Source organism: Diadema antillarum, unplaced genomic scaffold (genome assembly GCF_040938485.1).
Source record: "Diadema antillarum isolate AM-2024a unplaced genomic scaffold, OU_Dant_1.0 seq00000201_RagTag, whole genome shotgun sequence".
NCBI lineage: Eukaryota > Metazoa > Echinodermata > Echinoidea > Diadematoida > Diadematidae > Diadema > Diadema antillarum.
The window spans coordinates 1,037,939-1,169,061 of record NW_027271261.1 but is presented as its reverse complement, the minus strand read 5'-3'; the positions used below and the strand labels follow the sequence as shown (position 1 = coordinate 1,169,061).

Below are 131,123 nucleotides of genomic sequence, written 5' to 3'. Positions count from 1 at the left end.
AAAACCTAATTGCCTTGTTTTATGTGGTTTCACTTTATCTTGGTACAAAAACAAAGAAATATACAGAGCTGAGACCACTATTAAATCACCTTGTTCTAAAGAGGGTTTTGCTTTAATTATAACCACGACCTCTATACCGGGTGTCCCCAAAAAACTGGAACAGTGGCTTTTCAGTACCTTGCGTTCCAAAAGTGACATATTTTTTGATATCATTAGAAAGAGCATCTTCCGCAAAAGACAATGATACCAAAATTATTAAATTTGGTGCAGAACTATTTATTCTACGCCCAATTGTGTAAATGCAGTCATTTTTAAATTTCGCTGGATTTTTGCGACGTATGAGCGAAGAATTTGGGTGAAACACGGCATTCCATACGGTGTATTGTGTAAGCCCGTTGATCCATGTCAACAAAACACAACAAAACATACAGCTAAGCTTTCACTGGGCACGGGCCAAGAAAAATCAGTGTCTGTGTGTGTCTGTGTGTGTGTGTGCGCGCCCAATGTGAATGCTGTATCTTTTGTTGTTATGGATCAATGGGCTTACACAATACACCGTATGGAACGCGTGTTGCACCCAAATTTTTTGTTCATACGTAACAAAAATCCAGCAAAATTTTAAAATGACTGCATTTACAGAATTGGGCGTAGAATAAAAAGTTTTGAACCAAATTTAATGATTTTGACATCAATGTCTTCTCCGGAAGATGCTCTTTCTAATGATGTCAAAAAATATATCACTTTTAGAATGCAAGGTACTGAAAATCCACCGTTTCGCTTTTTTTTTTTTTGGGGGGGGGACACCCGGTATAACAACATTCCACTGTACATATAAGGACATTTTTATAGAGAGTGACATGATTTTTATACTACACATACGTAGCAGATCTCCACAACAAAATAACATATCTTATGTTCAAAACAAAAATGAAGACTCAGTGTCTTTTTTGACCAAAAGGAGGAAAGGAAAAATTAGAACTTGTTACCACTGTGCATATTTATTGAGTAGAACTTGCATTACACTGCCAGAATTAATGATGATGCAAATAAAGAAAAGACATGTTCCATACATTAATGCTACACCATTACAACATATCCCTCTTGGTTCTGCCAACTGGAAGTTTACTTGACATATGGTCATGACACAAGTTCAGGCTTCATAATAACATGTTGTGTTTCATCAAGTCGAAGCAGAGTGTGACTCATACATCAGAGAAATGCATCACAAACTATTTCAAACAACAAAGCAAATATGACTACTTCTCACAATAACAAATAGATTTTCAAAAACTCTTTCACACATTTTCTACCATTTGAATCATGTTGATGATCTACACTGTACTTTAAGGCAGAAGATCTCTGTTCAGAGAAATGAAGCATGAACTGTACAAATTGCAGCTACAATACGAAGCAGAATAAGTTTTGAAAACCAGTAGGATGGCTATACATGTACATGCAGTTTTGGGGCAGTAGAAACTCAGAACTGGCTGACATGTTTGTAAATCATGTAACCACATTTATTAAACCTGCGTGGTATTGTCCCATATTATGATTTGCTTCAAAATTACTTGAAACCACTAATTATATGCCAGAGCAGTACGTAGATGTGTAGTCAGATTACAGTGCCATTAACAGTGTTCAAAAGATTCACAAACACCAGGGCCCCGTTTCATAAACTTGTCATCAGTGACAAGTTGTCATAGTTGTGATAAGCTACTGAAATCCTTGCATCTGATTGGCTGAGAGCAAATTTGTCATAGAAATGTGGCAGATGTCACTGATAACAAGTTTTATAAAATGGGCCCCTGATGTTAAAATGGCTAGTACACATGATCTATCAAATGGCAGAAAAAAAAAATGATACAGAATACATACACTATCTATGCAATAGCTGATTCAGACTTGGAATATGTGGTCACAAAGTACCATTAAATGTTGGAAGCATTACTAAAGGGTACAGGATAAAAATTATTGTAGGACAAGTGAATACTACATTGGAGTTTAAAAAACTGAACACACAAACTTGTAAGTTGCATGTACAATACTGTTTGGTGTAAATTACCATAAAATTTATTTTGCTTGCTTGTAATCTGGACATATTTTTAGATATGAAATCAACATAATAATGATGGCAGAGAAATCTCACTGTAAAAGCAAAGAAGTTTGAGGTCTGATAAAATTTTTCAGACAACCTTGGCTTGCTTGTTTTAGAAGTTGCAACAGGGCATCTGTATGAATAATTATTGGCAGCGTTATACAACTGTTACATACAATAGACAGTGAAAGGTCGGCAGTGACAATAACACAGTCAGGCTACTTGTACTAGAAAGCATATAATCTGGAGATGAAGAAATAGCATCTAGACAATAAATACATGTTAAAGCACCAGTGACATACATGTACCTGCATTCAGAACTGCTGTGTACTTAACTACATGCAGTGACTAAAAAATGCAATACACTGTCACTAGGCTTGCATAATAGGAAAGAAACAAATCAGACGCTACCAATTTGGAAAAAAAAAAAAACCTAATTCACATACAAATAGAAGTTGGAATATCGAAAAGACATGGTATATTGAAAATCCTAACCCAGTGTTGGAAGTAGAAAAACATTGTGAAATTACTCTTCATCAACCTATTGAATGAGCATGGGTGTAAACTTTGCTAGTCTGCTCACAATGCTATGTGTACATCATGCAAATGAATATGTTCAACAAAATGTTGTTGCCAATACATGTATTTGATCAAAATTTCACCTGTTATTCACTTGGTTACAGAATTGAATGATAAGTAACAAGTGGAAATAAGCTTTGAATTTGTTGCAATGCTAATGTGTGATCACACGCGGCTTCTTCGTCCAGTTCATGCAAATGCAAACAAAAGCAAAGTAATTCCACTGTAAAACATGCAGTACAATATCAACTTTGCTGTTTTTACGGATCCAACTAGAAGTATAATAGAGTATGCATACTTGAATACAATTGAGAAAAAGAAAACTCTGTTATGCTTCAGAGAAAAATACACATTGAGTTTTATACATCTAAAAAGAATGTAGCTCTATCCAATTGGTTGATTGCCCATCACATGACATTCAGTTAAAAGTTCCATTGCACGCTGTGGCTGTCAGCCATGCAATTTTGTTTGAACAAAAATGGATAGAGCATTGTCACTAATTTCCATTGACTCTTGTGATACACTTATGATTGACTCATAGTTTTGTCCCATTGCACGGCTCTGATGTCACAACAAACTTTTTGCCACACGAATTCAAGCGCTTACTTTTGTCACTTGTTTTCATAAACAACTTCAACCAATCAATTTCACTTACGTACACGGTGTGTGTGCGTCACGGAAAATGGTTGCCATTTCTGTGCTAAATTCAAGAATCTGTGTGGACAACATCTGTTGACGTTCGAGGTGTTGCACAAAACAAAGAGTGTTTGGTCTTTACTCGTGCAATGGAACAAGATTTTGCACTCAGTGAAAGATGAGGCACACTATTCAACTCAGCTTCGCCTATTGAATAGAGCACCTCTACCTTTCACCCTGTGCGAAATCTTGTACCATTGCACTCGTGACCATTCACTACAGTGTATTTGTATATCATTTTTGCCACACGAGATAATACAAACACATGTAATCATCCTACACAGCCCATCTTTCCAAAGCATGACTGTTGATGGATACATAATAAGTGACAAATGGACACCCAATTGTATCATCCTTTAAAACGTAAGTACCTTGTGACAAGCATGTATCCCTACTGTAGATGCAAATAAATAATACCGTATTTGCCGGCGAAGAGGCCGCATTATTTTCAACAAAAATAAAGCAGTAAAGTCAGGGTGATGCCTATACGCCAGCACAAGCAAATTATTGTCTTTCCAACTCAGAGAATCACCTGCCTAACCAACACATATAATCATTTACAAGACTATGCAAAGTGCCAATGAACAACGCGATATCAACCACTGAATCAATCAATCTCACAGACAATGCTATATTCTGCAATCAAGTGAAAATACTTAGAAATAACAAGAGTTTCTTATTAAAAAAAAATATTGTAGAAAAGCAATGAAATTTTGATCAGAACAAAATCTCTCCAATTTTTTTTTTCTATTTTTCATCACCAAAGTCTGGATGCGGCTTATCCAGCGTTGCGGCCTTATCACCAGCAAATACGGTATGTATGTCAAAAACAGCTTGGCAAGTTTTGAAGAAACAGCAACATACTTTAATGTGTACAAGGAGTTGTAGGGTGGGAGTGTGTATATATTTCCGTTTTCCAAACTGATTTGCAAATGAAACCAGTAAAACAAGACATATATATTATGATAAAACACTACCAAACGGAACAAACAAAGTTGTGACCATTTGCATGTCTCCCGACTATAAATGCAACATGCTGTTCTGCAGACTTTGTTTTGTATCAATCACATGACTCACATGCAAAGATCTGATAAACAATAACTACTGCATAATGCCCTGTATTTCACACATAATTGGACAATTTCATGAGTGAATGAATTTGCACTCAATTACCTCGGTGATGGAATAAGTACTAATTACTTTTTTCAAGAAAGATCACTTTTACAGTGAAATTCTGTTATGGAAGGAAATACATGTATTTCAAAGTTATTACTTTTGTGATATTAGTCCAATCAGAGAACAAACAAAGTTAAAAAGGGAAATGCAAGGCATTATAGTAATGTAAATTTGTGCACACTGTGATATTTTCTAAATTTTCACAGGAAACATACCTCCAAAAATCAGTCAAAAGATATACATGTACTACCAACAAAAAAAAAATTAGGCCTTTTCACAAATCAATTTAAAGAAATTTGTAAGACACCAATGACCACTCACAAAATTAATGGCATAAGAGTTGTTTAGACATGTTTACTAGATGCTTGTTTTAATGTTTGTCATTCAAAACACCACAGTATGACAATGGTTTAACCATTAACAGAATACTCCAGCACACCGATGAGAGAGATAATTACAAAGCAGCAAGGAGATATACCATTGATTGACACAGATGATAGCTGTAAAGATGAGTTTTCTTAATTATAGAACATTCCTATGTGCACTATCATACTGACAAAATTATGTTCAGTGATATGATATTGATACTACATTATGTACTATGACATTGATGGTTGTGCAACCATACTGTAAAACATGATATTTTAGCGACATGAAATTTTTGCAAATTGGAGCCAAAGGCCTTTTTCATGGTATGAAATTTTCGCGAAGTGCCTCTGGCATTCAATGCATATAGTGAAGACAAGAGCCTTCATGTGCATTTTAATTTTGCGAATCTTGGCTCTCGCAAAATTCGTTGCATTAAAATGCATGCTAACATTAGTCATTTTACAGTATTCATGACTTCCTCGCAGTGACCAACACTCTAACTGGAAAAAAAAAGACAAAAAAAAAGAAAAGAAATGAAGACGGTATAAATGGCAGAATCATATTAGTTGCACAACAATAATACTGGACGACACAGAGATGACATTACGTACCTCTAACTACGGGCTATCGTGGTCGGCAAGAAATGGGTGTTTTTGCCTGAGACTGTAATTATGTACAATATATCACGTCCAAATCAACTTGTCTTAACTAATACTTGTCAATTTCTGTAGACATAACGAAAATATACTTCTTGTCACTGTGTGATGAGTGGGGCATTGGGTAATTTCAAGTTCGGTGCTAGTGCTGGTGCTAATGTAATCTCTCAAAAAACTACCTGAAATCAAGCTACAACACCAATAATCAGATTACTGGTAGAGCAAGTGATACTGATCACAATTACTGATCTCCAACACTAGTGTTATTTTCACATCACTGCATCATACTTTGTACAACAAATCGAATTGAGGCTGCTTGGGTCAAGTCAAATTTGAACAAATACAGTAATGCCACATGATGAGGACGATATTCTATGATGCCACAATTTTTTTTCCCTAGCCCAAAATACAACATTGATCTCAATATTGCTCCTAGACTCATATTTATGTGCCCATGTCCCTAGTGTTAACATACGTTCTGCGGGCAACCATGGAGGTAGCACAGACTATGGACATGCCACATGGATCCATGGAAGTGAATGTGGGTCTCGCACAGCATTAAACACCAGGCCCAATACTAGCTGCCGGAACTGTGTTGTAATACTTTTGAGGTGAACCTGCTAACAGCAACTGATTTCAAGTTCAGGATTCTCACTGGTGCTCGTGTTGACATAGCACCAACACCAGCACCTAGCATTGAACATGAAATTACCCACTGTATTCTTCAGTAAATCCCCTGCTCTAACATGCACACTACACGTACAAATGTACTGTATACATGTATGCACTCCATTACTGTTCTGACAAGACAAAAACTTGTCATATATACATGTACTTAGTATTGGATATAATACATTGTACTTGTGTACAAGACCACATGCAGTTATGGTCATATCTCCATAGATTTTAAATCTGTTGGGAATAAGATTATAATTCGGCAGTATTTGGCAACTTTAGGTTTCACTTGCTGTAATCAATTCGTCACATTTTCCGTCTTGAGAATGTACTTCAATTTCAGCAAAACTTTGACTCAAGCTACACACGGCTTGTGCAGAGTTGATGATTTATGAGATCATGGTCAATAAGGCAAAATTTGGTTTAATTTTTACACTCGAGGCTTCATTTTGTCCATACTATGTATTTGAAATCACATAAAGATGCCATAATTGCCATTTTCAGGGCAACAACTGAAATTGTTACATCTGATCAGTTGCCTTCTCATCGCTGTCACAGTAAGCTTACAGTTATTCCGAAATGTCATTGTGGAATATGCTCCAGATGGGGCGAGTACAAAATAGTTTAAAACAGGTTGATCCTTGCTTGGTCAAAACAACACAAAATGAATTTGGGTCAAGTACAGCAAAGTCTGCAGGGGATAGATCACTCTAAATGCTGCCAAATGCTGAAGTATGCACATTTCCAATCTCTTTCTTTCTTTTTTTTATGTGATCATGCATCACACATAAAAGACTGGGCAACCCTTAAATGTCACAAACCAAAGCTATACTAAGAGACCAACACAAGTTGTAACCCCTGGTTTCATGAAACACAGTCTTGTAGATTAGATCACATAGCACATGATTTACAATTCATGGAAATCATTCTGTAAGATATAAAAATGGACACTTCAAAACTTTCCTCCACTGTATATTTCCAGCTTTTTTCTTTTATGTGATGGATGATGACTTGTCATTTAGTCTGAGGCAGGTCAGAAACATTGCAGAATCCATGGTTGCCACAGATTCTAATGTCGTAGCTGTTTCTGGCAGATCACAGACATGTGTGGCCTGAAGTTGTGGTGTAGTACAGCCTTCCACCCCATGTGGTTCTTGCATGTGGTTTGGCGGTTCTGGAGAAGAGCATTCCAGGTGAACACTATAGACAAACTGATGTGAGGTCGCAGGGTCATCTGATTTCGCTGGTGAAGGAATGGCATCACTTACCACATCAGTCTCATGGATAGAAGGTGTCCCACACGTCCAACTCATCTCAGCATTTGAAGCAGGCCGACTTTTCTGACCAGGCTGGTCCTGTGGGCAAACTTCACCTTCAACACAAATGCTTTCCACGATGCAGCTGGATGTTACATCAACAGCATTTTCCCCATGGGACAAGTCCTCAGTGGGTGCCTCATTTGCACCAGTCTCTGGAGCAGAGACAGCATTTGAGGAAGAGTGAAACAGAGTGCTAGCCTGGGAACTTGCAAAGCTGCAATGCAACATCTCCTGTGCCTGAAATGCAAATGGTCCAAATATCAACTTGTCGGTGATTGGCAATGGTACTAACGGATATTTGGGGGGAACTTCCATTGGAACTGGATGCTTTCTAGGTCGCCCTCTCTTCTTGGGTATTTGTGAGTTGGGATTTAGACATGGTCTACCTCGTTTCTTTGCTACTTTGGGTTCTACATGCAGACGTGGCCTACCCCTTTTCTTGCATACATCTGACTCTGGCTTAAGACGCGGCCTACCTCTCTTCTTGGGAGTACACATCTTATCAGGCTCTCTATCCTTTCTCGGTCTCCCTCTTTTCTTGACAGCTTTCACTTCAGGGTGAATGCGAGGTCTGCCAACTTTCCTCTTAGGAACTGCTGTGTACCTAGAGAATTCTGAAATTTTACAAGGTTTTCCTACACTAGCTCCTTGGATCTCACTTTCTGTGGCATGACTGGTCTTTGGCTCAGTTCCTGTATTGTTCCTTACCGCATGAAAGGAAGATGCCTCATGTTTACATGGTCTACCTCTTCTTCTTTTGAAGGGCATTACTACGAGCTTGACCACTTCCGGGTATTTTCTTGGCCTCCCTACTTTCCTTTTTCCAGCATGAAATAGCAAATGTTTTGATTGAACATCCACTTCAGCTGTTGATTTTGCCATTTTGATGCTGGACTTTGGCACTTTTGTACTTCTCTTCATGCTTGATTGTGGGGAATTAGGCAAAACTAGTGCCCCGCTGATGACATTTGTAGCATTCATTCCACTCATGTTGGAAAATCCAGTTGATTTTCTTGGCCTTCCCCGCTTCTTAACTTTGGCGATGGTTGGTCCTAGTAGCTCACAACCTTTACGGTGCAAATTTTGTTGGCTGGTTCCAACCAACTTTGGTCCAGAAGTATTGCTGCTTACTGTCAAGTTTTTCCTAGGTCTTCCTCTCTTTTTCTTCGATGAAATTTTGTCAGTTCCTGTCTCTGTGATATTTTGTGATATAGCACTTGCATGTTCAAATGCATGGCATTCATTTGACTGCCCAATGTTCAAACATATCACTCGCTTTTGAGGTTGGTATTTGGAGTTGTCATCGATCATGTCATTTGTGCTCAGCGTTGAAATACCACTCAGGTACTGACAAGGCTTGCTAGTATTAAGTCTCACAATGCTGCCACCAGATGACCTGTGGCTTTGTACCATGCTTGTAGGCAAGGCTTGAGATTTATGCTCTTCATTGTAAAATTTCTGCAATTGCTCATGTTTTCCTGAAGATGTTCCGATGTCAACTGAGTAACCTGTTGGTTTGTCATTTGCATCCAAAGTCAGCGTTCCCGTCATCATGTCCTCTGGTATTTTTTGTAAGCATATCGTTGGAACCCTTCTACTTCCTTCATCGTGGGTAGTATGATCTAGACAGTCTTCGCTGCACTTATCTGTCCCCTGAAGATGTAGAGGGAAAGGTTCATTACACGTGTCTTGATGAGCATTGTTTGGTTGCTGCTGAAAACTGGGAATAATCACTCCATTCCCAGTGAACTGTGGATTCCTTTCACTGTAGCACACTGCTGGGATAACTCTCTGTGCAGAGAGTGAGCAGTGATTGTATCCTGCGTACACCTGGCAAGAGGGCTGTGCTTGGGCAACCCTTGAAGGCGAAGGGTGTGGACTTTGGCTCCCTTTCAGAAAATCATTTTGTCTCTGAACTGCTGTAGAAAGTGAAGGAGAACCATTTTCAGATGGGTATGATAGATGTTTTGTCAGATCAAAATTTTTATAAGAAGCAGAAGGAGACGTTTTGACTTTGTTGTTCATCCCATGCTCTTTATCTCCAGGACATTCTGTGTCTTGGTGCACTATGCTCTTCCTCGGTCTCCCTCTTTTTCTTCCTTTGTACACTTTCGCATCTCTACATTCTGTCTGATCTGAATGTGGCCTGGCATACCTAGACTTGACGTTCCTTTTTGGTCGTATCAAGGGACCGCAGGGTGTTTTCACTTTCCTGCCATAGAGACACATTACATTGCGGAAATGTTTCCTTGGTCTACCCCTGCGGCGAATAGCTGGGAAAGAGAGAGGATTACTCGCGACTTCTGCTGCTGCCATAGTTGAGGTATCAGTGTTAGATATGCCATCTTCCAATATCCAACTTGCCTTCAAGTCTTCATGCTCACCACACTTGTCTGGGTCCAATGATGCAGCTTCAATTTGAGTCCCATTATTAGCTGCTGTACTGGATGTGTTATGCCCGAAAACTTGTTCTTGAGCACTTTGTTCACTTTCTTGCATGGCCTTGAAGTTTGCACCCTGTGCATTTTTGTGCTTAGTTGGCAATCCAGGGCCCCCTTGTTTTGCATCTAAGAGCTCATAAACTGTCAATTGATTCTTTATTCGTTTGGTAGGCTGTAAAGTTGGATGTTTCAATGCATGCTTTCTCGGCCTACCAACTGGCCTCTTTCCAGGCTTCATGACATCTTTTCTAGGGAGGACATTCTGAACATTATTTGGTAATCCAGGACCCCCTTGGTTTGCATCGAAGAGCTTGTTATCTGCCATCTCATTCTCTATTTGTTTGACAGGCTGTGAAATTGGATATTTTAATGGATGATTTCTTGGTCTACCAACTGGCCTCTTTCCAGGCTTCATCATGTTTTTTCTAGGGAGGGCATTCTGATCATCATTTGGTAATCCCAGGCTCCCTTGTTTTGCATCTGTGAGCTTGTTATCTGCCATCTCATTCTCTATTTGTTTGTTAGGCTGTACAATTGGATGTTTTAATTGATGCTTTCTTGGCCTACCAACTGGCCTCTTTCCTGGCTTCATCATGTTCTTTCTAGGGAGGACATTCTGAACATCCTTTGGTAATCCAGGGCCCCCTTGTTTCGCATCTGAGAGCTTGTTTTCTGCCATCTCATTCTCTATTTGTTTGGTAGGCTGTACAATTGGATGTTGTAATGGATGCTTTCTTGGCCTACCAACTGGTCTCTTTCCAGGCTTTGTGATGATTTCTTTAGGGAGGACGTTCTGGACTTTATTTGGTAATGCAGCTAACCCTTGCTTCGCATCTAGGAGCTCATTATCTGTCATATCATTTTCTATTTGTTTGGTAGGCTGTAAAATTGGATGCTTCCTTGCATGCTTTCTCGGCCTACCAATTGGTCTCTTTCCAGACTTCACGATGGTTTTTCTAGGGAGGACATTCTGAGCATGTTTGCTGGCATTTGTATGTGATTCACCACGTGACTGGCCAGAGGAAATGGCCTCTTTTCCATCATGCATTGAAGCAGCAATGTCAATCATTGGTCTGTCTACACAAAGATCCATATTGGTTGGTCCAGCATGTCCAGCCAGCACATCACTACTGTGAGCTGAAAATCTCACTTGTTTCCTTCCAGTGGTTGTGCTTTGGTCAGGTACTTGCTCCCTGGTATCAACTTCATCGGACATGTTCTGTAAAACAGGAGGCTCCCGGTCGATCAGTTCATCACACATCATGGTAGGTTGTTGAGATCCATCAGCTATGAGTTGAGGTACTCCATTACATGTGTGTGTTTGTAATATGACTGGTGCACATCCATCTGTCTCATGCTGCTCAGAGTCTCCTGTCACACTACACAGATTTTTTAGTTGCTGACTGTTTGCAAGTTTACTCTCCCCTTCCCTCATGAGTAATGACAAGTCTGTCAAAGATTCATCACTCTCTTGATGTAGATTTTCAGTTTGCACGTCTGGCACTTGTCCATGTAGTTTCCACGTGATCATTTCCCCTCCATTTCCTTGAGAATTCTCACTGAGAGATGAACACAAAGACTCTGCAAGCACATCAACATTACCCTCCTCAGCCTGACACTCCTCTGCATAGTCTGTAGGATGGACCTCGGCTTGGGGATCAGAAGCAACCCTTCTCTTCTTTCTTGGTCGGCCTCTTTTTCTTTTCACAGGCAGCATCTCATCAGCCAAACTACTTCTGCTTGTTTGCTGACTCAAATTGATGTGCTGTGCAAGAGCATAAGTCTCTACATTTGCAATTTTGAGTGATGAACCCATCTCCTGTTGAAATGGCTGGGCCTTTGGCCCTTTTCTTGGCCTTCCTCTTGGTCTTTTCACAAGAAGCATCTTAGTATTAGCACTCGTTGTCTTAATGTCACTGTTTGAACAATGCGAAAAAAATGGACATCCTGGCAAATCAGTTCTTTCATATGGGAGAGTTTCTCTGTGGGTCTGTCCATCTGCTTGTCTTTTCATCTCTATGTCTGTGGAAGAAGCATGCTCTTTACCAGATTCAAGTATTCTTGCAGAATCTCTCTCACTCGACTTGAGTTGCACATCATGAAAGCAGGCTGTGCTCCTTGCATACTGTTGACATTCCGGATTCTCTTCTAATGACTGTTCATGCATTGCTCTCTTAGCATCATTCTCTGCAGTGTCAATGTCTTTCCTTCTGGGATAATAATGTACAGACTTCTTCCTCGGTCTTCCTCTACCCTTCTTCCCCTGTAAAGCACGACATCTTTCCACACACTCCTCTGTGGTATCAACAGCACTGAACATAGGATCACTAATGTTCTTCTTTGACACATTTGTTGCATATACAAGTTTTCTATCAACACAATCAGCGTGCTTGTTTTTTCTAGGCCTTCCTACTGGCCTCTTGGCATGAGCACCAACACATGGTGGAGTTTTATTTTTTCTGGGTCTCCCTACAGGTCGCTTAACAGGTTTATCATGACTCTTTTCTTCTATAAGAGGTGATTCACTACCATGTGGTGTTGCTGGTACAACTAACACAGATTCCTGACCTGTATTCTGATGCCAGGAACTGCAGCTTTGTTTGTCAGTCCCTGCAACATTTTGTACATCAATGTATGCATCACTTGAGCTGCAATCTCTACCATTTTCCACAGAGGTACATGTATCATATGTGGTATATACATTTTCACTCCCTTTGTATTCTTTCCTGTCAATGACATGCTCTATCAAAGCAATTTGCACTTTGGAACCTGGGTCCTCAGCATTTTGTTGACTGCCATTTGAAGTACTCCTACTTGTTACATCATTCACATGCTCAACTGCAACATCATGGACACTGTAGGCAGAATGTTCACTTATTTCAAGAGCATCATCACTGTTACTCAACTGGAGGAGTTGCACAACGTTGTTCTTCTTCTCACTGAATTGCCTTGTTGCAAAAGATTCGCAATTTTCTTTTTGGGCTGCACCTTTGTTGACTGGAAGATATCTCTGAAGAAGCACTGGAACATCCATCTGGATCTTCACATCATTATTATTCACAGCTGAAACAGAGTTGTTTGGTTGGACGGAACAAGCTTTGTTTGGCTTACCAGGCCCATGATAGTGCTCCAATAATTGCACATCTGGTGCTGCACAGCCATCGTCATGTTCTACAGTCCATTTGTCAGGATGCCTACACTCATCAGTAGCACTCAGGGACTTTGAATCTGGACTGTTAGTGGTTGCTTCAGTACAAGGATAATTTTGCTCATGGAGGTTATTTTCTACGCAGCTTAGTGGGTTATTGATCATGTCTGAATTTCCACGCCGGTCCTGGTTGGGAAGTTCCTTGTTGGCACATGCTCTTATGGTGCTCTCTTCTTGTAAACTGTGAGAATGAGTTCCTTCAATCGCAGAGACCCTGTTGAGTTCAATCTGACTATCACTTTGCATGGTATTTATCACATCACATGAAACCTCCACAAGACATGCAGGCTCAGGCAAACTGACTGCATCATAATCAATAGGCAACTGTGTTCCTATAAAGGGTACCTCACATGCTTCTCCTTTGGCAAACGCATCATTAGAGGGAGCACCATTCAGACATGATGTTCCTTCTGATCCACCTTCCAGGATGATTTTTTGGTCTAGAAAGTCATCACCAACTGAGTCTGTGTGCAGCAGACAGCCACTGTAATCTGATATTGTAAGAGGGACCTGATCACTGCATGATTTTAGTATGTCCTCCAGCTCTTGCACCACAGCTTGTAAAGCCTCCATCTCTGTAACTGGTTGCTCACCCCTCTTTCCGTAAAATTTGCCTGAAAGAACAACATAGTACATTAACATCACCTGAGTTTGCTAATACCTTACACACAATAGCAGGCATTCTTCATTTAATGTTGCTGGTAAATATGGATACCTGGTACTTGTCTGTTTGGCATTTAAAAATGTAATTTTTAAACTCATATAAATTTAGCAATTTATGCAAAATATGATAAAAGGGTAATGTAGAACTTTGAAATGTACTTAATATTTGTCAGTTACTTAAAAATGGTGTATCATACCATGAAACAATACAAAAGATAGATGCAGTGTTCTTGTTTTCTAAAAATTCAAATCTTACAACCAAATTTCTATGTACGAGATAACATGACTTTATGTGCATTGAACACATTTCCATGCCTCCGCCATAAATTGTCACCAAAGGCATTGTTTTGAGGTTGTTTTCTGTCCATCCGTCCACAATTGATTTTGTGGACAGCACAACTGTTTAAGGTATCAAATTGAAACATGGCATTATGTTTTTATGAGTAGACCAAGTTGTGCCTACATTGTATTAAATTTTGGGCACACACAATCAAGGTCAAAGGTCAAGGTCAAATCCTTTTACAAAATCCACTCCCCCCCCCCCCCCCATATCACCGCAATACAGGAAGGTCTTTTCCATGCAACTTACATACAGTATGTATTACCAGGTACAGATTCTCTAGGGGTGGTATTCTGAAAGTCTTACCAAGTTTCTACCTAAGTTTCTTCTTAAGGATCAGCCATCCCTTTTGCATTCCTTCCAAAAATAGCACAGAACATGATATATTCCACCAGAATGACAAGACAATTGTAAAGCTATCACATTTTTGTGATATTTGAAGGTTGTTTGCTGTTAAAATTCAAATAATGCACCACATGCTCACCATAATGTATTCTGTGTACGAGGCACAGCCCTGCATATAAATACTAATAATCCTGTGGTTGTAAATGTAATATGATACTGTATACTTCCAACAAAAGATATGCATGTTAAAGCTGTCAGAAAGGAAGAATTCACTACATTTGTAGCTTCTTTTACTTTGTTATCTATGGCAAATAACAACACACCACTTACATGAACTACATCAGTGCATCACACAGGTCTGTAAAACTAGACTAGTAGTTTAGATAAAAATTTTGTAATTTTTTCGTAGTACGAAAAATGATTCGAATCTTAACAGTCAATTTAACTCATCAATTAAAGACCCTCTTGAGTTCAAAATTTACAGGTTTTCAAATAGTGTTTTCTTCAATACCGAAGTGTTCTCACCAAATTTTCAAAAAATTTGCATGCAAAAGAGATGATATCTTTAAGTCATACAATTACGAAGTGCCAGGAAAGACAGAATTGGTATTCTGAAATTTCTTCCTAGGAACGTCTTAATGCAAATTAAATCATCCTTATCCCTGCCAACTGTTCTTTAAGGCAGTTGTACAATAAGGAACCAACCAATGACAATTGTATGAATTATGACATGGGGTAAATACACATATTGTGCATGCTCAAACTTTGCGTGTCCAATCCCTAATGACAAGCACCCATCATTGTACATAAGTAAAGAAAGCTACTAGTGTACTGATTATAGTACTTAATAAGAATGCCGATCACCGTCTTCTTATTCCAATTGTTTGTACAAAATGCCATCAACCACAAAATGGGAGGAGAATTTCACCAGCGAGGAAGGTATCGTTCTTGAATCACACAAGAGCTTCATTTTCTTTTCCTATATCACAGCTTCAGAGCCATACAGTCTCTGAGCAGAGGAAGTACATCTGTAGGTCTAACTAATGTTAAATTCTTAAAGGAAACCAAAACCCAAGTATAAATTTGGATTGAGTGAAAGTAGCATTATTATGAGAATATATCATTGGAAGTTTGAGGAAAATCAGACAGTCGATTAAAAAGTTATGAATTTCTAGAGTTTCAGTGCAGTCACTGCTGGAAAAGGAGACTACTACAGTTCATGACGTCATTGTGGATAACAACTAAAAGGAAAATATATGGAGAATTCCTCAAAATCTAACTTTTTTCATGGAAAGTATGCATTCCATTGACATGCAACTGACACATGTTAAGGGTAATATTATTCCCTCTGCTATCTGAAAGAGGTAAGCAAAGTGCTCTTTCATAATGCTAGAAAAGTGAAAATATGTTGAGCTTTCTTTATAATTATTTTCTATAAATATATTGTTGTCCATAATGACATCATGAACTGTAGTAGTCTCCTTGTCCAGCAATGGCACCGAAACTTCAAAAATTCATAACTTCTGAACGGAATGTCCAATTTTCCTCAAACTTTCACTGATGAGTTCAACTAAATTGCTGCTTTTACTCAATCCACATATATTTGGGTTTGGGTTTCCTTCAACTTGCAGTCTTTCCTGTCTAAGAAAGTCTTTGCAACCTCATTCAAAGCATGTGCAAGAAGCAGAGGTGTCACAACATTTTGCATCTTGTTATCTTAATGATGTACTTAGGACAGGATTGCGGCTTTCCTTATAATCTTCCTTAGATTTTTTCCTAAGTGCCTTCCAGGTACGAACTTTTTGTTACATAGTCAGAGAGATGCATCTTCCTAGGATTCATCCTCATTTGCATATTTTCCTTCAGAAGTTTCTTCCTACAATCGGCTACATGTAAGTATAGGAAAAAGGTTTGAAGGAAACTTAAAGGACAAGTTCACCTTCACAGACATGTGGGTTGAGTGAATGCAGCAATACTAGTAGAACACATCGGTGAGAGTTTGAGCAAAATCGGACAATCCGTTAAAAAGTTATGAATTTTTGAAGTTTCTGCTCAGTCATGGCTGGATGAAAAGACTACTATAGCTTGTGATGTCACATGAGTACAACAATATAAAGAAAGAATAAAGAAAATTCAACATATTTCCATTTTTCTAGCATAACAAAAGAACACTCGACTTCTCTCTTTCAGAAGGCAGGGGGAATAATATTACCCTTAACATACGTCAGTAGCAAGTCGAAGAAATGTGCACTTTATTCAAAAAGTAAAGTTTTGTGAAATTCTCTGTTTATTTTCCTTATAGTTGTATGCATGTGACATCATACACTGTAGTAGTCTTCTCTTCCAGCAGTGACTGCACAGATACTTAAAATATTCGTAACTTTTGAATAGATTGTCCAATTTTCCTCAAACTTTCACTGATGTGTTCTACTAATATTGCTGCATTCTCTCAATCCTTATGTATATGAAGGTGGACTTGTCCTTTTAAAGGAAGACACTTATGAAGATTTTCAGAATACCACTTCTAAACTAAAGGAAAAATTCTGACTTAGGAAGAAAAATCTTCCTGGGAAGGAATTAAGAGTACCATCCATACTTTTTTGGGGCCAGCCGGTGAAAGTTCCAAGGTCAAAAGGTCAAGTGAAAATGCAGAAATTTCACTTTTTCCTCCATATCTTTGAAATGGCTCAAGTTATGCTGTGAAACCCCTTGGCTTGTATGCATGTCGATGATTCTCTTGGGAGTTTTGAGGTTGCAGGGTGAAAAGGTCAAGGGTCAGATGTATGTCAGGCAAAAATAAAATAAAAAAAGATCTGCTACAGCTGTATTTACTTCTGAAACTACATTTACTTTCTCCAAACCATAAAATATTTTCAGTGCACACACATTGTAATGAACAATAGTACTGCACAATGATCCTGTAAGGAAAGATCTGGGTCACAGAGTCAAAGGTTTTAATGATTATTTAAAATTTCCTTATTTTTCCCAATATTTTGTAAATTTTATAACCTACAGCTGTAAAATACACACATGTATTGTCATGAAAATTGGATATTACCAGTTAGTGATTATATCAAGAAAGATATGGGCCATATGGGCCATGGGGTCAAAGGGCTAGGGTCAAAGGTCAAGTGAAAATGCTGAAATTCATGAATACCTGCTCTCTGAAACAGGTTAGTCTGTCCAAATGAAATCCAGTTTAAATTAAGGAATGTATTGTATTTGTAACACATTTGGGGTTGTGCCATAAAATTGCTATCAATTTTAAACATGTCATTCTATTTTTTTTTTTCCAAGGGTTTAGAGCACAATCAGGGTACACAGTCACGAAATTCACATGCAGCATGCGTAGACATCAATAATCATATGTCATGTGTTTGCACAATTCATGATTTTCTCTTTATTGTTAATTGCAGAAACTAAATTAACTAGACTCGGAATTTGTCAAGACTGACAAATTAGGTGATCCGATTTTTTTTTAAATCAATGATTCGAGTCCTGATCGCAATAGGCATGACCATATAGGTTTCATCTGTGTTTAGAGACATTGGCCGTGTGATATTTGGGTTCTCATTTTAAAGAGAGTCATGTCTGCCATCTTTGGTACCAAATTCGGTATACACTATAACGAAGATACAGAATAATGTATATTTGACCATTGGCCCAACTTTGCACAGCCAAGATAGCATCTGAGCAAAAAGTGGTTATTTTGTGAAATGATTCTTGTAACATGGTCTTTGCGTGTGCAAAATATGGGAAAGATAGGACATGTATTCACCAAGATACAGGTTGAAACATTTATGACCTTTGACCCTAATTTACATACCAAAGATGGTGTCTGATTAAGTAGTTGTTATTTTATGAAATAATGTACGTGACATGAACTAAACATGTGCAAAATATGGGGATAATAGGGGCTGTTTTTCTTGAGTTATTGCAAAGAAAGTTGCAGAAAGAAAGAAATATCTCAATACATCGAAGATAAGTTTGATTTCAACCAAGTTTTTTGACGTAATCTCGGCGTCGTATGAAAAGATGGAGCAATAATGACGATAGCCCAAAGTTTCAGCTACAACATATTAAAATCTGGGAGAAATTCACCGAAGAGTAAGTGAGCTAGTGCTCGATAAAGACCGTCATGTCAATTTTCATTTCCAGAAAAATTCCCTCCCATAGAGATAACACGTCATAACGAAGATACAGGAAGAAGTACATATGACCTTTGACCCCACTTTGCACAGACAAGATGGCCTCTAAGCCGAAAATGATTATTTTGAGAAATGATCCTATTAACATGGTCTTTACGTGTGCAAAATATGGGAAAGATAGGAGATGTGTTCACCAAGATACAGGATAAAACATTTATGACCTTTGACCCTAATTTACATACCCAAGATGCTGTCTGATCAAGTAGTTGTTATTTTGTGAAATAATGTACGTGACATGAACTAAACGTGTGCAAACTATGGTGGTGATAGGATATCTTTTTCTTGAGTTATTGCAAAGAAAGTTGCAGAAAGGAAGAAATATTTCAATACATCGAAGATAAGCTTTAATTTCAACCAAGTTTTTGGACGTGATGCCGACTCCGTATGAAAAAACGAAGGGCACACTTACGATAGCCCAAAGTCTCAGCTACAACATACTAAAATATGGGAGAAATTCACCGAAGCATAAGTGAGCTAGTGCTCGATAAAGATAGTCATGTCAGTTTTCGTTTCCAGAAAAACTGCACTCCCATAGAGATAACACGTAAACTGGTCAAATTTGACAATGTTACTTTTAATCCATTTTTACGAGGTGATGCCGTCATCCAATCAAAATGTTGTTATGACTGAAAGACCATTTAATAAGCTACAACATATTGAAATTTGGACGAAAATCAACAAAAGAATAAGTGAGATACGCTTGAGTGAACTTAAAATTTGATGACGTCATTTTGAAAATTTACTTTTTTTACTTTATTAAGAAATTTGATATCTTTTCATCATTTTTCCAGTATCGCCAACCCATGAAATGACATGTACAACTCATCAGCTTTCAGAATATGTAAAGAAAATGGGGGGTCATTGTCCATCCTGACGAGTAAAATTGGATTTAAAATTGGCGTTTTTTTTTGCATTGTTGCACTGTATATCGCCATTGACGCGCGCGCGGAATTTCAACTTTGACGGGCCCGTGTGACGTCATATTGAGTCGGATTGACTTGAAACTTGGTAGAAATATTCCTTGACATTTCAGGCATCCGATAAGTGTGAAAAAACGGGAAATTTCTATTGCGTATGAGCTGTGCGTGCGTATATGTGCGCGCGCGTACGCGCCCGTCCGATTTTTTCAATTTTTCAAAAAATGCTCCAATCGGTCTGAAACGTGTGCAAAAAAAAAATTGAGCTCGATTTGAGCATACAAATATTTCAACGCGCGCGTACGCGCACGTTTGAAGAGAAAATATAAATTTTGATTATATGAGTAGAATGCGCTTGACTTGAAATATATGTGACGTAAATTTCATTGAAAATTTTCATTCCATTAAAGAGATATGATTGAGAATGTGTTTTCATATAATGACGTCATAGTGACGTCACGGTCGACTAATCACTATGATTTTATTAGAAGGATCGTCTTTGGGACATGATACATGTATGGTATAATTTTGACATTGATAGGAAGAGGACTTTCTGAGATTACCTCTACACAACTTTTGCGGAGAAAGAAGAAGAAAAAGAAGAACAAAGAATCAGTACAGATACAGAAGGTGATCCGAGAGGATACTCGGATCACCTAACAAAAAGGCCAAAAATGCCATGTAATGCATCAACAGAAGCATTTTACGACATCACCATACATGTATAGTTCTGATGTCTGAATTTCAAGACTACCCCTTTGTGTTTGGTATTGAAGGGGCGTGATTGTCAAAATTTCACTCGTGGAAGTTATTGTGGTCCTCGAGCAGAGAAACCAATACCCTGAAAAATCTTGAAACAAATGACACTGAACAATGTTGATGACATTGAGCCTCACATATTTCAGAAATGTGGCAGTGTAATTCAATTTAAATACAGGTGTAGAATCTATGTATGCCTTCCTCTTTTGTTCTTCATCCTTGAGCCCCAACTCATGAATTCCTATGGTGAGGTTGCTGTGCCATCATCCTTGTTCACTGCAATTTGTTATAAATTTTTGAAACAATCTTATTCCTCATCCCAATCACTATAAATTCTGAAACTCTGTACTCAGTACATGGTTTGTATTTGTTCAAATGTAAAAGTCTGAAAATCATCCGGAGGTCTTCTTTCAAAGAATTTTTTTTCCCCCTGGCATCCCTTGCATGGTACTAAAAAACAGTGCTCCTTTTTACTGGCCAGGAGAAAGTTATGAAGTCAGAAGTCATGTCTATGTAGAAGAGTAACTCTGGTTCATTTAGATGACCTTGCAACCTTTTAAACCCATGTTGTACAGTTATAGAAGGTGAAACAACTTACAACCTGTGATTGCATACTTTTTCTGTAAGTACACATACTGAACACACACTGCAGTGGGCTAATGCTATGAACAGTAAGGTCACAGTGTAGGGTGGCTCACTGGGTTGAAATTTGCCCAAAAAAGGAGTATGGTGTCTTCAAGGGGGCACATCGAAAAAGAGTCCGGAGGATATCACAGGATGAAAACGGATCGAAAGATACAAGGAGCAATGAAATAGACAATAGCACATAACTTAGCAGAATTGGAAGAGAAAATGATAGTCTAATACTATAAAGAAAAACAATGAATGACAGAGAGAGGAGAGGAAAAATGGATGAGGATATGAAAGAAAACAAAGAATAACATTTAACAGGGAAGTAAAAGTGACAAAATATGACAAGATAAAATGAAAAATAATGATACAGAGCAGCATTGTATTAACTTTCATATTAGGATCTTTGCTTCAACAAGGCTCACAAAAAATAATGAGATAAAGAGCAGGATTGTAACATTCTTTAAGATCTTTTTTTCAACAAGGCTAACAGAGTAAACACATTTCAATATCTCATAAACCATACTAAAAACTGATAATTTGGTTTATAAAATATGTTGAATGTGTTCAGCCTCATGTTCTTTGGTAAAAGTTTAACCTAGAACCAACTTTGATTTAAGATTTTAAACAAGCTTTTGATATAATTCAATAAAAATTAATGCAAAATTGTGGCACATGGACACTTGAATTTGGATAATAGATCTAAAATTTGTACAGTCTAATCAAATCTGTTTTGGGGTGCAATCTTCCCTGTGTACCACCTTGACAATTATTCTTTGTGGAATGGTTAAAACACCATGAAAACTACTTTTCAGCACAGGAAGAAAAGATGAATATGAGAGACACTGGTAATGGCATGCTAGAATGCACTACTAGTACATGAAAGCTTTCTCACATACAGTACTTTCAGCTAGTCATTGAGGATTGCAAGGAGGGAGTTTTCAAAACAAAAAGCAACTTCTCATTTTAGGCACTTATACACAGACATACAGTAAATCTGTCTTCATTTATCATCCTCATTTGAAGGCAATCTGTGGTTCAACCAGCATTCAGACACAATCAAGTACCGGGGTATTCACCCCGTCATACATCCGACATCCCATACGATCATAACAAAGCAAATATTTTAATCAATTCACACTGTCTGTACACTCTATTTCCAGATCCGTTTGGGCAAGACTCAAGACTTCCTTATGTCCCCCCCCCCCCCCACACACACACACACTCAGAAGTCATACCCCACCACTGACATGTACCAAGTAATGATGTGTGTGGGACTGTGAGTGCATGCATCCATGCATGCATTGATAAACTAACAAGGCAAGGGTAGGGTTGGTGGGGTAGTGTCCCTAGAGTGGTATGGAAAAATTAGTGGGGGGGGGGGGGGAGGAATCTGAGAGGGGGCATGAGGAGAAGTCTTTCTCTGCTCTGTTCATTTGTTATTTGGGGGTGCTGTTGGAGGGAAGCAACAGCCAGCTACTTTTAATGGGGCCCTATCCTAGCCACTACTGGCTTTTCCCACGCAATCAAAATCTACTGGACAAAATAAATAAATGAATAAAAGTAAATAAATAGATGTTAAATTCAACATGATACGGAAAGAGTTCCTTATGTCCCCCCCCCCCCACTAGTTTGCAAAAAATGGATAGACTGCTATTTTTCTTTACTAATAATGGACTAAATAGAGGTTATCGGTATGCCATTTATGGGAAGACTTCCCATAACCTTTATTTAGTTTATATTGGTAAGGGGGAATAGTGGTTTGTTTATTTTGTGCAAGTTGATGGGGGGGGGGGGACATAAGGAACTCTTTCCCATGAGGATACAAAATAGACAAGGAAAAGTGGAAATTAGGGTGGAAATATCCTTAGTAAATTTCTTGTGAGCTAATAGTAATAATTAATAGAATTTAGAAGCCTGCCCTTGGAAGACGGTACGGTATCCAATGAATAAGTTGTACCAGTGGCAGTGGTACTGCTAGTAGCAGCTCAGAAACAAATTGAATTGTGTTTGGGTTCATTTGTTTGCTTGTTTTGGGTTTTTTTTTAACAATCAACATCAAAACAGCAATACCCAAACAGACTTAATCTAGTGCTGTCAGTAATCCAGTAACATTAGTAACTAACTGATTGATTAGGCGTTTAATAATAGAATAGTCTTTATATGACTTGAGTGTCCAGGGTAGCGGCATAAAACCTATGCAAATTGCATGTTGACCTCCTTACCTTGAGATGACTAATAAAAAATCATAGAAAGTAAAATTGACAAAATAATGAAAACAAATTTCACAACGACAAGCCTTACTTTGCAAGATCACCAACGCAAATGACGACAAGATGTGGTACACCAGCCCGCATCATCCATCCAGTACCAGTCGTACCATAAAGGATATTTCGCCACAACAACAAAGCATCATCGAGCAGTTCTGCATCACGTATTCTGCGTACAAGTGTACACAGGAAGCGTACGATCCTACTGCTTGCTTAGCATGCATCCAGAGCTGCATGCTGTAGCGCGTACCTCTAGCTAGTAATACGGGTAGGCCCTACACTGTACCAGGGAGGTGCTACTGTGCTATCGGGGGTGTACAATCAAGTACAGAGGATGGCCAAACACAGGTGCATGCAGGCAGCGAGCTACACAAGCTCAATTTGGGATCGGGAGCATGCAGCAGCGCCCTGTACAGTTATGTGTTTGTACATCGTATGCACACACGTGGGATACTGTGCGCGCGGCGGTGTGCCACTAGTACATATGTATCATCTCAGAGCATTGGACATGAAAACTCTCCATTGTGGGATTCTTGCTCGCAGTCATCAGCAGTATCATCATCTGTCGCGAAATTAAGAAGTCCTTCGTTTGAGTTGTTTCCAATCACGCCCCTGGGCAGCTAATTTCAACAATACAGATCTACCCCCGTGCTTTAATTACCTTCTTTTTGAACACAATATATACTTCAACACATAGAGAGCAAATTTTCAAAATTAACAATTGCAACAATTCCTCCATCTCCCCTTCTAGTTTTTATGAATTCCAAACGGAAATGTTCATTGTGATTCTTTAGTTTGTTTTATCACCGGATTTGAATGGATTTATATGTCATAGAGATTGAATTAATGCCAATGGTAAAAGTGATGATAATAGTAGTGATAGGAATATAAGAATACGATTATTATTATGATTATTGTTATTATTATTATTATTATTATTATTATTATTATTATTATTATTATTATTATTATCATTATTGTTATCATTATTATTATCATTATTATTATCATTATCATCATCATCATCATTATCATCATTATTATTCAATTATCTTCATCACTACAATGACACGAAAATGACGACTACAGTAATGATGATGATTGAATGATAATTGAATTGAATTGAATTGAATTTATTTATTCAGCATAAAAACAACAGAGAAAGGCATTGATGAACAATCATGACAGACACAGAGAAAAAACAAACATAACTTTGGAATACATAAAGCTGAAAGGGAAGCAGCCAACGAGGAATTAAGTTAATTAATCTGGCTGACCCAGAAAATCCATTTTAAAAATGCATTGGTGGAAAAATTTTCATATTTATAAAAAAAATGAGATGAACAGATATACCGTTGCAAGACAAAACATAAAGCAATACAGCATGATACACAATACACTACATTTACATTACAAAGACAATACGAGCAAAGTGAGTTATAATCATTAGATAGAATACATGTATTGCCAGCCAAGCATAATCAAAAACTTAGGAATTATAATTTTGTATAAAATTCTCCTTAAGTTTACGTTTGAATACATTAAAAGAGGTAACTTTACGAATATCATCTGGTATTGAATTCCATATAAGCGGACCTTGATAAAACACAGATTTCTGAAATAACGATGTTCTTACTTTTGGGATATGAAAATCATCAGCGTTTCTGATATGATATGAATGAATATTGCAATTTAAGGTGAAATAATGCATCAGAGAATCGGGTAAAAGCTTTCTATGCCATAAAAACATAAGATTACCTAAAATATACTTATATCTGTCATTACAACTTTAAAATCTTTTGGGAATTAAAAATTGGTGAAGTGTGAGCTAAATAAGTTGAATGGTTTATAACCCTTATTGCACCTTATAATGACGAAGATAATGATGAGCCTTTTATTATTAGGCCCTATCGTTACTCTTATCATCACCATTATTAATTGTATTACCATATTGAAATTTTGATATGAATTGTCACCAAAGAAAGTCAGTGCAGAATCATAGGGCATGCTTACAGGTACAGTCGATGAACCTCATTGGTTCCTGCTTCCTGCCGTACATGGTCACTATACCTCAAGCAAAAAAACAAGCAAAAAGAAAAAAAACTAAATAAAACAAGACAAAAGGTCACTTCCGGATTTCATCAGCTAACAAGAGAGAGAAAAAAGAAAGATCTTAAAGAAAGGCCGTTTCCGCGCTTCCAGCCCGCATGTCAAGCTTACATTCTATTTCCTGGTGCCACTTCCGTGGTGAAAAAAAAAAGTGGGGAGGGGGGGGGGGGGCACGGGTACACAGGGCCAAAGTGGTTATATACCTTATCATTCCTGTATTGTGCAAAAAGTGCCCCCCCCCCCCCCCTTCCTTCTGCCGGCCCTGATCTTCAGCTTACAACTTTTTTCCCTCTACCGAATTGGTCCCAGCCTATAGCTGTCCTTGCAATAATATAGATATAGCTGTCTTGCAATACACGTTTAGTCACAGGCAGGATCTCCCCTTTTAGCCTTTCAAAAACAATATTATCTGGGCCTATTTATTTATTTGTCTGTTGTTTACTTATTTTGTTTTATTCATTATATATTGCGCGGTTGGCCTGTCCACTTTTGTAAAACTGCTTTCAAAACGCACCCTGCAGTTTATATTACAGACATCAACATGAAAATACAAAATACAATATTCAAGTATATCAGGTAACATTGTACACTATACAAACATCTATAGAGTGGATCAATGATAAATATGCCTAAGTATCAATTTAGCCACTGCCCTGTTTGGGTCTGCAAGGTAGACTGCTTTAACATTTATTAAAGTCTAGGACTATGTCCCTGATGATAATAAACTGAGGTGTAATAAAACCCAAGGAGAAAGAAAGCTTTCGTCTATTTCATAGGGATCATGGTTCCAGCCGCTCTATTAATTATCATGATTATTTTGTATGTGCGTGTGACATGTCGACCATTAGCTGATCTATCTCTATGTAATGATCTCGACACGGCAGAATACTGACGTGCTTTATCTCATATTCTTAAATCCAGATATTATTATATACCTCTTGTATTCCATCCACATTTCTCGGCCAGTCCACCCCCTTGATTTCCGAGAAAGATGTTTGAGCTTTGTGTGAGAATTATGCCTCATATCATCAGGGGAATTTCGGACCTGTCAGTTAAAACTTAGTCCGAATAGAAAGATCATTTTTGTTTAAGCGCAAAAGTGAAAATTGGATCTAAATCGGATAATTAACATTTACTGAAGTTGTGAAGGTTTTGATTATGTTTTGCAATTGTGAGCTGATGATCAGGTGATTGTAATCACCTTACAATTTTCTATTCATTAGTTGGGTACAAAAGAAGACTGACGACAGTTTAAATGTTTCTGCTTTAAAAGTTCCAAACATAATGTCATTTTTCCCTGATCAGTCAGATATAAAGATTTGAGACTGGGACATGATTATACTGCGTTTGAAAAAAAAAGAAATGAAAATTTTAAGATTTTTGGTTCAAACAGTAACGGGCTAATGCTGATAAGCAGAAAACCACTGGGTTGTCTGTGAAAACCACTTGCCCTCCGCAACGCATTCTCGTGGGGACCATGTTCACATTCCACACGCGCCATATTTTAAGCACACTCCTCCATGTTGACACTTTCAAGGATTTCTACTCTCTCCCGCCTCCGTCCCAAAACATAGGATTTTCGGCATAACTCTATCTCATAAAGGACCGAGCAAGGTACATTCCAAAACAAGCGAGTTTCAGTTCCAGCCTGGATCTCTGATAAAGTACGCATTCCTTTATACACATTCTATAAATTCTGACCATTCCTCGAATCACAGCATCTTTTGGAACTCTATTTTGTGTATATAGTCTGCGAAAGAATTCTATGTTTTACCCTATATCAAGGTATGCACACAATCTAATATTCTATGTTTCTTGTTATAGCTTTCACATAATTTGAATTACCTGAATGCTTTATCTAAAGAGTTCAAAGAAATACATATATTAATAACTTAAAAATATCTATTGCTCTGACGAATCAAGAGACTTTTGGAGCAGAGACTTTGGAAGGGGACTTTCTGTGGAAAGATACTTTTGAGCCAAAGTCTTCTTGTCGTGCAGTTAGACAAGTTCAGTGGTTAACAGTCATTGTAGCAACTCATGTGGATCATGATTGTGTATGTCAACGGAAAGTAGACATCTGCCAAGCTAGCAGCTCGCCCGTAAATAAATTACGCTCTTCTACTTGAACTCCATGTTGTACCTCTCTCATCGTAATGGTGAATTGCCTGAATGCATTTGCATCTTATTATAACTAAGTCTCTTCCTTTTGCGAAAAATCTGTCTATTTGGGGGTATAATTCCCGCTCGGCCTCCATCCTGCAAAAACCCCTGTAGTAATCTCGCCCATTTTCCCGCGCAATATGGCAAGTATGAGGTGATAACATCATCACTCACGCTTGTTTGCATATTCATATTGACTGTCAAGAACTGTTGAGTGAAAATTAGCGAAAATTCACAATTTAATAGCTAATTCTTTTCTTTTTTTTCCCAATTTGGATCATATTTTCACTGATGTGTGCTTATAAGATTTAACTTTATACATTTGTGTTTATGATCAGACCATAACTTCAGCTCATATGGAATTACAGTATTTCTTCATACATAGACATCAGACAATTTACTTTGCATGTTTTCTAAGTATCGGCGTACAAACAAAAAAAGTTGAATCAATGTTTCGCCTGTATAATTATGTTGAATCGCCTGCACTGTACTAAGTGGTTGTCACTTAATCAGAATATATATAAGAGAATTAGTAAATTATTCTTCAAAGTCACAGCAGTGTGTTAAGGAGTCCAATTTCTACTGAAATATACACTAAACATCATTACTCCTTACATGACATGCTGTGTAGCTACAGGAAATCTCGTAGAAAGCTACGTACGGGTAAGCTCCTGGCAAAATCTTTAAAATCTTATCTGTTTCTGACGTTCAGGGAGATTAATCGTAAAGTGCATCAGATGCAAACTATTATTACACGTGTATTGTTATATTCATTCATCTATAGCTATAATCCATCTAACCATGGACCTACAGTATAGGTCCATCATCTAACTATGTCTTCTATCTATCTATCTATCTATCTATCTATCTATCTATCTATCTATCTATCTATCTATCTATATCTATCTATCTATCTATCTATCTATCTATCTATCTATCTGTCTATCTATCTGTCTATCTATCTATCTATCTATCTGTCAATCTATCTATCTATCTATATATGTGTCTGTCTATCTATCTATCTGTCTATCTATCTATCTGTCTATCTATCTATCTATCTATCTGTCTGTCTATCTATCTACCTATCTGTCTATCTATCCATCTATCTATCCGTCTATCTATCTATCTATCTATCTGTCTGTCTGTCTATTTATCCATCTATCTATCTGTTTTCCTGTCTATCTATCTATCTATCTATCTGCCCACCCATCTGTCTGACTGTCCATCTGTCTAATCATATATTCATTAATCTCGCATATTATTCTATCTATCTATTTTTCTTTCTGTCTATCCATCTATCTTGCTACAGTATGAAGGGGTTTTGTAGTAAGTAACAGGTATCTATCTATCTATCTATCTGTCTGTCTATACCTATCTATATCTATCTATCTGTCTGTCTGTCTGTCTACCTATCTATCTATCTATCTATCTATCTATCTATCTATCTATAATCATGTATGTCTATACCTATCTATCTATCTATCTATCTATCTATCTATCTATCTATCTATCTATAATCATGTATGTCTGTCTATACCTATCTATCTAAGTATCTATCTATCTATCCATCTATCTATCTATCTATCTATCAATAATCTGCCTGTCTATTTATCCATCTATCTATCTGTCTGCCTGTCTATCTATCTATCTATCTGCCCACCCATCTGTCTGACTGTCCATCTGTCTAATCATATATATTCATTAATCTCGCATATTTATCTATTTTTCTTCTGTCTATCCATCTATCTTGCTACAGTATGAAGGGGTTTTGTAGTAAGTAACAAGTACAAATGTATCTATCTATCTATCTATCTATCTATCTGTCTGTCTATACCTATCTATATCTATCTATCTGTCTGTCTGTCTGTCTATACCTATGTATGTATGTATGTATGTATGTATGTATCTATCTATCTGTCTATCTATCTATCTATCTATCTATCTATCTATCTATCTATCTATCTATCTATCTATCTAATATCTATAATTATGTATGTCTGTCTATACCTATCTATCTAAGTATCTATCTATCTATCCATCTATCTATCTATCTATCTATCTATCTATCTATCTATCTATCTATCTATCTACCATCTATCTATCTATCTATCTATCTATCTATCTATCTATCTATCTATCTATCCTGATCATGTATCTATCTATCTGTGTCTGTCTAGCTCAGGAGGTAGGAGTGAATCTCTCTCCCACCTCCAGAGCTCTGCTCTGTCTGCGTGATCTGTCTGCTACAAACTCCCGGGGCAAGCGTTGAGTTGACAGGCTCCAAAATACTATACTACTGCAAAAACAGCTATGCATGCGCTTATTCCGCCCTCGGTATTCTACCCGCAAGCAAGAGCACTGGCATGGAGGTGATCATGAAGTAGTATGAAGTGAAGTGCACAAGTGTGGCTACCAAATCACCGTTTTCATCGTTATTGTAAATTCTGTGATGATCACATGGAGGGCTCATTCACGAGTGCCATCAGCTTAACAATTACTGCCTTAGAAATAGCAGGAGAATCTGTCATTGCCGGTGAGATGAATCAATGGAAATATATGATTCTCTTAGTCCGAAATGTTATTATTCGTGTGGTACAACCAGGCCTCCGCTTATACCATACGATGTGCAAGTATGATGGCATGAGTACACTTAACTCCTCCGGGGCGCTCCTTGTACACAGTTATGCTTTGCGTTCGGGCTGGTCGCAGTTAGAGTACACTGTAATTTACTGTAAGATTCTATTATCATGGCTATAATACTATTAATAGAGTCTAGATCTAGATCTAGATCTAGATCTGGGGACCGTTTCATGAAACTTTTTGTCAGTGATTTACACTGACAACTGTCAAAAGCTACTGAAATCCTTGCGCCTGATTGGCTGATGGCAAATTTGTCGGTGAAAACCTCCGACGAACTCGTTGATGGAACGCCCCCCAGGTCGGCAGTCAGGAATTGTGCATTTGATGGTATGGCATATGAATTATCGACCGTCAACACCTGCTCTATACTCTAGCATGTGTTTCTTTAAATTTACCTGTTTTTTGGTGTTTCAATCATCCATTATGGACATCATTCATAGAATGGTCAGAGGAGCTGAGCCCCAGGAATATGAGCCCCAGCCAGGAATATGCCGCAGGATATGATGCTATCCTAATATTCCTACCCTATTTTGGTGAGCTAGTCTAAGGGCTTGACAGTTGACAAACAGTCTTGGAGGCATTATATTGCTCAAAGTATGTGAAAATTATGTACACCCTTTTGAATTTTGTGACTGCGAAGGTAGAGTTCCTCTGTCATTTGCGGGTTGCCCATCCATCCTAGTACAGAAAGCCCTGCTTCCAGTCCAAAGGGTTCTCCAAAAGTCGCCTTCTACACGCTACATCCCAATTGCCACAAATAAAAAACCTGTTCTGCTACAAGAACTCATTCATACCAAGGACTATCATAGAGTTAGCCTGACCAGACGCTGTGCTTTGCACAGCGTCTCTGTGCGCCAGCACAGCAACACTTGTGTACAGTGACAGGGCTGTGTATAGATATCACGGAGTGGAACGCACTGCCATCGGCAGTCACCAACACTACTAGTAGCAAGGATACTTTTAAAACAGCAGCCCTTCACTACATCCAAGAGTAAAGCAGCTAGCTTCTTAGAACTTCTGTCTCCACGCTATCAACATCAGTGTACCCCCTGTCTGGTTGGCCCTCGCATAGGGATGCTGGACAGTATCTGAGGAGAAGAAGAAGAACCTAGACTATGAATTGGAATTTTTTTTAATTAGAGAGTTGTCATTTTATTTTAAATTAAGATTAACATACACACCCCCACAAAAAACCCAAAAACCAATTCGAAAAATGTAACATTGTTATTTTTGCACAGGAGGATATCAATTCCCTACATGTTGCAGAACAGAGCTTTACATGCCAAACATGATCATGCAGATTGTCTATGTTGACTTTCTATATTCACATTTACATAGCATTCTTGCATGAAGAATGTACATAAAGTTGTCATACGTAAACGCACCATTCATGTACATGCACCAGTGAGTGAGTCAACTCCTTGCTCTGTGGCATCAGGTCAGATTATGCGATGATGTATATGCCTCCTTTGTGATCGATGTCCGAAAAAGTGAATATTGAGAGATAAGAATTGTGCATTTACACCACAGCACATATGTCCAGATGCACAATATTTCGTTGTATTGATAGAAATGCTACCTGACAACTGTCTCTTCTTCATAGTATTTCTTTCCTATCGTTCTTATTTGCGAACAGGTGAAGGGCCTTACCTCCATGTTTATGACATATCATCACTACAGTCCTCCCGCAGTAGCCTGAAAGTACTCTCCCACCAAGTCATCCATGGCATCAGGAGGTGTAAGCCAATCAAGAAATTTTCTTCGGTAGACACTTGAAATCTTGAAATGACCTACATGATAAGACATTGAGCCATGAAACAGGCACTGGAGGTGATTCAAACAGAATGCCTTTCTCATAGTGTCAGCCTTATCAGGGAAACAGAACAGTGGTCTCTGTAGACAGATGGTCTCTTCAGACAGGCTGTCAGTTAACATGATTTTGTCATGTCATGAATATGCGACTTTACACGCATGTCTGCTCTTTTATGATGAATATGAAAATTCAAAAGACAAAATACTGGTAATGAGTGCAAAAAGTTTTCCATCTTTTGTTTTTTCCTTAACTATTTTTGTCTTTGTTTGTCTTCTCACTGCAGGCAAGGAAAACATATTTGCCATATTTGGACACAAGGCACTATGCATTATAGAAATAGATTTCCAGAACAAGAACAGGTGAGAGGAAGGAGACCTTTGATAATTATGGACCTGGAATCTTTACATGTATGAGACTGGCATGGTATGATGGACTATTAGTAAAGAAGAAAAAAAAAAAAGAACAGACCAATCCCCCCCCCCAAAAAAAAACAAACAAAACAAAAACAAAACAAAAAACAAAACAAAACAAAACAAAACAAAACAAAACAAAACAAAACAAAACAAAACAAAACAAAACAAAACAAAACAAAACAAAACAAAACAAAACAAAACAAAACAAAACAAAACAACAAAACAAACAAACAAACAAAAACTTAATGGCTTCAAATTTTGACTTCATAGACCTTTCCTTCTTCTGTGCCACTTTGAGTTACGGGGAACTCTAGGATGAAAGTTTTCTGCATCAGAACTCTGGGGTGCATCCCCATTTCTGAGCATGGAGTTAGGTATTACTGCAGAGTTACAGTGGATATTTGGCTGTTTATATTGATAGGGTCAGTCATTTACTGTATTTGTCTTCTATAAAAGTAAATGTTGTGGGACTACATTAGTTTTCCTATAAGAGTGTCCTCTAGATTCACATAGTATTTGCTATATGTTACAATTATCTTCAATTCTTATCTTGTATTTGATATTATATTCAATATCACCCTCGCCATGAATCAAGTACCAATAAAAGACTTCATTATCTTTTCATGTAGAACCAATCCCTACCACAAACTGACATTTAGCATTATATTTTATCTCTTCTGTTTATGTATTTATTGTATTTTGTTTGTTTTCTTTTGCTTTGCCCCGTGCAGTATATCCATTTTGTCTGAAGTTTATGAAGTGTCAGACTGGATATGGGATGTTTGCTGGCTTTGTTTTGATGAGGATGCTCAGCTAGGAACCACTGGTCCTGACCCTCTTCTATCCCCAGAATGCTCTCAGAAGGAGAGGAGGAGATCATCATCAGAGACCCTTATCAAAGGCTCAGCTGTTGCTATAGCAACTGCCCACAATGCAGTGTTCCTATGGCATGTGGATGGTAGGCATGTCAGCAAGATAGTTCACTGCCAGGAAAACTGCATTTTGTATCCTTTCCAAAAAGATGCGATAGAATTTTTGTCACTACATTTTCACAAAGATGCACTAAACATGTGACATTATTTTTTCAGCTGCCTGAAATTAACCCTTGATGCCTCGTCAACATTAATTTCAACTAAGGTAAGGCAGGTCAGTAGTAAAAAATTTAAGGTCAACTACTAAAAATGTGATAGTAACACTTCATTAAATATAATTTTCTTTCTGTCAAAGTGGTATTTCAATGCAGAGTAATATGATCATAATGTACTAATTAGATTTGAGCATACTAAAGATCATGGTCAGTTGCTTATTTTTTAGTACGTGTATTTGAATCATTAATCAAAGAAATGTGAGATTGATGTGAAACATTACGCTTTGTACATAAGTCTAATTTGCAGTTGACTGATTTTAGATGGAGCTAATCTGTGGAAAGTGGGGTAATCAAACTGACTGCATCAAATTCTGAATTTTCATCGGGGATGGTGTTTTGATCAAGTATCAAAGAGAATTTGAGTGCTTGCATTTGTGGCAATGTCATGTGAAGGACAGTGTAGTATTTACCAACTCTTGTAAAGTGCTTGACTTGAGTAATACATGGCATGGTATGTATAAGCTTACAAGAAGGTCAGCTTTGATGTGAAATGATGCAGTGCTACTTGCTTATGCATGCTTCACATAGTGTTGCTAGAGGATGCATGACATGAGGTTATCTGTGATCCACGCCAGTAGAAATCATGCCCCTTTTCTGTTGTTTCCTCAACTTTGCGTAAATCAGAAACCAACTTTTCCTGAATTTGTGAATCAAGATATAGTGCAAGATTTATCGGTCAGACGTGGTCTAGCCTGGTCTTGGCTGCAGGCACAGTCTTCAACCAGGTGGTCCTCTGGCGACCCTGTGGCCCAGTAGACGACTCTGGCCGAGTCATTGTTGACCATCGTCTGGAAGGCCATCAGGTAAAAAACAACCATAAAGCTGGGGGGGGGGGGGGGGGGTGGGGAGGGGGAAGTTGTACACCATGTATTCTTATTGACTGCTTAATTTTGATTTGTTGTGCCATTGTCATAATTATGTTGATCTGTTAGTGGCTAGCTATGTCATCCATTCCCTTTCTGTGTAATACATGTAAGATTTTCTGTATTTTTTAAATCAGACAATAAATGATTGAATCTTCATTACAACAACAACAACAACAACAAAGAAATATGCCATACCACACTAAAATTTACTCAATTACATACTAGTAATTATGCCGTCAGTTACTACTAATGACACATGACAGTTGTAATTGCATGGATTACTGTAAAACAAGGAATGTTCGCATGTACCGGTATTTCAGTTTTGCGAATTTTGCGAGAGCCAAGATTTGCGATATTAGAGTGCACATGAAGGCTCTTGTCTACACTATGTGCATTGAATGCCAGGGTCACTTCGCGAAAATTTCATGCCTTGAAAAAGGCAGTCGGCTCCAATTTGCAAAACTTTCATGCCGCTAAAATATCATGTTTTACAGTAATGCTCTGTTTCACTGCGTACATTGAAATACATGACGATTGTGTAACAGAGAGTGATGAACTACCAGCTCCACTGTGCAAAATTAATTCTGTGTTACAATTTTTGTCAGCTAATATCACTTAACCATGCCGAACTGTAACTTTTGTTGGATTCTACAGGGCGTGATATTTGACATCACATACAATCATGAGCTGCAAATTTTGACCACAGTATCAGATGACCGCAGCATACGGCTTTGGCCTTACAAGTGTCCAACCACACCATTGGATGGCCAGCCATGCAAGGCCCAACTTGAACTGTATGGGCACAGTGCCAGGGTTTGGCGAGCAAAGACACTGGTGGATAGGATAGTTAGCATTGGAGAGGTGAGCTTTTCTTGACCAGTGTCCTAATGAAGATCTGGGCTGAACTGATCTAGAATGATGTAATAGATGGGGTAATAACATGGGGTTGGGGTTTAACAGAAAAAGATCAACCTTTTTAGCTCACCTGAGCCAAAGGCTCAAGTGAGCTATTGCGATCGCCCTTCGTCCGTCGTCCGTCGTCCGTCGTGCGTAAACTTTTTACATTTTCATCTTCTTCTTGAAAACCCCAAGACCCATTTTCATCAAACTTGGCAGGTAGCATACCTAGGGGGTTAGGAACTCAATTTCTTAAAATGGGCACCATGCCCCACCCAGGGGGCCCCCAGGGGGGCCCAACCCCCCCCCAAATTAAGGAATCTGTAAAAATCTTCTTCTCTAGAACCAGAAGTGATAGAGCTAAGTTAATACTATGAGTTAGTACATTGATGACTGTAGTTTCAAGTTTGTTCATGACAGAATCAGGCGTGCCCCCCTTGGGACCCAGGGGGGGGGGGGGTGAGGAGGGGTCCTAATGGGGCCTAAATTGTACATTTTTATCTTCTTCTTGAGAACCCCATGACCCATTTTCACCAAACTTGGCAGGTAGCATCCCTAGGGGGTTAGGATTTCAATTTGTTAAAATGGGCACCATGTCCCACCCAGGGGGCCCCCAGGGGGGCCCAAACCTGCAAAATGAAGGAATCTTTGAAAATCTTCTCCAAAATCAGAAGTTATAGAGCTAAGATAATACTATGAGTGAGTACATTAATGACTGTAGTTTCAAGTTTGTTCATAGGAGATCCAGGGGTGCCCCTCTTGGGGGCAGGGGGGGGGGGGGTTGGATGGGAAGGTCCAAATGGGGGCCTGAATTGTACATTTTCATCTTCTTCCTGAAAACCTCATGATGTATTTTCGTCAAACTTGGCAGGTAGCATCCCTAGGGGGTCAGGGTCTCAATTTATAAAAATGGGCACCATGCCCCACCCAGAGGGCCCCAGGGGGCCCCAATTCTCCCAAATTAAGGAATCTTTAGAAATTTGGGTCCTTATTGTACATTTTCATCTTCTACTTGAGAATGCCTGGTCAAATTTTGGTAGAGCTGTGAATAATTTAGATTAGTGACTTGCGATACTCGTGAAAGGTGAACTTGCGATACTCGGGTGAGCGCTAGACCCGCGGGTCTCTTGTTAACTCTTTATGTACCATGGTGAAAACCCCCTGTGTGCCACATTATTCTGAGACACCAATGTAGCCATGCTTTGAAGAAACAATCCACTTTTCAAATCTCTTTAAGTTAAAGTAGATTTTTGTTACCCTGAAATGTAATGAGCAAAGTTGTCGGGAAAATGCCAAACTTTGCTTTGATGTAAATTGTATGACAAATCTATGATCATTTTTCTTTCAAATGACCAGGAGCCACATTATCATAGAGGCATTACTTTTGCACGTAAAACAGTGCCAGAAACTTCGAATTTACTCGCAAATTCAGTAGGGAACGCCACTTGATAGCTAATCACATAGAATCAAGCTACCTGCGGCAGGAATGGAATCACGAGAAACGCTTTCATCGTACTGTGGCATTTGGCAATTTATCAGTCCGTTTGGGTGGCTTTGTGCTTTTGAGCAGATGCGAAGTTGGCTCGCTGTCGACTGAGTTGGAGGTGCGAACGTGACACATAAAGAGTTGATATGTGACGCTGTTGACATCTATATGGTTAACAAATCATCAGTATGTTGACAGATAGAAATTGTGCTTTTCCATTAATTAATACTTTTTTTCCTCACTGTTCAGTACTTTCACTTAATTATACCCTAACTCTTTATATGCTACAGCCAAGCATAACACAGTGAAGATATTTGTAAAATAAATCTGTGAATTCCAAGGAAAATTTCTTTTGAAATATCTCATTTGCATTGTATGTTCTTCACATGTGCCTGATTAATTGCTTTTGATTTGAGCTATGATATTTTGCTGTATTCCAATAATTCTGTGCATTCCAAGATTTAAATGTTTTAATGACCATAATTGAAATCACATTGGAGAGGTGAACACTGTATGGCCTTCTTTCTGTATAATTTGTTTATTGTGGTGAAGACTTCTTTGACATGTGCAGTTTAGTAGCAACCCATGTTTTGTCGCAAAATGTGATGATGTCATTTCAGAGGAGTTTGTCTGTGTTGGAAAATATTGACATGGTAATCACATATCATCATAGTCTGGCATAGATAACAAGGTGGTATTGCTACTATAGAAATGTCTGTTTCAGAAGAAGAAGTATACTCTTATAGGTACAGTTTATGCAACTACCTGTAATATTGTTATCAATTCCTGCTTACAGTTTTGATACAATATCCATTTTGTAAAGGGTGTGGAAGAAGACTGTGTTTATTATTATTATTATTATTATTATTATGATATATAGGACGCCATGTGCTGTATCTGGGACATGAATGGAAGAATCATCAAGAAAATAAAGAGTCATAAGGTTTGTATGAAAGCTCAAGAACATTTATTTGCTCCTAAACTTGCAAAGAATATAGTAAATGTTCTTTTGTGTTGTTGGACAGAATGATTGAGTAACAACTGAGGTGTTCACTCTCAAGGAGATCTTTAGTTTTAGTTAGTTTGAATATGTGTTCAGTGGACTTTTATGAACTTTATGAAGATTAGTTACTATTGTTGGTCTTTATGATAATGATATGATGAGTCAATGATGATTATGGTGATGATGATTGTAATCATCATCATTGTTGTTGTTATGTGTTTCTTTGTGCATTCTAATTATTTGCAAATAATATGCAACTTTCAAGTCATCAACATGATTTTTTTTTTTCATGAAAGAGGCATACTAGTGTATTCCACATTTTATAGGCTCATTCATGTGCACAGTATTATTCTTGTAGGTTACGTGATGATTGCTAGATAAATAAAGCGGGGCATCTGAATTGTTTATGTAGCGTGCAGGAGAATGGAATGTGAATAGTTTGACAGTCTACATAAACAAGTTCTTTCATTTTCATGTTCAAAACCAAGAGACATACATGTATTTTGTAGCTATTACATATCAAACATTGCTTGAAATCATTCTTGATATCAATGTTCTGCATAATCGTTCTTTCTAACATTAGGGGAAGAGTATTTGGAGTCTCGCTGTGAGTGATGATGGATCATATGTTGTAAGTATATTAATTCTTTCATTGTCAATCACTTTTTGTCACTCTGGTAATGGTTGAAGCCATATGTGTGATTTAAGTTTCCTTGTTTGACTCGCTGAATGTTTGCTGAAAATCTGAAAGGGCATGTGGTAAAAGGTCACAGCTGAGGGGAAAAGGTTTAAACATTGTCATTCATGTCATGATGTAGGAAATCTGACAAAGTACAAGCTACTTTTACAAACAATCATGTGGCAATAGGTCAAAGCGTGGGGAAAAATTTACAAAGTGCTGTTCAGTTCATGTAATGGTGTTGGTAATTTGACAAAATTCTGACTCCTTTTATGAACAGTTATAGTTAAACTGTGATAAAACATTTGTTCAATTTTACAGTGGATTTGATGAAAGTGAGAGGGTCAAAGTTTATTTCTAAAATTTTGTGTGATTGCAGGTTGTACTGTTGTGATGCAATTTATTGGTACATTGTATCATATCATACTTTTTAAAGAGTTAGTGGTCATAGTAAAGTTCTTTGGTTTATTCATGAGACATATCAATTTACGGTAGATCGACTAGAACAAACTATGAATAAATAAAAGACAGAGTATTATATACTTGTATAAAGGATGCCACAAGATATTACATTTGTTCACCCAGGCCACAGGTGGTGGGGATAGAAGCATCAGACTATGGCCTTTGAAGACAAAACAATCTCAGCCTTCTGGTGAGTTCCTCTCTTTTCATTTGTTTTTATTTATTTTTTGTCACCACACCACGGCTACTGGTAATAACAGCGTACTACATTTTTACAGATAGTGTGCACCAGTACTAATGCCCTTGTCACAAAACATTCATCATTTGCTATTTATGAGTCATCACAAAATCAGAAATATAATGGTTGTGAAATGAAAGTCATAAACCATAACAATATAAATGCTGTTCTCTGTTTCATGATCACAAAAAACTTGTTTGCAAGATGGATGGGATTGATAATGTAGAATTTTTTGTCATATTCTGAACTCAATTTGGGCTCTTCTGAATAAACATATTTCAAACATATTGTATCTGTCAATTTGCCATTGTGCCAATCATATGAAGCATTCATAGTCTCTCATTCATATAGATCTTTACTGTAAACCCAGAAATTTTCATGTGCATAAAACTTTTGCGAGGAGCCAAGATTTGCAAACGTAAAATGCACATGAAAGATTTTGTCTACATGCTGCACTGAATGCCAGTCACCAATTTGCAAAGTTTCACGCTGCGAATGTTTCTAGGTGTACGGTACTAGTGAAGATTAAAACCTGTGTACTTGTGTTATTTCATTACCTTTTAGATGGACTGTATATATCATGTCGACATGAGGGTAATTATTCCTCTTTTTCTGAATATTTCCAGCTAACTGTGCTATTGAGACAATCGAGATTCAAACGCAAGGAAAGCATCTTGCAGAAAATCCTGGTTACCATGGCAATGGCCGTCCCTCCGAATCGGAGCTCATCCCGAGGAAGGTTGTCATCACGTCAGACAAACAGCTCCTAGTGATGACACAGGGAGGGTAAGCATCGTGGTCATTGAGGACATCATTGGAATATATGTTTCTCCATGGTGGTATCAGACGTACCACTTTAAATCTCACATATAGAGACTTACACCCACAAGCTTCTTTCGGTGACTGTATATTTTTATGATGGTTGTGTATTTCAAAATGGAATTTAACATTTTCTTACGAAACAATCAAAAAGGGTGCGAATTCAAATATTTTCATTCTTGTCTGTGTGAATGTTTTGTCCTGAATTAGAGACTGACTCTTAGAAGTGACTTTCATTTATATGAGTATAATTTTTTATACCTTTTTCCATATATGTGTATCATCATTACCTTCATCATGTTTTGTTTTGTTTTGGGGTTGTTGTTTTTTTTTCGCTAGTGTCAGATAAGCATACTTGAAACTTTACAGAAGACATAATCATATACAATTGTAAGCATGGATACAGCAAAAGATAAACCAGAAGCATGTCGCCATACTAACCCATTTATTGAATAATAGTGCATAATTTGTTTGATGCGGATTAGTACACACTGACTTCGTCACGCCTTCAGAACCTTCATGTCCCCAAGCACTCATCTCCAAACTTGTCAAGCATTTTCATCAGCATTCTGTAATCTATCCAAACCTGACCTACCAGTAGTTGTAGATATTAAAGCAAGCCCACTCAGGTGAAGCCAATATGTGCCTCAGTCCAACAGGAAGGCCATGGTGACACAATAGGGATTAGAGGGATTAGGTACTGTATACGCTATATATTTCGCGGGGGTTTCATTTTCGCGAATTTCGCGAGTCGGGAGCTATTCGCGAAATTAACAACATGCGAAAATATTACCTTCCAATATGAATCCCTTGCCTTGATGATACGAACATTTCAGTACTAGAATACCATGTCACGGTTTACCGAACAGACCATACTGGCTAAGCTTGTTTACGCACGTCCACGTCTACTTATACGAATACTGTAGAGAGCCAATCCATTATCGCAAGGGGACCACTCATCAGAAATCTAGTGCGATGGACTTAACCACTTCAAAAATGTTGAATTCTAACTTACTAGTTCGCAGAGTTTGGCAAGTCTTTTTCATGCAGTGTATAACTAGTATCATTCTTATATGCTAGTAAGTTGAAAATTCACACTTTCTTTGCCACTTCATGTTTTCTCGGGCCCCCAATCGCGAATTTAACCACTCGCGAAAATGTGTGACAGTGGCAATTCGCGAAAATTTATGTACGCGAAAATTATAGCGTATACAGTAATCTCTTTTCATTGACAATTGGTCTCCAGACATCTGTGCCAATTGGTGCCGAAAGCTCTCCAGCATGTGTGCCAATCAGCTCACAAAGCAGAGTAAGGAGTTAGAAAAAATGTGATGTAATGACACAATAGGTGCAGTCAGACTGGCAAAGGATTGAGAAGTTTAACCCGTTGAGGACGAGTCCCGAGCATACTTGGGCCAAGGTCTATTGGAAATGCGTGTTGTAGCAAAATCAAACCGTCCTCATCGGGTTAAGATCGTAGTCTTTAAGATCTTGAAGTTTTGCCAGTGTGACCGCAAACTTCCTGCGAAACCTCTTGTGAAACTTCCCTCTCCAACTAGGGATATTTCCCCAGCCCTGTCAAACTTCTTGATCTTTTGCCTGTCTGACCACATCTATTGAGAGTGTTTACATTGTGACATTATGTGCTTTAATATTCTTTCCATACATATACAAGGTTGTGACATGAAACTTTCTTATAGAAAATGATAATAATTCCAGAAAGTATGAAGGTAAGATTGTATTGTTATGTTTTGTAGTTACATCTGTAGCTGGTCAAACTCCACTACTGCTTGGAGGTTGGTGATGCATGATGAGGAATACCAAGGATACAACGTCATGGCTGCTGCACCCTCTACTCCACTGGTTGCCATCGGTAACATCCAAGGATCCATCAAGGTCATTCGGTTTGGTAGGTACCCTAGACCCACTCTCATTGCACAATATTGTGACATCAAACATTGTCATACTCATGCTGTCCGTTCACACTGTAATGAAATATGCTGATGTTTTAAATATTGCAATGTTTTGCCCCTTTAAAGCTCGTTTTATTGGATAATTTGCATTCTGCTGCACAACCAACAACTATAGCTATGGCAAAACATTACAAAAGGTTTTGCCCTCGTGAGGAATCCAAGCCTTGAATAATGTTATGCAACAAATATAAAAATTTTTGTGAAAGATATAGGTAGGGAGCCACAATTACTGCCTTTGGGAATTTCACATAAGTGGAGGATGAGCTTTCTCAATGCTACCCCTTCCCTTTCATGAAATAAAGAACAAACTTTTTATTAGCTCAGGTCTTGTTTATCTCTTTGTTACCTTTATGTAAATTTGTGATTTGTGCCACGACTTTCTGCAAGGCCAAAAACTTCTTTGAATCACTTAAACAAAGCATTGTACCTACTCCTTCCAGGTTCTCAGGATACACCAACAACTGAGATTGAGACCAGCACCAATGGGATGAAAGTCATGAGTGTTACCTGGGCAACAGATAAAGATCTGATGTCCTCCGGCATGGATGGATGCCTGGTAAATTAATGTCATTTCCACTAGAGAGTGGCTGTGAATTATTACCATATGCAACCCGTGTGTGATGTGATCTTACAATTTAAAGATGCTGGCCTGCTCATTGACAACACAAGCAGAATCTATCATATGGAGAAGGAGGCAGAAAGTTGAAGGTGAAATTGATCCTCAACTGCAGTCGAACCATTTGTTTTTAGTTGGCTGGCTGAAAAGTCATTGGAGAGACAGATTGTCCAATCCTTCCAAACACACATGAGACAAAGTGCTTGTTTGAAGATATTTGATGCAAAAAAGTTTTCTGACTTACAGCATTAACATTAAGTTATGCAAGCCATTTAGTAATAAACTCGCATGTCAATCCTTTCCTATTATCATCTCTCACAAGAATGAAGCAAAGACGGCAATGTAATGATTAGATATGAAGAGATGTATTACATTTGTATCTGGCTGCACACTACAATCTGACCATCTGTATTTTTCTTTTTCCACTGCAGACTTGGTGGAAGGTTTCCGCATTGGCTTCTCTTGCCATGATTCCCCATGCACAATTCACCTTGCCTCCTTGTCGTCAGCGCTGGGCAACCTGTGCTGTTGTGCTGGATGACGACAGAGTGGTCTGCGGCGACAGGAGAGGCTCAGTGCATCTTTACAAGTGCAACCCCAATGAGGTAGTTGAGATTATTATTTAAAAAGCAGCTACGTTTTTGTGCCGAATGGGTTGTTTAAGTGAGTTGTAAGCCCATGACATGTGCTGTGTGTTCCTTGTCAAGTCATATCTGTCCATACTGTTACTTACCACAAGAATTGAATTTTTCCCCATATTTTGTCACCATAAGTTAGATTTTATATCATAATTCTTCAAATGGTTTCAACCACAGACATTTAACATATACAGTAATGCAGATATTATTTCTCCTTTTTTTTCAACAATTTTTTGAATAAGTTTTGAAATCTCAACCAGCACATTTTTCTTTGTAATTCATTTATTTATCATTATTATTCTTTTTTTTCATTTGTTGTAGTGTCATTGTTGTTGTTGTTTTCTGCACAAATATGTACCCCATGGGTATCATTCTAAAAGGGGTTTCACACCGAATTGTATGCAATATTGTAGTCAGAACACTTTTGAAGTGATAGATGCAATAATTGCTATTTGCAGGTAGTAGGACCAGTGAGTTCCCTGCCAGGGCTCCATGGAAAGTCTGGGACGTCATCCATCTGTCTCCATGAAGGGTTACTGTACAGCACGGGAAGAGACGGAACTTACTGCCAGATCAGCATTGCCGACAGCGGGGAGCTCAGACTGCAGAATACATATAAGGTTGACTACTGTGTCATGGATTACGCTATTTAATCAGCTTGTTTTCTTTCCTTCTCGTTCTCAACCGCTAAACTATCATTCCCAAAATGGTACCAAAGGCATCATTTTTTTTTTCTTCAAATTGCTTATTTAAAAAGGTACCAAAGGTATCATTTTCTTTTTCAAATTGCCAGTCTATTTTATTTTGTATTATTATTTCTTCTTTTTTTTTGGGGGGGGGGGAGGAGATCATCCAGGTTTATGTGAATGTCTAAACATAGAACTTCCACCACGCACATATCCATTCTTCCAGATAAAGTGAAGCATTTTGAGATCAAGATCATTGCAATTAAAGTCAAAGGTCACTGTGGAATTGCAAAATTTTATTTGAACATGAAATAGCTCCAGGAGAATGCCACAAATTTCTGTGTATCCCAGTGATTTAAGGTAATCAATCTTGAAATATGATTTGTCCAATTCAGTTTTAGGGTTTGCTGTCTCAAAGGTTGGGGATCAAAAATCAAAATGAAGCTGATATGCATATCCTCAATCAATGGCTATTGGCCAAATGCATTTTATCAAATTTTGTCAAGAAACTGCTTTGTATTAAGCCAGTGGACTGTTGTAATATAATGGTTGATCCTTGCAAGCAAACAAATCATCAGTCATCTTTTCTGTTGATTTCCCAAGGTGTACAAAGGATTTGACTGGCTTGAGAAACTAATCTTCACAGATGAAGGAGATATTCTTGTGCTTGGCTTTCATTCTGTAAGTACTGTATGTACAAGCCACGAACAAGCTTGAAGGTTATTTCTTCTATTCATTCTCATCTTTATGTACCATATTGTGTTTTGATGGCAGATTTGTACCAGGGTGTGTGACTGATGTTTTCTTCATCTGACCTGTGCAGATCTGGCCTTACTTTCACCTTCCACACCTTTTCCGTCAGTGGAGAGCTATACATATACACCAGAGAAAACATCAGTTTGTTTGTGACACTAAATATCTATATGTCTCATTTGGTGATTTCATGCAGTGTTACATTTTCAATTTCCTTTTGTCTTTAACTTTTGTTAATTTACCAATGCTGTCACAATTTTCACCAATAAACAAACATAAATATACACTGCTTCATCTTCCAATGCAACAGCAGTGCACTCCTGCAATGTATGTACCTGTAAACATCATAAAAATGTGCAAAGCATATTTAAAAGTTTACATTAGTAGTTACTTGACAAGGAGTTCTGATATTCACTGGGCTATTGAATGCTATAAGAAATAATTAAGTACATACATCAATTTATGATAACCTTTGCTACACTTGTTTTTATGCCTCCGCCACGAAGTGGTGCCGGAGGCATTATGTTTTCGGGTTGTCTGTCCATCCGTAATAAATTTTGTGGCATGCGTAACTAAAAAACCTTTTGAGGTATCCTAATGAAACTTGGCATGTATGTGTATTAGGTGGTGAAGTTGTGCCTATCAACTTTTGGGTGCACATGCTCAAGGCCAAAGGTCAAAAGGTCAAGGTCAAATACATAAAATTTTACTATTTCCTCCACATCTATGCATTGCCTGAAGATATTTTCTTGAAACTTAGTGTATACATGTATTACCCAATTAAGATTCTCTGGTGAAAGTTTGGGGTCGTGAAGTCAAAGGTCAAAAGGTCAAGTAAAATGTAAAAATTTCACTTTTTTCTCTGTACCTTGGAAATTGTTCAAGGTATCTTCATGGAACAGAGTATATATACATGTACTGACTGGCAATGATTATCTAGAGAATCTAGGGTTCATGGGTTCAAAGGTCAAGGGCAACACTTCAAAATTTTACTATTTCCCTCATATTTATGCAATCCCAGCAGGATTATTTTTTTTTACACTTGGTGTATGCATGTATAACCCAATAGAGATTCTCTGTTAATTTTTTTTCTTTTTTTTTGCCTCGAAGGTCAAAAGGTCAAAGATCAAGTGAAAGTGCTGAACTAACTGTTTCCTCCATATCTAGGAAATGGTTCAAGTTATCTTGAAACTTACTACATATTTATACATGTTCTGTCTGACAGTGATTATCTTAATATGAATTTTATGGTCAAAGGCCAGATGAAAATGGCAACAATTTACTATTCAATACAGAAATTGCACTTTGTCTCCGTACCTTGAAAATTACTCAGTGCATAAATTCATGAATGGATCAAAGTCAAGTTAAAGTTCTTACATCTCCAAATACGTGCTCTCCTATTCATCCAATTAAACCTAGGTCAAGGAAGGTGAACATTCAACACATTTGTGACAAACTTGTCATTTTAATATTTTGCCAATTTTGTGAAAATGTAATCACACATTGTCCACATGTACTATAGACCTATGGCGGAGGCATACCAGTCGCCATAGCGACATTTGTAGTATTAATCTAAAATTAATATGTCTTGGTAATGCCTGCCTTCCTCTTCTTGAGGTGAACTTTGTGATATGGAGCACCAGCAGCAATGAGGCTCTCCTCCGTGTGGACTGCGGAGGAGGACACAGAGCTTGGGACTTTGGTCTCCTTGACGACCAGACTGCGACGTTTGCCTGCATCAAAATGAAGCAGCTCCTCCTCAGCCGCGTGCCTGCCTCAGCCTGGCAGAAGCAGAAACTTCTCAAGGTTTGTTTCTTCTTGGTTGGGAACATTGCGGTTGAATGGATGGGGAATTTGATCACTGAAGAAACCTTGGACTGAAATACAGTGAGCTTGATTTAGTCCACTTGATGTGAGATATTTTCTTGTAGTGATAGATCATAGCATGTAATTTGTAATCACATTTAGCTATTAAAGAGCAAAATTAATTTTAGTCATAATGAGTCTTACAGACTTGAGACGATAGTGTCAGTATTATCTGTTTATTTTTATGGAGACATCTGCAGTAAATAAATCAAACGTGCAGATATCAAGGGGGTTTCAAGAGAGGGCTACAAATTATAAGTTGATTGACTAGAGTTAGCATACATTGTAGATGTGCATTTACTCTTGTTCTATGCATAGGCTATCATTTTGTCATTCATTGTAGATTGTTTCATTCCAGATATTATTTCAATTGAAATGGGGAAAGTGAATAGACTTGAGCTACATTGTCTGGCATTGTGTACTTTGATGACGATGTACAATTTATGGATAACGCTTTACAAATGCCTGTGTGAGAACTTATATACCGGTAGTCAAATGATAAAAGTATCGAAGAATAGAATCATTTCTATTCTTTATCACTTTGCAGAATGACGTCCATGGGAGAGAAATAACTTGTATTAAATTCCTGAAAGCAGTCTGTTTTGCAGGTAAGCAACTGTGTCACCAGTGCTGTCGTATGCTCTGTGATTTAATCTTTGTATGCCACTGTTTAAAGCCCCTGTGTGTCACATTATTCTGAGACTCCAACGCATGAGCGCTTTTGGAAAACATTTTGTGTTTCAAAGACATTAAAGGAAGAAGTCTTTCATGGAACTCTCCTGAGAGTTTTTGCATACTGTAAAAGTGGTTTCTTTCGCGTACAGATACTTTTGCGGTTTCCATCGGTGCCAACTTTTTCACGTGTGTTTAAATTCGCGGTTGGCAAAATCTGTGAATTCACAAGTCGGCAAAAACTGCTTTATTTTGCACGTGAAAACCCAAACTATAATCCAATTATTCTTTTATTTTTTCAATAGAAATCAAAATTAAATGCGGGCTTATCTGAAATTCCGTCTCTCGAGTACTTTATGACATGCTTGTACCTACATTGCGCGGTATCGCTTTGTGTATGTTGACCACCAATACACTCAATGCGCGGAATCTTTGTGTGTGCATGTGCGCAATAGCGTTATAACAAGCGGCGAGTTCAAAACATTTTCGCATGATGTTAATTTCGCGGTCCAACCTCAAAGCGCGAAAAGTGCGAAAATAAAACCACCGCAAAAGAAACCACTTTTACAGTATATCAGGTAAACATGTTCATATGCATAGACATATACATGCACACATATAATGCAAATACTTTTTATATCATTCGATGTATACTTGTAGATGCACTGCTACAGCAGTACTGTGGTATGTGAAATGAAGTTTATGGATTGTTGTCTTTCATATGCTTTTTTTTTGCCTTAATTGCAGCTGTCAGGTTACGCCTTCACTTCTTGTAAAATTCTGGCAGTTCTGTCTTGTTCATTTTGATCGGTGAAAGTGTTAGTTTGTTGATATATCTGTGTGTTTCACCCAGTTGATTTCTTTTCATACCTATAACCAGTAACTTTTTCTGTCTGCCTTGTGTGTATGTGTGTATACAGGTGAGAGCTATCACATCTGTGCTACTGGGAGTGAAGATACTAAAGTCAACATCATAGCTTTCACAAGTATCCTTTCAATGAACAGTGGCATCATTTAAACATCTAGCCCTTGACTGTCAACATGAGGAATGCCCCTCCAGTGTTTCTCTCATTGATTTTTTTTTTTTTTAATAATTTCATCTGCTCACTTAGGTATACACACATTTTACCAGATCAAACCTTAAACCTGCATTTGAATCTCAAGTGTGCTATATCTATTAATGATTACCTACCGAACAAACAATCATGCCCACTTATGTATGGTTTGTGCACATAACTGGTACATTGTACTTGATTTCAGTTTCTAACTTGAACAATAAAAAGGAAACAGTGCTTACAGTACAAATTTCTCTTACTTAGATGTAATTATCTGTCGTTGCTCAAAAGGTGTCAATGAACACTTGGGTAGTGAATGACCAAGGAAAACTTCTCCCTGAAATTAACCCTTCATGTGCCCAGGTACTTACATTTTTCATCAGCAATCAATAATCCCTCCAAACTTAGCCTAGTTGTAAAGTTAGCAAGCCCACTCTGGTGTAGCAGCGTGCCTCAGTCCAACAGGAAGGCCAAGGTGACACAATAGTGATCAACAGGCAAATTAGATAATCTGTATTCATTGACGGTTAGTTCCCAGATATCTCTGCCAAATGGTAAACAAAGCTCAGTCCAGTGTGCTGCAAATTGGTAAATGAAGCACAGTATAAGGTTAACAAAATGAAAACTTGAAAAAGTATATGCCATTTTTCTCAGGAAAGAATTTTTGATATCCTTGACTTGTAATTCAGCGCCACATCAAGTTCCCAGCAGTGACCCACAAGTCCCTGCGACACTGGGCGAGTCACAAGTCCTCCATTGTTTGCATGCACACGTGTCTAGTGTGAGGGCGCTAGCCACCTGTCAGTCACGTTGGTCCAAGGGTGACAGCCTCCTACTCTTCTCGGTTGGCGGAAGATTCACCATCAACTGTTGGCAAGTCAAATTCAGTCAGCAGGTGAGAGTAAACAAAGTAAATCTTTATAGATCAGAAAGGGACATTCTGCCCTTGATACCATTTGAATTCATCAGTAATATTTTACAAAAATACAGCACTATCTGGTATTGACATTTCTTTGTGGACTTTGCCGTGTCACAAACCGGATCTCTCAGTTATTTGCAGAAAGTGAGGAAGACCTAAATGGACAAGCTGCATTGAGTTCTTGTGATTTGAAGGATTAACGAAAGCCCTTTATACTGGGTGTCCCAAAAAAAGTGGAACGGTGAATTTTCAGTACCTTGCGGTCTAAAAGTTATATATCTTTTGACATCATTAGAAAGAACATCTTCCGCAGAAGACAATGATACAAAAATCATTAAATTTGGTTCAGTATTTTTTATTCTACGCCAATTTCTGAAAATGCAGTCATTGCCAAATTTCACCGGATTTTTGCGACTTGTGAGAAAATAATTTGAGTGCCATACGCGATCCATATGGGGAATATTGTGTAAGCTCGGTGATCCACGTCAACAAAAGATACAGCTTTCACATTGGGCACGGGCCAGGAAAAAAAATGTGTGTGTGTGTGTGTGTGCGCGCCCAATATGAAAGCGTTATCTTTTGTTGACATGGATCCACGAGCTTACACAATTCACCGTATGGAACGCGTGTCGCACTCAAATTATTATCTCATAAGTCCCAAAAATTTGAAAATGACTGCATTTACAGAAATTAGCGTAGAATAAAAAGTACTGAACCAAATTTAATGATTTTGGTATCATGGTCTTCTGCGGAAGATGCTCTTTCTAATGATGTCAAAAAATGTATCACTTTTAGAACGCAAGGTACTAAAAATCCACCGTTCCGCTTTTTTTGGGACACCCGGTATAACACCTGAAGAGATCCTTGTCATTTGATGTGGTTGTTTGGCAATGATAATTCGGCCCATTTCACTATGACATCATCATCCGTGCAACTGTGACTCTATTTACCATGCAATTTTGGATCCATATGATTTTCTCCATTGCACGCTCGCTGAGAGCCGGGCACACTACTGCACACGTGTAAAACGCTTGCATTTGCAGTGTGTGTATGCGACAGCGCGCTAATGTAAAGTGCTCAGTGAGCACTCTCGCGATCTCAGATTCTCTCTTGTGTCTAAATTAATAAACATCAAATTACGTGGATCTATTTTAGGCGTTATATAAAAGAAATAATGTTTTTCATTTGTGCAATGGACAGAATATTTCATTCGGTGAAAGATGAAATGTTTGATCCATTCAACTCGGCTGCGCCTCGTTGAATGGATCATTTCATCTATCACCTCATGAAATATTCTGTCCATTGCACTCATAAACATTCATTATTTGTATACTATTGCGAGCTTTGGACACAGTTATAGTGACTGAAAGAATGCATGTATTCTTTGCAGGAGCCGAGGACATTGAGGCGAGTCTGCTCGCTCCATCACCTCACCTCACATTCTTCGCTGATCTCGGCCAGATCCCGAAAGAGGGCGCAGCGCAAGGATGCAGCGCTCGATCCAGAGACGAGGTTCATGGCGGTGACTGTCTGGAGGGAGGACGTCTTCGGTTATCCGAGAGGAGGAAGAGGAGGAGGAGGAGATGATGATGGAGAGGAGAGCGTCGTCATGGTTGCAGTCGCCAGCTCAGATGCATTGCTCCGGTGAGAGGATTGTAGATGTAGTCACTTTCCTCTCAGCCCAAACTATCTGCTTCCAACTTCCATTCTGTGCACAGTGTGCATCATCCCTCCACACAGCTGTCGAGTCTCAACGTAGAATCATTAACTTTCTTGTACAAGTTGCAAATTTGTTTGTTTGTTTGTTTGTTTTATTTAAACATGGGTTAAAATACTTGCACTCAGCCATTGGGCTGTTTTTCAGCAAGTCTGTATGATACAGAAAAATACGTAGTGGTACAATGAACATATAAGATAATACATACACAATTGCCTCATCAAATTCATAATTTAGCCTTGATGTACATTATGGTGTCATATTTGTAGCAGTTGATTGACTATGTTTGTATTTTATTGGATATCTATCACTCAGATACTGTTTACGCTATATATTAAGCAATGGAGTCAAAAGGGACCTGAGCTTTCGATCCCAGCAGAATCGTTGTTGGAGACAAAATGACAAACAGGCAGGGAAAGCAATCATATATAAGGACTACACAAAACAAGAACAGCCATGGGAGGGCTAGGGACACAGAACAAAGAAAACAAAAAGGAAAACAGGCTGGGAAAGCAATCTCATTAAAGGACTACGCACAACAAGTTCAGTCAAGGGAGGGCTAGGGACACAGAACAAAGAAAACAAATGGGAAGGGTTGGAGGTCATGGGCAAGGAGCCCAACAAGTGTAAAAGGGAGGGGGATTAAAGCAGGAGGGTGGACAGACAAAAGGCAGAGGAGGGTCAGTGATGATCCCGGGGACCATGGGGGCAACTTGTGAAGGATAAGGATGAATAGGGAGGCAAAGTCAAATAAGATAAGGAGCAACAGAGGGATAAAGAAAGGAAAAGAGTGAAATAGAAACAGCATGAGAAGGGGGGGGGGGGGGGGTGATCAAGCAGCAAGCTCTAACCTGGTGTACCAAGACGGGGCAACGAAATGAAAGTGTGAGTCAACCAACAAATGCAAGTTACCAAACATATCAAAATATATAGAGAGTTACGTTTTTACTCTATACTTTGATATGTTTGGTAACTTTGGAAACTTGTGAAATATGTAGTGTATACAGTATTTGTTTTTTCTGATTATATGTTTTTGTTTTTGTTTTTGTGTTTATTTTTGTGAAGAGTTAGATGCTTGAGAAAGGTCTTTGACCAAAACCATGTCTCTTGACCTTCTGTCCAAAATACAGAAACACTAGTCTTAGTGATGCCATGGTAGATGTAGGCAAATATCTGTTACCTCTTCTGTGTAAATTGCACAGTAGAATGCAGGGAATGTGTGTTTGCGCATTGGTGATTTAATTTTACACAGAGAACAGTTCTGCTTGGGAAGTTTTTGCACAGTATCAGTTAATTGATGAAAATGATTTGATGTTTCACAAAAGAGTAGGAGGATTTCAAACTAAATGCTGAATGGAAAACATTTGATAGTCCGCAGCATTAGAGGCATGAGCAAAAAGTTATATAAATCTGCATTGCTGAAGGGGTTAAAACAAACAAAGTTTTGGAATTTGTTGATAGCATGTCCTATTATCTTCACGTACACCAGTTTTGCAATGAAAAACAAATATATCAGAATGACAATGGGGATCGTTTATAGTAATGGGTCTTGAGCCATTTTGAAAGGATTACAAGAGGTGCAATTGCTGTAAAGACATGCACACACCTTGTTAGCAAGTAGAAAGTCTGTGTCAGATCTGCAAGTTCACAAATATACACTTTGTCACAAAATTCTGTGCATGGCTGTGAACTATTATGGATGTGATGCTTATGTATTTTTTTTTTTTTTGATAGATAAAGTCTTTATTGAATGTTATTTTCTCAAACATTGTCACCTTGATCTTCTGTTGCCATTTAAGCCACATTATTGTGGATCCTTCAGCGAAATTCTGCAATTTCCACAGATTTTTAGGCCATGTATTACATAGGTTAACATGATCGAAGTAATAATGTGAAGAACAATAATTGGACTCTCTTCTATCATGTCAATGTATGTGTCAATTCAATGCCAAAAGATCCTCATTGTTTTCTCCATGAAGTGATCAACATGAACTTTGTCTTTTTTTATTCATCTTTCTTTTTTTTTCATTGCGATAGGATTTTTGCATTCAAGGAAGGTGCAAACAAGATTGTACCTCTCTGCAGCAGTAACTTACACGACTGCTGTCTACTCAGCGTGACCTCAGTCGAGGTGACCTCTGACGAATCGGATAAATCCAGACGTGTCATCGGTAATAGAAGAACCCTGCTAAGTGGAGGTACTGATGGGAGAATTGCATTATGGGATATGAGAGGCGTCCACACTCTAGTGAAGGAACACATGGGACCGACTGGAAGCAGTGAAGAAGAGGAAGAGGAGAAGGAGGAAGAGGATGAGGAGGCAGAGGGAGATGGAGATGAACATATATCTGATGAGATTGAGCAAGATGCTGTGCTCGCAGACAGTGATGAAGCTGCTGAAATGTATGCAGCTGCAAGGACTTGTGGTTCAGATGCACTAGAACACAAAAAGAAAATAAGTACTACTGGGGAACCCCTCAGCACCACTAGTGAACAGCCCACGAGCACTAAGAGTGTAAGTAGTCTTTCAGATGACAGTAAAGTACTAGACCACAGGACAAGAGAATCTCTTTTAGATAATGATGTCACAGGATCTATGTCACTTCATGACATGAAGCAGGATTCAACCCTTTATGCACTATGTGCATGGATGCAGGATGCTCTGGACAGGCCACCTGGGAGTGATGTTGTTACTATGACAACCACATGCTATCCATCAAGCGATACCTGTAGTAGTGATTCAACGAACTCTGTCGATCAAACAGGATGTGGACACATACCTGCAACTCTACAAAGTAGTTCCCTGAAAGATGTTCTGCCATCAAGTTCTCCAAATGATGAACCAGAATCCAGAGAAAGTGATGATGTGGACCGCCAGAGAACTTTCCCTTTGAGTGAGACATCACCTGAAAGGGGCAGTGCTGCTCCCAAGCATCCCATGACTAGCAGACACCCGGGTAGCATTGTTGTGTCCTGGAAGGCACACCAATCTGGTGTCAATGCCGTGGCTGTAAGACAAGTTGGAGGTGAGATTTCTTTTGTGTGAAGCAAGTCTGACTTTATTTTAGCTCCCAAGCTATCAGTCATACACGCCAAATATGCAAAATTGAGTGACTTTTGCAATCTTGAAAACAGGTGGCTGTAATTTGACCAAATGGGGGAAGGAAATTATACAATGTAGTTTGTACAAGTGTTGGTGGTAGTACCCTGTAGGAGGTTCCTAGGGCATGACCCAAATAACCTGTACATGTATTGCTAGCTTCCATTCTGTTTTACCCTTGTATCATCTTCTTGAAATCTGGTGGCAGGAAGTTGACCAAACTCGGCCGGAATTATCAGTGGGGGAAGGGGTTCATACTTTTGTGATGATGTCCCTAGAGAACCCCAAGGATAGGCCCAAGTGCCCAAAATGACCAAAGTGTTAACTATTGAGCTTGCAGCAATTCCCAAATCTCAAGATATTTGAAATAGTCTGCCCAAGGCAAGTGCCGTGAAGGGTAAGTGTTCGGGTGAGCGTTAGACCAACTCGTCTCTTGCCCAGAGGTTGGTCCCAAATCCCAGCATCTTTGTCGTAACAAGTTTCTCTTGAAGTATACAGAGCCTTACAGTGCAATGTACATGTATAATAATGTTTGTATTTCAACAGCTGACTTGTGGCTGGTGGTGAGTGGTGGTGATGACAACGCATTGACAGTGAGCTTACTCAGACTTGGTATAGATGGTCATTCACTTCAGAGCTCTGTGCTTGATGTACATCATCTACACAGTGCACATGCTGCCCAAGTCACTGGTGTGTTTCCAAAATATTTCAACCGTTCAATTTTTTAAGCTCTTTTCGTTATAACTCAGCAATTTTATAAGCCTTTCTGTCTATCGCTCAATTTTCAGTTGTCATATTTTTTTTTATTGTCATCCTTTTATTCTCAAAGTCTTTTCTTATGTCAAACATTCAATTTGAAGAGAGTTTCTTTAGTCTACCAGTTAAGATGTAGCAGATTCCTTGATGAATATTTTACCATCTCTTCTTGGGTTGATATTTCATTCTCATAGCCTTTTGTTGTTGTTGTTTTTGTTTTAATACCCATATATCCTTAGACACCTTTGTCTACCATTCATTTCTCAAGAGTTTCTTGTTTTTTGCCATTCTGGTTTTGCTTTTCCATTGACAGTTCTCCAAGCTTTTCTGTTAACACTTCAAAGTCTCTATGGCACAATCCCTTCCATTCTCAGATCCTGTTTCTCCCAGGGATTCATAGCTTTGCCCCACCCTAACCCCTTTTCTCCCCGGTAGGCTGAATATTCGTTGATCCTTTGGGGATGATGCCTTTCTTTTGTTGCCCAGGTCTTTTGTTCACACCCCAGGAGTTGGCCTTCTTGTCGGTGTCTGTGGACCAGAGACTGAATGGGTGGGAAGTACAACTTGGACAAGGTTTACAGACCATCCAGAGGGTGAGTCTTTATCTTTAATTCTGTTCTCTATTTTTACCTCCACCAAGGGAGGAGATTATGTTTTCGTTACCGTTGGTTTGTGTGTTTGTGTATTAGTTACTTTGTCTGTGTGCAAAATAACTCAAAAAGTAGTGAACGGATTGGGATGAAACTCGCAGGAAAGGTTGAGAATGACACAATTAACAAACGAACAACTTTTGGTAGTGATCCGAGAATTTTTGGGGAATTTATGAAGGATTTTTGATATTTTGGCAGGTAGGGTCAATGAACTTGGGAGTTCAGGCTGCACGTATTTGAGGTTTGCATGCGCGCACTAAAGTGTGTGCTTTAGTTTCTGCAAGGGCGAGGTGTGCCGTGCAGCTGAGGGTTTATGATGTAACAAAGGCTTGTATATTGGGAAATCGGGCGGCTTTCAGCACACAATGCTATAAGTACGTATGGGTGGAAATCATTGATCTGTGTGGAAGAACAAGATCAGTGGTGGAAATGAGCTGCATGCTTGGCGGAGGTCTGCGCTCTCAGAGTGCTTCTCTAGTTCTGTATGTTCTCTCTGCAAGAATCCTCTGGTAGGAAGCCAAGAAACTTTGCTAAATATTGCTGAAAATTCAGATTCTGACATCAGTTTACAATTGAGAATTATTATATCCTAACAGTCTCCGCCTGAACTTCAATGTCTATGAGTGGTTTGAAATTTAAATGTTATTCTTTTCACTGAAGCATGTTAACATGGTGTTTTGAAAATAACTATGAAAACGTGATCTCCTGCACACTTAAATGCATCAAACTTCGAAGCCAAGATTAACACAATTTTAGAGTTTTTTGTTTTGTTTTGTTTCTGTTTTTTAATACAAATGGCTAGCTACCTTACCCATTTATGTAGATTGTTTTTGGAAATAAGGTAGCATGAATTATACATCATTGCAAAGTGTGGTGTGAAGAGAATTTGCCAGTATAGCATTTGGAAGTAGTAAAATCAAGAATTTATAATGATGATGGATCACAATTAGTACATGCAATGACTTTCCCTATTGTCTTTGCTTGCTGTAGGTCACTCTGAAGTCATGTCAGTTCATTCATGTTCCTGATGTGGCTGGTATGGATGCATGGCAAGACACGTGAGTCTATGTTAAATGTAAACAAAGCATTTTCCCTGATCAGTCAATGTAGAGCTGAGAACTCCACTTGATTCTGCAGGAGGCCTCCTGAAAATGTCAGTATCACTTCATGATGCGTAGAAAAAAAAAATATATCGCCATCTCCTTTAGGGGCGGATCCAGGAATTCTGTAAAAGGGGGAGGGGAGCCTTTACAATATTAAAAGGGGTGCATGTGCCCCCTCCATTTTTTCTTTTTATTTCTGTTTTTTTAAACAAAAATAAAGGGGGCGTGAAGCAGTGAAGCTGATTGTCAAAACAATCAGACCAATTGGACAGTTCTAGAGAGGAGCCCTAGTTAATTGTGAGGATGTGCTGGTGTTGAAGAGACAAAGCCATTTCCTGTTTTCAGTACCCTCGCTTCTGATCTATTTTGAAAAACACAGAGGTTGTTTATTATGATTATCCTCAGCATATTTTGGATCAGTAATAGGTCATGTACTCCACACAGATCCGATTTACATGGGATGGCCTAACAGAAGAGGGTGGAAATAAGAACGACACAAGCTTGACAGCTGTATGAGACAACATGAAACAAAGATACGCAACCCAGAATCAAGTTTTTGCTCTAAATGCGTAGAATAGCATCCATTCCCATTATAATCCCAAGTATTCAATGAAATTTTTGAAAAGTTTGATCGGACAATAAGCATTATTCTTTTCATTGGTTCTATGATATGCACACCTTTTTGTATGTGTGTGTGCATCTATCTATCTATCTATCTATCTATCTATCTCTCTCTCTTTCTGGCAGTCTATCTATATGTCTGTCAATCTATATGTCTCTCTATCTATCTCTCTATCTACCTATCTATCTACCTATCTGTCTATCTATCTCTCCATCTACCCTTTTACCTATCTATCTTCCTTTCTTTCTGACAGTCTATCTGTATGTCTGTCTGTCTGTCTGTCTATCTACCTTTCTATCTACCTTTCTATCTATCTATCCATCTATCTATTTATCTATCTATCTATCTATCTGTCCATCTATCCATCTATCTATCCATCTATCTATCTATCTATGTATCTTTCTATCTATGATCATCTACCCATCTACTCATCTGTCTATCTATCTATCTATCTATCTATCTATCTATCTATCTATCTATCTATCTATCTATCTTTCTATCTATCTCTCAATCTTTTTATCTATCTAACCATATATAAATTTCACTGCATCATATTCTGTTATGTTGACAGGTCAAGCAATGTGCACACAATAGTATGCGGTCAAGGCCTCCAGCTGATGACCAGTCCAAGCAAAGAAACATCCAGGCATGGCAGAGAGGTTCTGCAGGACTTCCAACCTACATTCCAGGACAGTTGACCAAGGAGAGAATCCAGCAGGGTTTCTCTCATCTCAGGGTTCTTGAAGACAAGATTAAAGTACTCATGTCTGAGATTCATGAGCAAAGCATTAGAAACATAACTTCAGTGGAATTGGTGTATATGTACATGTATAATGGAATAATTGAATAAATCAGTTGAGAAATATACTGTACTTCAAAAAATATTTTCTCAGAGCTACATAGGCAATATGGTAGCAGCAGCTGGACACACCGCATAAATAGATCATAATATAATTTATGTAACCAATGGAAATGATGCTACATATAGTCATCACTGCCTACATAAAAGAGACAATGTGCTACATAACGCTTCTGGCATGTAAAATGAGGATATGCCCAATGTAACAAAAGACAGAAGAAGATATTGAAGTTATTGAATAGCAGGGCAAAAGATATGTTGTTTTATTTTCAGGACAAATATTGGTGAATCAGGGCAAGGGGTTAGAAAACAAATAGATAAGTAGAGACTGTTTCCTGATGTGTGATCAATATGTAGAAATCTTTCCTCGAATAAGATGGGCTCAAAGTACCTTATTGGAAAGTGTATGTGTTATGCAAGAGCTACAGAAGAGTATGGGAATAATATCATGTCTTAAATGTTGGTAGAGATGCATCAAATTATGTGCCGTAGTAAAGAGAGATCAAAGTTCTTTTTTTTTTGTGGATGTCTTACATTACCAGCAGCCATTAGAGAGATTGAAGTAAAAGAGGTTTCTCTGTGTATCCAAAGTCAATAATTCTCAGATTCGCTGTGATTTGTGAATCTGCTTTAATGGCAGCAGCTGAATACACGAGTGAAGCAATGTCCCGCTCTGTTGCTTGTTAGTGAAGTTATTATAATGTGCAATAAGTTTTGGCTATCTCAGTGACTACCATGCATTCCTTGGATTAGGTATTAAACTTCTGAAGTATGAGATATTACATTTTTCTCAGTGATGGATACAGTGACTGTTAGTAGAATAGGGAACACCCAAAGAATAAACAACTTGTAACAAGATGCATTCTTAACTCAAAGAAAGGTTTTTCTGTGATAAAAAGTAGAGTTCTTTTGGCCCCTTGCCTCACTTGTGGAATGCAGGAATGTATTTCATTCACCACTAATGTAATGGGTTTTAACAGTCTGTCAAACACTATAAGAAGTGCAACAGTGTTTAGGAAATACAGCTCTTATCTTTATGAAACCACTACTCAGTGAGGTAATGCATTCCTGGAATATTCACTTGATCGTTGGAAAACAGTTGAACTATTGGACTTGTGTCTTTGATAAGATTTAGCTGAGGTTGCATCATTGTGTAATAAATATCTGTTTCACATTGATATGCAATGACCCAATCACTCACAGCTTGCTCACACAGATGTGGAAAAAAAAAATGTGTTGCGAATTACAAGATGTAACATACTATATCCAGACTTTTATGTGAGATGAACAACTGTGTGTAATGCTACTGTCTGGTCGTGTTGTATGCGAAGTTTTCTTCAAAATGTATCGCAATTTGACAGTTGATATGTCGTGAATATTCCAGTGCAAGACCCTTTGGCAGGGGACATGCAAGTCGAGACAATTTTTGAAATGTGAGTCTATTCAAATTGTATGATTCAGTTATAAACATAAATACTGTGATCACAGAATAACTTACTGTAAAACAAGATGCTTTTGCGGCATGAATTTTTCACCAATTGGAGCCAACGACCTCTTTCGCAGCATGAAATTTTCACATATAGTGTAGACAAGAACTTTCACATGCATTTCTATTTCGCGAATCTTGGCTCTCGCGAAATTCACAAAGTCAAAATGCACGTGAACATTCCTCGTTTTACAGTATACTGAAGGTTGATATATTGTAAAACCAATTTTTGGTGTGTACATGAAACTTTTGCAAATTTGATGAGGAGCCAGGCTTAACAAAAGTAAATTAATGCATGTTTTGTCTCCACAGTGCACATGACTGCCTGTGTCAATTTGCACAAGTTTCATGCTGCCAAAAAGACCGTCGGCTCCAATTCTCAAAACTTTCGTGCCATGAATGTTTCTGATTTTATGGTAGTCTGGAGTTCTCTGATATTGCTTGTGTGCTCAATCAATTTGGTCAACATAACGAGATGTTCATTCCGATTTACACCCTACAGCTACACCTGAACCATAATTTAAAACTTAAGAGAGCTAAAAACAAAACCAAATAAGTGAAACAGTCTGATTTGTGTAATACCCACAGAGATTCTGTGTGCACAGAATTTCCCCCTTTTTATATAAATTGTGTGGAACTTGTTTTGTAAGTGGAAAACCATTTCATTTTTTTTTTCATGTTCATTGCTGATAAATGAATCAATGTTATTCCTGACCAGCTATGCATCCGATAATAAAAACTCATACAATAAATCTATGGGTTATTGTTTATTCCTTTTCATTCTTGTAGTCTGCCAGCACAGCAAAAGGTCAACTTGGAGACTATGACCCGTAGGTCATACTGCCTGATTATATCATATACTAGTTTTACATGTTTGACCACTTCACAGGGATTTCTCCCTTCTCAAACGAGAAGTTAGTTCTTTTGCATTCATAGGGTATTCAGAGGGTATATATATATATATATATATATATATATATATATATTTCGCAATATATATGTATATATGTATATGTAGTGTGTGTGTGTGTGATATGAGAAAGGAAGGAGAAAATGGTGCGTAGCTTTGACGTCATTCCTCTCACTGTTCCTCCTTTATATAATTATATGTGTGTGTGTGTGTGTGTGTGTGTATACATAATACATACTAGACATATATATATATATATATATATATATATATATATATATATATATATATATATATATATAGACACACATATATATGTAATATATACAGTGCATACATACATAGGCCCAACATGTGTGTGTTAGTGTAGGCATATTAATTATACACATATAGCAATGTGAATCACAGACAATATAAAACTATGATGATGAAGCAAATTTAAACAATGAAATAAACACTTTTGATACCGACCAAAAAATAATTATCTTGAATGACAAGTTGGATACAAACACCGACCAGACTTATGATATCTCTTCCGCTTCAAGCCGCTATAGACTTGATTTGTCTACTGAGCATACTGTATACGCCATATATTTCGCGAGTCTAAATTTTCACGAATCGGGAATTCCCGACGATTTCGCGAGTGGTTAAATTCACGATTATGGAGTGATGTAACTGAACAGAGAAATGAACCCAGGTACTCCGTACATGCACATTTGCATCAGAGTCAATATTTTCATGTGTCTTTAATTTCGCGAATAGCACCGGACTCGCGAAATTCGTGAAAATGAAAACCTCGCAAAATATACGTCGTATACAGTATTTGCCTTTTTGTTATATGGTCTCGCTGACTTTCTTTGGGTTATTTTGTGTGTTTGAAGGAGCTTCTAATGCCGTAGAAGAGGATCGAAATCATGCATTGAATTTTGTATGGTACAATCAAAAGTCATGAGGCATTATAGTAAATATATATCACATACATCCACAAATATGAGTAGGCCTAATTAATGGATATAGGATATAACGTAGGCCTACATGTATATTACCGGTATCTGTACATTCACTTGCTCTGGATACAAGAAGTATTGCAGTGGCGGATCCAGAGGGGGGTGCATCGGGTGCGCGCCCCCTCCTTATTTGTTGTTAAAACAAACGAAATAAAAAGGAAAAAACCCTGAAGTATAGATCGAACCAGAGATATTGTTTGTGCCCCCCCCCCCCCCCCCTTTACGGAATTCCTGGATCCGCCCCTGTATTGGACTTCCATGTTACGTTTCTGTGACCATTCAGTCATCTACCGCGATACCGGTCTCCTTATTCCTGGACACAACCCCAAACGCAAGAGAGAGAGAGAGAGAGAGAGGGGGAGAGAGAGAGAGAGGGGGGGGGGGGGGGGGGGGGACACTACATTTGACAAAGGGTCTGGAAACCAGACTAACCGTACTGACGGGGGACGCCGCGAGCATGCAACATCTGCAACATACCACCGCACCGTAACGGTACAATTCAGCGCGATCTGGTGGAGACCATTGTCGTCAGATCCTTTCATGTTTAGTCATTTTAGTGACTTCGTTTGCCCACGAAATGGCTTCAAAATTGGACCTCGATCTTAAGGCATCATCAAGGCCAATATGGCTGGTGAAGGTAACGAATCTGTAGCATAAGTCATAAGTATATTGGGTTTCATCTTGCGTCTTTGAACAAATGCGTAGAGAATAGAAACGTCGAATTGAACACATGGGACTGTTAAAACTTAAGCAGTGTATACAAATTTACAACCACGCTCGTGTGTGTGTGTGTGTGTGTCTTTATTCCCCCATCCAGCCACATGCGTTTGGTTGTAATTTAGCCATATACAGTTTGTACGAAGTGACTGGATACAGCCACTATTGTGTCGCTATTACCAGGCATGCATAATATCCATACACATGGAAGAGTTGGATATTGTCATGTGTATGGCCTGGTGGGGAACCCGCTGCGCTGTGCATGCTGTGTGACATAAAGCCACCTTAGGACGTGTGACATTATCCATGTCTTACTCCTAGGTGACCATGAATATTGATATCGATAATCAACCTATTGTAATCAACCTATTGTAATCAACCTATTTGGCATTGATTATTTTGAGGACTTCCGAATCTGATTGACTGTTATAGATTCACAACTCTACGGCACAAGCTCATGCGACATGCTCATGTTCACATTTATTTGTTTTGCGTTGATGTGGAGAGTGGCGCTGGCGGTGCTGACACTTGGCTATCAGCTGAAGCCTTGATATACCAAGACTGAGCATTGCGGCTGATCCTAATCAATCGGAAGTCACCCATGGCCCAATCTATGGTACATGTAACTTTATCAAATCCATCTTATAAAACAAAGATGAGAATGGAGTGAGGGGGAAAAAAAGAGCATTGTGTTTGTGGGGAAATAGAGTTGTCTAGAAGGTTTGATAAATGAAATAAGGAACTTTTGTATGTACATAATATTTGGCCTGAAATTCAACTGATAAATGAATTGTCTTTACTTATCCTCAAACTTATTTTGATTGAATGCTATTTATTCGTTAATGGTTTTGAATTAATTCTTGAAGCATGAAATTTAATTTTTGCTTTCCCTTCTTCAAGGTTCCGAAGTATGTAGCACAGCGATGGGAAAAGTCAGAGAAAGGTGGACATATTGGAAAAATTCGCATTGGAAAGTAAGTCTGCTTGCAGGCATGCCTGAATGTCTACGTATCATTGATTGTATAGTATTTGAAATCTTAAAACGTTTCATAAATCATGCAGAGAATATAGACATTATTATGCACATTTCAAGCTTTCAGTGTCATACTATGATTGTTGTTACTTTAAATCAATTCATGTAATGATAAATTGCACTCCATTGATCAATAAAGTACAAAGTGTAACTTATCTTTCCTGTCTTTTAGTTGGTTATGTCCATTTCTACCCAGTAAGAGATAGCAAAGAATGTTTTGAACCTTGAAGAATATTGTTAATGAGTGTACAAAGATTTTGGTTAATATCGAAATACCTTCTTAGTGGTTTCCAACTGGAGTTTTGACTACCCGTTTTATTCTGCACAATAAAGTGTGCCTTGCATGCCTCAGGCACTTCAATTGACCTTTATTAACATCAAAGCCCCAATTTCAAAAGCCAGTATTTGATTTGTCATCATTTATTTTGGTGGCCAGTGGGTTATGAACAGTCCATGTTGATGAGTTCTGTACCAATATATCAAACAGCTGAAAGCTGAAAAGCTCTCCTTTCACAACTTATTCTACCAAGAGAGAGAGAAAAAAAAGGTTCCTGTTGACTGTTTTTGGTGTGTTTTTGAGATCCAGGGTCACATAAATTGTGAAGAAATATAGTCGAAAAACCACTGAAAAACATGTTCTGTATTTTGTTTCCTGTCTTTCTAATACAAACTGATTGTTTGAATCTGAAATGTTAATGCTTCCTCGTCCTTTATCAGGAAATTTGGGAAACCAGATATCTCCTTGATGATGGACAGCTCACTGGCCAAAGTCAAGCTGAAACCTGAGGATCCCGAAATACCAGAGGAGCATAAATTCCAAGTCATGAGTGCAGCACCAGGAACCATGATGGTCTATTCCCAGGGCTCAGGTGGTAAGTTGATCACCCCTCTCTATGCTATGTATAGATATGATTCTTGTGAATATCTTATTGGTAAACAGTAACTAGTGGCAGTCACACTGGCAAAACTTCTCAAAGTTTTAAGTTCTTGAAGTTTTGCCAGTGTGATCGAACACTTCTCTTGAAATTCCGTGCAAACCACTGCAAATCTTTTCGGTGTTTGTGTGCTCTGAATATATGCAGCTGAAATTTCAACAGATTTTGGGATGTGTTTAATGTGAAACTGAAAGTTTGTGAAAATCTTCCCTTTCACATAAAGATATATGTCAGTGTAAACAATATTTGCATAATGGTGAAAGAAGGCCTATTAGAATGTTTAACAGGATATCAAGTAGTGATCCAAGATACTGGCATTATTCATTCATAGAAGCTGCCGTGTCATATGAGTTGACACTGAAGGGGTTAATCAGTTGTGATGCTGCATGTGATGGTATTATCTTCAGTTCATTCATTCCTAGGGGCATTCGAGTGCATGTACAAAATGTAGTCTAGGCCAACTGAAAGGCAACCCTTGCCACTGAACCTCTCCTGCAACATGTCTTTGATCTTCTGCAGACAAGCTTGCCATCGAAGGAAAGGTAGTGGAGAGACTTGAGTGCAGACCAGTCAGAAATGAAACCTACATGGAAATGAAGAGGTGAGGTGTTTTTTTTTTCTCTGTATGGTCTATTGTATGAAGCATTTTTGTCTTCTCTCTTTTTGTGTTTTTTTTCCAATGTTTATTTGATGCCAATAAGATGTCCAATATTAAGAAGTGTTGCAGTACGTAGTAGCCAATGTCCTATTTTCTACGAACCATAGTTTTCACTAATACTGTAAAAGTGGACATTTTTATGGTGTTGAAATGTCCATGTATTTCACACAACCAGAAATTAGCGCTAAAATAAAAGCACACGTATATTTTGGCTTGCTATATGTTCCGGTACTTAATGTCTCGATTCGGCAGAATTAAAAACATGCCAAACTAATCTTATCTGGCGGAGCGCGAGAAATAATTCACACAAAAATATCCACTTTCACAGAGTGAATATGTCGTAGCGTTACTTGTGCTGATGAGCGTTGAGATCTTTGTTTCAAAGTGTAGAATATTTTTCACTACATGCTTTTTTACCAACTGGCATGCCAGCTAGAGTGCTTTCTTTTCTGATATGCACAGATGTCTGAAAAGTATTGTCAATGATTTGAATAGAGATTACCTAATCCCCCTAATCCCCATTGTGTCATCATGGCCTTCCTGTTGGACTGAGGCACATTGCTACACCTGAGTGAGCTGGCAAACTTTACCACTAGGTCCAAGTTCAGATAGATTACTGAATGCATAATTATGTAAAAGTTTGGTAAATTAAGCTGAGTGCCTGGGTATATTAACCCATTGAGGACAAGCCCTGAGTATACTCGGGCAAATGTTTGTGGGAAATGTGTGTTGTAGCAAAATTAGCCTGTCCTCAATGGGTTAAAGGGTTGAGAAACCTACCAATTTCTGGTTATGTGCAAAAAGTAAATGGAAGAGCAACCATTAGCTTCAGAGCTTGACTGCTCATAAGATTTAAGCCATGTGACATGTGATCATTGCACATCTAACTTACATGAAAAATATATCTTTGTGAATGAAATATGAAGTACGCTGTAAAATAAGCCTTTATCTAATTTTTTATTCATTGGTGTGTCCAATCTGTCTTGCAGATCATATACTGTATACGCTAAATATTTCGCGAGGTTTTTATTTTCGCGAATTTCGCGAGTCAGGTGCTATTCGCGAAATTAAAGACACGCGAAAATATTGACTCTGATCCTGATGTGAATGTGACGTACGCGTGTACACTTCTCCGTTCAGTACAGGACTCCACGATTGCGAATTTAATCACTCGCGAAATCGTCGGGAATTCCTAATTCGCGAAAATTTAGACTCGCGAAATATATGGCGTATACAGTATATGAGGGGGCTGTGTTGGTTGAGCCATACACTGTATGTGTCCTTGGACACAGGTGCATAATTCAGTGTCTTGGAGATACTTTTGCCCAAGTGCGATATCATATGACATGAAGAATTGATCTTGCTTGATGTGTTTGAAGTAGTTGTCAACTTTCTACAGAAGGAAGTTTTGCTCTATTCAACCAGGCTGACCCAGTTAAACGTGGCAACTAATTAGGCTGGTTATTGTTGTTATGTCAATAATGTATTTCAATTTGTCATGCCTACTACAGGAAGCAGATTGAACTGGCACACAAACCAAGCAAAGTCACCAAACACTTGGACAAGAGACCGGTGGTTGCTTATAAGCCAATCGCAAGACACAAAGAAATTGTGAGTGACAAATGATTAAAAACCATTGTTTTCAATTCAGAATCTATCAGTCCATTCTCATATTCATAAAAAATGTTTCCCCTTACGAATTTTGCATCATTCTTATGAAAGATTAATGTTCCATCTGGGAGAGGAACAGACACATTGGACTTTGCCTAATCCAAGTTTGATCTCTCCTACAGATTACATCTTTGTCAGATCATAATGTTGCAATATTTTCACCAAAGCAAGTTTGAATCTTGCAAAAGGTGTTGTATAATGGATCGACCGTCAGAAAACTTCATACGACGTATACCTCAAGGCAGTGACTTCATATTAAGGAACCACTGGAATGCTGTGATAGTTTGATCAGACACACTGGTAAAATAGTCAGGATTATCAACTACTCAGATTTACATATGTACCAGTAGGCAGAAGACCAGTGTTTATCAGACAGGACTGACGATACAGATAGGTATCAAACATTAAGAGAAAAGAATACCATGAATGCAACTGCTTCATAAGAAAATGATATCAGTTGAAATAATATGAATGAAATAAATGAAGTATCTAAAAACAAAGTAAAACAAATTGGTCCTAATAAAAGGTGGGTCCCACCTTTTATTAAGACCTCCCTCTTGCGAGATATCTCAGCCATTTCAAAACCAGTTTTCGTCCAATAAACTTTGAATTCCTCTTATAATTGTATGTTCTTTAATATTTTATAAGGCGTTTCTCATTATCTACCAAAAAAGTTGGAAACCCTGAAGCAACTCTCAACCGAGATTATACCATCCCTTTGACAGTGACCTTGCAGGTGGCATATTGTGAATCAATTTTTTGTCTGTGCTAGGTGGAATACGAGAAGAAGAAGAAAGAAATGGGTAAGAAGCCTCGGATGGAGAAGGAGAAGGTGATGGATATCCTCTTCTCTGCATTCGAGAAGCATCAATACTACCAGCTTAAGGACCTCTCTAAGATCACCGAGCAACCAGTGGTGAGTACATGGGACTGTTTCATGAAAGTCAGCAGCCCTAACAAGTTACCATGCTCTGACAGTTACCGTGGTAACTGTCGGTGACTAGAGCTTCTCAGCCAATCAAAGCCGAGGATTTTACTAAAATTGTCAAGAGACTGACAACTTGTCAGGGCTGACAACTTTCATGAAACGGTGCCCAGGAGTAATTTCGATATCTGGTAATCATGAATTTCACCAGTGCAGAGTTGGAGCATGATGGAATCATTTCTTCAGAGAATGAAGTTGGGCTGCACACTGTTAGGGTGTGAAAGATTGGGGGATAAAGTGTCTCCTATGAATGGCACACTTTCGTCAATTGTGATCAAGACCAGGTGCACATGAATCAAGCCCTAGCCAGCTCTCACACTATGTGACGTACACCCTTTCGCTTTATATGGTGAAGAAAGTATACTGAAGGTCCACACAAGCCTATGTCGCTCACAGACCTTGAAAAGCGTCGTGTTTCACTGGGACAAACTAGAGATACTTATTAACTCCTACTTGTATTTGGTGCTGTATCTCATCATGATGTTTACATTTCATTGTAAAAGTTTCATAAATTAGAATATAAATTTATGTTTTACTCGTATACCATTATTCACTCACAGAATTATCAAAAGCCTTTACATTGCTAAATTTATAACTGATTGGTATATTGGCAACATATTTTTAAAGATGAAGGTTTGTGTTACTTCTCAAAGTGGCAAATAATTTTTTTTTTTTTAAATGTATGTGTGTGCTAATTTTGTGTAGATCAAAAGACCCTAACCAGTTTCGTCTAATCTTTCTCAAGCATAAGACATGAGGTGAATTTCAGAAGTGTAAATTTCGTGAGAAGATGATCATGTTATATTTGACTCTTGATTACTTCTACCATTGTGTATTGTCTTCCTTCTTATCATCTTGACAGCCTTACCTGAAAGAAATCCTGTCTGAAATAGGCACCTACCACCAGAGGGCACCACACAAGTACATGTGGGAGCTGAAGCCAGAGTATCGGCACTACAAGACTCAGGATGAAGAGATGGACATGTCCTGATGAAGGGAGCTTTTCTTGGTGCACAGCCATAGCTGAATGTATTGCCAAGAGTTTGGATGTGATGGAATTGCAACCTCACCTTCAGTCAGACTTTAAGAACCTTTGAGGAAAAGCAAGTTTATCACATCAGACAAGAGATTTTCTGCTCCGGGGAATATACCTCTGAAAACAGAAGGTATCCGTGTTTTCGTACAGGGGAAGCGACAGATAGTGTGACTGTTTCCCTTTCAGCTGAAAGGACAGGCAACTATGATCCAGTTCTGTGTGGATCACTAGATATGATAACAGCTGCAGTCACACTGGCAAAAGATCGCAACCTTTAAGATCTCGAAGTTTCGCCAGTGTGACTACAAACTTCCCGCGAAACTTCTTGCGAAACTACCCACTCAAACTTGGGATATTTCCCCCATCCCACCACCCAAATAATCTTCTCTATCTTTTGCCAGTGTGAACAGTAGAAACTGAAACTTCATGAAGTTTGTTACGTGACCAGTAAACTGTCTGTTTGAAGGGTGTGCCTCCGAAGTGCGCAGTCATTGTGATGAACATGAGTATATTGTTACGTCACGATCGCCAGCTGTCAGACAGCATGCTCTTTCTTCTCTCTTGGCACACGCGCACTCGTTGCCCAAACTTCTTGATCCAAAGATCGAGAAGTATGGCTGCCAGTGTGAACGAACGACAAAAGATCATGAAGACTTCGTGATTTTAAATGACTCGATCTTTTGCCAGTGTGACTGTGGCTTCTGTGTAAACTGGTCTGCCATTGACCAGTTCAGAGAGAGAGTTTTCTTACATGCTGTATGAAATACAGTGGTTCCTACATTTCTCTCACCTATAGGTTGCATTGAAAGTGCACCTGTGGTATGTAAAGCAGCTACATTTCACAAGGCAGAGCTGCAATTCATCCTGATGTACAGTATCACATTTGCTTTCCAATACAAATAAGTATCCATTCCAATGAGTAAGATTATCCATTCAAGGGGGCATTTCCCCCAAGTATAATTGTCGAGTCAGCAGATTCAGAAAGACAAATGAGACATTGAGTGGAAATTTCAGAAGAATCAAGACGATCCATTTCATTTGGAGATTTGGTTTATTGTAAGTCTCTGTGTTGCTCTCTGTACATAGGAACTATACAATAATGCTTGGTGTCCCAATAATGGAATAGTTGGAGATATAAGGAATTTCACAAATCTTTGGGTTTTGTAGTTGAAAACTATACATATTTCTGTGACCTTTTCCTGAGACATGTTTAGGTAAATATTATTGTCTGTGCCTTCTAGAAAAGTAGTTTGGTCAAATGCACTACTGTACAAGTGGTTTCTTTCGCATACAGATACTTTCGCGGTTTCCATCGGTGCCGACTTTCTCGCGTGTGTTTAAATTCGCGGTCAGGAAAATCTGTGAATTCACAGTCGGCAAAAACTGTTTTATTTTGCACATGAAAACCCAAACTTTCATCCAATCATTCCTTTATTTATTAAATAGAAATTAAAATTCAATGCAGGCTTACCTGAAATCCCGTCTCTCGGGTACTTTTTAACATGCTTGTACCTACAGTATCGCTGTGTGTGCTAACCATCAATACACTCAATAGGTGGAATCTTCGTGTGTGCATGTGCGCAATAGCATTGTAACAAGCGGTGAGATCAAAACATTTTCGCGTGATTAAATTCGTGGTTCAACCTCAAAGTGCTAAAAGCGCGAAAAAATAAAACCACCGCGAAAGAAACCACTTTTACAGTATCAATATCCTAGAAAAATTAATTCCAGTGAAATTTCTTTATATTTTCTTTCTTTCGTTCTACTTCTGCGGCATTGCAATTTGTAGTAGAGTCCCATCCAGAGAATGCAGCACACAGAATTCACTATTTAAAACCATGAAATAATGATAACTTCTGGTAAAATTTTCTGATTTCTAAGGATGTCAACAAATGTGTTTCACTAATCTTTTTTCATTACTGAATCCATGTGTTGATGTATGTTGGGAAGTTCCTCCTGTAAGGCATTTTTAGCTCATCGTGTGCAAATTGCACGAGGTTGAATATGCCATGGAGTAGCATTTGGCATCTGTCCCATATTATACAAATAGTGAATGGTCACGAGTGCGATGGTACAAGATTTCGCATGAGGTGAAAGATAGAGGCCCTGTATTCAACAAGGTGAAGCCAAGTTGAATAGTGCACCTCATCTTTCGCTGAGTGCGAAATCTTGCTCCATTGCACGAGTAAAGACCATACACTACCGGTATTAGTTTTATACAACACCTCGAACGTCAAAAGATGTGGTCCACACATATTCTTGAATTTAGCACAGAAATGGCAACCATTTTCCATGAAAAACGAATGAGTAGCGGCACAGTCACAGTCAACGTGTACGTACGCGAAGCCGATCGGTTGAAGTTGTTTACAAAAATGAGCAGAGACTCCAACTCTCTCGTTTTCGACGGGAGATCTCCCGCTGAAAGCCCATTGTTGCAAAATCTCCCGTTCTCCCGCTTGAGATTTAATTTCTCCCGCCCTGGCTCTGTGTCTCCCGCTTAAAATGATTTCTTACTTTATTATCATTGTATGTTGAAAAATAAGCCTTAGATAGCACGAGAGAGCATATAGAACCGAGCTTCCAGGCATGCCAGGGCCCTGGACCCCAGCCGCAAGGAACTTCGCCCTTTGCGCTCGTGATGTGCACTTCGCGCGCACATTAAATTGGAGTCTCCCGTTTGCTAGGGGTTTCAGGCGGGAGAATCTCCAGATCAGAAGGTGCTTTGAGTTGGAGTCTCTGAATGAGTGACAAAAGTACACACTTGCATTGCAAAAGCGCGCTTGTAATTGTTGAGTGCGTGCAGCAAATGTTTGTTTATTGTGACATCAGAGCTGTGCGATGGATCAAAAACTTAAAGTCAATCGTGAGTTTAACATGGTACTCAATGAAAATGGGTGACGTCAGCCATGCGCTATCCATTTTTGCTCAAACAAAATTGCACGGCTGACAGCCACAGCGTGCAAAGGAACTTTTAACTAAATGTCACGTGATGGGCAATCGACCAATTTGATAGCTACATTCTTTTCAGGTGTTGTATAATTCAACACGCTTCTTGCTTCATGTCATTTTCATTTGTGCTCGTTAAAATGGTGCTAGGTGGAGGATTCAATATTTCTACTCAGCATATTGAATTTGACATATCAGGCTAATATACGCAATTTTATTTGAAATTAAAAAAGATCTTCAATCATTAAACAATTTCCTTTTATTTTCTGTTTTATGTTATCGAGCCAAGTGGGATCTACAGTACATTTTAACAGGATTATTCTGTTTGTTATTTCAAAGGTCAATTTGAATTTTTCAGATAATTTATTCAGGAAATTACACAGAATGCTTCTGAATAATTTGTTGACTGATTATGATTTTGTCTTTATTCATCTACTTGTGGTAGATTTAAGTAACATGCACAAAGTGTTGATGTAATTATTGTCTGAAACCTCAAACAGGCCAGTTTCTACAAATTGATTAAAGACACACCCTACCCCTACCCCTTCCACCCCCCCCCCACCAAAAAAAAGGGGGGAAATGATGTGGAAAAACGAAATCATCAAGAATGTCCACCAATATGTCCTCACTTCCAAACCAATATAGTAAAAAAGGGAAAAAAATAAATCAAGGCATTTGCTGTAACTGAATAATAAATAAGTGCTTTGTCATGTCATTGACTGGTTTTTATATGTTGTGTCCATTGATTTGATGCATTTGAATGTTAAATGCTTCAGAGACCTTCATGAATAAAAGAGTGGATTGATTGTAGACTTAAGTAGTACATTGTCATTTTTACAAAATATCTGTCTATTGGAAAATCATGGCAATGAGAGAGAATGAGAAGTGAAAGAAATGTGAAATTTCGAACGATGAATAGTGAAGTGAAGCGAGAGAAAACGAGTTGGTAAGCAATTGAGAACGTGGACCTGGGAGGATCCTAAGGGAGGGGGAGGAGGGGATGTCAAGCAAAGAAGCGAAGATTGCCCCCCCCCCCAAAAAAAAAAAAGAAAAAAAAAGAAAGAAAGAAAGAAAAGAAATAGTTATTCAGAAAATTTACATTTTAATCCTGCTGATGAATTTAAGAATCTATCCTACTGGAATGGGTCATCAAAATGTGTGATTTGAGGAAATTTGGCAAAGGGAATACTCCATTGATTGTTTCTTTTGTTTATAACCAACAGTAATTGATGTAAATATGTAGGTTTCAAGTTTAGGAATGGTATATGAAATTCTGTGAAATGATAAAGTTCTTCATTTACAACATTCCACATGGAGCGTGATGTGTTTAAACATTCCATAATACACATGCAACTACATTTCTTGAAATTCATCAGCATGATAATATTATTGTGGTTTTATGGTACCGGTAATGCAAAAATAAAAGATATCAAAATCTGGAATATCACTCAGCCTATAACCTTGTCTTTCGAGGACTGTAATATACCATACATTAAACAAGGACTGGTTTGATTGTGTGTTTGCTTTTTTCAGAGAATTTCACAATAGGCCTACAAGAAAAGTTTTTTCACTTCTCTCATCTCAGCGTTTAAGCCTTTATATGCCCCCACGGGGCAAAAAGGTGTTATTTTCAATAAAGTTCAATAAAGTTCAAGTTGACGATTGTCAATAGCTCAGCGGCTGTACCAAGCTTAGTCTTCTGTTTTCAGACCCTTTTTGCGTATGTGTGTGCGGACCGTCCCGAAATGTGTTTATTTTACTGACTCAGCGTTGTATCGTGTGCCCACCATGCTGTGACCACCGGGTTTGCTGACGATGAGCGATAGAAATTTGACGTGACATCCGTGATGACAGCTTGATATACAGGACATCAACGCAGCTCAGTGCCTTGAAACGGTTAAATTTAGTTATCAACTTGAGAAAGGCGAGGAATCAGTTTGCGAATGGAATTGGTAAGATTACCATTTGTGTCAGTCCCATGCATTGTATAATATGTTTGTGGGATATCATACCATTCTGTCGCCATGCCTGTGGCTGTGCAGTAGAACTGCAATGTGTCGTGCGGGTAGGGGTACGACTACGTCACGTACGTGCCTCGAAAAGTGACACAGACAGGGTTTCTAGTCTGGACTGTAGTGGTTGATGAATACAGATTTGGCCTACAGGAAAGGCAAATTGTTTAATATCTTGCCTTGGTAAAATGTAATTAGGTGTTCATATACACTGTATGAATGATTTCCTCACTCTTGCTAAAATGTTAGAACTTTTTCCTCCGCAGTCATGGCAGTGCGCGTGCATCTGTGCGTTAGCAAGCAAGGTTAGGTTAGGTTTATGGTTAGGGTTAGGGTTGTATTTATGATTAAATTAGTTGAGGGACATTAAGGAGCTAGTCTTTCCAAGAATAAAAGGGAGAAAGAAAAGAAAGAACAAAGGAAAAAAAAAAAGGAAAGAAGGAAGGATGAAAGAGGATGTGATGTGGAAATCGGTCCTGCTGCCCCTGCTGTGTCAATCGTGCATGAACGCCGTTTGGCGGTGCCTCCAAAAGTACAATTCACTTTGGGGCTGTGCATGTGCCCCTCAATGAATAGTGCTGATTTTTAGTCACCTCAACCCATAGTTTTAACCAGAAACTCTCAAATCAGAGTATATTGAAGTATCTGTGACACATTCATGACTATATTAAAAGTAAGTATTGAACAAACTTGACTTTTAAGATATAGGGCCTACCAGTAATAGTTTTATCCATCAGAGATGATTTGTATCTAGGTTTGAGCTGTTTATTGTGTTTAGGAGTAGCTAGAACTGCATATAGTAGTGTCTTGATCTGGCATATTTTTTTTTTTAAAGTCAGTTGTAGGTCCTCATGATGGATTCTTGTATACAAGCACAAAAATTTCTTCAGTGAAGTGATTTTTTTCCGCACAGCACATTTCATGATCAAGTTAAAGGCCATTTTCATTTATGCCATGAATTAACAGAAGTCTAAATTTCAGTCAATTACTGTGCCTCAAAGGCAGTTTTTGTCTCGCCCACTGGAGGTGAAGGCGAGACTAAGGGATCCAAATGGCGTCCGTCCGTCGTCCCTCCGTCGTCCGTCCGTCGTCTGTCGTCCGTCGTCCGTCGTCCGTCACAAATGATAAAGTTTACCTGCAAGACTCTCTTATGATGCATAACTTGGCAACTGTTACAGCAATGGCAGCCACACTTGGGTGATAGAAGCACTGGGGTATCTTCATGTTATGGTGTTGTCAGAGGTCATGTGATGATGTCAAAGGTCATTTGAGGTCATATATTAAAGAGTATGTGCAAGACTCTCTTTTCTATGTTAAAGTTTACCTGCAGGACTCTCTTTTGACAAATAACTTCACATAAGTTGCTTGGATTACAACCTAACTTGGGTCATAGATGCACTGGGGGTACCTTCATGTTATGGTGCCGTTGGAGGTCACAGGATAAGGTCAAAGGTCATTTGAGGTCATACGTTAAAGTTTACTTGCAAGACTCTCTTATCACATGTAACTCGACACATGTTGCTACAATGGCAATCAAACTTGGGTGATGGATGCACTGGGGGTATCTTCATGTTATAGTGCCGTAAGAGGTCACCTGATAAGGTCAAAGGTCATTTGAGGTCATATGTTAAAGTTTACTTGCAAGACTCTCTTATCACACGTAACTCAGCACATGTTGCTACAATGGCAATCAAACTTGGGTGATGGTAGATGTCTCTTGGGAAATTGAAGGTAACCACAAGGTCAAAGGTTACAGACAGGGTTCAACGAACTTTTAGGGCCCAATGTTAAGTTTTTAGGGCGCATTTTGTTTATGGCTCATAACTTTTGATCCCTTTGTCCGTTTGTGACCAAACTTGGATGGAAGATGTCCCTTGGGGAGGTGAAGGTCGTCACAAGGTCAAAGGTCACAGACAGGGGTCAACAAACTTTTAGGGCGCGTTTCGATTGTGGCTCATAACTTTTGATCCCTATGTCCGTTTGTGACCAAACTTGGACGGTAGATGTCCCTTGGGGAGTTAAAGGTCATCACAAGGTCAAAGGTCACAGAAAGGGGTCAACAAGTTTTTAGGGCCCAATGTTAAGTTTTTATGGCGCGTTTCGATTATGGCTCATTACTTTTGATCCCTTTGTCCGTTTGTGACCAAACTTGGATGGTAAATGTCCCTTAGGGTGTTAAAGGTTACCACAAGGTCAAAGGTCATAAGCAGGTCAATTAACTTCTGGGAGTTGTAAAAAATAATAATTCTTTGTACGCGAATGGGCGAGACACAATTTGGCGATTGCCTTGTTTTGTTTTGTTCTTGTTTTGCATTTGAAATGTGTTGTATCTCCTTACAATAGTTTTTGATGATCTTTAATATCAATCTGACATTTTGAAAGACATCATAAATTTTCCTTCTGCCAGTAGCCTCCTCCACTCCTGACTCCTCCGAGGATAGAATTGATAAAATGCCTGAATTTTGAACATTGCAATGATCTGTGCCAATTATTTTTCTTCTGTCATGTAATAAAAATAGTGATTTTCATATCTTTCTTTTATGTAATCAGGGTGGTCCACAACTTGAAATTTGAGCATGTTGCAAGCTCAGAATCTGAGAATATTGCAGAAATTGTGTGTGCGCAGAGCTCACATCACGAGCACGTAGTAAGCAATATTTCACAGCTTATCTCTCTTTGTGCTGCTTACATTCATTGTTGTCTGTCATGTTTTGCACACAAATATCTAAGTACTGGGTCAGGTAGTTTTATGTTTCTTATGTTTTGCACATGTTTTTCAGATGTTTGAATGCATTTTATTTTGAGCTTGTTGCAAATTCTTGAGGATGTTGGACAACATGTTGCTGGATTTTGAGGATGTTGCACAAGATTTGAGGATGTTGTCACACATGAATTTGAGCATATTGCAGCGACATGCTGAAACCCCTCGTGGACGACCCTATGTAATCATGGTCCAGTTTGCTACGAGGAAGGAGCTATACCCATGTCAAGACACTCCCTAAGATTTAGATGACTATGAGCATAAGTCAACTGTAATCCAAAGTTTTTCAAAGATTTGCAGTCACCAGTACTGGGAACATACATCGATGCAGGGTTACTGTAAGTAACCCTAAGTTCAATAATTCTCCCATTGTGCACAGCTTTTCTAGCAAGGATGGCTGCTGCGTCACTTGTCTCAGCTATGATGTGATGGTCATCAATGCAAAGTAGACAGGAATAGCATATGGTGCCCAGTATTTTTATCGTCACTGCTTCAGCAATATTCAAATTAACTTACTCATGTTGTAATTTTGATGATCTGTAGAGCATAATTAATTATAATTAATTTCTTTGTAATTGAATCTGGCATATTCTTCAATGTCACCGTCAATGTACATTTAAAGTAAACTTGGTCGGCTGATGCAGTGAAATCTGTACTTAGATTGAACTGCTGAGAATAGAAGGTACCAAAATTAGGTGTACATGTTATTATCATATTAAAAAAGAAAAGAAATAATGATTTGAGTGGCGATCAGAGTCGCGTCTCTTTGATTCATTGTTGTCACTGTCAAATATTTCAAAATTTGGGTGGCCGTCATTGGCAAAAACTTAACATGTACCTGTGCATGCATCAAAATTTGACTTGAGGTCAACTATTCGCCACCTGAGCCCGTGCTTTCAAATTTTGAGCTACTAGAATCGGTTCAGTGTAGTTCTTTCCACGGCTGGGAAAATGTCTTCATCCCTCCAAATGCTGATCTGAGCCAAAATCTCTTCTTATTTCCAGTCTTCTCCTATTTCAGTCTCGGTCACTTTATTCAAAATAACAAAGAAACTATAAGGTCTGCGTTCAATGTATTAATAACCACACCAAAATCTGTTCAAATTTAAGAAACATCAACTGGGTTAAGCAAGTGATCAAAGTGATTGCACTCAACATTACATAAATGGTATGCTTGCTACGTACAAAGACTACAAGATCTACTTGCATAAACTTCTGTTGATGCCTGAATGTTTTCTTTTGAGACTCAAAAACTATGTCAAATATCTGATTAAGTCAATAAAACTGTACCAGTAAAATGGGTTTGAGTCATTGTTTAAAGACATTCCTTTAAAGAATACTGCATCGTTGGTAGAAAAAATTCTAATACCACTTATTGTTTCATCAGCTGAGCAGTTACTAGTGTACATGTACGCTGTCCTAATGTGAGACTAAGTGGCACCTTAACCTCCTGAAACTATGGTTAAATATGAATTATCAGTAACTCTAATAGATTTAAAATTCTTTCCCATACTGGGGACCATTATACCTAACATTTTTGAAGCATGATATGTCTTTGTCGTTTTAATGTACCATCTTGTTAGGACTTGATACTATGGGAATAGCTGGATCTTTGAATCATCAGTGATAGTTATTATATAGTTAATATTCAAACCTGATTCAGCCTGCTGCCTTTAACATAATTTGTTAATCTCTATTTCTTGTTATGGGGCACTGCATGGTCCAATTTTCTGCAAGCAATAGATTTTAAATGGGTCAAAAATCACATTCTTAAAAAGAATGTGGAATTGTACAAAGGAAAAGAAAAAAAGAAACAATCTGTGATGGCAAGCTGGTAGTAAGGTCCCAGGAAACGAAGAGACAGGAAGAACCCTCTCATGATAGCGATGCAAACAGCTATAAAGCCTCGAGACGGAAACAATAATTCTCAGTTCATTGGCACAGGCAACAGAGATGGCATTACTGATAAAAACAAAACAAAACAAAACAAAATAAAACAACTGAGTGAACAGTTTTGTGCATTTTGTTTAAATACGTGCAAATCATAGATTGCATGAACTCGCACAAATGTGCTTTAAACTCCTTCTCCAGTGTGCAAGTGCTGCAGCTGGGTAGCTTTATTTAGTGAAGTTTCAAAAACCTGCTACATTATGCTCATCTGAATGCTACGATCACATATTATTCTCTCATGTTTTTTTTTCACTATAATGGAATGTTTTGTCCTGGTATGGAGTGATTATTTGTCAGCTTTCTTGGTCCTGCTTTTGTCCCTTGGATACCAGTTCAAACCACATGAACCTGCACTTGTATTTCCATTTGTAACCTGGTGATAAAGTTGTACCATTTAGCATTCATCAGGTTTTGTGTACTGAATGAAATAATGGTCAAACGTGGTTGTTGGATACGATCATAGCATGGTTTTTAATCCCCCACCTCCAAGCATGCTCAGGATTGTGGTGTTGTGAATATAATTTTCACCAAGAAATTTGAGTCGAATAGGTCTCCTATTTCCTGAGAGCTACTCTGGTCCATGTTTCAGTATCTACATTGTATCCTCTGTGTATTGGAGCAAGTACCATCTAAATAGCTTACACTGTACATCAAACTGCACAGTCTCTGGAGTTCATAGTGACTCCTTTGTTCTTAAGAGGTCTGCCAGTTTTACCAGGAAGTGCAAATATATGTAGCCAGATAAAAAAAAAAAAATGCTTTGGCGTAACCATTTACATGCAAGGTGTTTTTATCCAATTCGTATGAGCCATTGAGATACATCATCTGTTCATTAATCCCTACATCAATGGGAATATATTTGGTAGTGTAGACATTGACTGTGTGTTTGCTGGGATATGTCAGAAGTAAGTTTGAAAAGGATGCCATTTGAAGTGAGAATTTACATGCAGTGACCTGTATCTATTACATAGATTCTGATCACCTTCTCTGTATTCATAAAAAGTGGTGATTAAGTGCAGTCCAAGGAAAATTGAGGACAAAATGAACTAGAAATACACACAGACTACAGAGGCATTCAACTTGATGTTTCGTATTTGGACTTGCAATGTCTTTTATGACATCACAGGTATTCTGTAACATCTGAAATATTCCATGGTACTGTAGTATAAAATCTTCAAATGTCTTTTTAAAGGGTATCATGTTTTAAAGTGTATAAGCTCCAAGTTACTCTTTTTTGCTTTTCTCATGAAAAAAAAGAGAAAAATTCCAGGAAGAATGAAAGTGATAGCAGGATAGACCCATAGAGAATTTAGATATTGTGGTAAGGAAAATAATCAGTACTTCTCAAAACCAAGTCTTTTTTATTTTAACAATCTGACTCACAATCCATGAATTCTAATCATGAGTAGTAATGCTCCTTTTAAATGTCTGGCTTTGTTCACGTGTATCAAAACTGAGACCTCCCCCCTCCCCCCCCCCCCCCAAAAAAAAGGGGGTGGGGAGAGAGATAACTTAACACCACACATCTACATGGCTCGTATGAACTTAATCATGAAAATATCTTAAATTTAAAATCTGGAATCTTGTGACAACTTTAAGTACAAAAGGTGTGGCAGTGTCCTGATTTGATACTTTAAGCGTAATTCAAGCGTATGAGCTATCTTTATAAAAGTAATATACAGCAGAGGCCACGCAATATTTATAGTGTGTGGGGATCAAAATGTATGATGTATGTTAGTACATGCCAATTGGCATGTACTAAAATACAGATCACTGGTATGCGTTCTGGAAAAAATTAGAGTGAGATGCCCTGTGACAGTCTGTACAAAATGGAAGAAGTCCACATTACGAAATTGAAAAGCATCCCTTTCCATGTTTTATGTGTGAGTTGCCCTACTTTCCTTTTCACTTTGTTATGTTTGTCCATCAGACTGATGTCACAAGTCATTTGCATACACACCATGGCCTAATTATGTGGCTGTTTGCTCTCCCGATGACGACTTGCTGGCTCAGTAAACTCACAAGTCCTCGCCAAGAGTTGGTTTACTCGCGCAGACAATGAAATCAAAGGAGGGAAGGGGGCAGTGCCGCACAATAGCCTTCCTCTCAGAGCCGTTGTGTGGCAATCTTTATGTGTGCTGATATAACTGTGTGTTTGTGAGTGAGTTCTTTTTATTTTGTCACAAGAGTGTGAGTGATGAAGTGGAGTTTTCAGAGAGTCTATGAATTCTTAAACAGTAAAGATGCGCAGTTAATGTGGAAGTGTCCAAGAATTGTTGTGAGTGTGCTATCTGCCTGCCGGTACGTCTGCATACCTGCATCCTTTGTTGTGAAAGTTATTACGGTAATGTATCAAATAGATTGAGTACATATAAAAGTAATAGAAACAGCTTGTGGAAGTGACGACAAACAGGAAGGAATTTAAATCGTTTATGCTTCCTTTTTTTATTCTTGTTAGTTGAATAGGTTAATCTTTTACCCTTTGAAGATGGGCTGATATTGCTATAATACGCAATTCCCATACACATCTGCCTGAGTATACTCGGGACTAGTCTTCAACAGGTTAATTGTCTGTATTGTTCTAATAATTTGTATGACTTTATGTTGTTGTTCATCACAAGAATGAGGGAATAGAGATAAGGTTAGCTGATGTCCAATTATAATTTAAGAGTCTGCATTACCTAAAATGTACAAATTTGTATGTTACAAATGTACAGTAACTATATACTTGATATAGACACACAATGATATTTACTAAGTGAGTACTCTAGCATTGGCCAGCTAATGCATTTTCATTCTTTAAAATGCAACATGGAATCTTTTATGATAAAATACAGATATCTATATTATGCTATTTTTAAAGAACCTCAAGTGTTATTTTTCGATATATGACTTTGCAGGTTGCTGTCTCCGTATTATATTCTTGTCTGTTCTCTTCTCTAGTTGTTATGTTAGACCTGCCTTTGTGCATTGTATACAGTATACTCTGTTCCTCATGTAGTGTGCTTCCAAGCCAATTTCTGTATCGAACCTATTTCTGTGTTTATTTCTGAGGGGCCCATATATTACAAGCATTGTCTTTTCAGTGAGTCCTTCTATCTTCTCTATATTATATATTGTTCACTTTGATGACTTATTATCAGTGTTGAATTATGATCAATATTGTTTCCCTATTGTTGTATATTATGGTCATTTCATAATAGATTGGTGGCATTATTCTTTGTTATAAAAAAGAGTGGAGTGTATGTTAGTATGTTTTTAATTTGGAAATAAAATGTAAATTTGAATTGAACTGAAAAAACCTGCCTCACATTGTGCACATTATACACAAAAATGTATCGAAATAAACGTATGCCTCTGTTCTCCAACTGAGCAATCATAGGATCTACTCCATAACCACCAATCATAGCTATGAAGAACTTTTACCTGCATGGCGATGATAGCAATGCCGATTGTTCAAGCCTCAACCAATAAAGCCTCTGAGCTTATAATCATCATTCATTTTTAGGTTGTGAACTCTTATGATTAACATTTAAAGTAAAATATGAAATAAAACATAAGATTGCAATGCTGAATTCAGTTGAATTTCATCATACTAATTCTGTACTCCATACTGGCATATTTTTTTTTCTTCATTGTACTTTGTTTTCTCTAGTTTTCAGTGGTATATGACTGCAGACTCATAAACAACCTGTGCTTGCTGGTTCAAATCCTTTTTTATGCCTCCGCCACGAAGTGGTGCCGGAGGCATTATGTTTTCTGGTTGTCCGTCCGTCCGTCCGTCCGTCCGTCCGTCCTTCCGTCCGTCCGTAATGAATTTTGTGGACAGGGTAACTATCAAAACCTTTTGAGGTAGACTAATGAAACTTGGCATGTATGTGTATTAGGGGGTGAAGTTGTGCCTATCAACTTTTGGGTGCACATGCTCAAGGTCAAAGGTCAATAGGTCAAGGTCAAATGCTTAAAATTGCACTATTTCCCCCATATCTATGCAATGCCTGAAGATATTTTCTTGAAAATTAGTGTATACATGTATTACCCAATTAAGATTCTTTGGTGAAAGTTTGGGGTCATGAGGTCAAAAGGTCAAAGGTCAAAAGGTCAAGTAAAATGTTAAAATTTCACTTTTTTCTCTGTATCTTGGAAATTGTTCAAAGTATCTTTATGGAACAAAGTATACATGCATGTACTGACTGTCAGTAGTTAGCTAGGGAATTTGGGGTTTATGGGGTCAAAGGTCAGGGGTCAAAGGTCAAGGGCAATACTTCGAAATTTTACTATTTTCCTTATATTTATGCAATGCCAGCAGGATTATTTTTTTAAAACTTAATGTATGCATGTATATTACCCACTAGAGATTCTCTGGGATTTTTTTTTTTTGCCAAGAAGGTCAAAGGTCAAAAGGTCAAAGCTCAAGTGAAAGTGCTGAACTTACTACTTTTTCCATATCTCGGAAGCGGCTCAAGTAATCTTTAAACTTAGTACATATTTATGTATGTTCGGCCTGACAGTGATTCTCTTATGAATCAAAGGCCAGATGAAAATGATAACAATTTACTGTTCAATACAGAAATTGCACTTTTTCTCCATACCTTGAAAATTACTCAAGTGCGTAAACTTATGAAAGGGTCAAAGTCGAAGTTAAAGTACATGCTCTCCTATTCATCCAATTAAACATAGGTCAAGGAAGGTAAACATTCGATGCATTTGTGACAAACATGTCATTTTAATATTTTGCCAATTTTGTGAAAATGTAATCACACATTGTCCACATGTACTATAGACCTATTAGGAGAATCGTGCATTATGGCGGAGGCATACCAGTCGCCATAGCGACATTTCTAGTTTTACATAAGCATTCCCGGACAGAATGATTTGCTCACTTTGTCTCTCTTTTGGCCTTGGTATTAAAATTATGGGTATCTGGAATGCTGGGGTATAATAATAACGGTAGGGCCTTTTGTTAGATAGTACACTGTACTTTATACATGAAAGAGGCTTCTGTAGATGAATGAGAAGGGAGATTATTCTACAAGTATTTATCATATTGTTACTACCATTACTGTTGTAAAGACTGACATTACTATTTTTATCATTATCATCATTGCGGTACAGTTTGCATGCTCACACAAATAATGACAATATAAGACATTAGGCCCTATTATTTTATCATTATCATTTTTATCATTGGTGTTGTATTGTAACCACTATATCCTTACCATCATAATTGCTATCATTGCTATTAGCATATTAATCATCATTATCACTATAATTTTGATGCTGACACTAATAATGATATATTTGATAGCAACAGTAGTACTACTAATAATATCAAATTGTTATCAAGTAGTAGATTGATATTCATATAATATTATTGTTATCATTATCATCATATAATCACAGATGTGAACCAAAGCACGTGAGTGGCCCCCATACTACCCCTTGCAACGAGCAGCTCTGATAGCAGTGGAGATTCTGTCCTGTGAAGTTGCTCTTCCCCCTGGCATAGACATGATAGTATGTGGAGTGAAGCTGTAGAGACACACCATGCCAGTCTTCTCACTGTGAGCTAGTCTTTCCCCTGGCAGCTCTTGAGGCCTCAAGCAGGGAGTAGCGAGCCAAACTCTTGATGCAACGGGCGGCGAACTTCACAACCGTTTTCCCCACTGTCTTGTCCTTACACCAATCAGAGCAGCGCATCTCTTCCACAGCTGACCTGGCCTTGTTCCTACCAGGATATGAAGAACATCATGGTTGTTTTGATGCAGAAAGCCCAAGTTCTCGACCATCATAGCATGTGTCTCCCAGCCATGAGATGGGACTTGTATTAAGCTGAAAGAGCAGAGCTGACCTGACCCTGTAAATTTTCCCCTGCCGGTGGTAAAGGCTGGAGAAGGGCTGGCTGTGTTTTCAGCTCAGACTGACTTCTTGAGACTGGTTTAATCATCTGCTCCTGGGCTGAGCTGAGAGGGTTACATACAGTGAGTATAAAGTTTCTAAAGTGATTGAAATATGCATTCATGAGTTTGTGCTGGGAGTTATTTTCCCAGAAAAGGGTTATGATTACTTTATTGGGGAAATTTAATGAACAGAATGGCACTGGTAATTGCAAACTACCATATAAACCTAATTAGACAAACTTTGGTTTTTATCCATAATTCCTTGAAAGAAGATATTATGTGTAGGCAGAATGAAGAATGTGTGTCAATAAAGACAAGAAACTATACATAAACGTTGAGAGGTAATGGACAAAATTACAGGTTTAAAGTAGATATAGTTTCAGTTTTTGATGATTAAGTGCTTTGTACTTATTCATTCTAAAATGTGTAACTGGATGATTATTTTTGTCTGGCACTCTTGAGATTGGCATCCATCCTGTCTCTATGTCTGGCTGTATACCCCAAATGATTTCAGAAAAAAAAAAAATTATTTTGTGGACTTTGTTCATATGTGACCCAGGTATGCTAAATGCTGTATAGATGAGCTGAGTAGATTTGTACAAAGTTTTAAGAGTTCAAGGGTTACTACTGGATGCTGAACTTTTTTTCAACTTTCCATTTGGTCAGTAGGCAAAAAAAGTAAAAAGAAAATGTATTAATGATTTTCATTCCCTTGTTAAACAACATAACACATGAAAAAGGTCTGCTTGTCCCTATGTCATTACAGCTCTTAAATAATTTATTGTTAAGGGCTTTGCTTCATGTATTCTTTAATTCACTATCGAAAGATGGAATTTAGTGAAGGTTTGGCGGCCTGCCATTAAGAGATGTACAGCTTTGTAATATCACCTCATCCAGTGTGCAGATGATCTGACCTGTTCTGTAAAGCAAGAAATACTCATGGCATAAAATTTTCAGAAATTGGAGCTGACAGCATTTTTCCCAGCATGAAATTTTTGTGAATTGCCAAGTGCTGGCACCCACTATACGCATTATAGTGTAGACAAGAACTTTTGCATGGATTTTGATTTTGCGAATCTTGGCTGTGGCGAAATTTGCAAAATTAAAATCCACATGAACATTTCTAGTTTTACGGTATCACTTTCTTCCGGAGGCAGATGCAACTTTCTTGATTTGTGGACAGTTTTTGTGATACTAGTGTGCCAGTGGGTATATTGCAGAGTACTTACATAGCAAAATCAGCTAGAACATAGGAGCAGGGTCACTTTATAACTGACATTTGTCGGTTTTTTTTTTCCATTGTAACATACACTTTGTGTAAGGAAATATGCAATATGTAAAAAAATTGTAGATTATATGCCCTCGTTGTGCTCATATATTTGATGAACATATGAGGTTCATCTGATTGGGTTGTATTACATGTGTTGAAGTACAAATGTAACAGAGAAGTGGATATGATATGTTGTTTTGGGGGGCTTTTTTGTTGAACAACTTGTGCTTCATTGACCACATTTCATGATAGCATTTTTTAATAAAATGCGAGTGCTAGGAAATGGGATTGTCTTGGCAAATTGAGGCCCGATTCTCGTGCATAGTAACGCTGCTGCTAAGAACTGACACTTCCTGCCTGGCATTTGCCTTGTGCAGCAAGGCGGAACCACCGCTGATATATGACGGCCATAAAACTCCTTGATAGTGCTGAATCACACTTTCATTCTGTCTGAGAACACGGTGGCTGTGGCGTATGGAGACGCTGAGCTCTGTTTGGAATATAATCTAGTGCGCTCTGTCCCTGACTGAATCTATCCTGACTGCCTTGTTGCCCAGTAATGGCGACTGGTGAGCATGATACATGGCAATATGTTTCAGTTTTTTCTAATCAGGTGCAAGATATGGGGTGGCATACAATTGAAAGTTTGCTTTGTAAGTTTATTCTATATTCTTTATATTATAAGTTAAAGTGAATGTTCAGGCGAGGCATGAATAAAAAAAAGAGAGTTACCAATAGAGCCTTGATATCATGTGAGACAAAGCTTGGCATATTTGCTGAGGTGTGGAATCTCGACAACCATCCATATTGTTCAGATATAGGGAGCAAATCATGTTCATGACTAAAATTTTGGTATCAAGATAACTTAAATATCCACCCCTGTTTAAAAGAGAGACTGTGATATACTGCCTAAAAGTACAGTGATTCTTTTGAATGGCTGTGATTACATTTAGCTATCACTCTCATGATGTGATGATCCTATGAAGCGTTTTGAAATACCAATTATGCTTCAATTTTAGTAATTAATTACTGAAACATGCAGGAAGGATTGGAGAAACTCCACATTATGGGGTACAGAATGACAAAAAATTAGATAATTTAAAGCTAGTCTTTAACATCCAATTTGTCCACAACACTGGAAATTTAAGAATAGACATTTGCAATTGTAGTGATTCAATACTGTCAATGTAAATTTGTTTAGATTTTACATCATTGATAGAAGGGTTATCTGCATGTTTGTGTCGTTGTTTCAGAGGAAATATGAAAATAAATATTGAAATGATTCATAATGAGGATTGTATGGGAAATTACTTGATGTAATTTGTGAGACATTTGTAATGGCATGTGTCTTAATCTTACAGGTAGTTGTTCAAACGACTATCACTCATTCATAGGAAGAGATTTCATTTTTTTTTTTTTGCAAACAGCTTATATGCACCCATTTGCTGCATAATGTCACATATATTGTTTACAAAATGGACAATGCTTTTTCTAAGCTTGTAAGATCTTGTCTGTCCCTACTTGGGTGTGTCTTGATGAGAATTTGATACTTTAGAAAGTGCAATAGAGAGAGACTTAGAAGATAATTAAGAAAGGTGAAGAAGGTGAAATGAGACTCTTAAGACAGCTTTCAAGCTTATATTTAACTTGGAATTTCCTGTCCAGTCAACGATTTATTCAGAATTGCTGAATATTTTTATGCCTCCACCTCAAAAGGAGTCTCCTGAGGCATTAATTTTTCAGGTTGTCTGTCCATTTGTCTGTCCATCCATCTGTCCATTTTTCTGTCTGTCTGTCCATATTAAATGGATTTTGTGGACAAAATATTAAACTTAACCATTTTTGAGGTAGCCAAGTAATACTTGGCATTATGTATGATGTACAAGTAGACGAAGCTGGGCTTATCATCTGGTGGGTGCATGTGCTCAAGGTCAAAGGTCATAGGTCAAGGTCAGATAGTAAAATTTCACCATTTCCCTCATATGTACTGTGTATCTGCAATGCCTGAAGGTATTTTCATGAAACTTGGTGTATTGACTGACATTTATTACTTAATCACCATATAAAGGGTCACTACAGGAAGTTTGGGGCCATGAAGTCAAAGGTTCCACAAAATGCTAAAATTCCACTTTTTCCCTATTATCGCTGAAATGGGTCTACAGCTAGCTTAATGACACTTAGTAATATGTATGCTATGGTGCCTAACAATTATCCTCTTGGGAAGTTTAGAGTCAAAGGTCAGGTTCAAATGCTAAATTTACACTGTTAAATGAGCACTGAAATTAAACTGTTTGCTCAATGCCTTGGAATAACTCAATGAATTTATATACAATTTTATTAACTTGTATCATTACTGCACAGTGATTCTGTAAGGAAAAATTTGGACCATGGGGTCAAAGATCAAATGAAAATGCTGTCTTCTTCACTTTTTGTAACTTTTACATTTCTTGTTTATTGTGTATCAAATTAGAGTTCAAATCGTCCGTGCTGCTAAAATGTCACTATTTTTTCCCATATTTTGAAAAACGACTCAAATTATTGTCATGAAAATGGATGAATGTGTATTACCAGATAGTGATTATTTGAAGAAAATCATTTGCCATGGGGTCAGAGGTCAAGGATCAAAGGTCAAACCAAATTTAGTTCAAGGAATATGGATAAAAATGTGTAACCACTCAACACATTTTGGGTTTGAATCATCAAACTTGACAACATATCTAAATTTCTTGCAAATCATGTTCTTTTTATAATATAGAGGATATACCATTATCTACTAATTTTTCTGACTGTGTTGTGCTTCAGTATGATAGTGTCAGATATTTCAATCTTTATACATTAATTCATGTTTCAGTCACTTGTTCTTGTGATGAAGAATAACAAGGTATTTAATTCCTGTTTGTTTGTTGTTGTTTTTTTAAATCTGTTCTCTGCTATCAGGCTTGCACAAGCCAAAGGCTCAAGTCAGGGTACCCAGGGCCAAACCACTGAAGATGTCAGGTGAGTTTGTAGCTCCTTTGATTTTTTTTTTTCTAGGAAAAAGGCGTGTTAGAAAGAAGGATATTCTGAATATGAGATGTGAGATAGATTTTATAAATAGATGGATCGACAGAAAGAGAGTGAGAAAAAAGAAGCAAGAGATAGAGAAAGGGAGACTGATGGAGTAGGATTTCATACTCTACGCACAGCTGTGTTTCCACAAATCATCCACTTGTGAATCTTCAGGATTCTGAGCATCCAGTAACTTTCAAGGGGGTAAAAATATGTGGAGGGTGGGAGATATCAACCTATAGCACTACACATACATAGGCCTTCATGTACTGAAATATGAGCAATGCATTTCGGATGACCCTTTACCATGACATCTGGACGGTAGAGTTTTTGGAGTTCAGCTCCTGTGATAGTCCCATTGGATTTTCTGTGCATACTATGCAAGCATATATGTCATTAACCCGTTGAGGACAGGCTGATTTTGCTACAGCACACATTTCCCATAGACACTTGCCCAAGTATACTCAGGACTTGTCCTCAACGGGTTAAGATAATACTGTCAAACCAGAAGCATTCATGGTGCATAACTTTCGTGAATTGGAGCCAGGCCACTTTCGTGGTATGAGACTTTTGAGAATTGCTGACCTTGAAAAAAGTTACAAGTAAACTGAATGTATAGACAAAAAAATTTCATGTGCATTTTACCTATAAAATTACAAACTTTGGAACTTCTGTGAATTGGAGCAGAAGGCCTGTTTCACGGCATGGGTCTTTTGAGAATTGTTGACTGTGAAAAAATTACGAGTAAACTGAACATGTGTAGACAAAAACTTTCATTGGCAGTTTACTTTTACAAATTTTGGCTCCTTGAAAAATAAAATTTTTGGTTTTACAATATTACAATAAAAAAAAAAAGGATTAGAACAACCCTAGAATACATACTTTCCTGTCAGGGTTTGAAAGACTCAGACATAGTGAGTGAAATCGAGTCTGCTTGCTACAGGGTGTGAATTACATGCATGCTGTAGCTAGATCTTTCTTTGGCATTGTTTTCCACCATGCATTGCCATACTGGCTCTCTGCCATATTGACACAAGAGGTTGAAGAACAGAAGTTCACATGTACAATAAATGTACCATAGTATTAGCTTCACACACTAAAAATGTGCTGTGCTTAGAAGTGTACATTTGAACCTTTACATGCTTTGTACATCCAGTGCACTGTATGATGGCGTGTGTGTGTGTGTGTGTGTGTGTGTGTGTGTGTGTGTGTGTGTGTGTGTGTGTGTGACTGTGTGTGTGACTGTTACATTTTGTATGACTTTCATAAATGATATTAATCCTGTGGCCAATGTGATTCATGATAGTTCTTTTGCACGGGATATGTTCTGTCTGATCACAAGCAATTAAATGGATACTGTTGAATTTTTTTGCGCATTCTGCGTGACCAGAAACTAGCATGAAAATGAGAGCTGCAAAATGCTTTTGCCGGCCAAATGTTTCTGTAGTTGATATCTTGATTCCACGGAATTAAAAACATGCGACACTCATCTCAACCGAGCGCGAAAAATTACTCACGCACTTTTACAGTACCTGCTCCACTTGTGTAGATCCAAATGTTAGGAGGGCAACTCATCTAAAGCCATAGCCTGGAACAATCAAAACTGAGATCTAGTTTTGCATCATCTCTAGGATCTATTTCCAAGTTTCAGATTGTATAGTTCATTGTACCTTGCTTGAGATATCATCAATGTAAATGGACTCTAGCTCACATGAAAAACATGTTAGAGCATTCAATAGTGTGAAACAGAGAGTGAACCACTCCTACAAGTAATGAACTGCAGTTCTTTGTCTAATTTGATAAGAAACTTGATGCTTGATGAGTGGCCTGGTATGACTTTGTCACGTGTACAAAATGAATCGTTAAGCGGGGTTCCCACTATCACGATTGGCGCCACGATTGAAATCGTGGTCTTAATCGTGCAGCAAGCGTGATGGTCTTATCAGATTGTATCAGATCTTAAGGTCAATCGTGGCAATAGCGTTAATCGTAGGAAAATTTTGGACGGTTCAAAAATTTTCTACGATTAACACGATTAGTCTTTGATCGTGATCATCGCATCAGATCATCTGGGATCGTATCCAAACGCAGCAAATCTCTTCTAATCGTGCTTCTTATTCGTGTTGATCGGGATTGACTTTTTCACTTCACTTCCGCTTATCATTATTGTTATTTTTTTGACCATTTGCCCTTATTTTACTCATGAATTATATTAATTTTGTATTCTGATAGGTGGTAGCCTGCATCTTTAGATTATTATTTCCAAACGGTAAATTGTATGACGGTGTGGGGATTAATTGTCGTAATTTTTAAGGTACATTATCAAAATAATTTTTTTAATGATTTCATAAAATGAAAGTTGTATTACAGATTGTTAGATGTTTTCATACATTATGTTAATGATGTTTTCATTTGATTAATGAGTTGTTATTACCATTATACAGACACACAAAACAGGATATGGGATAACTTTTGTTACGAAAACAAAAAATGAGCAAAAATAAAATGACAATTGTATATCTGCACGTATTGACTAACCTCAGTACAAAGATGAGAATAATTTAATGAATCGTGCTTGAATGGGTACATATCAAAGGCAAATGGTTAATTTTTAACAGTATATTACAGAGTATTTTTTTGGGGGGGGTGCAGTATCCTGCTGTTTGTGTATTGTACATAGTAATTAAGAGTTGCTGTTTCATCAGCCATCGTTTGACCCCTTTACACATCTATTTTGACACTTTTCAATGTCTTTTTTTAATGTCTGGTAGAGCATAATTTTAGAGGAAAATGGTTATTTTCAACTCTCATCATTACTGCAAATGTAAAAGTGACCATTGTCGTGGATGTGAGATCACCAGTTTGATTATGACAATGAAGATCAGTCTTATTATTTTTCACAGTTAGTTATTCAATAAGTGTAGCAATATACCCCTCCGAAATTATTTTGCGTAAAACCTCCTTTTTTGTTAAAAAGTGACATCATTTTTATTAGGGAGTCACTTTTCTGTTATGTGTGTGTATCAGTTATGTTAAACATTGTTAAGTAAAACACTAATTAAGCTGAATAAACCAAACTTTTAATAATACATGAGATAACTACATTTTGAAATAAAAAGGCATATGATACATACACTTTGCGAATATCAAATCGAACACATATAGCAATACTATCCATTCGGCCAACTTTCGTATATCGAGAGTATAATCGGGAACACATAATTTGTAGAACAAAATATATCATATACAGGATATAACGTCAAAACTTATTTATAAAGCGTTGATGAGGGATGGAATTGAAACATCATCAGCATATAATAATTTAGTTTGTTTATATAATTTCGAGGAAATAGATATTAGATCGATTTTTCTAAGGCCTCGGAAATCTACTCTTGATTGTATGCTGCGTGAATTTCAATATAGAATATTGTATGGTTTAAAAGCTAAGTTATTTTCTTTTGGTTTTGTAGGAGAATAACCAATGTACATTTTGTTATTCTGAGGTTGAGACTTATGAACACTTGTTTTTTTTTTATTGTAGGTAAGTCAATCAGATTTGGAAATTGTGTGGTGAAGTTTTTGTTTTACCTCAGATGCAAAAGTTAGATTGGCAATCTGTTCATGTTGGTATTAAAACGCAGGATATTGGAAAAGGGCAACTCATAAACCATTTGATATTATTGATAAAATGGATGATAGTTGTATTTTCGAAGGAAAAGAGCAGGCCCCCATTGATAAGAGAAATTAGAGAAATAATGTTAGAAAGTCATCATCATCATCATCGTCAACCTGTCAAGCCTTGCCATCATCAATGGTTGTGGATAAAATTAATAGGTCTAATCACTCTGCATAATTAAGGGAAACAATGAAATCCATCGTCAGCCGGACTATAATATTCCCATTCGGGTCCAATCGCGCCTTAAATGGGGGTCGCCTTTGATCCCGATTGTGAAAGATATCGTATCTTATCTCAGCAGCCGGTATTGGTTCGCGGTATTCGTATCAGTACGTTGCTGCACGTACCACATCGGGGATCCTGATCGTAATGGTCATGTTATATCGGTTCCAATCGTGAACTCAATCGGGACAATCCTGTCGGATCGTATTTGAACGGCAGACCAGATTGTGACAGATCGTATCGCTTGAAATAGACCAATCGTGACCATATCGCATCCAAGCGTACCAAAACGTATTGACTCGCATAACCTCTTGTCCAAACGTGAAATTTCAGACGAGTTCAACAAATTTTCCACGATCAGTTACGAATGTCCAATCGTGGCGTTCGCAATGGATCGCACGATAGTGGGAACCCCGCTTTAGAGGGTTTGCGGGTTGGTAACATAGTCCTTTGCACCATCTTCTGAATTGATTCTTTTCACGTGTTATGTGCAAGCTGATTAAAGATCAGAAAGATATTGTCACATTTCAAACTAGAGAAGCACTCTGAGAGTGCAGACCTCCCCCAAGCAGCTACTTTTCACCAATGATCTAGTTCTTCCATAGAGATCAGTGATTTCCACCCGTACGTATGCATGCTGAAAATCGCTCGATTTCCCAATAAAGAAATCTTTGTTACATCATAAACCCTCAGCTGTGCGGCGCGGCTCGCCCTAGCAGAAACTAGAGCATGCACTTTAGTGCGCGTATGTAAACCTTTAAAAATGTGCAGTTCATTGACCTTACCTGCCAAAATATCGAAAATTTGTCATAAAATCCATAAAAATTCCGGATCACTACCGATATTAAATCATTTGTATCTTGTGTCATTCTCAACCTTTCCTGCAAGTTTCATCCAAATCCATTCTCAACTTTTTGAGTTATTTTGCACACAGACAAACAAACAAACAAATAAACAAACGAACGGTAATGAAAACATAACCTCCTCCCTTGGTGGAGGTAACAAAGTGAATTTTGCCCAACTGAATGTTGTTTTGAAGAAAGTCAGTGTTTCAAGGAAATATATTAATTAAACCATTGACATAATGAGGTAAATTGAAAGTCATTTTACGATTATCCAAGCACATCCCCTTGGTCAGCATGTTTGTGTCGTTGCTGGTGCTTTCATGTCAATAAACAAGGATAAGTAGTTTTCTATTTACCGTCACTATTTCAGTTTTTCCTATTATAGTACTGATGGGTGTGTAATAATATGTAGAGCAGAGTCAGAAAACAATCTTGATTTGTCTAATGGGTCAAATATCTTGTACCAACGTTGAAGCAGCTTATAATTCAGGCAATCAAAATTCATCAAGAGAAATAGGAAAAACAAAACTTGAAGTGCCTTGTGAGTGGTAGGTCTTGTAGGACTCTATTGTAGTCATACTTATGTTGATTATTTTCATGAGCCAGTTGTGAGGAGACAAAACAGCTGACACAGCTGAGGACCATTTACTGAAAACTATCAATCAAATATCATGAGATTCTGTTTCATGAAAGGGGTCCAAAGAAATTGTTCTAAGAAAGGTCAAAGTTGAAAGTTCAAGTGTAAATGCACAACGTGAGATATCTGCTTGGAGAGATGTTACAGTTTAAAGTTCAAACTTCAAAGTTCAAGTGTAAATTATGCACAGCTACAAGTGTAGATATCTCCTTGGAGAGATGATTCTAATTTCACAAGTTTTGTGAATCCTTCATGCTTTAAATTCCTAAATGAATCTGCAAAGTACAAATGAGAGAATTATTTCATTGGAGGATTTTCTGATTAATGAATATTTAAAGGTAAGATTGAATGAGATGTAGTATGTTTTTCTGTTACTAGGATCTCAATGCTAAACATATTTAGATAGAGCCAATTCATTTGCTCGTCAGCGCAGGGCATCCTTGTGGATGGACATTAATGCCTGTTGTAAAACCACATCTCGGCTGTCCTATGTGCAAGTTGGGGTGCTCCAATTAGTTGCCATGGTGCATTGATGTGTGTCTACATTGAGGACTGTCTGCAGATTCTCCCCGTGTCTTTGTTTGCACTAGTAATGGCATGATATGCAGTGAGTATATAGGCCGCAGTATTGACACGTCCACTATTTAAAATGACTGCAACCAGACAAAGCACAGTATGGTGTGATATCTGTTTTAATGTAGCCATTGGAATCACATGACCAATTGATTAGAGTGTATGTTATTCATGGATGGTATACATTGATTTAAAAGAAACACTTGATTGGTTACTACTGTAAAAGTTGATATTTTCGCGCGAGTAATTTTTCGCGCTTGGCCAGGTAAGAAGAGTTTCGCATGTTTTTAATTCCGCGGAATCAAGACATCACGCACAGGAAGATATGGCAAGCAAAAATATTCGCATGCTTTTATTTTCGCGCTAGTTTCTGGTTGCGCGAAATGCGCAAAGATTTCAACACCGCGAAAATTTCCACTTTTACAGTATGCAGAAATATATTCCTATGAAACATCAAGATAGAAGAAGTCTGTATCCATTAAGATTGTGTACATAGGTTTTTTTCTCATTTTATTTATTCATTTATTTTTTTTTTGGCATAGAAGTCGAAGGATGTGTGCAGAAGAAGTGACAGTCACGTGACCAAGTCAGCCATTTTGATGGAGTCCATAGGATACAAAGATTGAAAAGTTTTAATGGTGAAAGTTATTTGCCAAACTTTATTCTAGTTTTTAGAAGTTAGGTGTTTCGATTTCACTGCTTTTATATTGAAGAATTTTGTGAGGTTGATTGTCTTTTTGGAAGTGGATATTGTCGGCTTCCATGATGCAAGTTTTGTGCTAAGTCTGATTCTTACAAAATAACTATGATTTTAGAAATTAAATGATTTACATTATAGTAATGAAATTTAGAATGTGCAATTTACATTGAATGACATTTAGAATCTCCTTTAAATGAAACCCTGTAGATACCATTTTTATTTTTGCATACTTGTACAGATCGTTCATAATCACATGCTGAATTGCCGCAAGGAGCCAAAACTCAAATTGGGCAAAGTATAATTTAGATTGAAGTATAATGGTCTGTGCCTCTTAAATGTGTTTGACAATTGCCAAAATAGTCATACAGGCAGAGTTGAAAAATGTATGTATCTGTCTTGTAGTACCCTCTTGTAGATTTTGTTGTTGCTGTGCATCAAACCTTTTCTATGATGTAGTGAGAGTTTTTATTGCCCTAAGAACATTCATTTTTCAACCTCAGATATCAGAGTAGAATGCAGGAATTTTCAAAAACCGACATATTTCAGTGCTTCCTACAATCTACAGTATCGTTGATATCCTCCAGCGTATAGGTCGTGGTGGTGTGCACAGAGTGGAAAGAGCGTGAAAGTTCTACGGGGGAAGAACAATCAATCACTCCCAGTGTACGTGTGGCATGTGTTTTCCTTCTCCAGAGTCGAGTTGTCCCGGGGCCCGAGGACGTGCTGAATGTGACCGTAGCCGGCAGACATTCCAGCCCTTTCTGTTTATTTGTCTTTGACTGTCACCACGTTGTCAGCCAAAAATGCATAGTTTACAACCCCAGTCGACAGAAGATGAGCTGATTCATGATACTCCAGTATGAGGATGATGTTACAGTTTGGCATTACGCATCGGATGAACACTTCCATTAGGAGTAAGGACCTGCATTTTGCATAGCATCCAAGATTTCCAGCTCTCTAGTGAAAAAGAGGGTCACATTCACTCGAAGTCCAAAGTGCATGTTTTTTGAGGTGAAATACTTTTCCCTCAATATAATCAGCAAAGTTTTGCTCTGAATAGATGAAGATGCATAGCAGTTGCCTGCGAGAATGTGTGTACTGGTGGGAAAGAAAGGAAAATGCATAATTAACATCACATTCTATGAAGATAACAATTTTCATTAATGAGCTGATCAAGAAGTTTAATAACAGATTGAGATTGTAGGCATACCTTTATAACAGAGGTTGTTCTTGACCACCTGACAACCATGTCAAATTGATCTCTACGAGAAACTTGTGAAAGTGGGATCCAAAAGTCTCACCCAATTGGAGGGGGCTGAATAGAAGAGAAAAGGCCAACCAGACTTTGAAGTTTTACTTTAAAGTTTTACAACATTATATAATTGCAGGTTGGAAAGAGAATATTCCAGAACTATTCACTGTTTACTATCACCAAAAGTGATAATAATTTCACATTAAAGCAAAATCATCTGTTGTGTTAACAACATTGCCTGATTCACAAGATCAACTGTTCCTGTAAGGCAGTCAGTATTGCATATTTTCTGCAAAGGTTGAAGGTTTATATTTTGGCCATAGTCACTGCAAGTACAAACATTAGCATTGAAACTAAGCATTACAGTATAATGGGATTGTTCAAAATCTATAGTTCACTATAAATGTACATGTTTAAAGGGGATGGCTAGTAACTGGTCAATGGGAGTCAGTGGGAATGTTGGGGGATTATTGTTCCAACTAGCAGCACCCGTGGAAATCCACGGGTCTGAGGGGTTTCATTTTTTTTTTCTCTCATAATACGATTTTGCACATTTGTATTCAAGAAATAAAAAGAAAAGTCTTCTCATTCTTTCGTTAATTGTGCTGTCTTCTAAATGACCACCCTTCCCAGAAATTTTATAATACATTTTTGTAGTATATGCCCGGCGATCCGGTCCATTGGTAGGGATCATTCCCGCCACTACTTGCTTTTATTATAGAACTCAGTTTCGAGGGGTTATTTGCACCCGTTGAAGTCCAACAGTTGTCTTGTTGCCCCTCACCCCTCCCCCCCCCCCTCACGCACACACACATTTCCACCTCCGCAGGGCAAAAAACAAAAACATTCAGGGAAAAATTACCAAAAACGCAAATGAGATTCCCCGAAAGTTCTGCCCACAGGTAGTTCCCGTCAAAACGGGAAGATATTAACACTATGACTTTGATTACCCCCTGCTCTTGCATCCACGCGGGCACCCGCGGGAATCCACGGCTGGTTTCAAGGCCTCGGTTTGTTTTGTGTTTTTTTTTTCATGTTTCTTTTCCCCACGTTATGAGAGAAAAATAAGATATTTTCGTCTTCATAATTTTGCTCCCTCCTTTTTGTTTTTAATCACCAAAACTTTGCTTGATATATCATATAGAACTACATCTGCTTCAGACTGTACATTATCATAATCAATATTAGGCCTACAATTATTGCTAATATTATAGTTATTATTATATTATTATTATCATTATCCTTATTATTATTATTATTATTATTATTATCATTATCATTATCATTGTTATTATTTGGGGAGGGGGAGATCATAGTCATCAGGTTTAATAGGCACCCGTGGGAGTAGGGTCTCACGACCTCGTATTTTTTTCTTTAATATTTTTCCCATGTTATGGAAGAAAGAAGAACATATACATCACTGCATTCGTCTTCATTTGCTCCCTCTTTTTTTTTTTTTGGTCACCAAAACTTGGTTTGATAGACCATAGAACCACACATTCTATTTCCACTTGCAATTTTAAAAATAGGCGGTCGGCAAAGCGAGGTTTTCCTCTACGTCCGCTCATCTTATGAATATGTATGATTACAGCAGCTCTGCAGTAAACGAATGGACACAGCTGCGCGTGTAATCTGATATGGAAGGGTACGATCGGCAAATATATTTAGCCGCGTCCTAAACAGTCTGCGTACAAATGACATCGGACTTGAGAGCAAACGGCGAGCAAACTAAATGACGTACCTGAGCTGCAAGTATTCTGCAGTTGTGCAAAACACAATTACATAACAACGTTCGTTGTTTTCATTTGGGGACGCCAATAATGGCGAACTGTACGTAAATGCCCTTGTAGTCCATATCACGCACACACAGATTCGTGTGTAACCATCGTCAATACATTCAGTACACGTAACAGGCGGAGGCAAAGGTACATCACAGAACTATACACACAGTGTAGAGTGTGTAGAGTTCTGCGAGGTACATTAATGTGTGTGTGCGTGCGCGTCCGCCGGAAGATGTCAGAGATTTCGCTGCACCATCATCTTTAGTATCCCCCAGTGTCTCTGCAAGCTAAAAGATGGAAGATCGAGAAAGCAGGAGGCCAGCGCAGGATCGGTGAATATTGAAACGCTCGGCTCTTTCGTCACGCACAAAAATGCATTATGCATGTTGCTAATTAATTTTTCTTTTTCGTCCTCGACGTCGACACGGAGGCGGAGAGGGGACGAAACCCGCGCCATTCGATGTAGGATACTCTCCTGCGGCCGACGGCACCGGTCGCAGCTGCCCGGAGCCGACGGCTCGGGAGGAGATAGAGAAACCAGCAACGCCGAAATAAAACAGGAAATACATAAGGCCGCGACAACAACAACAACTTCGAGTATTATAGTATAGGATTTTTTGTGGGATTCATTTAAGAGTACATTATATATCTATTGTTGTGTGAAAATTATTTGCTTCAGAATGGTCTTATATTCAAGTAATGTGCAGTTTAATGCCCCGTCGCTGTACAGGCATGCTAGCCTGGAACCATTAAACTGCACATTACTTGAATATGAGACCATTCTGAAGCAAATGATTTTCACACAACAATAGACAAATGATGTACTCTTTAATAAATGAATCCCACAAGAATTGGAACAATCATCCCCAGCATTCCCACTTATTCCCACTGATCAGTCACTAGCCATCTCCTTTAAAGGAATAGTGTGTGTTACAGGCCTGCAAGATTGTATAAATAATGCTTGTAAATATTGTGCTTCATATTTCTTGTGCTTTATATTTCTTGTGCTATTTCTACATCTACTGCTGCTGGCATTAGCAATAGTTTGATTATGACAATGTTAATGACATTTGAAGGAGGAAAACATTGTAATGCATTACTTCAAATGATAGCAGTAGCGGTATGGAAATGACAATAACATCTGCATTCATAGTGATGATAGCAGGATAAACTTTATAGAATTCATTTATATTCTATTTACCATTGATTTATACTGTTTTAGTAATTCATTGTAGTCATTATTTTATCTTCATTATTAAAAAAGATTGAAATGGTAAATGTTGCAGTCTTGATGATAGGAAAGACATTTTGGTCCCAGATTGTTATTTAATGTGTTTAATACATCACATGGATAAAGTAAATCCAGACTATGCAACAAAGCTAGCAAGGGGGGCATCTCAAATGTATACACTGTAAAGCAAGTTGTTTGACAACCCTTTTGTGAATTCCCTTTGTGTGTTAACTTCAAAGAAAGAAATTGGACTAAAATGACTGAATCCTCATGATAGAAGAAGATTAAGGCCCCCACTTGTTATGTAATGTTTTTAACATATCACAGTGTGAGTCTGTTTAAATCCAGCATGTGCAACAAAGCTGGCAAGGGGACCATCTCAAAGGTTTTCAATTAGCAAGGTGGTTAGCGACCCTTTTGTGAATTCTCTCTGTGTGTTAATTTCAAAGAAGGAAATTAGTGTAAATGTTGCTGTTATTGTTTAACCAGACATTTCATGATGGAAACAAGGGTGATATCAGACAGTCTTATTCTTAAAATATCTGGACTGTTTGCATGGATCTTTCCAGGCAATCGATAAGATTATGTCTAAAGTAAGCAAGCTGAAGATAGTGCAACTCATTTATCGTAATATCAAATGTAAACCACATAGCAGCATGATAACTGGCTTTGATTGCTGTGACCTATGGTCTATAATGATTTTATTATGATGGTTTGCCAAAATAGCTGCATTCATTAGCCTTCTCATGCACACTAAGGAAGATAGCTCATGTGCCAGTATTTTGTTTTCTCATGGAATCTTCATGAACAGCAACACATTTGGAAGCAAATGACACGATACAATAATGAGAAAACATGGAAAGTTCACTTCCAGTTTAGAAGAAGTTTTCTAGATTCTGTAGCATTTTGTACTGAGCAGGCTTGTCTTGTATAATTCACTGATAGGGTGATTGTCTTTTACAGCTATGCTCTGAGAAGAATTGAATGAAATGCATTTGATTTGAAACTTGTTTTTCTGCATAGGCATGGGATAAAGGATATATTCATTCCTCAAATCAGTATTTACTGCAACGTGTGCATTTAACCTGTTGAAGATGAGTCCAGAGTATACTCGGGCAGGTGGGTGTGGGAAATTTATGTTGTAGCAAAATCAGGCAGTCTTCAGTGGGTTAAAATCATTTGATTCTCCAAATAAATTATCTGAAAAAAAAAAAACTCATCTAATGTGGACTTGCCATCCTCCCCACTTCTGAGTTGAGACACGATCTTAGAAGCCGAGTATCTCTCAGTCCTGAATGTATGCCGACTGTGTTTACCTTGAAACCATGGCGATGCATCATTCTGTCAAAGCCTGCATCAGCAAATACATGGAAAGTTCTGCAAAAAACGCACTTTGAATTCAGGAATAGATCGGGCCTCTCAGCTGTGACATTAATTACTTCTTAAGATCCGGTTAAATGTATGCAGTGTAGTATAAGTGGAAATTTCTGCAGCCTACATGTTCCCAAGCTGCCCAATGAGAAACAAGTTGACTCGGCTAGCAACCGAGCACCTGTGAGACACTGGGAAAAAAAAAGTACACTAAAGATAAAAAATAAAGAAGATACAACAAGAAACCCACAACAATGTGAGGAAACTCATCGACATGCCTCCTGTTTGGCTGCATGTCTTTTTCTGATGGTAAATTATATTGGTTTGTCTACGTGGGACTGTAGTTTGCTCTGGGGGAGTGCGCTCGGTAGCTGATTTGATACCAATTCTATGTTTTTGATATGTAGTTGCTCCAGCTAGGTCCGTGTGAAAAAAAGGATTGCTCATGCAGTTACATATTTATCTCTGTGTCTGTTCAGAATGGGATTTCTCATCCCCACACCAATAAAATCTTGTATTTTTTAGCAATAATGGTTTTAGGGTGAGGATGCTGTTGTTCTTGGCATAGTTAATAATACCAGATTATACAGTTAAATTAGTCTAATGCATAATCCTGCTGACTATGTCTACCATGAATGTGACTGTGATTATGCAATTTCATGCAGCCTTTGTATGATATGCTTCAGCTGGTATTATAGATTAGTGGACTAAATGATTTATTCCATGAGTCCTACCCCCTAAATCAATTCTTCTTATTGGGCTTACAGTCCAGTCAGGGAATCCAGATTATGTTAAAGTGACCATCAAACAATTATATATGTGATTTATATCTTTAATCAATAAGGTTTTATACTGGCTGCCCTAAACATATATATATATATATATATATGTAAAGATTAAAATGCAATTCCACACTATGTTCAAATTGACTTTACAAGAACAAAATATGGCAGTCTTGTCAAGATCGGACATAAAATGATAAAGTTTTGGTATCTTAAAAATGCCACATTTTTACCAAACAGTAAATCATTCACAACCACATACTTGTATTAGAAAAGGGGATTATGTCTCTCCCATTGATTTGACTCCAAAAATATCATTATCAACTTCTCGTCATATCCCCTCCCCCACCCCCCCCCCCAGCAAAAAAAAGTAATAAAAATAAAAAATAGAATAAATGAATGAATAAATGAATTGTTGCTAGATTGTTACAAGACCACGAGTTGATATGAATACAACATCATATTCTCTTGATTTCATGGAAAAAAGAAGGAAATTGTTGTAAAGATTTGTGTGCAGTTCAAAGGGAGACTTACAAGGTGATGAAATTTTGACCTTTTTGGCAACGTGAAGAGGTGATTTTGTCTGTTATCACTTACTCATGTAAACATTCAAATCTGTGAAATTCCACAGCTTTATTTTAGATATGAAAGTGATGACATTTCTATTATTTTGATTTTATTATTCAATTGGCCAACGTGAACATGTTACATGGAAATGCTTCTTACCTGATGATGGTGACATCAGTATTATCCATTAATAAGTAAGCATCACTGATGCTGATGTTATTCAAGCCCACTTTGAGTTGACGATGAAAATATCACTGTCTTTAAGCCTCCACCACCACGAAGTGTCGCCCGAGGCATTATGTTTTCATGTTGTCCGTCCTTCCGTCCGTCCTTCCGTCCTTCCGTATGTCCGTCCGTCCATCCGTCCGTAATCGATTTTGTGGACAGCGTAACTGAAAAACCATTTAAAGTATCCTAATGAAACTTGGCATGTGTATGTATGAGTGGGCGAAGTTGTGCCTTAAAACTTTCGGGTGCACATGCTCGAGGTCAAAGGTCAAAAGGTCAAGGTTAAGGTCTCAAAATTTTTCTATTTCTCTCATATCTATGCAATACCTGAAGGTATTTTCTTGAAACGTAGTGTATATATGTATTACCAAATGAAGATTATCTAGACAGAATTTTTGGTCATGAGGTCAAAGTTCAAAGGTCAAAGGTCAAGTGAAACATTTTTGTCCATAATTTTTTGTCCATATCTCGGAAGTGGTTCAAGGTATCTTCATGGAACTTAGTACATATGCATGTACTGACTGGAAGTGATTATCTAGGGGAATTTGGGGGTCATGGGGTCAAAGGTCAAGATTAACTCCTCAAAATTGCACTTTTTCCCCCCTCATATTTATGCAATGCCTGCAGGATTTTTCTTGAAACTTATGTATGTAATGTATTACTCAATGGAGATTCTCTTGAAGTCTCTTGCCAAAAAGGTCAAAGGTCAAAATGTCAAAGGTCATGTGAAAGTGGTAAATTTCACTTCTTCCATATCTAGGAAGTGGCTTCAAGGTATCATCATGAAACTTTGTACATATTTATGCGTGTTCTGCCTGACAGTGATTCTCTTGGGAATATTATGGTCATAGGGTCAAAGGGCAAGGATCAAAGGCCAGAGGTTAAAATGCTAACAATTTACTATTTAATACTGAAATTATATTTTTTTTTCCATCCCTTGAAAATTACTCAATGCATATATAAGGATCATAAAGAGTCAAAAGTCAAGTAAAAATCCTCAAATCCCCAAATACATACTCTCTTAGAAAATATAGCCATTCATCCATTCAAACTTAGTTCAAGGAAAGTGAACATTTAACACATTTGTGACAATCATGTCATTTTCATATTTTGCTGATTATGTTAAACTGTCATCACACATTGTCAAGACATACTATAGACCTCTTAGGAGAATCACACATTATGGTGGAGGCATACCAGTCGCCATACCGACATTTCTAGTTTTCACATATGAGCTGTCCTTGACTAATCCATGAACAAGAAAATTGTGAATTGCAGAGATGTCTGAAAGCAGATAATTTGGTAGACTCAGACATTGAAAATATTTCTGCATGATATACAATTTGTAATCGATCACAGAACTTTATAAATTGAAAGGCTCATTACCTAACATGTTCATATACAATGTATAATCCATAACATTGAAAAAGAAAAAAATATCTGTGTACAGTATTACCGAAATCTAATCATCTTTGCCTTGTTTCATCATCAACTTTTCTTTGAAATGGCATCCAAATATGTTCATAACTTTCTGAATTATTTTGCAAACAGACAAACAGACAGACACATAAACAAACACGCTAACACCAACAAAAACATTCAATAACCTCCTTGGCAGAGGTAATGAATGATAAAGGCATATATTCACCTCATTGCACATCAGTCTTCAAAGCTTACCTGAGCACCTGGCCTTAGGTGATTATGTCCAGGAATGAAGAAAACACAAGGAAAAATGCAATCTAAGTTAGTTGTAAAATACTTTATACTAACTACAATCAGCCTTGGCATAAATTGTCTGCATTTGTGATCCAAATCACATAATACATTTAGTTTAAAAAAAACAACAACAACAGTTGAAACGAGACATGAAAACTCGTCACATTGAGGACGAGTTAGGTGATACGCTTGTGGTCATCAGATGACGGTCATCTGTGATGGACAAGAAAAGAATGTGATATAGGCACCTTGAAGTTATATTGAGCGTGCATGCGAAACCGTTTCTGTAACCACTCGGCCACGGGTCATCCACGGAAATGGTAAGACAAAAAAAAAACAACAACAATGTATAGATGTAACAGGGGGAAAGTCAATGCCCACTCAACTAACGTGGCCGTGTGAACATCTATTGCATTGCTAGACGGAAAAGCAGCCTTATAACGACTAAGGTCGCTATGCCATTTCTGGCAACTTGGGAAAAATACGTCCCGCAGACATCAAACCTATAATCGGCTGGTTTTGATACCTTGCCTTTAATCACAATTTTCAGTGTAATGACGTCATCAAATTACAAAACAATGACATCGTCTTGAAAGACAATTGTTCAAAGTACAACACCTCAGTCGTCGTCATTACATACTATGATCGGTTTGACAAAGTCAACCTGGAAAATTTTGCTGCAGTCGAAGCAATGTGGTCTCCAACACACAAAAAAGAGGGATATGGCGTGTGTGTGTGTCTGTGTGTGTGTATAGGTGCGTTTATATACGAACGTGATTTCTACATGGACGAATATGTAATACAAAATTGAAGAAAAAAAAGTAAAATAGCTAAGTATTTTGTTTCGTGATCTTGTGGGGTTCGAACCCGCAACCTCAAGTCTCTGAGACGTCGCCTTTATCCACTCGGCCATACGTCTCGACGAGAAAATATGGGGAAAGTAAACTTATGTATGTGAAAGATACATGAGGAATCGTTTTGTCCACATTCCATTTTCATTTTCAGTTTTAAACTGCAAAATTGTCAATCTGATGAGAAGATTTCAAAGAATAAAATGCATGATTACTGCAGCTTATTGTCTCAGCTACAACATACTAAAGTTTCAGAGGAAATGGAGCAAAATCAGCTGAGATAAAGGTGCTTAAACGTTGTCAAGTCAATGCATGGTTTTTAAAAAAATCACCTCCCATAGACATAACACGTAAACTTGTCCGATTTTGTGTCTTTACTTTTAATCACAATTTAAAGTATGATGACGTCATCAAATTTTAAAACCATGACATGGACTTGAAAGGCAAATGTTCAAAGCAAAACATATCTGAATTTGGGGTAATATTAAGCTTAAACAATAGAGATACGAGCAAATGAATGTCAGAAACAGTACCTCAAAAAAATTAATTCCACTTTTTTGATTTCAGATGATGATATGATGACGTCATGAGTTTTCCTGGCAATATCGGTACTTGAAACGTTATTTCCAATTCATATGCTTTTGTAATATGCAAGAGAAATATAGGGTCAATGGACGATTTAAAGAGCTATGGCGAAATAAACAAAGACATGTTTTTTCACTATATTTGCAGAAAGACGCGCGCGCGGAATTTCAACTTTGACGCCAGTGCATTCCTTTGTTATAGGTCAAAATCGATCGGAAATCAATGAATATTGTTACTCAAAGTATCAGAAATCCAAATCGGTCAAAAAAATTGCATTTTCATGTTAGTTACGCCCTCTGCGCGCGAAATTGCGCGGACGGACGCGCACGCGAGAAAATGTTTGAAACGCTTAAAATTGTCTGAAACTTCGAGATTTCCCATTGGGAAGTCGTTTTGAGCCTTTTAAAATTTTGACGCGCGCAAACGCGCGCGTAATGATGACCTGGGTAACTAGCGTTAAAATGTAAGATAGAGTGTGACCTGAACTTTATGTCCACCGAAAATGATACAGAAATGATATCTAGTTATGAAGTTATGATCGATCATGTGACAAGGTCCGAAAATCACAAAATGGCGCCTAGATGACGTCATAGATATGTTACTGTCATGAAAACCTTATTGTGGCTAGATATTGTTATGAGACATGTTGACTGAAAATGTCATGTTATTCCGTAATGTCATTGTTGAGATATTGACGACACAAAATGTGGCAGAAAGAAAGAAGAATAAAAAACGAGATATGAAACTCGTCACGCTGACGAGTTAGGTGATACGCTTGGGGTCATCAGGTGTCGGTCATCTGTGATCGACAAAGAAAAGAATGTGATATAGGCACCTTGAAGTTATAATGAGCGTGCATGCAAAACCGTTTTTCTAACCACTCGGCCACGGGACATCCCCGGAAATGGTAAGGCAAAAAAGAAATGTATAGATATTACAGGGGGAAAAAGTCAATGCCCACTCAACAATCGTGGCCGCGTGAACATGTATTGCATTGCTAGACGGAAATGCGGCCTTGTAACGACTGATGTCGCTATGCCATTTCTGGCAACTTGGGAAAAATACGCGCCGTAGACATAAAGCCTATAATCGGCTGGTTTTGATACCTTGCCTTTAATCACAATTTTCAGTGTGATGACGTCATCAAAGTACAAAACAATGACATGGTCTTGAAAGACAATTGTTCAAAGTACAACACCTCCGTCGTCGTCATTACATACTATGATCGGTTTGACAAAGTCAGCCTGCAAAATTTTGCAGCAGTCGAAGCAATGTGGTCTCCTACACAAAAAGAGGGATATGGTGTGTGTCTGTGTGTCTGTGTGTGTGTATAGGTGCGTTTATATGCGAACGTGATTTCTACATGGACGAATATGTAATACAAAATTGAAGAAAAAAAGTAAAATAGCAAAGTATTTTCATTCGTGATCTTGTGGGGTTCGAACCCGCAACCTCACGTCTCTGAGACGTCGCCTTTAACCACTCGGCCATACGTCTCGGCGAGAAAATATGAGGAACGTAAACTTATGTATGTGAAAGATGAATCGGGAATCGTTTTGTCCACATTCCATTCTCATTTTCAGTTTTAAACTGCAAAATTGTCAACCTGATGATGAGATTTCAAAAAATAAAATGCATGATTACTGAAGCTTATTGTCTCAGCTACAACATACTTAGGTTTCAGAGGAAATGAAGCAAAATCAGCTGAGATAAAGGTGCTTAAACGTTGTCAAGTCAATGCATGGTTTTAAAAAAAATCACCTCCCATAGACATAACACGTAAACTTGTCCGATTTTGCATCTTTACCTTTAATCACAATTTAAGGTATGATGACGTCATCAAATTTCAAAACCATGACTTGGACTTGAAAGGCAAATGTTCAAAGTACGACATATCTGAATTTGGGATAATATTGAGCTTAAACAACAGAGATACGAGCAATTGAATGTCAGAAACAGTACCTCAAAAAAATTAATTCCACTTTTTTGATTTCAGATGATGATATGATGACGTCATAATGTATTTAGGGAAATATTGATACTTGAAACGTTATTTTCAATTCATATGCTTTTGTAATATGCAATAAAAACATAGGGTCACCTGACGTTTTAAAGAGCTATGGCGAAATAAACAAAGACATGTTTTTCGCTATATTTCCACATAGACGCGCACACGAAATTTCAACTTTGACGCCAGCGCATTCCTGTGTTATAGGTCGAAATTGATCGGAAATCAATGGATATTGTTACTTAATGTATCAGGAATCCAAATCTGTCAAAAAATGTGCATTTTCATGTTGCTTACGCGCACTGCGCGCGGAAATGCGCGGACGGACGCGAACGCGCGGAACGCTTAAAATTGTCTGAAACTTCGAGATTTCCCATTGGGAAGTCGTTTTAAGCATTTAAAAACTTTGACGCGCGCTAATGCGCGCGTAATGATGTCCTAGGTAATTAGCATTAAAAAGTAAGATAGAACGTGACCTGAACTTTATGTCCAACGAAAATGATACAGAAACGACCTTTAGTTATGAAGTTATGATCGATCATGTAACATGGTCCGAAAATCACAAAATGGCGCCTAGATGACGTCATAGATATGTTACCGTCATGAAAACCTTATTGTGGCTAGATATTGTCATGAGACATGTTGACTGAAAATGTCATGTTATTCCGTCATGTCAATGTTGAGATATTGACGACACAAAATGTGCCAGAAAGAAAGAAGAATAAAAAGAAAGAAAGGAAGATTTTGACGAACACAATAGGTGATACGCTAAAAGCGTATCACCTAAAAAGAGAAATTTTGACAATCACAATAGGTGATACGGCTGATAGCGTATCACCTAACAAGTAAATGCTCGTCTTACTCTTTGGTCAAAGTGTAATCTTTTTTTCACAGATACCTGTGAAAATTTCTGACACTTCATGCACAAGGACTGTATAACATGTTAGCTTCGTTTAGAACAATTCCAAGGTCTATTTGTACATAATAGCATTGAGTCAGGAATTCTTTAAGACATAAAAATCTCAGATCCAGGATGGCAAACACTATTTCATCTGACCTTTCTTGTTCTGACCCGGCAGTCGTGGTTCATAAATCTTTTCTAGATCACCTTGTTTTGGGAAGAATTTCTACTGTCAGAGACAGTGACCATGCACTGTTTTTTCTTTTTTCTTTTGTTAATGTTTGTTTTTGTTTTGGGGCTATTGGGATTAGAGACCATGGGATTAAGGGAAAATGGGTGATAAATATTGAATATGAAAGACTACAGAGAGGGCTGATGTCCCTTTTCAGGCCTGGCACTTATCAGCAGGCTCACCAGGTGCTACCATTAACACTTTTTTCTCTCATGTGTGTATAAGAGTGCTGTCAGACCTACATGTATACCACCTTTCCTCGCTGAGTTGACAAGACCATGTACCTCAAATTTTTGTGAAAATTCCTTCTTTTTTTTGTATTAAATGTTCAGACACTGTCCTGTCCAAATCCTAGCTGTCTTATCCCCAAAATGAAGCCACTACTGCATGTCAAAGGACAGGCTATCCAATTTGATATAAGATAGTGCTTTGGCTGCCATGTTTTTGTTGTTGTTGTTGGGGGGGGGGGGTTCTCTCATAAACATTTACCATTTTTTTAGATGAAGTCTTGTCGCCCCAGTGACATCATGGTATATTTATATGCTGTTTTGATGTGAGTCTATTCAGATGCAATGCCCTGTTATCCGATTTGATCGTATTGGAGCATTTCAGACCTCATGTTCAGTTGAACCTTCATGGGAAGCTCATGAATATGTATGAGTCTCTCCATTGCGCAGTGCTTACTACATCAATACAAACTCTGTGCGGGTTTTGTGCTTCATGTGGATGCTTAGTGCTGGACTCATCTGTAGTACATGTTGAGCTCTAAACACGCATTGTGAATAAGCCCCACCTACTTACTGTATATAATGTAGGGATATGAGAGATTTCAAATGAAAAAACAACAACACATGGATATAGGATAATCATAAAAAATGGTGCTCACAAGCTTGTTCAAAAAACAAACAAAACAAAAACTGTAGGTGTCTGTTGAATTACCAGTGATTAAGTGGGGGAATTCTGATCATTAGCATTGATTAATTCAACCCCTGTCTTTGTGACTAACATGTGATGAAACCAGTTGGCATTATTCTGCAGTTCATTAAATTGTTATTTTGGGATTTTTTTTCTAGAACTGCTAATTTATGGTCATTGGAAGGCCAACTCGTATACATAGTATAGATCAGAGAATGTAATGATGGCTGCACATGGATATGAAACTGCTGGAAGACATACAAATTTTACTTGCTTTTGAAATGAGTTCATCAAGACAGATACTGAACACCATACTTTCAATTCTCTTTTTTATGCCATAAGGAGAGTCAAATGGCTAATTACCAGATTTTTTACTAATAACAAAAACAACAAGACAAAAACAAAAACAATGTCGTAACACCAGCAGAATTTTGGAAAAAACACAATTACAGATTAGTTTCAGTTTGGGGTTTTCAAAGAATAAAGGAGTAGTTGCTTGGCAGTTTCAAGTGAAAGTCTGGATTTTTGATAAATCAGGCAGGTTTTTGCTGCGCAGAGGCGCAGTCATTAATCTTGCACTTTCCTGACTTAATGGCATTAAGACATCTTTGGACTCTATAGTTTGTGTTCTGTCATGAAATGCATACACAATAAAATCTCACTTGATAGAGTTTTCATAAGATAAACATGCTTGCACAGAAACAATCCCTTGAGTAGCACACCCACACAGCTCCCATGAGGGATTTCACTTTTTGTTTTGATATCAAATTTAGTCAGGCTAATGGGCAGAAAATTGTGTGAATTTGTGGAAATTGATTTGCCCAACTGACAAATTTCTTTAAAAAGTTTTGTTATTAAAGCAATGCACCACAGTTACTGAAAAAACCAGGGGGGGGGGGATGTTCGCGTGCAATTGAATTTCACAAATTTCGCGGCAGCCAAGATTCAAGAAATTGAAATGCACGCAAAAGTCCTTGTCTACACATGCACTGAATGCTTTTGCAAAAGTTGTGTGCTGCTATTATGTTGCTTTATGATGTTGATGATGAATACACCTCCAGTCGACATTGCTTTATGCAGTGCACAGTTTAGACTTTTTCCCTTAAAAAAAAAAGGGATTCCTATCACCATGCATTCTCATGCCCTGCAAAGTCGGCCTTATTAAGGAAGTAATTGTGTTGAGGCACAAACAGTGTGATGTAATGTACCCTCATTGGTACTCAAAGTCAGACTTTAGGCTGCATTTGCCAGAAGCAAACAACACCTGTAAATCACAGGCTTGAGTCAGCATTGTTGGACTGATAATAAAGTAGATATTGCAGACATTTACGTGATTACAGGCATGCGGCGCAACAGCAGCTCTACAGTGAACACACAAAAGACCAAAAGGATGCAAATGACAGATTGTAACAAATCTTGGGATTATCTCACAAATATGAAGCTCCCATTTTACACACTTATACTACTAAATGCAGTGGTAAAGGATCAATGAATAATTATAATTATTACCATTGTCAAAATATTTGTTTTTTCTGAGTTAAATTGTAAGGAACTGTGCAGTTCTCTCAGAACTTGAACTGCAGTCAACCCAAATTTATCTCTCTGTAATTGTGCAGTATTTAACTGACTGCACAAACCACAAACTTCCTGTGTTGTCTGGCCATAGGAGATATCCTGGACAGTAGTAACAGAAGCAGTAAAATAAAAGAAGGATTTCCTCACAGAAGCCATTATTGTGCTTCAGATTTGTAATCATGCTATTTCGCCACCGCATGAAAAGTGTAGACACTTTTGTCGCCATGGTTCATATACGTCTACCATTCCCTTTTCATCTCAAGCAACATCAAATGTGTAAACAAAACAAAAACAAACACGCTAGGCATTCAGCATTATAATGTAAACAGAGGGTTTATGATAACACTTGTTATAAGATATCATAGTTGATCAGTCTTACCAGTTGTATTTACTTGAGGAATATTATATTGATGCCCAAAGCATTATTTGCATGACACGACAACCTCTTAAGTTGATCACAGAACAATTATTACGCGGGTTACTGTTTTATTTGTACTTACAAGCAAAATCTGATTTTAAAAAAAAGAAAAAAGCAATGTCAGTCAAATATCCCATCTGTAGAAAGTTTGCTGATCAATGCCTGCCAATTCTCTCTGTATTTACAGACTTCACTTCAAAACACTGGAGAATACTGATGTTGTTTACTGGTATTTATTGGTTGTTAGATCTTGTTTTGCATTTTAGTGTACATTGGTAGTGCAAATCTGAGTGCTGATAATAAACCAGATAGAGCTGTGAAGCAAAATGCAAAACAAACAGCATGCTGCTTTATTAGGGTGCTGTTGAAGGTGGTAATAATCTGCTTTGAATAGGGTGTGTGTTTGCTTGGCACTGGACATCAGTCGTTGTACCAGGGGGTGGTTCAAACTTCAGAGTACATGCGGCGGTCTTGCATCAGGGATTTTGCTTCATGCTGTACTGCCAGGTTCATGCATCATTTGAAGTCAGACAGCTCACACCAAGTCTTTAGTTTAACGTCTCCTGACTGAGCTCTGAACTCTTGGATTCATATAGAGATCAAGAAAACATGCCAATCGCTCTAGATGGTAAAATGATGTGATTCTTCTAATCGATGTCGTCGGCCTGTCTAATAGAATCAGTTTACAGTTGCACGCTCATTGTTCACAAGAGTGACAAAGTTGAAGAAGAAGCAGTGTATGTGTGGTGTGTTGCTCGATTGTGAAGTCGTGCTCTCGAAGTGTGATAGATACAAGTATCTAGGAAATAGGTATACAGGTTTGTATGAAGGTAGCTATATCATGACCATTTAGTTTTTGTATAGTAGATCATGATCATTCAGTTTTGTTTATTAATATGGCAAGCAGTGCAAGCAATTTCTGTTTCAGACAGCATATTTTGAAAATGGTATCGACTATCAAGGAGTAAATTTTTACTTTGTGAAATGAGTGCATGTACTCATGTTTGCTCATGTTTGTGGTTTTGTATCCTTTGTTTTCATGTGACTATATATAATGTATTGTTCATACATACATGTACGTATAAAATGTACAATGTACAAGTGTATGTGTGTAGAGATACCAAACTAATAATTTTATGGTTTCATTCATGCATTCTTTGTGCTCCAGGTGCCGACAAATATATGGACTATGTGGAGCTGAGTATGAAGTGTAGAGTGTGTGGGGACAAGGCCTCTGGCTTCCACTATGGTGTACACTCATGTGAGGGGTGTAAGGTAAGCTGTGTGAACTGTGCTTTTATTGACAAGAGGTTTCTCATTTATTATTTTTTTCTTTGTTAAAGTCAGCAACACTTTAGGATTAAAACAATTATTTTTTTTTAATCTCTCAAAATCCAGTGTAGACTTTTATGTAATATAAGACTTGCATCAAAATATAAAGTCTCATGTTGACTGATTTGATCAACACACATTACAAAGATAAAGTGAAAATTGTGTGTCCTATTACAAACTATTTCATGAGATATTTAAGATATAAAAATATACTCTATCATGGTCTTCCTTTATTACAGGGTTCAAAGCCCATGTAGCTGTGGGCCATTTGACAACAACATGACAAATTGCAGAATGAACAATATTTTTTCATGATATGGATACCATGGCAGCAAAGATGTAATTTGTGTCGGAGATCAGTTTACCAGCTCTGACTAAATACACATTGATCATCATCATCTCCCTTGCCCTATTAACAGTGAGATTTACTTACACAAGTGTGCTTGAATGTACAATCTCACTCCAGGTCACAGTCAATTTTCATGATGAGAGAAAACTTGCACCAAAATATAATATATTCCAAGTTTCATTAGATTTACAGTACTGTAGTTGCATTTAAGTGAAAAAAATTTGTGGGATTAATTTTTTTCATGCTTTTCTTGAAAACAATGATATGAAATCATCACTGCTTATGAAAATTTAGAAGGGGCTGTGATATCATCTCCTCTGTACTTCCCCATTGTACTTTAAGGGAAAACATGGTGAAATAATGATTTTTGGACAATAATTATGACCCTTACCTGTCAAAAGTCATCTTTAAGACGCTATTCATTACACTATAATAGTCTTGAAGCAAACGATACAAGCTTTCATTTTTTTTTTCAGTTTAATTTTAAAGGCATTGTTTACCACTCTTCACATTTTACCCTCCTAACAACCCCCATATGTCCCTTCCCTCTTCAATTCTCCTCTTTCTAGGCTCTTCTTCTGCCAAACAACGATCTGGTTAAGGACTACATACACATGGTGTCGCCACAAATCTTTCTCCCTCATTTACTTCACCATGCAAACCTTCAAGCAACACATTGTTTCCCATTTGCAGATGAAACAAAACCCCAACTTTAGTGCTTTAAAATAGTTCTAAAATGTGAGTTAGGGATAGAAACAACCAATGTAAAAGTTTGAATCTGTATAATTAGTGTAGATATTGCTAAATACAAAACGTGAACAATAGAAAGAAAGAAAATTGTTTTTCTAGACTAAACCGTCTACAGTTATGGTTTACTGAGAAAAATAATGGTACCCGTATCTCCTTAATTTATATCTTAGGCTATAGATATACTGCAAAATTTTTACATGGTAGGATGTTTTGTGATACAACTGACCTACACGTGTGCATCAAACGTGATATCTTGAACATTTTTAAATCACTGCTCCCAATGGTAAACAGTACCTTTAAACAAAAGAAAATCTAGCAGAGACTTGTGCGTAGTTCAGTGGGACACTTGTGAATCAATGACATCATCACCAAATTTAATTTGATGGCGCAGTTGCAACCAGTATTTCTGGTTTGTGGCCATTTGTGGGGAAAATGTGTATACAGTTTATAAGTGATAAATGCTTTGATTGCTCAGTTTTAGAGTTGTCATATGTAATTGTAATGACAGAAGATACAATGTATGAACACTTACAGATAGACATGCTGGTTGTATAGAAAATGTATATAATTACTAATTTCCATTAAACATATGCTGGGTTTGCGGTTCACCATGTGCGAGTCCTGAAAAAGGACTACTGTAAAAGTGGTTTCTTTTGTGGTGGTTTTATTTTCGTGCGTTTCACGCTTTGAGGTTGAACCGCGAATTTAACATCACGCGAAAATGTTTCGAACTCGCAGCTTGTTACAACGCTATTGCGCACATGCACACAGGAAGGTTCTGCGCGTTGAGTGTATTGATGGTCGACACACACACACAGCAATATTGCGCAATGTAGGTACAAGCATGTTATAAAGTACTCAAGAGACGAGATTTCAGGTAAGCCTGCATTCAATTTTAATTTCTATCTAATAAATAAAAGAATAATTAGATTATAGTTTGGGTTTTCATGTGCAAAGGAATACAGTTTTTGCCGACTGTGAATTCACAGATTTTGCCGACTGCAAATTTAAACACACGCGAAAAAGTCGGCACCGTGGGAAACCGCGAAAGAATCTGTACGTGAATGAAACCACTTTTACAGTAACTCCTTTTCAGGACTCACACATGGTGTACCGCAAACCCAGCATATGTTATGTACACCACCATGCAAACTTCTTCTTTCAAAGATCATCTACTTTCCATTGTTCATAAAAATTCATATTAGTTTGCTGAATACAAAAAAACAAAAACTGCTGAACAGGAAAAAGCACGGACTGCTGGTATGGCTAACAATTTCATGTGTCTATTAAAATACATATGGCCTGGGTTGGTGTGCATTGTGCATGAAAATCAGTGCAAGTACGTTCATGGGTTCTCATACAACGAGAAAAGACCATTGAAGATGTGTAAATATGGCTGAAATTTAGTGATACGCTGTCATGTGATTTCGTCGTGATTTTATTTTGATCTGATATGACTGCAGGGTTTCTTCAGGAGAACGCATCGAATGAAGCTGGTATACAAGCCGTGTCCCTTTGTCAAGTCGGAGCCCTGCAAGATCAACATTGCAACGAGAAACAAATGCCAGTACTGTAGATTCCAGAAATGCATGCAAGTGGGCATGTCACATGATGGTAAAAACAAAACAAACAAAACAAAAAAAAAAACTAAACTAAAACAAACCAAGATGACTCTTTGGGTAAACATGTTACATCAATAGTGCATTTCCACCCAAGCTGCTTTCTGTGTGTGTAACTTTAAAAACATGTTTTTCATGAATCCCAGAGTATTTTAGTAAAAACAAGGGTTTGAGTTTTCAATGGACAAGCTCTCGATATTTTGATTATTATGATAGATTTTCTAACCAAAACAATAAAATACAAATATTTGCCTACAGATTCTGTGAGAAGTAAATGTAGATTCCCATATCCATGTGCACACTGTAATATGAATGATAGGGATTAATTTTATTTTTTGATGAAAAAAGACACCACTGATTCAAACAAGATTTAGGCTTTGATTTTGCAACTTATTGCAAGTTATTCATGAAGTGGCAGCTGACTTTACAATGTACCTGTATATCTGAATCTCTGCCAAGAAATCATGAAAGAAAATAAAAAGGGAGTATAAGTATGTTATGGTATTACTGAATCACAACTGAATGTTTTCTGAGATGTCAGTTACTGTAAAACCAGACTTTAAATTTTGTGAATTTCATGAGAGAGCCAGAATTAGCAAAATTAAAATGCTCACAAAAGTTCTTGTCTACACTATCATATATGCATTGGATGCCAGTGGCAATCATGAAAATTTCGTGCCGCGAAAAAAAGGCATTTGGCTTCAGTTGGGTGGAACTTTCATGCCACGAAAATATCTTGCTTTACAGTGTAGAAACAAGTGTATGAGAGTACATCAGAGGTACATCCAGGTCAAAGGTTGCTCATGGAATGTGTTTCTTTGTGAACATTCTTCGCTTGTCAAATCCCTTTCTCAGATCAGAAATGCAATGTCGACACTGGCAATCACACCTGAAAAGTATTTCCATCCATTGTATTGTGATAACTATACGTTGTACCTTCACAAGATGATGGTGGTGATGGTGGTGATGGTGATAATGGTGATGATGATGATGGTGATGATGATGATGTTGATGTTGATGACTGATGATGGTGGTGATGGTGGTGGTGGTGATGGTGGTGATGGTGATGGTGGTGATGGTGGTGATGGTGATGGTGATGATGATGATGGTGATGATGGTGATAATGATGATGTTGATGTTGATGACTGATGATGGTGGTGATGGTGGTGATGGTGATGGTGGTGATGGTGATGGTGGTGATGGTGATGGTGGTGATGGTGGTGACGATGATGGTGATGGTGATGATGATGATGATGATGGTGATGATGATGAAGCAGATGATGATGATGACGATGATGTTGTTGATGACTGATGATGATGATTGTTTATAACATTTCCTGTTGCATGATATCACCCTACATTATTTTTGCCAAGGTTTGTGTGTGAATTTTTGTGCTTTATTTTCAACAACACCTCAGTTTAATTGAGAAGCCATAGAAACCAGTGTTTAAAAATAGATACCGAGTTCCCTCCCTGGATTGACATTGAAATCTGTTGCTAAAAGCAGAAAGACTGTGTTGTAAATTCTCTAGAAGAGGTAACTGTTATAAGGTGGCAAGTTTATCACCTGAAGAGAGTATAATCCAATGTGGCCTCAAAGCTGTTTACTTCTCACGTCCCAAATCTGAATTCACAATAAAACCTTTATCTTAAACCTGTCTCTGCGCTATCTCACAACGTGTCACAAAAAGGGGGTGGGATGGGGGGAGGGGGGGGGGGGGGGAGCAAAAAGAATGTTTACCCCATTGCAGTAGCAGACCTGTCCTGTCCTATCAGCCACAGTGCAATGTGGTAGATAAAATTCATGTCAACATCGCCTGTCTTATAATAATACCAATGGCGCAATGTGTCTTAATTGTGCTTTGATTACCCACAAAAACAAAAGAGAGAAATACAAATTAGATAATTAGAATTTGCTCTCTTTTTTTTTCTAGAGGCTAGAGTAGAAAATTCTTCTCATATGCCTGCATTCAGATAGTTTTGAAATACAAGTAGTCATGAAAATGATCAACTATACAGTTGTACATCTGTTTATTAAGACACCTGTACGTTGCTTTAAATCTTCGGATTGATAGGCAAATTTTGACAGGTTATTCAGTGAGATCACGCCAAGGAGGTTCAAGAGCTGGTGTTCCAGCTGCCTATAATTATTCAAACTGCTGTCAGTGTTTTTATGGATGCACGGAAGAATTTCGCAGGTGCACTTGTGCCTTTGATAATCTAAGTTTGAAGCCGCCATCACTCTGAGCAATCTGAAGATTTATTTCAATTGCTAACGTGATGTTAGGTTTATTTTTCATGTTTATTCATTAAATGAAATGAAATTCCACCAGAAATAGTGGAGAAATGTAAATCAGAGCTGTATGTTGTGAAAGGGTTTGAAAACCCGACTGAAATGTGAATTTTATCACTTTTCCAATTAATTCAGAGAAGTAAAACTGATATAGTAAAATCTTCAAATACAGTAAAACTAGGAATGTTTGTGTGCATATCAATTTTACAAATTTTGCAAGAGCAAAGATTCATGAAATTAAAATGCACATGAAAGTTCTTCCCTACACTATATGCATTGAATGCCAGTGGCAATTTGTGAAAGTGTCATGCCGTGAAAAAGGCTGTTGGCTCCAATTTGTGAAAGTTTTCTTGCTGTATAGTGTTATTCTTTTAGATATGAATCACTAATGTCAAATCCAGACATGTCCAGTCGAGTACTTTTGAATCTTATTTCTTCATTCTTTGAACAAATTCTCTATTCGTCCATCCCCATGTCTTTACGACTATGTTCTGCTCACCTTGTATGTAGAGATGGCCATGTATGTCATACCATAATAAAGACATAAATTCCTTACAGATTAGCTGGTTATTATGCAATGACGCAATTCAATTGTCTCCCTATCTGCTGTAGTGATCCATTTTGGCACATGGTACTTCAAATATTTTTGGATGGCAACGTCAAACATGAGGTCAAAGAGAATATAAGACTGTTTTGACTCCATCTCTTGAACTTCCTTGATCATACCTAAAGAGATTGTGGTTGAGACTGTAGTTGTCACTAAGCCTGTGAAGAAGTATACTTGGGCCAAGGAGGTTTTATAAATGGAGTTTCAACTGGCTGTAATTATTCAAACAGTTGTCAGATTTCTATTGATGTACAAAAGAATTCCACAGGTGCACTTGTGCCTTTGAAGATCGATGTTCCAAGCCGCCGTCTTGCTGAGCAATCTGAAGATTCATTTTGGAACGTTATCATAATGTTGGCCATATTTTGCTTATTCATTTATTAAATGAAATGAAATTTCAATTAATGATAAAGCATGTAAAACAAAAGTCATTTCCGTCCAGAAATTTGCGCAAAAGAGTAAATCAGAGCTCTATCATGTGAAAATGTTTGAAACTGTACCATCCTAGAAAGCTGGTTTTATCATTTCTCTGCTTAATTTCCACAAGTAAAAATAATATGGGATAAAAGTATAATTCTTTATCGATAGATATATCAGATTACTGCCCGGGTATGCCCAGTCGAGTAATTTTCATCTTTATTTCAGCATCTTTTGCTTGATTTCTATTTGTGCATCCTCGTGTCTGTACCACCTACATTTTATGAGAAGGGATAGCGAAAAGAATTACCACCACAAAGACATATCTTCCTTTGAAAGTGGCTGGTGATTATGCAATGAGACATGAGTCAATTGTCTTCATATCTGCGCGGCAGACCCTGTTTGGCACATACTTCAAATATTTTTGAGCGGCGGCTTCGAACATCTAGCAAAGGGAATAAGATGGTTGTGACTCCATTCTCTAGGACCCCGTTTACAGTGCGGGGCCGGGCTCAATTGCGCGGCCGAGCCCCACAATTTTGTCCGTTTATGCTGCTGGGCTCGGCCGCGCTTTTGATTCAAACCTTTCAATATTTTGTCGTAGTGGCGCTCTGCTTGTAAGCAAATGCAATTTGGTATTGCCTGGTTTTCAGACCCTTTGCCAAATGAATTCCGTGGCGACGAAGTCGCCGTTCGGGCAAAGGCCTTTGCCGAAGGAAAGAATCCTTTGCAGGACAAAACCACCTTAAACTATACTAGTTTTCGACGTTGAGGGGGTTAATGTCCTGAATAGCGAAAGATACAGGCAGAGCGTTTGGAAGCCAGACTAAAATTGGCCACGCAATTGGCCGCGCATTTGGCCCAGTTTGCGTTTACACCAAGAAAAGGCCGGGCTCGGCCGCGGCCGAGCCGCGGCCGAGACCACCTCCAGAGCGAGGCCAAATGCGAGGCCAATTTTGGCCTCGCATTTGGCCTTTTGCGCGTTTACACTGAAGCGGGGCTGGGCACGGCCGCGGCTCGGCCGCGGCCGAGCCTCGCACTGTAAACAGGGTCTAGAACCTCCTTGCTTGGGCATTTAAGAGACAGAAGATTGTACTTACAATGAGTTTGAGCCAGCTTTTTGTCATTCATATAACCTACAGTAAACCCAGAAACATTTATGGCATGACACTTTTGCAAATCGCCACTGGCATTCAATGCATTGTGTACAGAAACATTTTGCATGCATCTTGCTTTTGGCCTTGTGAATCTTGGCTATCTCATTAGATTCATGAAAGTTTCATATGTGTGTGAACATTTTTGTTTTGGCAGTATTTACTGGCCGTGAGGTGAACACCGACATGTATTGCCCAAGCTGGGGCCATATTGCGCAAGTGATGGTTGAAAACATAGTCCTAGCAAGGGAATTATTTTGTTGTATCTCTCAAAATGTTGCCTACCAGTACATATCTTGTCATTGACACTTGCATTAAATGAACACATTCATTTGTGAATTGCTTCACCCCTAGATATTTCGTACAATTCTATAGGTGCAGTAATGTAAACTTTGAGCTATTGGTATTCACAAAGTAACCAGAGAAAGCATGGTACACTTAATACTGAACTTCCAAAGTATGCATGTAACATTGCTCAAGTCATGAAAATTGCATGTGCTGATACAGAGTGCTCTACTATACATACTGGGTTTTACTTCAAAGATATACATAGAAAAAGGAGAAAAGAAAATGAGCAGTCCTACAGTTTGTCAGTTAAAGGGATGGGTGTAATTTCGGTTGACATGTGGCTTCAGGTTTCCAACTTTTTTGTGAGATAATGAGAAAACCTCTTTTGCAATATGAAAGAGAAGAGCATACAATTCTAAGAGGAATTGAAAGATTATATGAAGAAAATCGGGTTTGAAATGGCTGATATATCAACAACAAAAAAAAAAGAAATCCTGATAAATGGTGGAACCCACTTTTTATTAATGCCACTTTGTTTTACTTTGACCTCTCACTTTAATAAGTATTATAAACTCTCACAGTACTTAAAATAGCCCAAATACTGGCATCCGTGAATGATGTTTCTAGTAACACCGGTACCCCGCGTTCCATCTCACGCAGCCTCCAGGTTTGGGCGAATGCCGCGGGAGGAGCGGCTCAGACTCCTGGAGGAGCTGAAGGAGGAAGAGACGGAGGCGTCGGAGGAGGAGAAGCACAGGGCGGAGATCAGGGAGCTGACCGACAGAGTCTACAACGCATACACCAACATGTGGATGGGGCAGTTCATCTCCATGCCAACGGGTGCTAGGTCAACAAGGAGCAAAGAAACCAATGTAAGAAACAGTCAAGCCATTTTTTTTTGTCTGTGTGTATGTGTGTGTTTTGTTTTGTTTTTGTTTTTGTTTTCATATTTTGCCTCCTTTCATGTTAATTTGTGACTGAGACAGTATACACACATACATACTATGTACAAACATTATACTGTATACACCATATATTTTGCGGGGGGGGGGGGGGGGGGCGGGATATTTGTGAATTTTATGAGTCAGGTGCTGTTTGCAAAATCTAACAATGCACAAAAATACTCATTCTGATCCTGACATGAATATGACATACATGCAGACTTTTCTCCATTCATTTTTGTTATTGCTGAATATATGGCATATACAGTAGTCTTTTTAGGTCTGTATTAAAGATAGGCTTTTTGAGACATCCATTTATAATATGAAGACTCCATGTGTGTCAACTACTCACTAGAAGAATTGTTGAAATCCAGTAAAATCCAACATCTGAAATAACATCTGGTGCTTGTTGGTGTCAATCATAACAGAGACAATGAGCTGAGGCATTTTCATCTGACGGCATGCATTATCCAAAATGGCAGTCCATCACTGCATTTCTTTCACCTGGTAGTGTGCTGTGTGAAGTTCAATACTAGGTGTCTAGATGTACCAGAATGTTTTGTGCCACTGAAATCACCTACTTTTGTGCAGTATGTATGGTTATCAAGCCGGAAGAACCCACAGGGGTCATGCACACACATTACGCAAGTGTCCAAGTTTAATGCAGTAATGTTTAAATGCATACACTCAGGCGATTTGAATTCAATTAAAAAAAAAAAATAGGATGGCTTTGGGTGATTTAGGAGTTCATGATGTTAAATCTTGCAGTAAACCTTTATTGTCATTATAGTGGATGTGTTTTCTGTATAAAAAGTTCTGAAGTGAATGATGGCCAGAATTGAAAATTTCTTGAATGCCAAACAGATTAAATGTGGCTGTAGATTTTTCTGCTGTTGTTGTTTTTTTTTTAATTTAAATGCTTATTGTCAATTTGTCGTGCTCTTATCTATGAATGGTAGAAAATATATCTTGTGATATGCTTTTTGCAGTACTTTCCTCTAACAGCAATATTTTTATCTCATGCAGGGTAAAACAGAGGACGTCAAGCCAATGAAGGAGTTAACGGAGAGAGAAGCCATCTCAAAGTTTTGCCGCGGGGCTCTACTAGCAATCATCGAAAGTCTAGCAAAGTTTGCCAAGAAAATCGCACAATTCAAGGATCTAGATTTGAATGATCAGGTGGGTTCAGTCTCTTTCTTGATTTAACCTTTGAGCAGTCAGAGACATTTTTTTTTTTTTGATTGGTAAACTTGTATGTGACATGGTATCCCCAGCAGCACAATCCCCATTATCCCCTCCAGCGCAAAATGTCATTCCACTGCATGAATAAAGAGTACTCGCTATTTGTCTTATACATCATCTCGAAGGTTACAAGTGTGGTCCAAGCAAAGGCCTGAATAATAGCTGGTATGGAGATGTCAACTATTTCTCAGGAAAGGCAAATGAGCTAGTTGTGCGAGGAAGCGATCGATTGAAATAATCGATAGAATGACTGATGGAGTGTGCGTTTTCAAGTGATTGAGGGGGCATGCTGCAAAAGCGTGCAAGTTGTGGCTTCAGTGCAAAACTGAGAGATGGATCGGGAGCCCATCATGGGAGTAAATGTTCATGGTTGATGGCATCAGTGTGCAGTAGCTAAATCGTGCGCTCTCACCATTAAAAGTTTGCAACGGTAGCGAGAATCATTTTTTTAGGTGTTATATAATCTATTTTGTGACAATGCAACTAGCATCCAAAGCTGTATGTAGTGACCGCACTACAATTACTGAACAATGAACAGGTCAGAAATTGTCAATGTCCCTTTCTCAATGAGTTTTTTTGATCATGTTATCATTTCAGGCACCATTTTGTAAAATTGTGTTTTGAACTAAATCTTCATAATCGCGGATAGAATAAACAACTAAGTTTGGAATACATATACTGCATCAGTTTCAATAGAGGTTTTTTTCTAACATATACTTTCAGGTAATTTTAAGTAATTTTTCGTGCTCGGCCGCGTAAGATGAGTTTTGCATGTTTTTAATTGTGGGAATCAAGATATCAAGTACTGTAACATATGGCTAGCAAAAATATTTGCATGCTTTTATTTTTGCGCTAGTCTCTGGTTGTGCGAAATGCGCAAAAATTTCAACACTGCGAAAATTTCCACTTTTGCTGTAGTATAGATGATGTTTGACTGTCAACATGATGCTTGACCTGATTATGAAGTCGAATTTTTAAGTACTTTGAGCAGTATTTTGGTGTATTTTTTTGTATCGGTTTGGCCTTGAAGTTGATGTGTCATTTACCCCATGATGCAATAGGATAGCACAAGTGTCAAACATCATCAGAGTTATCTTCTTGCACCAATGAGGCACAAATCTGAAAGCAAATTGAAGGGAGAGATAACATCTACAGTATATGAATATTGTTGAGTGTTATATACATGTATCATGGTTTAATTCTATTCATCTCGGTATAAACTGGTACTGCCTTATATTTATGTTGATAACTTCCCAAAACGATCATGGACGCTCACATAATCATGTACAAATTTCCCCTTCTTCAGTACTTCAGAAACTATATTTGATGATTGGCTGCAAGCTTTGAATAAATTTTGGGTTTGACAAATTCATTGTTTCTTTGTCTGAAATCAAGTGTTCCTGAAGTTGTCCTTGATGTGTAAAAGTGATAGTCAGAGTAAAAACTAAATTGCATTCAGTAATGGAACTTTCACTGAAATGTTCATGTCATCATGTCAAGTATCCTCACTCACATTTGAGGCATCGTAGCTGAAAATCTTTTCCATTTTGGCACCTCCCTGGTCCATTGTTGCTTTTGAAAAATGTCCATACAAATTGAAAATTCATAGATTTTCTTGTGGGTTTTGACATCACCTTAGAATGTTTGAACAATTTCGTCCAGGAGCTTGTGTGTTCAGAATTTCATTACAAGAAATGGCCGACAGATTTTGTTCCTAAGTTTTTAACCAAGTCAGATGTGACCTTTTGACCCGTAGCTGTCTGGTATTGTCTTTAATAACAGTCCGCACATCTGCTGTTGAAATGTGCTGTGGATGATATTCCGGTTGTATGATTACCACACGATTATATCTATGTGTGTATGTATGTTTATATCTATGTGTGTATGTACAGTGTATGCGTGTGAGACGACTGTTATTCATTTCTGAGATTTATTGGTGCCCCAGTACATTGTCCCTGAAATAATCACCCATAGTGTGGGTTTTTGCCCACAATTATTTTCCTGTGTTTGTTTAAGAGTATCTCCAGCCTTCCGCCGTGCACAGAACCATTTCTTTCCTTCCTGATTGGCGGAGGCCTTCCAAGGAGGTTTCGTTACAGTGATACTTCCGTGTTGGATAATTTATGGGGAGTATGAGGCGATAGAATCTTATCTTCTTCGAATCGATTGTTTCCTTGTCAACAACAAGGGACCTCTCTTTCCCTACTACAAAGTATGGTGCTATATAGGGACTTAGCATGTTCAGCTGTTGTAGTTGAAAAGTTTAAGTAAACTTTGCGACTCTTATCTTTCAGATCTTGGGAAGGGGATGGTTTTGACTTCAGATTGCCTTTCCTCTACACAAACAATTGTGATAGATTTTTAAATAGACTAGATTTCTAGAGACCAAAAGTAGTCTTAAATTTATACCTGTAGACAATTTGAATACTCTCTGTACTGTATACGCCGGATATTTTGCGAGGTTTTTGTTTTCGTGAATATCGCGAGTCCAGTGCTTTTCGCAAATTTAAAAGCACGCAAAAAAATTTAACTCTGATCCCAACCTGAATGTGACATGCATGCATACATTTCTCCATTCAGCAATGAATTCCATAATCATGAATTTAAACCACTTGCGAAATTGCCAGGAAGTCCCAATTCATGAAAAGTTAGACTTGCTAAATATATGGCGTATACAGTACTTCGTCTGAATTGTGCCTGGAAGGTATATAAAATCCAGGCTTTGCTCTTGGCCGAGGCCAGGACTCAAGAAAAAGATCTTTGCAGTTGGTGTCTCTACTGCTTCACCACCTGATGATGGCAACATTTCTAACGGTGAAACTCCCGAATAGTTTGAAGGCATCTGTTCAAGATTTCCAAAACCTTCAGAGGTTAAGAGTGGCATTGGCAGACGTTAGAGTGAGAACAGTGGCTTGCATTGTGTGTCATGTCACAACAGTGAGATGTGGTGTAACACAAATCATTAGCTGGGAACAAAGAACCCCTTTAAGAGACAGAAAAACTGTGTGGTCTGTGGGCCAAACTATTTCATTCTTATGTACATTGTAACTGTGACTACATATATGCACACAGAAAATATGTGATGACTACTCTTACAGCCCCCCCCCCCCCCCTGCCCATTTACATGGTATATGCTTTGCTTGTCTTTTCATAAGGTCAGACTTTGTCATATCGTGAAATTCAAACATTCTTTGAAATCATTGATCAAACATGTAGCGTAAAGGGCATGAAAGGATAAAATAGTCATAGGAAGTGCATTTCATATTTCTTGACAAAGATTTATGGTGTTTAAAACAAAGTGGATGACACGATCTATGTGTTTGTTTGTTTGTTTGTTTGTTTGTTTGTTTTGGTTACATATCAGGAGAAGTGATGTGAAAACACAAGCAAGTATTTGACTGCTGGGATGTCTGCTGATAAAATGTCTACTAAAAACTAGCTCAGCAATTTGGTGTCAGTTTGAATAGAAAAGAATCATCCATATTTGCATCTTTGTAACATTAGTTTTGGGGATTATAAAGAAAAGTGACTTCTACAACTTCAGTTACACCTTCAGTCTCCCATGACTTCTGGCTGTTGCCTATATACTGTAAAATGAGGAATGTTCGCATGCATTTTAATTTTGTGAATTTCGTGAGAGCTGAGTTTCATGAAGTTAAAATGCACACTACAGATCTTGGGGCCCCTTGCATAAAACTTACCGTTGAATTTCATGGTAACTACCATCAAAATTAGGCATCACAGCCAATCAGCATCAAGGATTATAAAATTTACCGCTAATTTGAAGACTTACCGCTAGAAAGGTGCGGTAAGTCCAGCGGTAAGGGTTTTATGCAACAGGGCCAGTCTATGTTATGCATTGAATGTTACGAGGCAACTCGCAAAAATTTCATGCTGCGAATAAGGCCGTCAGCTCCCATTCGTGAAAATTTCATGCAGCGAAAATATTGTGTTTTACAGTACTTTCATCCTCCCATGTGCAGAGTGAAGTATGAGTGTGGTTTGATCTTTTCTGTGATAGGGACTTTGGACAATATATACGTACAACGCTATTATGTTTTCTGTGCTAATAGGCACTCAAAGTATACAGAGGGTTTTATAGAATGGGTAGCGAGAATCCTGCCATCTCATTGGTCGAGAGTTATGTGTTGATTTTGTACTGGCTGCACGCTGAGTCACAGTGGTAAACATGTTATCGCGCACTTGTAGCAAGAGTACGCGCACTTGTAACAAAGGTTCGCGCACTAAGCAAGCGTTCGCGCACTCAGTACGAGACGCCTATTGGCTAAACAATCATGCATCAGTTTTTACTGGATGCATGGTTCTGAAGAAAAACCATGCGTCCAGTAAAAACTGATGCATGGTTTTCGGGCTGTCGTTTATGGCAAGCCAAAAGGAAATGCATCCAGTAACTTTGTCATCAGTTAACACGATAGAAAAATGGGTTTTTGGCAAGAAAATCACCCATTCTATAAAACAGATGACACACATGTCTTTTCGTGCGTCAGTCAGAATAAAGTGTGGATGCAGTAACTATAGAATTTAGCCAAAACCCACTGGGCTTCGCCTTGTGCGTTAAGCATTCCATAGATACCTTATGCACACAATTCCAACTGATGCACTCAGACCTGTGCGTCATTTGTATAATATATGTGCAAGAAATCATTTACGTTAGCTCTCCAGTCTTCCTCCTTACATAAAAATGTTTAACTCTTTGTTTGCCATGGAGGAAACCCCCTGTGTTCCACGTTATTCTGAGACACGAAGGTAGCCATACTTTGAGAAAGAATTCTGTTTCTCCAATCTATATACTGTAACTTCTACAAATTTCTGTTAAGCTGGACATAATAGTGAGCAAAGTGGAAGAGGAATGCCAAGCTTTGCTTTGATATAAATTGTATGACAAATCTATTTCTATTCAATTTTTTTTTAAATGGTCAGTTGCTACATTACTGTAAAGGCATGACTTTTGCACATGAAACTGTGAGAGAAACTTAGAATTTACACGCAAATTTAGTTGGGAACACCGCTTTATAGTCAATCACCACATAGAATGCAAGCTGTATGTAAAAGGAACAAAAGCGCGAGAAAAGCTTTCATCGTACCGCAGGATTAGGCGATTATCAATCGGTTTAAGCGGATTAGTGCTTTTGAGCGGAATATGGGAAGTTGGCACGCTGTCGACTGAGTGGGACGTGCGAACATGGCGCATAAAGAGTTAATAAACAAATATAAAAGTAAACAAGATGAAAGAAGAAATGAAGATGGATAGAGGATGGAGGGCAGGGTCTCTCATCACTGATGTCATTACCAGTCTGTTTCCCGCTTCCTTTTTGCATGGCTGTAGAACTCTAGGGCTATGTGTACCGCCTACACTAATGCCTAGTAAAATGGCTGCCGGCAGGATATGATATGTGCCTTTTGTCAAGGGAAACGAGTGCTCCAGATCTGCTTCCTGTTTACAACTGCTGTTGTCGCTTGGGCAAAGCGTTGGAAAGGATTGAGAAAACAAACATGATATTATACGCATATCTTGGTTTCAGGAAATCGTTCGAGATATCTATCCACTCTGACTGTTTTTCTATGAAAGAGGCAAGATAGATGTTTCCTTATTTCTCTTCCCTTCCCCCCCCCCCCCCCCACTCTAAATATCTGGGGATAGGAGAGAGAAGATATTTCATTTGCGAATTTTCAAATGTTGTACAAACATAAGATTATTTGATACTGTAATGCAGGCACCAAAACATAACTTGTATTAAAAGTATTGGAGCTAAAGTATTCATCCTTCAGGATGCTCTGGACATATACTTGAATTATTTGTGCAACATATGGAATGATTGAGACATTTTTTGAAGTCTTTTCCTCCTCATTCCACTGAAAAAGAGAAAGAAAATTCAGAGACATTTGCATTTTGAGTGTGTGTATCAAGGTGAATGGGATTCTGATACGTTGTATATCAGAGATCACATATGATGGGATCTTATCAGGCCAATGTGCTGAAGTGTAACAAATATGTATACAGTCAAACCTGTGTATAACTGCCACCCAAAGGAGATGAAATATGTGGCTGTTACAGACAGTAGGTGGCCGCTTATAGACAAGGCCTTTAACATCGCTTTTCGGGGGGGGGGGGGGAGGGGGATTTGTTTTTAGTGGCCGCATACGGCAGGTAGCCGCTATATAGACAGATGGCTGCTGAGGCAGATTTGACTATACATATTTTTTGTATTTCACAGTTTTTGGTATTTCACAGTTAAATTCACAATGGAGTACCCTGTTTATTCCAAAGAGACTAATGTTCATATGTGTAGGCTAGAAGCCTTTTGATTCATCACAGTTGATATAGACCATGTTAAAAATCAGAATGTCTTTATGAAACTTATTTTTCATTGGTGGTTTCAGTTTCCAACTCTGCTTCATTACACATCATTTTTTTTTTTATCCCCCTTTGTTTCTGCACACGCACATGACACCACAGTTTCTCAGTTTACAGAACAAATTCTTCTTATTAAAGCTTGTCTGGCCAAGTAACCCTTTGAGGACGAGCCGATATTGCTGAAGCACACGTTTTACGTTGATACCTGCCCAAGTATACCTTGGACTAGTCTTCCATGGGTTAATCGTTGCTGGGCAGGACAAGTTTTTGCAAGTTCTTCACAATTAAATCGTCTCATGCTTGCCATTGTGTGTTCCTCCCCATTGAGACTGCAGGAGGCATTGCGCTTCTACAGTAGGTTTTACTTCTTTCCAAATGGATGTCAGATCTGCCTCCTTATAATCTTTTTCTTGCAAGAGTCTTGGGTGCATTGTCTAGGGCTGCGTTTATCATCTTTCCCCTGTTTGAAACAGCTTTCAAAAGCTGTTTCCAAAGCCCTTTAGAAACGGCTTCGAAAATGGTTGCGTTTATCAACTCATCGCGAATACGAAAACTGGCCTTGTCACTTTACAGCTGCATTGCGCAATTTGACCTGAGGAGAAGGGGTCATATACTGTAACTGCAGTACAAAGCCGTTTCAAAACAGCTTTGCATTTATCTTGCTTCAAAAGGCTTCTAGAATCAGGTTTCTGGAAACCTATTTCGGAAACCTGTTTCTGAAAGCACAAATTTGCGGCTTTCAAAAAGGCTTTCTGAACCCCATAATCAAAACAGCTTTGTGTTTATCATCTCGTAAGAATTCCCTGAAAGCCGTTTGGAAAGCCTGTTTCTGCCGAGAAAAAGAGTTGATAAACACACCCCTTATTGAATCCAAATTACATTACTTTGCTTAAAGTGGTGTATTGCATTCTATCGAAACTCGAAGGCGCACATTCCATTTTACTGTAATTGATCCATCCAATTTTTTCCCCCAGGAGCAAAATATGATATCAAAAGCTTCTGAGCCAAAGGCCTGTGAATAAATTTGAAATGAAATGATGGTGTTTAAAATAGTCATTATGTATTTCACTTGAACAACAAAAATCTCAGCTTTCTTTTAATGTTTGTGTGTTTGTGTGTGTGTGTGTGTGTGTGTGTGTGTGTGTGTGTGTGTGTGTGTGTGTGTGTGTGTGTGTGTGTGCAGGCTTGATATGTTTATAGCTCTGTCTTGTCCTGTAGTTTTTGGAATTCCAGTGATGACATGCAAGTTACCTTCTAGTCTTTGGCATATGTATACAACCACAATATACAGTTCAGATGCAGAGTGACTTGCACCAACATATCAGATGTTAGTATTGATATCAATGTTACCTTTATCTGACAAGATATTACTTTCTAATACCCTCTAGAGGATTCACTGATTAATGAATGATGAATTTACTGTTACTAGAGAATTTTTTTCATGTTTTTTTATTTATTTTGCATTTCATGTTTGTTATTTTTATGCCTCCGCCACGAAGTGGTGCCGGAGGCATTATGTTTTCGGGTTGTCCGTCCGTCCGTCCGTCCGTCCTTCCGTCCGTCCGTCCGTCCGTCCGTCCTTCCGTCCGTCCGTCCTTCCGTCCGTCCGTCCTTCCGTCCGTCCGTCCTTCCGTCCGTCCGTAATGAATTTTGTGGACAGGGTAACTATCAAAACCTTTTGAGGTATCCTAATGAAACTTGGCATGTATGTGTATTAGGGGGTGAAGTTGTGCCTATCAACTTTTGGGTGCACATGCTCAAGGTCAAAGGTCAAAAGGTCAAGGTCAAATGCTTAGAATTTCACTATTTCCCCCATATCTATGCAATGCCTGAAGATATTTTCTTGAAACTTAGTGTATACATGTATTAGCCAATTAAGATTCTGTGGTGAAAGTTTGGGGTCATGAGGTCAAAAGGTCAAAGGTCAAAAGGTCAAGTAAAATGTTAAAATTTCACTTTTTTCTCTGTATCTTGGAAATTGTTCAAGGTGTCTTTATGGAACAAAGTATATATGCATGTAATGACTGGCAGTGGTTATCTAGGGAATTTGAGGTTCATGGGGTCAAAGGTCAGGGGTCAAAGGTCAAGGGCAATACTTCAAAATGTTACTATTTTCCTTATATTTATGCAATGCAGCAGGATTATTATTTTTTTTTAACTTGATGTATGCATGTATAACCCACTAGAGATTCTCTGGGATTTTTTTTTTTGTTGCCAAAAAGGTCAAAGGTCAAAAGGTCAAAGATCAAGTGAAAGTGCTGAACTTACTTCTTTCTCCATATCTCGGAAGTGGCTCAA

General features: G+C 38.1%; 3 protein-coding genes across 4 annotated transcripts; all 3 read left to right on the top strand.

Moving 5' to 3' along the window:
- Window positions 1-30,075: 30,075 nt before the first annotated feature.
- On the top strand, window positions 30,076-57,905 carry LOC139728794 (tRNA (34-2'-O)-methyltransferase regulator WDR6-like). Its single transcript, XM_071639733.1, has 25 exons — window positions 30,076-30,151; window positions 31,895-31,996; window positions 32,355-32,430; window positions 33,216-33,488; window positions 34,287-34,434; window positions 35,152-35,358; window positions 37,761-37,823; window positions 38,467-38,514; window positions 39,148-39,214; window positions 39,889-40,048; window positions 41,839-41,990; window positions 42,495-42,610; window positions 43,102-43,259; window positions 43,745-43,928; window positions 44,598-44,675; window positions 46,365-46,553; window positions 47,161-47,221; window positions 48,206-48,289; window positions 49,042-49,241; window positions 50,650-50,903; window positions 53,014-54,002; window positions 54,623-54,688; window positions 55,319-55,425; window positions 56,473-56,540; window positions 57,779-57,905. The coding sequence occupies exons 1-25, from the start codon at window positions 30,076-30,078 to the stop codon at window positions 57,903-57,905; spliced, it is 4,053 nt and encodes a 1,350-aa protein (XP_071495834.1).
- A 4,070-nt stretch (window positions 57,906-61,975) lies between these two features.
- Window positions 61,976-68,696, top strand: LOC139728809 (general transcription factor IIF subunit 2-like). The gene is made up of 7 exons (XM_071639745.1): window positions 61,976-62,106; window positions 63,087-63,160; window positions 63,937-64,091; window positions 64,674-64,755; window positions 66,324-66,423; window positions 67,256-67,399; window positions 68,331-68,696. Exons 1-7 carry the CDS (start codon window positions 62,047-62,049, stop codon window positions 68,457-68,459), a joined length of 744 nt encoding a protein of 247 aa, XP_071495846.1. The 5' UTR covers window positions 61,976-62,046; the 3' UTR covers window positions 68,460-68,696.
- Window positions 68,697-84,021: 15,325 nt separating this feature from the next.
- Window positions 84,022-122,551, top strand: LOC139728807 (peroxisome proliferator-activated receptor gamma-like). Of its 2 annotated transcripts, XM_071639744.1 has the most exons (6): window positions 84,022-84,154; window positions 88,281-88,340; window positions 112,626-112,732; window positions 115,352-115,502; window positions 120,927-121,138; window positions 122,234-122,551. In XM_071639744.1, exons 2-6 carry the CDS (start codon window positions 88,334-88,336, stop codon window positions 122,411-122,413), a joined length of 657 nt encoding a protein of 218 aa, XP_071495845.1. In that variant the 5' UTR covers window positions 84,022-84,154; window positions 88,281-88,333; the 3' UTR covers window positions 122,414-122,551. The 2 variants fall into 2 exon arrangements, with proteins under 2 accessions (XP_071495845.1, XP_071495844.1); XM_071639743.1 differs by lacking the exons at window positions 84,022-84,154; window positions 88,281-88,340 and adding an exon at window positions 111,971-112,085.
- The last annotated feature ends 8,572 nt before the right edge of the window (window positions 122,552-131,123 follow it).

Excerpts from the sequence above, each read along its gene's own strand:
- LOC139728794 (XM_071639733.1), top strand. The coding sequence starts at position 30,076 with ATGGAGGGCTCATTCACGAGTGCCATCAGCTTAACAATTACTGCCTTA. Across the intron at positions 32,431-33,215 it reads GATTTCCAGAACAAGAACAG|TATATCCATTTTGTCTGAAG; the intron begins GTGAGAGGAAGG and ends TGCCCCGTGCAG. Across the intron at positions 33,489-34,286 it reads TGCCAGGAAAACTGCATTTT|ATATAGTGCAAGATTTATCG; the intron begins GTATCCTTTCCA and ends TTGTGAATCAAG.
- LOC139728809 (XM_071639745.1), top strand. The coding sequence starts at position 62,047 with ATGGCTTCAAAATTGGACCTCGATCTTAAGGCATCATCAAGGCCAATA. Across the intron at positions 63,161-63,936 it reads GGAAAAATTCGCATTGGAAA|GAAATTTGGGAAACCAGATA; the intron begins GTAAGTCTGCTT and ends GTCCTTTATCAG. Across the intron at positions 67,400-68,330 it reads AGATCACCGAGCAACCAGTG|CCTTACCTGAAAGAAATCCT; the intron begins GTGAGTACATGG and ends TCATCTTGACAG.
- LOC139728807 (XM_071639743.1), top strand. Across the intron at positions 112,733-115,351 it reads ACTCATGTGAGGGGTGTAAG|GGTTTCTTCAGGAGAACGCA; the intron begins GTAAGCTGTGTG and ends ATATGACTGCAG. Across the intron at positions 121,139-122,233 it reads CAAGGAGCAAAGAAACCAAT|GGTAAAACAGAGGACGTCAA; the intron begins GTAAGAAACAGT and ends TATCTCATGCAG.